The 144,179-nt window shown below is 45.1% G+C and overlaps 1 protein-coding gene across 1 annotated transcript; it reads right to left on the reverse strand.

Moving 5' to 3' along the window:
• Positions 1–4,511: 4,511 nt before the first annotated feature.
• Positions 4,512–88,033, reverse strand: LOC140201848 (uncharacterized). The gene is made up of 23 exons (XM_072266571.1): positions 87,953–88,033; positions 66,218–66,344; positions 65,216–65,347; positions 59,422–59,548; positions 51,348–52,624; positions 48,690–48,838; positions 46,616–48,378; positions 42,914–43,115; positions 41,968–42,185; positions 41,201–41,362; positions 34,499–34,594; positions 31,945–32,072; positions 28,507–28,684; positions 25,319–25,506; positions 23,483–23,764; positions 22,229–22,400; positions 20,993–21,083; positions 17,814–17,944; positions 14,299–14,418; positions 10,874–11,013; positions 5,691–5,858; positions 5,394–5,525; positions 4,512–4,652 (listed from the first exon to the last, which is right to left on the reverse strand). Exons 2-23 carry the CDS (start codon positions 66,236–66,238, stop codon positions 4,584–4,586), a joined length of 5,946 nt encoding a protein of 1,981 aa, XP_072122672.1. The 5' UTR covers positions 66,239–66,344; positions 87,953–88,033; the 3' UTR covers positions 4,512–4,583.
• Between the last annotated feature and the right edge of the window lie 56,146 nt (positions 88,034–144,179).

Below are 144,179 nucleotides of genomic sequence, written 5' to 3' on the forward strand. Positions count from 1 at the left end.
AAGGTGTTGTTCCTCCAACCTGAGTGTGGCTTCATCTTTACAGTAGAGGAGGCCGTGGATAGACATGTCAGAATGGGAATGGGATGTGGAATTAAAATGTGTGGCCACTGGGAGATCCTGCTTTCTCTGGCAGACAGAGCGTAGATGTTCAGCAAAGCGGTCTCCCAGTCTGCGTCGGGTCTCGCCAATATATATAAGGGCACATCGGGAGCACCGAACGCAGTATATCACCCCAGTCGACTCACAGGTGAAGAGTTGCCTCACCTGGAAGGACTGTTTGGGGCCCTGAATGGTGGTAAGGGAGGAAGTGTAAGGGCATGTGTAGCACTTGTTCCGCTTACATGGATAAGTGTTAGGAGGGAGATCAGTGAGGAGGGATGGGGGGGACGAATGGACAAGGGAGTTGCGTAGGGAGCGATCCCTGCGGAATGCAGAAAGAGGGGGGGAGGGAAAGATGTGCTTAGTGGTGAGATCCCGTTGGAGGTGGCGGAAGTTACAGAGAATAATATGTTGGACCTGGAGGCTGGTGGGGTGGTAGGTGAGGACCAGGGGAACCCTATTCCTAGTGGGGTGGCGGGAGGATGGAGTGAGAGCAGATGTATGTGAAATGAGGGAGATGTGTTTAAGAGCAGAGGAAGGGAAGCCCCTTTCTTTAAAAAAGGAAGACAGCTCCCTCGTCCTAGAATGAAAAGCCTCATCCTGAGAGCAGATGCGGCAGAGACGGAGGAATTGCGAGAAGGGGATGGCGTTTTTGCAAGAGACAGGGTGAGAAGAGGAATAGTCCAGATAGCTGTGAGAGTCAGTAGGCTTATAGTAGACATCAGTGGATAAGCTGTCTCCAGAGACAGAGACAGAAAGATCTAGAAAGGGGAGGGAGGTGTCGGAAATGGACCAGGTAAACTTGAGGGCAGGGTGAAAGTTGGAGGCAAAGTTAATAAAGTCAACGAGTTCTGCATGCGTGCAGGAAGCGGCGCCAATGCAGTCGTCGACGTAGCGAAGGAAAAGTGGGGGACAGATACCAGAATAGGCACGGAACATAGATTGTTCCACAAAGCCAACAAAAAGGCAGGCATAGCTAGGACCCATACGGGTGCCCATAGCTACACCTTTAGTTTGGAGGAAGTGGGAGGAGCCAAAGGAGAAATTATTGAGAGTAAGGACTAATTCCGCTAGACAGAGCAGAGTGGTGGTAGAGGGGAACTGATTAGGTCTGGAATCCAAAAAGAAGCGTAGAGCTTTGAGACCTTCCTGATGGGGGATGGAAGTATATAGGGACTGGACATCCATGGTGAAAATAAAGCGGTGGGGGCCAGGAAACTTAAAATCATCGAAAAGTTTAAGAGCGTGAGAAGTGTCACGAACATAGGTCGGAAGGAATTGAACAAGGGGGCATAAAACCGTGTCGAGGTATGCAGAAACGAGTTCGGTGGGGCAGGAGCAAGCTGAGACAATAGGTCGGCCAGGACAGGCAGGTTTGTGCAGGAGCAAGCTGAGACAATAGCTCGGCCAGGACAGGCAGGTTTGTGCAGGAGCAAGCCGAGACAATAGGTCAGCCAGGACGTTGAAAGGCCTAGATAGAGCTGATGTGGAGAGGATGCTTCCTATAGTGGGGGAGTCCAAGACAAAATTGCACAGCCTCAGAATAGAGAGACTCCCATTTCGTACAGAGATGGGAACGAATTCTTTTAGCCAGAGGGTGATGAATGCGTGGAATTCATTACCAGAGACAGTTGTGCAAGCCAGTTCATTGGGTATATTTAAGGTGAGGGTCGATACATTCTTGATTAATCAGGGCTTCAAATGTTATGTGGAGAAGGTGGAAGATGGAATGGTGGGGCAGACTAGATGGGCTGAACAGCCTACTTCAGCTTCAATGTATTATGGTACAAGAATGATAGATAATAATTTAACAATCCAAAATAATTATTTGAAATCTCTGCCATTTCTTCATTTCCTATTATGAATTCTTCAGTCTGATCCTCAGATGAATTCATGTTTACTTTTTATACTCTTTTTGTTTTACATGCTTATATTATTTGTTAAACAAAATGAGGACGACAGAGTATGAGATCAAACGGAGTTCTTTCAAAGGGGGAATTGGAATTTGTGCAGTTGTGGGGAATGAGATACCACAAGGGGGCAGCAGAGACTCCATGGTGGACTGATCAGTGCAAGGAGCAACATACCTTTTTTCCCCAAAAAGTTTCTGAACCAAAATGAAAACGCTGGAACAACTCACCGAGAGGAATGAAGCATGGTTACTGTGTCAAATTAATAAAAGACAGAAAATGCTGGAGAACCTTCTGAAAAGGGAAACAGTTAATGTTTCAAGTTGAGGACTTTTTGTGAGGAATATTAACACTCTCTCTCTCTCTCTCTCCATGAATGTTGCCTGATGTTCTGAAACACTTCACACATCATGTTTTTATTTGCGATTGGCAGCAGCTGAAGTTTCTTGATTTCAGCTAATGTTTCAGAGCGATCATTAGAAAGTGTTAGAGACATTGTCAGATTTAAACGGCAGTGTTTCATTAACTGGTGACAGAAAACATTAATTTGTATTGTATCTTTCCAGGGTGTTTGCACTGCTTTCTGCCCTTTGTTTGCAACAGCTTTGTTGATATGGCCTTGAGTTTAAGCTCATTCAGGATAATTGGATTGTTTAAATTAATGCAGATTTTCTCTCTGACCTAATCTGTTTTGTTGACTCCAGGGGGAGTGGAGATATGTCTCTACCAAAGGAGGTGTAAGCCGTTTCTTCCCTCCACTAGCCTGCAGGTCACCCTGGGACAAGGTCTAGCACCTGCTTAGCCCCCTGAACAGGGTCACGTGAACAGGTGGTGGATGGTCGTATGAGCAGCGGGTGTATATCACAAGTCCTGGTTATGCAACCACTGACGCCAGGCAGACAATCTCTGAAGAGTATTTACAATGGCCGAGGTCACCCGTCTTGTAAAGGCACTGCCCAGAAGGCGGCAATGGCAAACCACTTCTGTAGAACAATTTGCCAAGAACAATCATGGTCATGGAAAGCCCACATCGTACGAGGTGGCGCATAATTCTCAGTGAAACCTTTCAAATGTCTTCAGGCCTAGACAGAGCAGATGTGGAAAGGATGTTTCCCATGGTGGGAGAGTCTAGGACATGAGGGCACAGCTTCAGGATAGAAGGGGCGCCCTTTCAAAACACAGATGCAGAGATATTTCTTTAGCCAGAGGGTGGTAAATTTGTGGAATTTGTTGCCACATGCAGCTGTGGAGGCCAGGTCGTTGGATATATTTAAGGCAGAGATTGATAGGTTCCTGATTGGATATGGCATCAAAGATTACGAGGAGAAGGCCAGGGATTGGGGTTGAGGAGGAGAGAGAGAAGGATCAGCCATGATTGAATGGTGCAGCAGACTCGGGGGGCCAGATGGCCTAATTCTGCTCCTATGTCTTATAATGAGCAAACAGGGCGCAGAACCAGTCTTTAACTCTTACAAGTATTTCCATATTTACAAGCCCCGTTTACAATGGAACAACGGATCTTCTCAAATGCTGCGGCAGCTGGGTCACTGCTAAACGTGATGGAGAAGGCTTAGTCTGGTGGAAGATCTGACTCCTTCTTGGGAGGGGTGAGGCATGGGCTGGCAGCTGATAGGCAGACCAAGGAGGAGTGGAGGCTGATGGGTAATAGATGGAAGCAGACAGGGTTAAGGAAATAAGGCAGATGAAGCAAAGTGGGAGGAGGGTGAAGGTGGACAGAGTCTGGAAGCTGATCAGCAATGTCTCAAAGCCTTGCCGTGGGGTGGCATGGTAGCACAGTGGTTAGCACAATGCTTTACAGTGCAGGTGACCTGGGTTCAATTCCCACCACTGCCTGTAAGGATTTGTATGCTCTCTGGGACCATGTAGTGGGTTTCCACCCACAGTCCAAATACATACCAGTTGGTAGGTTAATTTATATTGTAAATTGTCCCATGATTAGGATGGGATTAAATCAAGGACGTCTGGGTAGTGTGGTTTGAAGGGCCAGAAGGGCCTATTCTACGCTGTATCACAATAAAGTGAAATAGCCTGCAAGTACTGGACTCTGATATGAGAGGAACCACTGGGAAAGTGGTGAAGGGAGAGGGGATCCAGTGGATGAAGTGTGTAAGGAGTAGGGGACCCACGGGTGACGGTGCGGAGTGGGGAGAATGCAAAATGCCCCAAGAACGGGAGGACTGGAAGTTGGGATGCGGAGTACCAGGAGTGATAGGCCTTGCTCTTCTGCGCCCTCTGCTGTGAGAAGGCAATATCACACCCCAGACGGTGCACTGCACTGGCTACAGGCCTCTGACCTGTCCGCAGAGAAACACAGCGTTCATCTCACGAGTCAGACTGGAGTTGAGAGCTGCTGCCTTAGTGAGGTGAAAAATTGTTTCCTATTCATCATACCCAATTAATACAAGTCACCCTGTGTGTCGTACCTTCTTGACATTTTATAATTAGCAGAGATTGGGATGAACTGATGATACCCGGGAGGTGTTATATTACAAAACTTCATTTATTTTATTATCGTCATGTTTAATTTTCAGTGCTCCCCACGGGCTGCTGAACTCAGCCCTGTGCTGTAGCTGCCAGCGTCTCCACGCAGTCTTTCACAGTGTCGTAGAGGATGCTTTTCATCTGGGGAGACAAAAGCAAATGACGTATTAACAGAACGCTAAATGGAACAGGTACCACGTTAAAGAGCTGAGTAATAGGGTCACTGTGATATTTTTCTGGTCACCATCACCCACGTCACTCCCTTTCAGGAACATATTAACTCCTCCACAGCCCAGCTTTTCCTTCTGTCTCTCCACTCCCCACTCCTCTTCATCTCCCATTCACCACTCTCCTCTACCTCTCCCCACCTCACCCTCCTCTTCCCCTGCTCACTCACCCTCTTCTGTTCCCTCCTCCTCCACCTCAGCTCTCTCTCCCTCCCCTCCTCTGTGCAAAGCCTATCTGCACTTATGTTGGAGGAACAACACCTTGTATTCCATTTGGGTAGCCTCCAACCTGATGGGACGAACATTGACTTCCCAAACTTCCGGTAATGACCCCCACCCCTCCTCCTTCACCATTTCCCACCCCCTTTTCCCTCTCTCAGCTTATCTCCCCCCTTCCCTTTTCTCCATGGCTGCCTGTCTCTTTCACCAATCAACTTCCCAGCTCTTTACTTCATCCTCCTTCCTCCAGGCTTCACCCATCACCTCATGTTTTTCTCTCCTCTCTCCCTGCTTTTTAAATCTTCCTACTCAGCTTTTTTTTCCTCCAGTCCTGCCAAAGGGTTTCAGCCTGAAACACCGACTGTCCACTCTTTTCCTAGATGCTGCCTAGCCTGCAGAATTCCTCCAGCCTTTTGTGCCCGTTGCTAAGGCCCACCTGTAGTTTGTGTCCATTTTGCATCAGAGACTTGTTCTCTCCCGTGAGAGCCCTTGTTGTGAATGAGTGTTTGATGTGCTCCGGCGAGACGAACTGTTTAGTGACAGAGATACAACTGCTCAAGTACTGCACCTGTACGGGAGACAGACAAGGATGTCAGATGCCGCGCACGTCACAGGCGGGAGCCCGCGGTCCGTTTCACGGCAGCAGAGTTCGCTGCCCATCAGCTTTGAGCTTTCTCCGCCAGCATTTGAATAGAAATGCATAAAACCTTGACTCAATCATCAGTGACGTTACCTGATAGGTGGTTGCGGTCGGAATGAGAATGGCATCACCCCTGAACTGCAACACTGCCCTGCCTTGGATCCCGCTTTCTTCAAGTAGTCTTGTCCTCAGGCTCTGATCCAGGTAACAGCTCTGAACGGAGACTTGATCCTGACCTTCGGCATCCCCTTCCCTCACAACCTGAGAACACAGATCATAAGGCATAGGAGTAGAATCAGTCCATTCAGGCCATCATGTCTGTTCTGCCATTTTATCACGGCTGATTTATTTTCCCTCTCAACCCCATTCTCCTGCCTTTTTTTTTCCCCCTATAACCATTGACACCCTTGCTAATTTAGGATCTATCAATCCCCACTTTAAATATACCCAATGACTTGGCCTCCACAGCGGCCTGTGGTGATGAATTCCACAGACTCACCACTCTCTGGCTGAAGAAATTCCTCCTTGTCCTTCCATTACGAGGCTATTCCCTCTGGCCCTAGACTTTCCCCACACTAGGAAGCATTCTCTACATGTTCTGTCTATTTAGGCCTTTCAGTATTCAGTTTCAAGGAGACCTCCCCCCCCTCCCATTGTTCCACACTCCAGCATGTACGGGCCAAGAGCCATCAAACGCTCCTCATACTTTAAATCGATCATTCTTGTAAGTCAACTCTGGGCCCTCTCCAGTCTCAAATGCCAGCACATCCTTTCTTAGATGGGGCCAAAAGCTACTCACACAGTACTCCAAACGTGGCCTTATAACGTCTCAGCTTTCCATCCTTGCTTTTCTATTCTGGTCCTCTTGAAATGAATGCTAGCATTGTATTTGCCTTCCTCACCACCGACTCAAGCTGCAAGCTAAACTTCAGAAAATCCTGCACTGGGACTCCCGAATCCCTTTGCACCTCCGATTTTTCAATTTGCTTCCCATTTAGAAAATGGTCTATGCCTTTATTCATTCTACCAAGTGCTTAACCATACACTTCCCTACACTTCCATTTGCCACTTCTTTGCCCTAATCTGTCCAAGTCCTTCTGCAGTCTCCCAGCTTCCTCAACTCCTACCGCTACCTGCCGCTCCTCCTAGCTTTGGATCGTCACAAACTGTGCCACAAACCCATCAAATAACATGAAAATTAGTGGACCCAAAACTGACCCCTGTGGAACACTGCTAGTCGCTGGCAACCAACCAGGAAAAAGCCTAGTTTATTTCTACTCTTTGCCTTCTGCCAGTCAATCTTCTGTCCATTCTAGTATCTTTCCTGTATATTATGGGCTTTTATCTTGATTTGTAGTTTCATGTACAAAGCATGTTAAAGGCCTTGCGAAAATCCACGTAAAATACATCTAGCTAGTCTCCTCTGTCTATCCCGCCTGTTACTTCCTTAGAATTCCCAGAGACTTGTCGGGGATGAGAGGAGACTATCTAGAGGTACATATATGATGAGACGCATAGAATGGACATCCATCTCCCACTTCCCGAGGAACGAATGGCTAACAGAGAGGGAATCATTTTCAGATGATTAGAAGTATGGGGGGGGGGGCGGGGGATGTCAGAGGCAGGTTTCATACTCAGAGTAATAATGGACTGCTGGGGGTGGTGGTAGAGGCAAATGCATTAGGGACATTTAAGACGCTGGAGGAACTCAGCGTCGGGTAGCATCCTTGGAAACGATCAATGTTTCATGCCGGAACCCTTCGTCGGGACTGAAGAGGGAAAGGGCAGAGGCCCTATAAAGAAGGTGGGGGGAGGGTGGGAAGGAGAAGGCTGGTAGGTTCCAGGTGAAAAACCAGTAAGGGGAAAGATAAAGGGGTGGAGGAAGGGAGGCAGGGAGGTGATAGGCAGGAAAGGTGAAGAAAGAATAGCGGAAAACACAATGGGTAGTAGAAAGAGACGGAACCATGAGGGAGGTGATAGGCAGCTGGGGGAGGGGGCAGAGTGACATAGGGATAGGGGAAGGGAGGAGGAGGGAATTACCGGAAGTTGGAGAATTCTATGTTCATACCAAGGGGCTGGAGACTACCTAGACGGTAAATGGAGTGTTGCTCCTCCAACCTGAGTTTAGCCTCATCATGGCTGTAGAGGAGGCCATGTATGGACATATCCGAATGGGAATGGGAAGCAGAGTTGAAGTGGGTGGCTACTGGGAGATCCTGTCTGTTGTGGCGGACGGAGTGGAGGTGCTCGACGAAGCGGTCCCCCAATCTGCGTCGGGTTTCACCGATGTAGAGGAGGCCGCACTGGGAGCACCAGATGCAATAGATGACCCCAACAGACTCACAAGTGAAGTGTTGCCTCACCTGGAAGGACTGTTTGGGGCCCTGATTGGTGGCAAGAGAGGAGGTGTAGGGACAGTTGTAGCACTTACGCTTACAGGGATAAGTGCCGGGTGGGAGATCCGTGGGGAGGGACGTGTGGATCAGGGAGTCGCGGAGGGACCAGCGTGTTGTGAGTGTTGCTTTGACTCCAGCATCTGCAGAGTATTTGGTATTTAGGGACATTTAAGAGACTTTTTAGGCAAATGAATGAAAGAAAAAATTAATTGCATGAGCAAATGGTTGGATTATAGTAGTTTACAAGGTCAGCACAACTTTGTGAGCCAAAGGACTTGTACTGTACAGTACAGTTTGACTTTGTGTCATTCTGGCCAATGCTACCTACATTAACTGGACCGGACAACAGTATACAGGATGAGAATTTATACCCACAATCCCAGAAGCTTCCCTGAAATGTAATCTCAAACAAAGCTGGTAATTGTACACACTGTGAGTGAGAAAGGGGAGAGAAACAGACATATGGCTCTGATCGCCCCAGTTCCATTTGTTTGAAGAAACTTTCAGAAATATTGTCAAACTAGTTCGTAAACTGGTTTACAAATGTCATTTTACTTACTTGTTGAGATAAAATGCAGAACAGGCCTTTTCAGCCCTTTGAGCTGTGTCACCCAGTAACCCACCTATTTAATCCTCACCTAATCACAGGACAATTTAGAATGACTAATTAAACTACTATCCAGTATATCTTTAAACTGTGGGAGGAAACGCACGTGGTTCACGGGGAGAACATACAACCTCCTTACAATTGGCACCAGAATTGAACTTCCTAACACCAGAATGCCTGAGCTGTAGTCGCAATGCACTAACCGCGACGTTACCATGGTACCCATATCACACGACAGTGACAGAGGTTTGAATGAACAACATACATAGTTGGTGTGAAGTTTAATAGCTTAACTTTCCTCTCATAAATGTACGTGACTGTAGATATGTAATTCTATTGAACTATCTGCACACCTTAAATATTATTGGTGTAGGCTACTATAACCACTAGAAATCTATTTGTTCATCTGGAATGTAATTCATACAGCTCAATATCCTAAGGGAGAAGAGAGATGAACTGTTGTTTGTTCAAGGTAGGAGAATTGAGGAGGGAGGAGTGTAATTTAACATTATGGAAAGCTGGAGTTTCTATTGTTTGTGGCAGTGGGATTTGCCCTCAGGAGTGAAGTCATGGTTACCGAGGTCGGGAATGGTAGTCCGTCAGTCACCAGAGGTGGGCTGCCCTCAGCCTGTCATTAGCTTGTGTTGGTTGTTAAGGCAAACACTTTGTCACTGTATGTTTCGATGTACGTGCGATAAATAAATGAATCTGAATCCGAGATGTGGATTAGCCCCGGGACTGTTGTGTGTATACACAGGCTTTAGCTCGCGGTGCTAGAGTAGGGAGGCCTGCAAGGCTGCTTCATGTCAGAGGCTGCATCAGATTATTGTCATGACCCTACTACCTCCAGTAAAGTGCAGACAAAGTCCAGTTTACGATGGTTAGTAAGTGATGATAACGTTGGCCAGGACTTCTGCAAAGCCATGGTAATTCAATCACTAAACGCAGGAGGCAGGCAAAGCAGCAATCCTCGGGCAGTCAAACCTAATCCCATCAGCAGCTCAGCTGACAGCTGCTTTGAGTCGTCAATCACACACCCTCAGTGTTCGCTCACCCCTCTTGAATGCCCCCTAAATGAGCAGGATTTGAGAAAAACACCAGGAAAAGAATTCGGACCCATTTTGGGGGGCTTTGAGGCTCATTTTGCATGTATTTCTGGATTCTAGTTACTCTTTTATTTTTCTCCCCTGCTGCTTTTGAGTGATTTGGTCGGGGCAATTGATACGGACTGGAGCGCTTTGGCGCACACCAGCTCCACAGCCTGCAGTGGGCTAATGGAGGCGGCCATGAAATGAACATTACTGGTCTCCTAGTTTGACGTTTGATACTCTGTATGTTGTTCGCTCGCTTTTTGCCATTTGCATCATTTGTTCCTTTTACATGCGCTGTTTTCTTTGAACGGGTTCCTTGGGGTTTCTTTGTGGCGGCAGGCGGACAAATCTCAGAGTTGTATTCTGTATACTGACTTTGATATTAAATGTACCTTGAACCTTTGGAATTTGGGCTATTTGACCCATCAAATCTACTGCGCCATTTAATCACGACCCATTTTTCTTTCCCGCAGTCCCATTCATCTGACTGCTCCTTGTAAACCTCAACCCTCTTACCAATCAAAAACCCAAAAACCTTTAACTTGAATACACACAACTTGGCCTCCACAGCCCTCCAGGAGTACGAATTCTATAGATTCACCACCCTCAAGAAATCCCTCCTCATTTATGTCCTAAATGGATGTCCCTTTATTCTGAGAACGTGGCCTTAGATCCTAGGCTCACCTACTAATGGATACATCCTTTTTATGTCCAGCTTATCCAGCCTTCTGGCATTTGGTAGGCTTCAGTGAGAACACCCCCACCCCCCCAATCGTCCTGAATTTTACTGAGTCAGTGAAAATTCTGCACATATTGAGCCTTGCATGTGCATATTATTCTTGTGAACCTCCTCTGGTCCTCTATGGAGCCAGCACTACCATTCCTTAGAAACAGGCCTAAAACTGCTCACAATACTCCAAATGTGGTCTGATCAATGCCTTACAAAGCCTCAGCAGTACATCCCAGTTTTTTTATATCATAGTCCTCTCAATATGAATGCCAACATTGCATTTGCCTCCTTACTTCCAGCTCAACATGGAAGTTAAGCTTACAGGAATCCTCAACTTGGTCTCCCAAGTCCTTTCGCACCTCCAATGTAAGTTCTCTTCCTATCGAGAATCATTCTCTAATGCCTGGTTACAAAGTGAGTCATTTTGTCTCTAACAGGTAATCAAAATTTACCTTCTGCAAAAACTCCTTTATCCTCTCTGTGTCCTGGCTGGTATAGACGTGCCAGAGAGCTCCAGGACTCTCATTTGGGTCCCTCAGTCGCCTTATTACTGCGTCGTCCACTGCATCTCCCTCCAGGCTGGTTAGAATTGCTGTTTAAAATAACACAACAATTACTGTTGACAGGACACACAAGGGTGACCTTTGAAATCATTCCCCGTCAGCACAGCCCGCTTCCCTCGGACAGACTTTGATTCTCAACTTGTGGCTTTGCAAACTGCAGACATAAATGAGAAACACCACTAACCAGTGGGCACCAGCTTGGTCACATTACATAGAGTATGAAGCTCTACTCTCAACACATCCTTTCGCGATGTGAGGAGTTGGCCTTCCATTTTATAGATGAAAAATGAGCATTATTTTGTCACATGTACATGGAAACATACAGTGAAATGCATTGTTTGCATCAAAGCAAACCAGCTGAAGGCAACTGGCAACTATCGCCACAATTCCGGAGCCAACGTAACTTAACGTACATCTTTGGAATGTGGGAGGAACCTCAAATTTAAGAAGCTCTTAGATAGGCACATGGATGATAGAAAGATGGAGGTTTATAAAACACAGAAGAGTACAGCATAGGAACAGGCCATTCGGCCTACAATGTTGTGCCGAACTAGATAAGAAGCAAATCAAAAACACCCAAACACCAATCCCTCCTACCTACACCATGTTCATATCTCTCCATCTTCCTTATATCCATGTAGGAGGGAAAGGTTAGGTTGATTTTAGCATAGCTTAGAAGTTTGGCACAATATCATGGACCAAAAGGCTTGTACAGTGTGATGTTGTACTACATGAAACCAGAGCACTTAGGGAAACCCACACGGTTACAGTGAGGATGTACTAACTTCTAACAGACAGTGGCAGGAACCGAGCCCCGACGCTGTAAAGTGATTGCGCTAACCAATATGCTACCACGTCGCTCCAGTATAGCTTGCCCTGCTGACAGTGTGCTTTGCCTCCATGGCCTCCTTTACTGCTACAATCAGGCCACACTCTGGTTGGAAGAGCACCACCTCATCTTCTGCCCGGGTAGCCTCCATCCTGATGACATGAACATCAATTTTTCCAACTCCTAGTAATTTCTCCCCCAATGCCCTTTCTCTCTTCTCCCATTCTGGCTCCCCTCTTGCCTCTTCTCTTCTCACCTCCCTCTGGTATGCCTCTTCCTTCCCTTTCTCCCATGGTCCACTCTCATTAGATTTCTTCATCTTCTTTACCTCTTTAAACAATCACCCCAGCTTCTCACTTCATTCCCCCACCCACACACCAACACCCAACCACCTGCCTTCTCCATTCTTCTGATTGCACCTATCATTGGCCAGTTTGTAATCCTTTCCCTCCACCACTGTCCTATTCTGGCTTCTTCCCCCTTGCTTTCCAGTCCTGATGAAGGGTCTTGGCCCAAAATGTCAGCAGTTTATTCCTCTGCATAGATGCTGCCTGGCCTGCTGAGTTCCTCTAGCTTTTAGTGCAAGTTGAACTTACTTTTTTTTCCTCCCAGTGCTGCCTCAGTGCACTGTTGTAATGAAATGGCAAATCAAAGTTTTCAGTGTTACAGTGATAAAATATAAGAAAAATCAATTTACAAACTGGGTGAAGGCCTTTAGCCTCACATTCAAAACCGATCAAATGGCGGCAACTCCATTTTGTACGGAAGGCAGTTGTACTGACCCCATTAGAGACCCCGATCAACCGGCTGACAAGCTGGATAATTTGTCTTTTGGTTCACTGTTCTGATGTAACAGGTCTGTGGCTCACCGAGGTTAGCCCATGATGTGAAGCTCTGTGTAAACTGATGCATGTTGAACAGGTTTTGGACAACGTGAGAGTAACTATGACGATACAATAGTCTTTCACAATAAGTGAATAATCTTTAAAAATCCTATTAAGTCCTTGTACAGCCTGAAGCCTCGCAATATGTCACAGAAATCCAAACACATTGCTTCGAGGACAATACGAATCTTGCTTTGCGGTAAAAATAGAAAATACGCAAAATGTTGAAGAGGTCAGTGGGGACAGAAAGAGTCAATCTTTCACAAGAGCTCATCAGAATTGAAAAGAGAAAATAAACTTATTTTAAATCGTAGAGAAGGGAGAAGTGGAGAGAACAAAGGGAATGTCTGCGATAGGCTGCAGAGAGATTTTTTTTTATGATGGAATAGAGATGTGGGTGGTGGGGTGGAGATACGCCTCTACCAAAGGATGTGTAAGGTGCTTCTTCCTACTGCTAGCCTGCAGGTCACCCTAGGACAAGGTGTAGCACCTGCTTAGCGCCACCCCCTCCCACCCTGATCAGGGTCACATGAAGCCATAGGGGCAGGTGATGGATGCTCGTATGAGCAGCTGGTGCATATCACAAGTCCTTGCTATGTGACCACTGATGCCAAGCAGACAATCTCTGAAGAGTATTGATAATGGCTGGGGTCACCTATCTTGTAAAGACACTGCCCAGAAGAAAGCAATGGCAAACCACATCTGTAGAAAAATTTGCCAAGAACAATCGTAGTAATGGAAAGACCATGGCCCACCCACATCGTACCACACAGCACATAATGATGATGGTGATGATAGATGTGTGAGCAATTTTGTTTTACAGACGCTGGAATGTACCACCAGGGGTGGTAGTGGAGGCAAATACGAGGCGGTTAAAAGGCTTGTAGATAGGTACATGAATGTCCAACGAATGGAAGGATGTGGTTATTGTGTATGCAAAAGAAGACCACAACCTTGTTGTTGGCTTTAGAGGGTTGTGTGCCTCAATGATCTGGAGAACTGTGTTGACTGGAGTCAAGGCTTTATGCTTTGGCTCTTGGGCAGGGTCACCCATGCCAAACAGGTCAAAGGGTAGAGTCCACCGGTCCTCCAGGTTCAGGAGTTCAACTCAGGGCTAGCAACCCTGCTGTTTCTGTAACAGTTTTGTTTTACCAGTCAATGAGGAATCCTTCTACATCTGAGTGTGACAGTATTTCTGAGTCTACACCTCGGGCTTCTATCTCTAACAACCTGTAGTTGTTACCTTGACAATGCCAGTCCTATCAGACATTCCCTTTGATCTTTTCACCCTTTCACCTCTTGCACAGTCCATTTTCAATGAAGGGTGCTTGAAATGAAACACTGACTCTGCTTCCCTCCCCATGGATGCTGCCTGAACTGCTGAGCATTTCCAACATCTCTAGTTTTTTAAAATTCTAATTTTACGTTCTAAGATACTCAGCCTGACCTCATTCACTGAAGCTGTTGATCAGCACAACATGGATCAGACAAGGAATGCATGGCTAAAACTACAAGGGAATGACCCAGGCAAAGGTCACATGCACACAAGGTGAGGAGGAGCAGAGAATGATGGACAGAGTGAGAGCGAGCTTTCAATGAACCTTTCTCCAGGGTGTCCCGGTCCTCCTTTGGTGGCTCCGCATGGACCAAGATGTGAAGTGTGTCTGTCAGTTCCAGGTGGAGATTGGTACTTCCTTTATTACCATCATCCAGGCTCAGGCCTGCAAAACAAACACAGTTTTCTCGTCAAAACAACTTCTAGAGAACAATTCAAAAAATAAGAATGTCATTCTATCCTCAGCATGAAGATTCAGATCCAGAGACTGATGAGATGTGTCCCCGGTTGCTGTCAGAGATTGCTAGGGCCCCATGGAGACTTAAATCCCTACTGGACGTATTTGAGGAGCCACATCACTGGAGGACAGCAAAATGTGGCACCTTTTCTCAAGGGGACAAGGGATAAGTGTGGTACGCAAGGGATAAGGAAGTTATAGGAAAAATATTGGAGGGACAGGATTAATCTTAAAGTTAACCTCCAGGTTGAGTCAATAGTGAAGAAGGCAAATGCAATGTTGGCATTCATTTCTAGAGGAATAGAGTATAGGAGCAGGGATGTGATGTTGAGGCTCTATAAGGCGCTAGTGAGACCTCACTTGGAGTACTGTGGGCAGTTTTGGTCTCCTTATTTAAGGAAGGATGTGCTGACGTTGGAGACGGTACAGAGAAGATTCACTAGAATGATTCCGGGAATGAGAGGGTTAATATGAGGAACGTTTGTCCGCTCTTGGACTGTATTCCTTGGAGTTTAGAAGAATGAGGGGAGACCTCATAGAAACATTTTGAATGTTGAAAGACATGGACAGAGTGGATGTGGTAAAGTTGTTTCCCATGATGGGGGAGTCTAGTACGAGAGGGCATGACTTAAGGATTGAAGGGCGCCCATTCAGAACAGAAATGCGAAGAAATTTTTTTAGAGGGTGGTGAATCTATGGAATTTATTGCCACAGGCAGCAGTGGAGGCCAAGTCATTGGCTGTATTTAAGGCAGAGATTGATGGGTATCTGAGTAGCCAGGGCATCAAAGGTTATGGTGAGAAGGTGGGGGAGTGGGACTAAATGGGAGAATGGATCAGCTCATGATAAAATGGCGGAGCAGACTCGATGGGCCGAATGGCCGACTTCTGCTCCTTTGTCTTATGGTCTTAATCCATAATTGGAAAAGGCAAGGATTAATCAACGTCTGTCAGAACTCCTTAGTTAAGGGCCGATCCTATCTGATGACCAATTTGAATTAATTTTTTTCTGAGGAGGTAACAAACAGAGTTGAGGGCAATGTGGTTGATGTAGTCTGCATGGAACTTGGTACAGCCTTTGACTAGATCCCAATGGGAGATGGACTTAAAGGAATCCAAGGCAAATTGGATCCAACATTAGCTTGGTAATAGGAGGGTTGTTCCTGTGATTGGAAGCTATGACTAGTGATTCTGGGATATGTATGGTTTGTTATATGCAGTATAAGCAAACTTGCAGATGACATGGGAATCGATGGTGACTGCTGATAGTCAGGATGGAAATCATGGGCTATAGCATGATACTCTTGACTTACTAAGATGAGCAAAACAATGGCAGATGAAATATAATCCTGATTGGAAAGGCTCTGGGTCCACAGAGCACTCAGTTAATGATCGGGGTCCATAGTAATAAAAAGGTTGGGAACCCTGCTCTAGAGAGTATTGAAGAATGGAGGGACCTTGGTGTGGAAATCCAAAGATCGCTAAAGTTGACAACATAGATAGATAAAGTGATGAAGGTGTATGGGGTACTTGCCTTTATTACTAGGGGTGTGGATTGGAGTTGTGGTAAAGCTATTTAAAGCATTGATCAGGCCATAGCTGGAATACCACATACAGTTCTGGTGGACGCACTGTAAGTGAGGTGTGATGTATTGGAGAGGATATAGAGGAGATTCACCAAGATGATCATTGAGATCAAAGGTTTGGACATGCCAGGTTTGAGGAGTTGAGGAAGCCGAAGGGGAATCTAGGAGATGAACAAAATTACAAGGGCATAGATAGAGGAAAAAATGGATATTTTCCCCCACAGGTGTTTGAAACCTGAATTTTATGGTAACGAGCAGGAAGTTTAAAGGGATCCGAGGAAGAATTTTGTTCACTCTGGGGGTGGCTGGAATCACGAACAAACTGCCTGAGAGAGTGGTGGAATCTGTGACTCTTGTAACATTCAAGAACATGTAGAACACTTGGATTGCCAAGTTATAGGAGGTAGGAGGCTGGAAAATGGGATGAGTATAGATGGGTACTTCATGGTCAGCACGGACACAATGGGCTGAAGGACCCCCAGTCAAAGTCGTGTCAGGGTTTCTGATCTTCACCAGAGTAAAGTGACACACAAAATGCTGGAGGAACTCTTGAGTTCTAATCTACATATCTATCTATTTATTTAGTGACACAGCATGGAGAAGGCTCAGGAACTCCCGACAGCCCCGATGAAACGTAACCTTAATCATGGGACAATTTACAATGACCAATTAACCTACCCAGTAGGCTTTGGGGCTGTGGGAGAAAACCAGCGCACCTGGGGAAAGCTCACGCGTTCCACGGGAAGGATGTACAGACAGTGTTAGACTTGAACCCCAAACTCCGACGCCCTGAGCTGTAACAGCGTCACGCCAAATGATGAAGGGTCTCGGCCTGAAACATCAACTGCTTATTCCCCTCTACTTTGCCTGACCAGCATTTTTGTGTGTGTGCCTCTCAAGATTTCCAGCATTTACAAAATCTCTAGTGCCTCCATGGGAACACTACTGTCAGCCAAGGGTAGTACTCGTCTCCGAGTCAGCAAACAGTTGGCTTATTTCCAATTCTTGAGGGATGATCAGTAAAATTAGGTTGACACTGTCATGCAGCACCGTGGGAGGTATGTACTTTATTGCAAAATTAGACGAATGTCCCCTGTTCTGTTGGTAACATGCTGGTTCAGCTTTCCTGCAAACTCACAGAACAGGATAAAGTTCTTAACTTTGTCATTACAAACAAAGGTCCCAAGGCCCCATTCTGAAGACAGTTAACTCTGGAGCCTGGCCAGGGTTATTTATTTCCCCCTCATCTCACCCTTTTACCACAGTACAAGGAGGCTTGCTGGCAATGATTGTTGCTCGACATTAGAGCAATCTTTCATTCAGTATGTGCCACGTCGTATGACATGAACGATCATGGTCTTTCGACGAGCATGATTGTTCTTGGCAATTCCACCCCCCACCCCCCAAACAGAAGTGGTTTGCCATCGCCTTCTTCTGGGCAGTGTCTTTACAAGACAGGTGACCCCAGCCATTCAGAATGTCTGCCTGGCATCAGAAGACTTGTGATATGCACCAGCTGCTCATATGACCAGCCACCACCTGCCACCTGCTCCCATGGCTTCACCTGACCCTGATCGGGGTGGGGGGTGTGACGAGGGACGACTAAGCAGGTGCTACACTTTGCCCATGGGTAACGGAGGGAAGCACTGCCTCACACTTCCTTTGGTAGAGATGTTATCTCCACCCGGGCACTCTGTCACAGTAATCAAGACCTTAAACATCACAGGGCACTGCTCACCGTATACACTGCACACCCTCAGCTCCAGTTGCGACTTGGCAGTGTCTTCCGGGAAGCGGGACACGAGGTTCAGCTTTCCATCATTCCTGGTGTACTCCGGTAATGGCAGGCTTCTGTGCAGCTCCTCGAACCTGCAGAAGAGGAACAGGGTCACACCGGCCTCGAGGCAGCAGCACGGTAGCCTAGTGTTTAGCGCGACGCTGTTACAGTGCCCGCGACCCGGGTTCAATTCCCTCACACTCTGCAAGGAGTCTGAACATTCTCCCCATGACCGGGTAGGTTTCCTCTGAGTGCTCCAAGTTTCCTGGCACGTTCCAAAGTCGTACTGATTAGTCGGTTAACTGGTCACAAGGGTGTAATTGGTCAGTGTGGGTTCAATGGGTTGGAAGGACCTGTTACTCTTCTGTATCTCTGAATAGAATATAATAAACAAAATAAAGTACATGCATTGGCCAAAAAGTGGGATGTAAAGGGCTGGGGGTTGCGGATGTCTCTGTCATTGGTTTTGCTCTCCTGGTGTAAAGGGAGAGGGTGGAGGAGTGGGACAAGTTGAATTGCTCCCATAGACTTGATGGGCCAAAGGTCCTGTAACCATTTGGCATTTCTGTCTATTTGGAGTTCCCAGTTGCTAGCCATTTCAATTCCTTATTCCAACACCCACATGCCTGGTGTTAGCCTCCTCCGCCGCCGGGAGGAGGCTGAACACAAACTAGAGGCACAGCACCTCATTCATCCTGAGTAACCTACACCCTGAAGGCATGAACACTGAATTTTCCAGATTCCTGAAACTGCATCCCCACGGTCTCGTTTCTCTCTTTTCCTGATCTACCACTGAAGACATTGACATGGACCACCACCACAAGAAAGCAGCATCTATCAAAGATCCCCACCATTTAGGCCATCCCCTCTTCTCCCTACTACCACTGGAGTTGGAAGTACAGAAGCCTTAGGCCCACATCACTTCAGGAATAGCTATTATCCTGCAACCACCAGGACCCTGAACTGGTATGGATAACTTCATTCACCACAACTCAGACTGATTCCATATCCTACAGACTCTCTTTCAAGAACTCTTTAAAACTTATGTTCTCAGTATTAATTTCTTATTGGTAAAATTCATTAACTACACATTGATGTTTGTCAGTCTTTGTTTATGTACTTTTTTTCATAAAATTTTATTGCACTTCATTTTTCTTCTGTAAATGCCTGCAAGAAATTGAATCTTAAGGTAGTATATGGTAACATATGTACTTTGAACCCAGATCTTCCTCTACACCCCACCCCCTTCATCACCCTGCTCCTTTCCCCTTCTCAACATTTCTCCATTAGTCCATCACCCACACACTCTTCCCAATGGGACTTTTCCCCCACTGTTTTCATCTGCCCTCCTCACCCCTTCACTTGATTCCATAAGACATAAGAGCAGAATTGGGCCATTTGGCCCATCGAGTCTGCTTTGCCATTCAATCACGGTTGATCCTTTTATCGCCCTCTTCAACTCCATAACCTTTGATGTCATGTCCAATTAAGAACCTATCAATCTGTGCCTTAAATACTCCTGACAACCTGGCCTTCACAGCTGCCTGGTGCAATAAATTCCACAAATCCATCACCCTCTGTCTAAAGAAGGTCATCAGCTTCAGCCTTTTGTTGCTGCTCCCGATCACCTCCCAGTCTCCGCCACTATTCCCACTCTCCCCTCCTCCATCTATCACCTTCCAGTTCTTGCTGCACCCCTTCCCTTCACCTCTTTATACTGACCATCCATTTCCCCTCCACAGATGCTGCCTGACCAGCTGAGGACCTCCAGCAATGTGTGTTGCTGTGTTTCCGTAATCCATCTGCATCAGCTAGGTTGCCATGGGGAGGAGATGCAAGGAAGTCCACAGGCCATCTCCAAGTGCAGTGGTAAAATTACCTTCCCAGAAGAAAGGCCTTGAGGGATTTAGAGCTAGCGAACAATTAAGAGAGGCCATTCTGATTTACCTTCGCAATATACTACACAGTACGAACTACATTCTTGTTTATACAATTTAAATGATTCAAAGTATATTTATTATTAAAGTATGTATGCAGTATACGAGGGGTGATTGATAAGTTCATGGCCTAAGGTAGGAGTCAATTTTTGAAAACCTAGCACGTTTATTTTTCAACAGTCCCCTCCTACATGTACACACTTAGTCCAGCGGTCATGGAGCATATAGATCCCTTCTTTGTAAAAGTGGTCCACAGCAGGGGTGATTGATAAGTTTGTGGCCTAAGGTAGAAGATGATGAGTTATACAGCTCTCGTTACATGTACGTGCAGTTCAACTCTTTGAGTGCAAATGCAGAAAGTTTGAAGTTTCTCCTCATCTCCTTCTACAGTACCTTAGGCCACAAACTTATCAATCACCCCTGCTGTGGACGACTTCTGGAGGTCCAAAACGCCAACTTCTACAAAGAAGAGATCCGTATGCTCCACGACCGCTGGACTAAGTGTGTAAATGTAGGAAAAATAAATGTGCTAGGTTTTCTAAAATTGACTCCTTCTACCTTGGGCCATGAACTTATCAATCACCCCTCGTCCAACCCTGAGGTCTGCCTTCCCCCTAGACAGCCATGAAACAAAGAAACACTGTGGAACCTATTGAAAGAAAATCAGACATCCTCTCTCCACACGCGAAAAACAAAGATTGCGCGTACGGCAACAAGAAAGAACAAGCAAAAACACGCAAACAAAAGGGTCCGTATTCACTTCAGCTCAGTCCTTTATCTGCAAGCCACCCCGATTCAAAAAATCGGCCAGAAATAGCAAGAGAAAAAGGAGCGACCAGAAAACGCATCATAATGTGAACTACAGTCCAATCCACAAATCGCATCAATTAAACCTTGCTCCTGCACCATTCTCTGACAGCACTGAGGGAGAGAAAGGTCGTTCAAACACAGGGACCTTATCAACTGTAATATATGATCTCTCCCTCCATGTCCTTATTTTGATTATTATTAATGCATCCCTCATTCTAACTTCCCACAATAGTGACATAGTCACTCAAACACCCAGAGTTCCAGGCAAAGAACCTAATTCGGTATTCTCCATTACCTTTACGCTGTGGTTTCCATCTCCCCGATAACACACTCTCAACATTTATAATTGTATACCTTCCATCATAAGTCAAAAAAAAACCACTTGCCACTTACTGAGCGGGCATCTGTTCGCAGAACTCCTTTTCCGAGGCACAGTAATCTAACCGCAAGATCTTTGAGCTTCTACCCTTGAGTCTATGGCAGTCTGCAGGAAGAACAGATAGCCTTTATAAATCACCTTGTCTGACAGTTGGAGAAGCTATGATCTATTTCACTGTAACATCCACAACTGCTTATTAAACCAGTTCATGAACTCTTCAGTGAATTTATAGAAACCAGGTACTCTCAAATAATAGAATCTAATCAAGAGGCTCAGAAAATGTGGAACAGTCTGCAGATCAGGGAGCATCAGTGGGCAAAGCTAATCTTAGAGGTGAGTGGCATTTTATCTAGCATTTACTGATTTCACTTCACAGTTTCAACATCTGTTGCATTAATCCTTTGTTTAAAAACTCAGGAGTGTTACTTAGCCAGGAGGGTGGCGGGATGAGAAACGTCTCCACCAAAGGAGGCGGAAGGTGCTGCTTCTCTCCGCGAGCCTGTAGGTCACCCTGGGGCCAAGGTGTTCCCACAGGCAGCTGTGGAGGGAAAGTCTTTATGTTCATTTAAGGTAGAGGCCGATAGATTCTTGATTGGTCAGGGCATGAAGGGATGTGGGGAGAAGGCAGGAGATTGGAGCTGAGGGGGAAAATGGATCAGTCATGATCAAATGGCAGGGCAGACTCCATGGGCCAAATGGCCTAATTCTGCTCCTATATCTATTGGCCTTACGGTAGCACCTGCTTAGCCCCCCCAACCCCACTGGGGTCACGTGAAGTCATGGGAGCAGCTGGCAGAAGGTTATATGAGCAACTGGTGCATATCACAAGCCCTGGTTGTGCGACCACTAAGCAGACAATCCCTGAAGAGTATCGATAATGGCTGGGGTCTCCCATCTTGGAAAGACACCTCCCGGAAGGCGGCAATGGTATACCACTTCTGTAGAAAAATTTGCCAAGAACAATCATGGCCATGGCTGGAGAAAAGAGTAAGAACAACAGTGTGAAGTGGGGTCTTCCCCACAGGCAATGAAGACGGAAGACTACGATCATCCATGTCATATGACATGGCACATAATGATGATGAATTTAATAGAGAGTTACAGCCTTGGAGAGTTTACATTGAAGAGAGCTCAGGAAGTGAGCTGGAGTTAGGGCATAGAATAATAGATCGACTGGGTCTATATTGACCAAGTATTTATGCTTGAGTTTACTTTGGAGTGAAACTCAATGACAACACTGAGGTACTCACTGGAGTTGGTCTTGAATCCTTCCCAAAACTCCTTACTCCTCGCTCTGGTCAGGACAGAGTGGTCCCTGCAGTTGACCAAGCTCACACTCTGCTCTCCCAGGTCCTGCCTCAAGCACTCAGGCCCCCAGGAGTTACTGTCTGTAGCTGTCAGGACCCCGGACACCAGCACAGGCTTCAGAATAAAATAGAAACAAATCGGTCAACATCCAAGACAAGAGTCTTTTCAACTACTACAGAACAGTACAGAGGAAGCTTTGGTCTGGATCTAACCCATAATGTGGCTGCACTGAGAATGTTTGATGGGACAGTCTACAGCAGGGGCTCCCAACCTGGTGTTCATGAACCCCTTGCTTAATAGCATTGGTCCATGGCATTAGAAAAAGATTAGGTATTTCTGCTCTGAAGGCAGCTTTACTCAATATCTAACCTGTGTTCTCACTACTTGGAGTATTTGATGGAACAATGTACGGTAGCTTTATGAATGTGCCAATAGACAATAGGTGCAGGAGAAGGCCATTCAGCCCTTCGAGCCAGCACCACCATTAACTGTGATCATGGCTGATCATCCACAATCAGTACCCTTTTCTTGCCTTCTCCCCATATCCCTTCACTCCACTATCTTTAAGAGCTCTATCTAACTCTTTCTTGAAAGAATCCAGAGAATTGGCCTCCACTGCCTTCTGAGGCAGAGCATTCCACAGAACCATAACCCTCTGCGTGAAAAAGTTTTTCCCTCAACTCCATTCTAAATTGTCTACCCCTTATTCTTAAACTGTGGCCTCTGGTTCTGGACTCCCCCAACATCGGGAACATGTTTCCTGCCTCTAGCATGTCCAATCTCTTAATAATCTTATATGTTTCAATCAGATCCCCTCTCATCCTTCTAAATTCCAGTGTATACAAGCCCAGTCGCTCCAATCTTTCAACATATGACAACCCCGCCATCCCAGGAATTAACCTCGTGAACCTACGCTGCACTCCCTCAATAGCTAGGATGTCCTTCCTCAAATTTGGAGACCAAAACTGTACACAATACTCCAGGTGTTGTCTCACCAGGGCCCAGTACAACTGCAGAAGGACCTCTTTGCTCCTATACTCAACTCCCCTTGTTATGAAGGCCAACATGCCATTAACCTTCTTCACAATGTGCCTATACTATAATGCGCTTGCACCGGAGTCATCAATAGGATAACACAGAGACATAAGTGTCTTTGTAGAATTTTTATAAATCTGTTAATTATAAACATTTCTCACCAGCCCTTTTATCCAGTATTCCTGGAAGAATTTCCAGTTATTCTTGTTCGTGGGATCCTGTATCCATGGAAAAGTTCCTTTGGCAAGCCACGAATAATGGATGGTGGAGCTCTGTTCTTGGCTTTGCGTGGGGATCTGGTCAGATTCTTTATCCTGAGTCGTCTTCCCCGTCTGATCTTCCGCGTTCTGCCTCGGAGCTTTGGTGATTGGAATCTTCTTCTCCACCACTGACGCAATGATGTCATCCAGGATGCTTGGCATGTTCTGTGATGACACGGTACACTGTCATGTCAGAACGAGAAACAGTACTTTAGAACCTCACGTGCTGAGCGGCAGCGTATTTGCATTAAGGGCGAGGTGTGGCAAACCGTACGGGAAGGGAGCACAGGTGGGTGGATAGTGCAGTTTGTTCAGCCATTGAGACTTACTGCTCAACTTCAGGATTGTTGCACAAAGAGGAGATTAGCATATTGTTATAGACCTGTGCCCCTTTTGTTTGTGGCAGTGGATCACAAAGTTCTAGGGAGCTTTGGAAGAGAAGGCATTCTTGAGCTTAATATGCAGCTAGTTTGCTTGAAGCAACCATCAAAGCAATGAAAAGTCACTTCATCTCTCCAGGTGGCATTGACTGGAAAGGAGCAACTCAAGGCATGCAGTTGGGAAAAAAAATGATAGATTGTCCTAAAGCACTGTACGAGTCTCAATGAGTCGTAGAACACTACAGCACAGCGACAGGCCCCTCAATCCATCCAGACTGTGCCCAAAATATTATCCTGCCCAATCCCATTGGCCTGCACCTCATAGCCCTCCATATCCCTCCCAACCATGTAATTACCCAAATTTCTCTTAAATGCTGAAATCGACCCTATATCCACCAATTGCGCTGTCAGCTCGTTCCACACTCTCACCACCCTCTGAGTCAAGAAGTTCCCCCTCATGCTCCTCTTAAATATTTCACTTTTCACCCTTAACCCATGGCCTCTGGTTGTCTCATCCAAACTCAGTGGGAAAAACCTGCTTACATTTACCATAACTGTATACCACTCATAATGCTATAGACCTCTATCAAATCTCCCCTCATCTTCCTTTGCACCAGGGAATAAGGTCCTAACCAATTCCACCTTTCCCTATAACTCAGGTGCTGAAGTCATTTATCCAGAAAGCAGAATATTGTCACAGAGCAATACAGCACAGAAAAAGCTTTCTTGGCCTAACTAGCCCAAGCTGGCTCAGATTCCCATATTAGCTCATCTTATTTGCTTGGCCCATATCCGTCTAATCCTCGCCAAGTACTTATCCAAGTCAAAGTTCAAAGTGGGTTTCTTATCAAAGTATGTATGCAGTACACAGTCCTGAGATTTGTCTTCCCCAGACAGCCATGAAAAAGAAAAAGTATCAGCCCCCACATTAAAAAAAAAACAAATCCTTAAAATGGCAACAAGAACATGAACTCCCTCCCCCCTCCCCCCATGTGCTTAAAACAAACTGTGCAAACAGCAACAAGAAAGAATGGGCAAAAACACAGAATATAAAAACACAAAAATCAAAAGAGCCTGTTGAATATTGGATTGGTTTGTCCCACTTGTTCCCCAGTGAGCCAGTTGGGATCTTTTGTGATTTACTATAGTGTTCTTGTGTCATGGGATTAGCCTGACCACACTGCAAGAGTCCCCTAGCTCACTCCCTCATAAATCCCCCAGCCTGAAGAAACCACTCTATTCTTTGCAACACACAGAAAGCGCTGGAGGAACTCAGCAGGTCAGGAAGCATCTATGGAAAAGAACAAACAGTCGATATTTTGGGCCAAGACCCCTCTTTGCCCAGACCCATGCTTACACTGTTTAATGTTGTGTAGACTGGAGCAAATGCGATACCAGCGTCTGTGGATCCCAAGCGCAGTTTCCCCGCTGTGCTGGTGAGCAGGTCGCACAGTGTTGAACAGTGCTCGGCCGACTTAGACTCCTGGTCTGCAGGGCTTTTCGAGGCTGTGTTTCTGCGTCTATTACCTGGTATCTCTTCTGCTTCTGTGGTTACGGTGAAGAGAATCAAATCAATGGTGTGTTCATCTTAGAACTTGCAATCTATAAAGTTTCAGTTTCACCCAAGAACTGAAAGCAGACAGGAATGACCTGAAACTACGAATAACCATCTGGTAGGTTACTTAGCTATGGTACATATACCCCTTGTGCCCTGACCTAATAGCAACAAAGGAAACTCTGAAAGAAGGGCTTTGGGGGAGCATTTGGATCTTCCTTCCACGACAAGCAATCTGCTGGATGTACTCAGTGGGTTGAGCAGCATCTGTGGGAGAAAAGGAATTGGCAATGTTTTGGCACAAGTCATCGAGAATTCCTTTTCTTCTTTGGATGCTGTTTGACCTGCTGAGTTCCTCCAGCAGATTACCTGTTGCTCCAGATTCCACCATGTGCAATCTCTTGCATCTCCTGGACCTTGCTTGTTTCTGAAACCCCACGTTGTTTTTGTTGTTTTTTTTTTAAAAAAAATGTTTGACCAGATTGAAAGAACCTGTTAGGTGACCCCATTTACCATCTAGGCCAGACATGGGCCCACACTGCCTGCTATTCCTCAATATTGCACTCGAGAGATTCAAAGGTTCAAAAGTTCTTTTTATTATCAAAGCGTGTATGCAGAATACAACCCTGAGATTTGTCTTCTCCAGATAGCCACAAGATACAGAAAACCACAGTAGTTGAAAGACAGACATAAATCCACCTCCACACAAAAAGAAAAAATAAGTAAACACTCACAAACCCAAACCCCTCCCTCGCACAAAAAAACTAACAGATCACAAACTCCCAGCCTGCCAATCAGCAACAAGAAAGAATGAGCGAGAGCACAAAAAGAAAACATAGAACGGAAAGAAGCCAATCTCAGAATTTTGATAACATCTCCGAGAGATGAAAAATGGCAGATGGAGTTTAATACAGACAAGTGTGAGGTATTGCACGTTGGAAGGACAAACCAAGGAAGAACATACAGGGTTAATGGTAAGGCACTGAGGAGTGCAGTAGAACAGAGGGATCTGGGAATACAGATATAGATCTGGGGATACAGATACAGATACAGTCACAGGTAGATAGGGTCGTAAAGAGAGCTTTTGGTACATTGGCCTTTATTAATCAAAGTATTGAGTATAAGAGCTGGAATGTTATGATGAAGTTGTATAAGGCATTGGTGAGGCTGAATCTGGAGTATTGTGTTCAGTTTTGGTCACCAAATTACAGGAAGGATATAAATAAGGTTGAAAGAGTGCAGAGAAGGTTTACAAGGATGTTGCCGGGACTTGAGAAACTCAGTTACAGAGAAAGGTTGAATAGGTTAGGACTTCATTCCCTGGAGCGTAGAAGAATGAGGGGTGATTTGATAGAGGTATATAAAATTATGATGGGTATAGATAGAGTGAAGGCAAGCAAGCTTTTTCCACTGAGGCAAGGGGAGAAAGAAACCAGAGGACATGGGTTAAGGGTGAGGGGGGAAAAGTTTAAAGGGAACATTAGGGGGGGCTTCTTCACACAGAGAGTGGTGGGAGTATGGAATGAGCTGCCAGACGAGGTGGTAAATGCAGGTTCTTTTTTAATATTTAATAATAAATTGGACAGATACATGGATGGGAGGTGTATGGAGAGATATGGTCCGTGGGCAGGTCAGTGGGACTAGGCAGAAAATGGTTCGGCACAGCCAAGAAGGGCCAAAAGGCCTGTTTCTGTGCTGTAGTTTCTATGGTTTCTAGCATCTCAGGGATTCCACTCTGCTCAAAAAGTTCCTGCACGATTCTGTCCGTCAATGAGCAACTAATTTTAAGTAAAAAGCTTCCGGAATACGCTGGTGGTAAAGTGTGCGAGGTAAAGACACTAGACAAATAAAATCTAGAAGCCCAAGTTCAAATTCTGCCACTGAAGCTGCCATCGGGCAGGAAGTACAGAGGCCTGAAGTCCTATACCATACTTCCCTTCCAACTATTGGAGCTGTGGAATTTAAACTGATTTTCTAATCCAAAAGTGAGGTTGATGAAGAGAAAACATATATGGAACTTAATGGTCTATTCTAATTTCCTTTAAGGAAGGAAATCTGCCATTCTTACTCAGTGAATATGTGACTTTAGACCTACCAATGCAGTTGCCTCTTAAATAGCTCAGCAGGGCCACTGAACTGCAGCACAGTCAGGGATTGGCAATGAATGCTTGCCTTGTCTCTAATACCCAGATCCAAAATTTAAAAAAAGAATAAACAGGAACAAAAAGTTGTACAAATCCGGTAGCTGCTGCTTGCAGTGGCAGTGGAAACAGTGTCAAGCACTCTGTTCCTTCACAAGGAAAATGAGTCGACTGAGGGTAAGGAATCAGCATCAGATTTAGTATCACTGGGATATGTAATGAAATTTGTTTTGCAGCAGTACAGTGCAATACAAAATATTATAAATTACTAAAAAAAAAATACATATATATACACACACACAAATTAAATTAAATTAGTGGAAAAAGAGAACAAAATGGTGAAGTAGTGTGTTTTGTTGGTTCATCGTCGATTCAGAAATCTGATAGCGGAGGGGAAGAAGCAGTTTTCTAAACTTTGAGTGTATGTCTTCAGGCTCCTGTGCCTCCTGTTTGAATAAGTTACAGAGCAGTTGAGACTAGCTACCTGACAAAGCCCAATGGGACAGGTTGGATGGCAAGCTGATACGTCGCTTGGTATTAGGGCAGCGAGCTCAGTGTAGCATGGAATGATTTGCTTCTCGTCACCACACACGTCTCTGTTCTTGTTCAAAAGTGACATAGGCTTGGCCTCAGCTCATCTTTTTTTTTTTGCTTTCAATCTCTCTCAAGGTAACTACAGCACAGACTAGGTTTAGGGTGAATCTCCAATGGTACTATCCTGACCCCACCAGATTCCAGTAAAACAGTCTGCAGGGTAAACACAAGACCTGCACCACTAGTAATTGTGACCCAATGAATGGCGGTGCTACACTAGATACAAAGTTACAGTTAGTGGTTACATTTCCTCACCACTTGCTTCCTCTTTTGCCTTGCGCGTAGCGAGCTCTGCCAGCCAGTGCAGTGGTGACTGGGAGCAGGAGTGGTTGCTGTTGGACCCCTGGCTGTGCTCATGCGTCGACCTGGTCTTAGCAGACTTCTCTCCAGACATCAGGGAGCATGTCTCTTCCACCTTTGCCTCTGTCTGCAGCTGCAAGTAAGGAGCACGGAACATTAGTGTACTGAACCAGTAAGATAAACATTCTTTGAATAACTGTCGTAGAACTACTGCTTTGTCTGAGTTCAAGTTTATTGTCACCCAACCATACACATGTATACAGCTAAACATCTTTGTCTGGGGCCAAGGTGCAAAACACAGCACGTATACACTCTCAGTGGCCTCTTTGCTAGGTATACCCAGCACCTAAAAAGTGGCCACTAAGTGTATATGTTGGCGGTCTTCTGCTGCTGTAGCCAATCCTTTTCAAGGTTTGACGTGTGTTCGGATGTTCTTCTGCACAACAGAATATAACTCTTCTTTAGTGGGGTTGTCCGAGTTACTTATTTACCTATTGACATAATTTTAATAGGCATCCGTTAGTCTCATGAGACGATGGATTTGCGCCTTGGAAGGTTTCCAGGGTGCAGGCCTGGGCAAGGTTGTATGGAAGACCGGCAGTTGCCCATGCTGCAAGTCTCCCCTCTCCACGACACCAATGTTGTCCAAGAGAAGGGTATTAGGACCCAAGCTGTGACAACAGCTTGGCACCGGTGGCGTCGCAGAGCAATGTGTGGTAAAGTGCCTTGCTCAAGGACACACACGCTGCCTCAGCCAAGGCTCAAACTAGCGACCTTCGAATCACTAGACCGACGCCTTAACCACTTGGCTACGGGCCAACACTTATTGACATACAGCACAGAATAGGCCCTTCCAGTCCTTTGAGCCGCACCACCCAGTAATCTCTTGTTTTAAGGCGAGCCTAATCACGGGACAATTTACAATGACCAATTAACCTACCAACTGCTATGTATTTGATTGTAGGAGGAAACCGGAGCACCCGGAGGAAACCCTCAAGGGGAGAACGTGCAAACTCCTTACAGGCAGCGGTGGGAATTGAACCCAGGTTGCCTGCACTGTAAAGTGTTGTGTTAACCACTGCGCTACTGTGCCGTCCTAAAGACCTGTTTCCTTCCTGTCAGCTTGAACCAGCCTGGCCATTGTCCTCTGACCTCCCTCATTAACTCGAGACTGCTGGGCATGAAAATCGCAAAAGGTTAGTAGTTTCTGAGGTATTCAAACCATCCTGTCTGATAACAGCAATCATTCCATGGTCAAAGTCACTTAGATCACATACCTTTCCCCATTCTGATGTTTGGTCCGCACAACAACTGAGCCTCTTGACTATGTCTGCATGCTTTTATGCAATGAGTTGCTGCCACATAATTGGCTGGTTAGATATTTGCATTATTGAGGTGTACAGGTGTACCTAATAAAATGGCCACTGAGTGTCGTTACGATCCAGCACATATAAAAAAAAATCACAAAATAATATTAGCACAAGCCCCTGAGTGGCAGGGCCTGAAGGTTGACATAAAGTGCGAGGTGCATGCTTATGTAAGACAGTATAAATGTTACTGAGACTATGAAAAGTGGATCAGTCATAATGAAATGGTGGAGCAGATTCGATGGGCCAAATGGCCTATTCTGTTCCTATATCTTACGGCCTCATAATAAAAACAAGCAGTAGTATAAATTATGTGAAACATGCAGCAATAAAAGATGAAAAGGTGATCAGTCGATCAGTAACCAGGGCATTCAGACAAGCCACACGTGAGTTGGGTGATTCTAGGGCATTAAGAAACCTAACAGCCCAGGGAAAGAAGCTGTTACCCAGCCTGACAAGTTCTGGTTATATCTATACTGAAAAAATGTTTGTGTAAATCCAGTTTTTCTTACTGTCATTGTTTTCAACAAGGAAGCAAATGCCAAAGTTATAGAAGTGGAGATGCTGAGATAACAAGTAGGTTAAAATGTGAATAAAGAGGTGGTGCTGGAAATAATTAAGGTAGGAAAGTCATGCAAGAGTGGATGGGACACTTTCTCCGTCAGTGAAGAAATAAGGGTTGAAATTATGGAGTTTGTTCCTTCCTCAATGTTGAGGCAGTGTCAGGGGGCTGGCATATGTCACACCATTGTTCAAGGAAGGATGTAGACATAAATCCAGCAATCGCAGGCCAGTCAGTTTAACTCTGTCAGTGAGGAAGCTGCTGGAAGCAATAATTAGGAACAACACAACTCGTTTGTACATCTTTGATTAACAGATGCACACTATGTCCCATTAACCATAGTTTTCTTTCAATCGTGGAACAGAGGACAATGCATCTGACGTTCGGTTAATGGAATTCCGGAAGTCATTTAGCAAAGTACCATGTAATAAACTTGACAGCAGATTTAGAGCCAATGGGACAAACAGGGAGGTGATGCAATGGATACAAGACTGACTTGGAAGCATGCAACAGTACGATCGATTGTTCTTCAGGCTGGAGGAAGTCATACAACAGTGTAGTGCAAAAAAAGTGTGGTGAAAGGGGGCACTGCACTTTCTCTTGAAAGAAATGAGTGGATTTGACTCGGTATGCCAAAAATCATTCAATAATTGGTAAATGTCACAAAGTTGGAAGTGAGATAACAGCAAACAGGATCTAAAGTGACTGATACAAACATGGGAGATTAAATTTAATTCATAGAAATGTGGATTAACATTTTTTTTTATGAAGACTTGTTAAAGGAAAAATGTAAAGCATATAATGCTGGAGAAGGTACAAGAACCATGGATTAGATGGGCCAAAGGGCCTGTTTCTGTTCTGAATTTTTCTGTGACTATTCTATACGAGAAATTGATGCTTTCCTTAGAATGTATAAAACTGAGAGGAGATATGATAGAGGTATACAAAATTATGAAGGGTATAGATAGGGTAAATGCTAGCAGGCTTTTTCCACTGTGGTTGGATTGCACTACAAATAGAGGTCATGGGTTAAGGGTGAAAGGTGAAAAGTTTCAGGTAAGGAGTTTGTATGTTCTCCTCGTAACTGTGTGGGTTTCCTCCCACAGTCAAAGACAGATCGTTTGATAGGTTAATTGGTTATTGTAAATTGTCCCATGATTAGGCTAGGGTTGTTAAATCAGGAAATTGCTTGGTGCCACGGCTCAAAAGGCCAGAAGGACATATTCTGTGCTGTATCTCAATAAATGATCACAGTTGGCCTCTCTGTTAAACTGCCCCAGCAGGAATCAGGGAATAGAACAGCAGAAGCGGCCAGTTGGCCCATTGCGCCTGTCTGTTCTTTTCGAAACATGATCCAAGCCACCATCCTCTGACCAGCAGGGAGAAGCTTGTGGTTACTGGCCCATGTTATGTTGTTTCCTTTCAGAGAATATCAGCCATCGTCAGCTTGAAATCAGTTGTTACCTTGGGACTCCTATTCACCGCAGCTGCTTTGCTAAACCGGTTCTTATCTCCATCGACACAAGTGCAACTTGATTTGATGCCCAGTCTGTTCTTACCTCTGTGCATCCTTTCACAGAGGCTGACCAATGCTGTGAAAGAACAAAAGGAAAAGGGGAGTCAGTTCAGGCATTTCCCACTTTCTCCCCTACCCTCTTGAGATCTGTTCCATTGCAATGGGTAAACCTCTCTCTCACTCATTTTTCCCCTTTTATTACCATGGGACTCTACAGGGAGTTAACCTGGCAAGGGAGGTATGGGTAAGGCAAGCAAAGGGTTTTCCCCTGTATCAACTGCACTGCTCGAGAACAAGGGCTCCAGAATCTCTCTAGAGGTGGCAAGTCCAGCCCTCGTGGAGAAGAGTTTTTAAGAAATTTTTAAAAAACTTCATTCACAAAAAAAATTTACAAGAATAAATCTTGCAGCGACTTACATTTATAGGCAATGCATTATATAGTGCTCTTTACATTTCTTAAAACCAATTGCACTGTTGTCACTCATGTGAGCCCCCCCCCCCACTTGCGTGGTCACTAATAAAAAGTTGAGGGACTTCTTTCCCCTGCCTGGCCTCTTCTTTTCCAGAAGGAAGGCCTCTATACTGCGATCCTTTGCCACTGAGCCCTTACGGTGGCTGCAAATAGCTTTGGTTCGTCCCACAGCACGTGCTCTTGTGGCCTGGATTGTGTTAGCTGTCAGCATTCTTCTACCAACATCTCGATGCACTGGCAGGCCAAAAGGATTCGGGGAAGAGCAAAGGGCATCTTTCACCACCGAGTTGGCGATCTTACTTCAGCATGTGACGTCTGTCTCTGTGTGCGTTACCCGTAGATCAGAGAGTATCTCTGCCACGCAGCTGATTGGGATGAGCCATGACACAGGCCCGTGGACCTTTCTTCACAAACTCACTCTCGTCTCCAGTACAGTCACCCTGTGGGATGTGAATGTTGGGAGGGGTGCTCTGGGGATGCAGGAAGGATCTGACTGGGAAGGCCCCTCTCACTGCCAGCCAGACCAAGTGCCTGATGGCGCGATCTGGCGATGAGGCGTTCTGCCAGATGCTCAGGGAACGACCGCACGGTATCCCTCGAGTCCTTCCCCTGCTGACCAGTCCCTGATGGACTTGTGGTCAAAACTGTTGGTCTGGAAGGACTATCAGAAGGGGTTGACACATGGGCAATATCACCTCTCCCTCATGACCCCAGCTACGTACCCTGTGCTCACTCCTTTAAGGGAGATGCGCCCCCTCGAATGGAATCCTTTATGTTAACCAGATTTAGTTCTCCATTCCCTGCTCAAAGTAGTGCAGTCCTGCCCAAATAAACACGTGGTTGAAGTGGAAAAGGGGAATGATTGAGGATATAATCTGCATTATACACCCTTTAAGGTAGTAGAATGTACCAGAATTCATTGCTGGATACATCAAATAAAATTGGAATACAAGCCTCATTTGGGGTTCCGAGTTCAAAGGTCAAAGTTCAAAAGTTAAAAGTAAAAGTAGATATCTATCACCATATACAACCTTGTGATTCAATTTCTTGCAAGCATTGTCAATAATTCAAATAACCATAATAGAATCAATGAAAGGCTACACGAACAGGGTGGACAATCAGTGTGCAAAAAACAATAAACTGTGCAAATACAAAAAGAAAGAAAAAAAATTATTATTATTGTCATCGTCTTACTGATTATCTGCCCTGTTGGTGTGTTTTTTCATTGATTCTATTATGGTTATTGGATTTATTAAGTGTGCCCAGATAGTCTATAAATATTATATTATTATTACAACAAGGGGCAGGAAGCAGTGAGACCATGATGGATTTAGGGACATGGGAGAAAGGTTATAATTTGAAGTTACTTTACCAGCAGAAACATGGGTCAGTGACAAAGGATGATGGATGACTGGGAGTCTGTGCTAATTTGGATACAGGCAGTAGAGTTTGAGACAGATCTACACACCGCTTTTGGAAGTACTGCACATTCAGTTGCTCGAGTTCTTCTGCTCTTAATGACACAAATTTCTCACCAAATAGAGCCAGGCTCCAAATGGAAATTTGGATGATCCTCGATGTACGATTGCTGAGAGTGATAAGATTTTTCATGGTTGCATTTAGTCCAGGCCCCCCACGTTCCACAATGAGAGTGGAGAGAATCCCTTGGGCTGTGAGAAGGCTCGGATTATGAAGGGGATAGAGTTTGACTGAAGGTGTAAATGGTGCAATAACCCTCCATCTCTCTCAACATCCACATGGTGATCATCTCCCTCTTCCCCTCTCAATTACTGTGCCTCATACCTTTGACCCAAATTAGTCTACTGATGCCATGGAGCTTGGGGATTATGGATCCCCCTTTTCCACCAGGCAATCCAAGACAATGGAAGAACAGGCTCTAGTCAGAATTGCCCAGTCTGGAAGGACTGACACAAAATGGCAGCTCTGACACAACAAATCAAGACGGCTTCAAGGGATGAGGATCAACTCCCAAAATTAACTGAACAAAGCAGCTGTGGAAAAGCTTTTACCGGAGTTAGGAACCAACTGCGTTGGCTGCAGGCTCTTCACATCATGATTGTGTCCCTTAGCACATTTCAGCCATGCTGTGAGGTCTTCACCCCTCTCTGAAAGGAAACATTAATTACATCAGAAGTCTGGCAAATGTTGTGGACATCCTGTCACAGCTCAAACAACAGAACAACATTTATCTACTGACATACGAAATCATCACTCCATTTCCTTGAAGACCCCACATTTTAAATTTATATTCAGCAAGACGGCAAGTTTAAGGTGCTCCTTCCACCTCAGAGGCATATTACCCCATACAGCCTTATCTTTTTGTCTGATGCCTCTACAGTGCCCAACTCTAATTAGATTTCAGTCCAAACAAAAACGTTCCTCTATACGATAAACTGTATGATCCCGATCACAATCTTGATATACGATTTTTATCATAATGGTACAGTAAAGGGTTCAGTTACAGTGAAGCAAGCATGTTTTTCCACTGCAGGCAATCCTTTCTCTAAAGCTGCTGGTGATAAACAGATTTTTCCTGTTTCCTTTTCAATCTTTGCAAGGCTAAGCTGCAACATTCAAACAGCTCCAACAAAAATGAAGGATTTTTTTTTTTTGACTTGGATCTATAAAGCTTAGAAACCGGCTTAGGGACTGAAAGGAAAGTAGTGAGGAGAATCCAAGGCACTGGCTATAATGTGCACCAGCACAGGACTAAACAGCTTGCTGATTGACTAGTAGATTTGGTTCTGATCTGCTGGTAAGAGGAGCCTATTCTGCTGTGCTCCCACATTCATCAGCTGGCTTCTGCCAGGGATTTCAAAGTATATTTATTATCAAAGCATGTATACATTATACAACCCTTGAAATTTGCCACCTTACAGGCAGCCACAAAACAAAGAAACCTGAAAGAACTCGTAACAAAAAACAAACACCCAATGTGCAGAGAGAGAAAAGAATCAAAAACAAATCATGGAAACAATTAAAGCAAATAAATAGCATTCTGAACAGGAGTCCACAAAGGGAATCTGTCCACAGCCCCCTAGTTCAGCACAGAGTGGAGCAGTGAGCTGAACGGTGCCCAACGCTCTGATCTTTTCAAGCTGGCCCAGAGCCTAGATTGTCACCCAAACATTGGGTTCAGTCACTTTGATACACTCTATGGCCTGGACACGGCCAACTTTTGATTTGGTTGGATGCAATCTTTCTCAATTTGGCCTTTGGATTTGGAGCAGATGTAAGAAATGTAGGAAAATGTGAGGTTGTGCACTCTAGTAGTGAGAAACTTGCAAATACTTGAATGCCGAGGAATGGGGCTTGCTGGTTCCCAAGTAGTAGTAAACATGAAGGTACAATGAGCATTTAGGAAGACAAACGTTTTTAATGTGGGACAGAAAATTAATGAAACTTTGCTGAGACCGTACAGGCCTTTGGCGAGACCACATTTCTGGTGTACTTTGTCCAAGGTGAAGAGTCTACATCCAGGATCAACCATTCAGGACCAAAATGAGGGTAGGCTTCTATATCTGGAAAGACAGAAGCTGGATTTCTTTGCCTCTGAAGGGTGTAGATGGGTTGTTGAGTTTATTGTGGAACACGGAGCGTAATGAATCAGCGACGAGATCCCGTCCTTAGGTCACAGTTGGGTTTCCATAACGACAACCAATCAAATGATTGTTAAGTATATAAAGGCCAAGCATTCGGAGGACACACCGCAAGTGAACAGCTCGCTAATGATGTCTCCTAGTACGGTGACGAAACGTTTGCAAATGGATTGCCAAGATCTGAGAGCAACTCAACACAGCCATCAACCACCCAAGCTACACATTTGCCGAGTTATTTCCAGGCAAGAAGCTAGACGTCAGGCGCACATTCACAAGGAGAAAAATCTGACTGTTGTTTGGCCTGCTCTTGCATCTAATGCTCATGTTCTTTCCTTCAGCATGGGGGGGGGGGGACAAAGCTAAATGTTACAGACTCAACAGTGACGGCGTTGGATACACAGAACATGAGGGGAGGAAATGAGAGAACATGAGAAAGGAGCTGGGAAGCGATAAACTGGTTTGATCTTTGAAAGAACTTGCACAAATGACCCCTATTCTACAGTTTACCATTATATGAGTCAAAGCCAACATCAGTTCTCATGGGGGTGAGAGACAAGAATTGTTGCAACGCTGCAGTATTCTACATGGTGTTTATGCAGCATTACATTGAAGGATATTACATTTTAACAATACAGTAAAAATATTTAGCCTCTTGAGAACCTGGTAGTGCTGGAGTAGCAGATTTTCCAGATATCATCCCAAACACATTAAATTTTTTTTAAAAAGTTATGTAACATTGTAATAGATTTTCCAGTGAACTGGGTGATCTTAAACTGAGCAAGGGAAAATAAAACTGGTTTAAAGAAGGTGTGGGAAACAGAGCTCTGGTGAATTAAAAGGGAACCTGGGAACCGGGGTCCTGGTGCATCAGAAGGAAGCACAGAAATTGAGGGTTGGCGAGTTGTGAGGGAGTACAGGAACCAGGAGAGCCGAGGAGTTGATACCCTAATGAGCTATAAGGAAGTTCAGCAAACGTTACCTTATGAGTCTGATGCTAAACTGCTGGGATTTCCCGATAGTCAGGTTATTGGAGTTTTACTGTCTCATGTACACTGCAAAATTCACTTTTACCTAACAGCAGAGCTCTTGCGTGTGGGAATGTGGACATACACACACCGTGGCCACGTTGTAAAAAGTACATCTGCTCGCTAATCCAAATATTATAATCAGCCAATCATGTGGCAGCATTCAATGCATAAAAGCATGCAGACATGGTCAAGGGGTTCAGTTGTTGTTCAGACCAAACGTTATAATGGGGAAGAAATATGATCTAAGTGACTCTGACCGTGCAATGCTTGTTGGTACCAGACGGGATGGTTTGGGTATCTCAGAAACTGCTGATCCCTGGGGATTTTCACACAAAACATTTTGTGGAGTTTACAGAGAATGGTAAAAAAAATCCAGCGAGCAGAAGCTCTGCGGGTGAAAATGCCCTGTTAATGAGAGAGGTTGGAGGAGAATGGCCAGACTGATTCATTGGACACATTGTTTAGATCATAGGATATAGGAGCAGTATTAGGCCACTTGGCCCATCAGATCTGCTCCACCGTTTCATCATACCCGACCTATTTCTCTCTCAGCCCCAATCTCCTGCCTTCTTGCCGTATTCCTTCATGCCCTGACCAGTCAACAACGTAGCAACCTCTGTCTTAAATGCACCCACTGACTTTGCCTCCACAGCTGCCTGGGACGACAAATTCCACAGACTGCCCACTCCCTGGCAAAAGGAATTCCTCCTCATCTCCGTTCTAAATGGATGATCCTTTATTCTGGTTGGAGACTCCCCCCACCATAAGAAATTTCCTGATTTCATCCAAAACAGCCTTACTCAGTGATTTAGCGAGAACCCTGGATAATTCTAGGGTTAAAAATATCAGCCGAATTCTCTTTCTGTCAGCACTGCTACTACTTATCAGACTTTATAACCTGATGTGCCAACTCCAAACAATTGGAGAACTGTGATTCATCTGTATGAGGTAGGATTTGAAAATTAGAAAACCTTTTCACTATCTGTTTATGAAATACACCAAACATTTATTGCCCATCTCTATTGGACCATTAAGTATCGATCACATTACGATGGGTCGCCTAGACCTAGTTCAGGTAAGTGCTGCAGACTTCCTTCCCTGAGAGACGTTAATAATTAACAATAGTACTTCATTCATCCTGTCCTCGGTGCTTTCAAATGGTGTCCGATGCTTCCACAACACTATAGATATGAATAGTTCATAAGCTACAGAATTTTCAAAGCAGGTATCCAAGCGTAACCCTGGTCAAGAAGAACCTCGGGAGCTGCATCAGGTGACAAATAGACCACATTGTTGAAGCAGTAGAAAGAGGGATAATGAGAACGGCTTAGGCGTTGTATATATATTTATTTATTGAGATACAATGCTGAATAGGCCCTCAGGCCCTTCGAGCCGTGATGCCCAGCAATCTCCCAACGTAATCCTTGCCTAATCACGAGACAATTTACAGTGCCTATTAACCTACCAACTGGTAGGTTTTTGGGGAGGAAACCAGAGCACCCTGAGGAAACCCACACAGTCATGGGGAGAACATACAAACTCCTTACAGGCAGTGGCGGGAATTGAACCTGGGTTGCTGGTACTGTGAAGCATTGTGCGAATGACTACCGTGCCACCAGCTGTGCATCTCAGGCAAAGTCCAGAATTCTTTGATACTGAACGCAAGGCAGAAAATATAAAGATGTGGTACCAATTCTGTTTATCAGCAGAATCCTATGTCTGGCCAAACTCTATCCTTTCCCAAGTTCCCTTGCGATTACCCTTTTACGCTTTCAGTCTAACGAATTGAATTGATTTGACTTTATTACTTACATCCTTCATATACATGAGTAAAAATCTTTGCGTTACATCTCTGTCTAAATGTGCAATTATAGTAATTTATAATAAATACTATGTACAACAGGACAGTCAATATAACATAGAAACACAGTTGTGTCAGCATGAGTTAAGCAGTCTGATGGCCTGGTGGAAGAAGCTGTCCCGGAGCCTGTTGGTCCTGGCTTTTATGCTGCGGTACAGTTACCCGGATGGTAGCAGCTGGAACAGTTTGTGGTTGGGGTGACTCGGGTCCCCAATGATTCTTTGGGCCCTTTTTATACACCTGTCTTTGTAAATGCCCTGAATAGTGGGAAGTTCACATCTGCAGATGCGCTGGGCTGTCTGCACCACACCCTGCAGAGTCCTGCGATTGAGGGAAGTACAGTTCCCATACCAGGCAGTGACGCAGCTAGTCAGGATGCTCTCAGTCGTGCCCCTGTAGAAAGTTCTTAGAATTTGGGGGCCCATACCATACTGTTGACATGGTATGGTACCACACATTTGAGCCACTCCCGTACCGCCCTAGTCCACATCATTTGCTCACACCCGGGTCTTACAAATAATACGATAAACAGTTGTTTGGTGTGTCACTAAACACAACTTTTAAAATTAATGCAACACACATCAAAGTTGCTGGTGAACGCAGCAGGTCAGGCAGCATCTCTAGGAAGAGGTACAGTCGACGTTTCAGGCCTGCGTCCTGACGAAGGGTCCCGGCCTGAAACGTCGACTGTACCTCTTCCTAGAGATGCTACCTGACCTGCTGCGTTCACCAGCAACTTTGATGTGTGTTGTTTGAATTTCCAGCATCTGCAAAAATTCCTCGTGTTTGCGTTTGAAAATTAATGCTTTCCAGAACACCCAACCGAAACACCTGCTTCTCCATAGCACCTTACACACCTTAGGGTGCCCCAAGCACTCTGTAGTCAATGAACTACGTTTGAATATCATTACTGTTATCATGTTTGGGACTTTCAACAACTAACAGCAACTTGGTAATAACACTGGACAACAAAGACTTTGCTTCCTGAATACTTTTTGGCGTATCTTATGGATTTTGAGCTGCTGAACAAGAACATCACTATGAAATTTCCCTATCTTGCAGTTTTTTTAAAAAATTGCCTATATTTATTATTTCAATTCGTAATTCAAGTCAGAATAATTGATGTCAAGATTAAGGAAGGCATTTTTGTTGGTCAACAGATCTAATAGATCACTTTGTAGAACTTCTAGCGGGACTGGAGAAAATTGCATGGAAGGCATTCAAGGTTGTTACTGAAAATTTTCTTGGTAAATTCAGAGCACCAAATTACATTCAGCTGGTATCAAAATGGCTCAAGCATACAAAACCGTGAAGTGCAACATGTCACTAAAAATTGATTTTCTGCATTCCCATTTAGACTTCTTCCCTGCATATCTTGGCATTGTCAGTGGTGAAAGGTTTCACCGGGACATTAGTCAAAGAGAAACTGCCTCAGGGCAACTGGAATCCGTCAAAGCTGGCTGATTATTGTTGGACACTTACATGAGACGCCTCAGACACTGAGTACAAACAAAAATCAACAAAATATTTTTAGCTGAGTCAAACTATTGCAAGAATCAGCACCGTTACGCAATTAAGCGCATTATATTCAATAAAGGTTAATTACTTGTCTCTCAAAATTCTTACGTGATACAAGTGGTCTGAAATTATATTTGTGTTCAGCTTCAAGTAGTGTATCATAAGCAAAATAACTTTCTGAGGAAGTAACACTTTTGAAAAAAATGATTGTCCAGTGTAATAAGACAATTCTTTGCTTAGTGATGCTTGTTGATATACAAGTATCATCCAGGGGACTACAGAATTCACAAGATCACAAGACAAAGGAGCAGAAGTAGGCCATTCGGCCCATCGAGTCTGCTCCGCAGCTCCCCCATGAGCCAAACTATTCACCCATCTAGTTCCAATTTCTGGCTTTTCCCCCATATCTCTTGATACCCTGACTAACTTATTACTAAGAATTACTTACTCTTGTTAAAAAAAAGTGACGAGGGACCATGTATGTTTACGGGATCAGTTGGGGCCTTGGGTTGATGCCTCTTCCGAAAGCTGGCAATTATAACCATACAGCCAGAGAGAAGGAAGTGTCAGAACTGAATCCCACCACCTCCTAACAAAGATGCCTGCATCTTCACAAGCCATAGCTGAACTGCCACTGAAGGTGTTCATGTGCACGTTTCTATTACTCACAATACCCCTGCTATACACACACACATGCAGAGTTACCTTTCTCATTCCTCGTGCATTTTTTCTGCTTCAGGTTGTAACACTCCATGCAGACGAAAAAGCCGCACCTCGGGCAGACCCAGTGAAGGTTAAACACCACAGAGTGGCAGCTGTCACACCTTTCTTCCTTCTCTCCATTTGGTGCCTTGCAAGCAATGGCCCCTATTGATTGAAAAGAAGATAGGAAATACTGACGTCACTGCTGGCAATGTTTCAGTTGGTAAATGCACCGATTGAGTCACATCGATCAGATGACTTCTAACATTATCTATGGCACTGCACGAGGTTTAGTTAATCACAATAACTTGGAGGGGAAATCATGCGTTCTGGCTGCAAAATCCAGACATGGATCGCTCTACAAAGGACCAGCTCTGATTCAAAGGACAGTCTACAACTGCTGATCAGTCAGTCCTGGGGAAAAGAAAAGAAGGGCAGCCACTGGTTAGGGTGTCTCTACCAACATGGTGGTTAGATAGCTAGGTAGCCGCTACTCTCAGAGTCTCCACACGTGCACACAGATTGTGTGATGCACAGGAGGCTATAATTGGGAGTCAAAGCCACGAGAAAAGAGAGACAGAATTCTAGGAGGAAGATGCGGCAGAGGAACAACGCAACCCACTGTCTCTTGTGCAAGTATGCCACACGTTGTTGGCACATTCCTTATGGAAACGTGGCTCCTGCAGAGAGGTGAGATTTGGCACGTAGCCACGTCTGCAGTTGGTTACAAGATCCAGATTTATGACTGTTGTTGACCATGGGATGCTTACCATCATAGCTTTTGCCAACCCTCTCGAGCAGTCCCCGCTCAGACAGCATGAGGCCACAAAAAAGGTCGCCCACGTGCCCCAAGATGTAGGCTGAAGTGTCAGAGTCCAGACTACTCTCTGCAGCACTGGTAAATGACTCCAGTGTGGTTTCCTCATTGATCTGGTCTTCTGTGGAAAAGCCTTCGACCTTCAGACCTCCATTTCGACCAACAGACAGCCTTAAAACAGAAAAAGAGAGTGAAAGTATACAAGATTAACTTCTTGGCTGTACAGAGGGAAGCTCATCTTGAGGTGATTGACTTTTCCAATGACACACCCCATCCGTTCTGTCCCCAGTGGTTACCTTGAAACTTGTACACCGGTCAGAGACAATTTAATCAGATAATGACACATCCAAAATCAACACAAATTCCTCTACTTACTAAGCAAAGCAAGAGTAAAAACCACAGGCTTAAATAAAATTATGATGGAGGCAGAAAGAGCAGTTGCTCACATCAGTGCATTCTTATAAAAATTATTTTCCTAATTTAAGCATTACTGAGAAAAAAAAGTGACATTATTCCAATAGGCCTTGGCATTATCCCATTTTCCATTGCTGATATTGGCCTTGGTCGCTGGTGGCATCTTCTGCCCAGATCCCACACCCAATGGTTTAGGAACTGCTTCTTTCCCTCTGCTATCAGATTTCTCAATGGTCCATGAACCCATGGGCATTACCTCACTATTCCTCTTTTACACTATGTATTTTTATTGTAGCACAGTTATTTGTTTTACTTACACTGCGCTGCTGGCACAAAACAACAAATTTCACAACTTACAGTATGCCAGTGACAATAAATCTGTTCTGATTCATAAACTGCTTTCAACGCATGCACAATTCTTCCAACGTTCTATCCCCAACCCAAGTCCTCCAGCGTCCCCGTGCCGTTCACCAAAAGTGAGATACCTGCGGAGATGCATGAACCTGCAAGAGTAGGACAACGGAGGTGATTCTTGTCCCTTTCTACTGCGACTTGGCCAGCAATCACGGCAGCGAGGGATGTTTGTGAAGAGCTCAGTGCACGGGACATCCTGGAGAAATGATTCTCCTGAACCCTTGAGAAGTGCTGGCTTCGGGGGCTCTTTGGGGCCTGATAAGTCCAATCGGTCTGCGGGAAACCCAAGAGGAGGCAATTATATAAACAGCAACAATTCTACATCTTCTGAAATTAATGACTTAAAACAAAATGGACGCCGTTTCCCCACACACATCATCGGTAGAAATGCCCCCAACTTCTGTCACACAGCACATTTTTGGGTTAAGGTTACGGCAAATAAACGAGCCATTTTCCCGCACTATGATCAACAGTGTTGTTTCGGAAATGGTTCAGCAGGGTGATCTATCACCAGATGTAACTCATTCATGAAGAAAAGGATCTCTTGGATAGGGTTAAATCATCAGCATAAAGTAGAAACAAAATGCTCTTGGCAACCTCAGATCAACACTATAGGATTACCCTGGGTACTCCACCACTTAATAATTCAAAGCACTCCTGCAAATGAAGCCTACTGAGGAAAAAGAAATCTCTGGAGTATTTTAGAACTACACAAAGAATGTAATAATGTTTACTTCTGAAATTCTGTGCAACAGACTTCAGCAGAAACAACTCCAGGAGGATGATGGCACCTAATGGCAATTTCTTTGCTTGCATCTTCGGAAACCGCTCAATTTCTATCTTCGATATCTCTTTTTTTCCCCTTTCAAGGCTCTTTTGAAGACCTTGGCCGGGAGATACAGGCTGACTTCGGTTATTTGCTGAAATGGGACCCACTTTCAGGGCCTCGCGACCGGCCGCTTTTTGATATGCCGAGGATGTGGCCTGGAAGACTAGCGCGCCGGATTTTCGTGGCTCTGGAGGCGGGCAGATTCGAGGCCGGTGCTGCCGCTTGATGCGTCGTGGGAGTACACGGAAGATCGGAAGCTGCTGGCTGCGTGCCCAGAGACCGGGGTTCTTTGAGCACAGAGCTCGGAAAAAGTGACGCAACAGACTTTTAACACCATAAATCGGCGAGTTGTTTTGTTATGTCTCCCCTCTCACTGTGAAATGGGGACACCTCTTTTTCCCTTTTTAGGGAGAGGGAGCCAGTGGTATGTCGAATTATAGGGTGAGTGAGTAGTCTTTGGGATACTGTGTCTTTACTGATGCTTTGTTGCATGCTTGAGTGCTAGGTGGGGGTGCCAATGCCTTTTGCTGGTGGGGGAGGGGCTGTTGCTTTACTGCTGCTTATGCATGGGAGGGGGAGGCTGCGGGGGTCTTTGGGGTTCTAATATTTAATTGTCATTCATTCTTTGGGGCACTCCTCGGTTTTTGTGGATGTTTGCAAAGAAAAAGAATTTCAAGATATACATTGTATACATTTCTCTGACAGTAAATGTATCTATTGAAAAACTTGGAGTTTGCTACACATTGCAGGACAAATTTGCTTCCCTCAGAGCTTCCATTTACTTGTTAGTTAAATTGGAGAGTGGGTCTATGAATGCTGGCTAGCCTCTGAGATAAAGTCCCTACCAGGTAACTGAACCCTGAACTAGGATGGGAATAAGCAAGCAGAGTTCATGTTTTATATCCTTGCTTGATCTTCTGCTGGGAAGTGACCATTCTAACGACAGCCACTGCCTGTTGGAAAAGAAATCAAGGCCTAATGTGGAAACCTTGCATCAAAATCATTACGACAGTGCGTTTCACAGCACTGATGTTACTGTGCTAGTCACCCTCAACTCAGTGCCTATGCTGCAGGGGTGCGTTGAGTGACACACAAAATTTCTTCCAAAAACACTTGCAAATTTCTACAGCTGCATCAAGAAGAACATTCTAACTGACTTCATCGCTTGGTATGGAGGGAGCTACAGCACAAGATCGAGGAAAGCTGCAGAGAGTTGTAAACTCAGTCAGCTCCATCATGATAATATTGTATCATTTCTTAATGCATGCATTACTAAATGACAATAAAAGAGGACTGCGTGTCTTCATAATCTAACCTCAGTAGTATCCAGGACACCTTCATGGAGCGGTGCCTCAAAAAGGTGGCGGCGTCCAGCATTAAGGACCCTCATCACCCAGGACATGCCCTCTTCTCATTGCTACCATCAGGAAAAGAGGTACAGGAGCCTGAAGGCTCACACTCAATGATTCAGGAAAAGCTCCTTTCCCCTCTACAATCTGATTTCCGAATGGACGTTGAACCCATGAACACTACCTAATTACTTATTTTTAAATTTCCTATTTCTTTGCACTACTTAATTAATTTAACTATTTAATCAATATACTTGCTGCAATTCCGTTTTCTTCTTCTCTCTATTTTTGTGTATTGCATTGTAATGCTGCCACAGAATTAACACATTTCACAAAGTACGCCGGTGATATTAAACCCAATTCCGATTCTGACACACAAAATGCTGGAGTAACTCAGCAAGTCAGGCAGCATCTAAGGAGCGGAATGAATAGTCAACGTTTCAGACTGAGACCCTTCATCAGGTCTCAGCCCGAAACACCGAGTATTTATTCCTCTTCGTAGGTGCAGCCTGACCTACTGAGCTCTTTCAGCATTGTGCGTGTGTGTTGCTCAGGCTTTTCTTTGTGTTGACAGTGAGTAATGCTTTACAGCAGCAGCTGTAAGATTGGGGTTCTTTTTCTGCCGCTGTCTGTAAGGAGTCTAGGCGTTCACCCCGTGACCGCATGGGTTTCCCCCATGTGCTCCAGTTTCCTCCCACAGTCCAAAGGTGTATGGTTAGGGTCAGTGAGCTGTGGGCATGCTCTGTTGGTGCCATAAGCATGGTGGCACTTGTGAACTGCCCAGCGCAACCCTTGCTGATTTGATTTGAAGCAAGTGGCACATTTGACTGTATGCTTTGATGTACGTGTGACAAATAAAGCTAATCGCTTTCTTTACAAGTTGGAAAACGCTGCTCACTGAGGTAATCACAAATGTGGGGAGACTGGGAAGTCGTTACATTGGAGGCCAGGTCTTTGGGTGTATTTAAAGTGGAGGGTGATGAGAGGTTCTTGATCAGAAATGACATCAAAGGTTATGGGGAGGAGGCAGGAGAATGGGGTTGAGGAGGGATAATAAATCAGCCATGATTGAAGGGCAGAACAGACTTGATGGGCTGAATGGCCTAATTCTCCTCCTTCATCTTACGGTCTAAATGTGGGAACGCTGGTAACTGAGGGTCATTATAAATTTGGGAACACCGGTCAACAATACCATTACTAATATGAGAATGCTTGTTACTGAAGTCATTACAAATTTAAGGACACTGGCCCCCTGGGTCATTACAAATGTGGGAACACTGGCCATGAGGTCATCCTCAAACTGTACCTCCACGGTTTCAAACTCTACAACCACTTAGAATCTAATTCTGTCAACCCCTCTCGCAATCTACCCCATCTGGCTCTTGAGGTCAAGTCATTGTGTATAATTAAAAGGGAGCTCGATAGGTTCCTGACTAGTCAGGAGGTCAAAGTTTGCAGGAGAATGGGGTTGAGAGGGATAATAATCAGCCATGATGGACAGCCTAATTCTGCTACTATGTTTTATGGTCTTATGGTCTAAGCTGAAAGTCATCTTTCTACGTCATTTTCTGTATTGAGAAGGGAAGCCAACTTACCATTCTGCCTGTTGCTACTTTCGTTTTCTGCTTTTCTGGTTCCTTTCTGGTCCTCCTCTTCCTTTGCCTTGTTGCTATTTTTCACCATGTTCTCCCCCAGTTTTTGGCCGGACTTGTGCTGGTTGTTGAGCTTGGCTTCTCGCCTTGCCCTGAGCCAATGTCTACTTTCCGCTGGGTCACTGCGCTCGTTCTCACTGCCTCCCTTGGCTGGCGTACCACTCTCACGTTCTTCCGGCTGTTTCAGGTCACTAAGCAGGGCTGCCGGCTCCGACCCTTGCCTTTTTGAAACAGTCTGCCCTGAATCCACCCCATTAGTATCGCCAGTGTGCTGGGCCCTTGTGGTGTCTTGCTCAGAATGTCGCGTGAGCCAAGCCTTCTTCAGCTTTGTGTGGCAATTGTGCAGGTTGGACTGCAGAGAGAGACTCGCGCTGAAAGCATCTTGCACAGATGCCGGCTTCACTGGCGAGACGTTGGTCGAGGGCACTTTAGGTGAATTTGCGTCCCTTTTCACATCAATAGTCTGAACAGAAGTCGGGCTTTCACTGGTGGGTTTCATGGGACAAGGGGTAGCTGCCCTGGCTGCCTTGTACTTTTTGGGTGTGTAGTAATCCGGGGCATTGGTTACCTCCAAAGTTCGTTTGCTATTTACTGCACCCTTTGAGGGAGACAAATTGTAACTATATTCAGCCAAACCCTGACTGCTTTGCAGGGGGGTTGGTGACTTGGAACAATGTTCTTGATTTGAAGGATTGCACTCAGCATTTGTCTCCAGGTGTCTATTGTCAGTATAAGCAATCGTGGGGTATGTGCCTTGGCTTATCTTCCCACCCAGGTCCATCTGTGGGACAAATGTAATTTGCTTTGTGGTAGCTGAAAGGCAGGGTGTAGAAGGCAGTTGATTATGAACACCAAAAATGTGATTTGCTTTCTCAGACTCCAGTCTTCCGTGTTTGGAATTCCCATTGGAATCTTTGTTTGCCATATCCTTTGGAATTTTAGTTACATCTGGTGACTTAGACATTGGCATTATCAAGGGGAATGGACCGGGTTGGTGTACCTCCATAGTTGTAGCAAGGGGCAGAGGTAAAGCTAAGACTTTAGGCACATCACTTTTCTGTGCAAAGTGTCCATGACTCAAGTCTCGAAAGTTATTTTTGTTGCCTGATGAACTGCCTGGAAACAAGGTAAGTGGTTCTTGATACTGTACGTACTGATCTTTCACCTTTGGCCCAGCTTCCCTTGGTGACCTATGAAAGGGAGGATGCTGCAGACTGGCACCATTAACAGCTGAGTACAAGGAGGTGGCTTCCAATGATAGGCTCCTTTGGCTCTCATCACTGATGAGCTGCTGATGTTGGGTGGTAGGTTCCATTTTCCTGGAAAAATCAGGAGAGCGATTCAACACTGTGAAGCCCGAAGATGGTGCAGACCATTCTTTACTGCTAGGAGCTGGCCCGAGATTGGAAGATACCAGAGGAGGTTCCCCAGATTTGGTCTTTTGCTCTCTCTTCAAGACCAGCGAGAGTGGTTTCCCGTCCGTTGCCTCTGCGATTATATTTGCATTGTCCTTTTTGCCATTGTGTGCTTCAGTGGGGCTGGCACATTCCAGGTCCTGTTTGAAGGCAGCCTCTTTGTACAGCTGTCCTTCTGGAATTAGTTGGATGCCAGCTTTGGAACATGGAGCAGTTTGGACCTCAACTTTCCCCAAACCATATGGAAATGGATGTAAAAAATCCCCATACATTCTGGTGCCATTGGCATCTCTATAAAGAAAGGAAAGAGGTTCATGGTGAATTCATTTGATCACATCTTCTTTATGGTGTACATCTTATGATAAAACTTATAAAATTCAGTTCAGTCCACTGTTAAAAAGCTGGTGAATGGCAAGGAGCATTAATTAGAGTGCTTGATTAGCTGTTCAGTTGTCTTGGCAAACCAATCAATGTCTGAAAAACTTAAGGGTTGGCCATTGCCAAGATTGTTGACTTCATACCCTAAACAGGGAAGTTTGTAGACAGTCTACAGGTTGGCTGAGTTAATGGAACGGTGGTTTCCTGAGCAAAATCATACATACCCTTTGTAAACATAAGTGGAATTCGCTTTCGGACCAGAAGATGCTGCAAGCTCCTTGGTGTTGGACAAGCTGGAATATTGGCCCAGTTCTGCTTGGTCATCAGCACCATTTCTCTGAGATTGATGTCGAGGCCACGGGTTGGGAAAGCCCTGTTCAAAAGAGCAGATTAATGTGCATTAGTTTTCCAAAAAAATCTTGCTTTGAGAAAAAAAAAATACGGGCAACATGATGGTCATCATTAACTGAATTGGGAAGGTATCCAGAGTTTCCTTCAAAGCTACGCTTCCCTGCTGGCATGACCCACCTTATTCCAAAAAAAAAAATCTGCATCAAATATACAGGCCATTCAGCCCTGTTTGCCTGTGCTGATGTGCCATTTATCCCTCCTCCCTATTATTAATTACTACTGTATTACACAGCGTCCACCATGTCCTCACCACCACCACCTCTACAAGAGGGAGGGGATACTGCATTCCCACTGCTCTGGGAAAGGCATATTTCCCTGAATTTCTAATGGATTGCTTGATTATCCTGGACTGGTAAACTCTTTACTTCACCCCTCCCTCTTCTCCCTGTTTCACCTATCACCTTGTTCTCCTTCCTCCCCTCCCCTACCCCCCCACCCCATTCTTGCTCTGAGTTCTCATCTTTTTCCCAGTCCTGATGAAGGGTCCCAGCCCGAAACGTCAACTGTTCTCCCTTTTCCATAGATGCTGCCTGGCCTGCTGAGTTCCTCCAGCATTTTGCACATGTTGCTTGGCAAACTGTGTTGTGACTCTTATCTGCCAGTATGAACACACTCCATCTCTAACTACTTTACCAAGATCTTTCAGCGTTTCAAAGTCCCCAAATGGACAACCACTCAGCTATTGAGGGGCCAGCAGAGGAAAGGGTGAGTGGCTTCAAGTTCCTGAACATCAACACCTCAGGCCCAACAAATTGATGCAATCACAAAAGAAGGTACACCAGTAGCTCTACTTCATTAGGAGATTGAGGAGATTCGGTATGACACCAAAGACTCTTAAAACTTTCTGTAGATTTACAGTGGACAAGATTCCTCCTAGATCCATTGTAAGGGGGCTTCAGTGCACATGATTGCAAGAGGCTGCAGAGGGTTGTAGACATAGCCAGTTCCAGCAAGGGCAAAGCCTTCCCCACCATCGAGGACATCTTCAAAGGATGGTGCAGCAAGAAGGAAGCGTCCTTCTAAGAGCCCTCACCACCCGGGAATGCTCTCTTCTGTTGCCACCATTGGGGAAGTGGTACAGAAGCCTTTAGACCCACGCTCAATGATTCCAAAACAGCTTTTCCCCCTCCACTGCCTGATTTATGAGTGGTCTATGAACTTACGAACACTACCTCATTATTCCTTCATTTTGCACTATTGACTTATTTCTGTAATTTGGAGCAATTCCATGTCTTTGTACACCACCACAAAACAACAGACTCCACGTCCTTCAAGTCAGTGGTAACTAATCTGATTCCCTTTTCAAAAGAGACCCAGGTCATTCACTCTTTCCTGCTGGGTACACGCTCACAGACCTGGTACGCGGCAAGCAGCAACACCGCCGTGGAGGGAGCGAGCGTGCGGGCTTTTCAACAATGCGGTATCGGCACCAAGCTCTCTCTCAGCCTTGCGCAACAACCACACATGCAAACACATCTGTGGATATTTTTAAATCAGGAATTAGACCCTTAACTTTCTAAAATTTGTAACGTATGTTAGAGACCCCAGACTTTGTTGAGATACAATATATAACTGGGTGGAGACTACAGATTGAACTTGGGACAATCCAACCTACATCTGACTGGTTGCAAAGGCTCTCACTGCCTTGCTTGAAGACCAGTATGGTGTGTTGTCCCGCGGATGAACAAGGCCACAGTTATTTGCCCCTACACTTTGTGGGAACTTCCTTTATACATATTGGCTGCCACATTTGCCTACAATACAAGAATAACAATTTATAAAGTGTATACTCTTTCTTTAATATTGAGGAGATAAGTGGGAATAACATTAGTCTATTTGTCTGCAAAGTACAATTACATTTCTCTTCCGAATTCTGACACCAAGAAACAATCAAGTCCCTTGACAATTCTCTATACGTGCTCTTTGATGGTATCCTCGCTCCTTATTTTGGATATAAAATTTATCTCAATCTGAAACTTTCCTCCATGAGGACCACAACCTTGTCATGGGGGTTGGAGGGGTTTGTATGCCTCAGTGACCTGGGAGCTATGCTGGCTGGAGTCAGGGTTTTTAGGCTTTGCCTTTTGATGGGGTGACCCATGCCAAACAGGTCAAAGGGTAGAGGCCAGAGTAAGAGTGGTCCACTGGACCTCCAGGTTCAGGGGTTGGGGGGGGGGGGGCGGTCAGCTCAGGGTTGACTGGTAAAACAAAATTGTTATGGAAAGAGCAATGAAGAATTCTTCTACAACTGAGTGTGATGGTATTCCTGAGTCTCCACCCGGGAACTAAGAGGCAGTTACTGACATGACGAATGAAGCCCTGAACACCAGCAGAGAGAGAGTTCCTTTATTATTGCCCTAAATCCCAGCACAGTGTAGTGGCAGTAAGTGAAACTTTATTTCACCTAATCCAAACAATTTATGGTTAAAAATTTTGCTTAATAGTCTTAGTGTGCGAGTATCGGTACCAACCATATTAAAGGAGGGCTCTCCGTTCGCATAGCCCTGATGTGCAGCCGATAACCTTGACCCTGAGTGGACGTCGATGTTCACATTTTGCCACATTGTGGGATAGAGGCCGAGATGCCCATAGGCTGCAGTTAGTTGGGCCTGGCTGGAGGCTTGGAGATGCTTTGGATGGTAACAACTGTAAGCGGAGGCAAGAGGTCCAATACTGCTGCCGTATGTTGAGTCCAGGTGAGGACTGAGAGCCAGCAGTGATGACAGAGATGACTGATGGCCGACAGGTAAGCTGCCACTGAGGAAGTGCGGGAAATGAGCATGTAACGGTGAGTAAGTGCTTGATCCTGCACCTGTGGTCACGTAAGAAACAAGTTGAGGTCCTGAAATTTCAGTGCACGCAGGTGCAGAGTAGAATGGATGCCAGGTGGCATCCAGAACCCCAGATCCATTGTACAAAGGAGATGGATCGCTCTTGTTCAAAACCAAGGTCTTCTTTGATCCATCCGCATTGCTGGCTTTGGGTGAAGGGTGCCGAAAGCCAAACTTATGACCGTTGTCACAAGTTGAAACTTTACAAAGTGCATCTGCAGCATTCCCCTCCTTATGTGCAGGCAAATCATGGCAATCTGAACGATTCACCATGCCCAACGATTCCTTTGATTTGAACTTTGAACTGTGAGATGCCTGATAGTCGAATGAAGATTGCAATGGGCCTTTTAGAATGTCCATTTTATGGCCATCTTTCCCAATAAATAGTTTATTAGTGTCTCTCCAGTTCCCGCTGCTTGGCTTACTGACGGAGTTGGCAGGGAATAGCAACGGTGCCCTTCCCAAATCCTCCAGATGATCGCGGCAAGTTGCATTTTTACGGAGGGCCACTTTGTCATTGTCCGTCAGAGAACCCTGAGCCAATACCTTTTCGTAAGTGGTGCAACTCGATTTCAGTTCTCCTTTTCCATTATGGTAATGCTTGATTGGATTGTCCTGGGCACCCAGATTTGCTCCATATTGTTGCTCCCGGTGAGAAGTTTTAGACTGACTACTGCTATCACGTACTACTCGTCCCAGCTCCTCTGTTCCTCTGAGATCTTTATGACCTGGTAATAGTGCGTCCTTTCTGCCCTGTTGTTCTGCGCCCTGCGGAAATCGCAAGTGACCATTTTCCAGCCTTGCACTGGAGTGATGGGTCATCCTCGGTAGCTTTGGTAAATTGATATCATTTTCCTCTCCGTGATACAGCTTTCTTTTGTGGTTTTTTGTCTCTGCTCCTTCAGAGTGCTGGTTCCCTGGTAAACAGAAGGAGAAATATTAATGCAAAGTAATATTTTTTAAATGGGATAAATTCATGCCTTGCATTCGTGATAGGCAGGTAGATCAATTGGAACACTCAGACTGAAAAGGTAGGATTCTCCCACCCTGTTCATTCTATTTTCTCCCCCTTCCCATTGGGCAGAAGCTAGAAAAACTTGAAAACACGTCCCACCAGGCTCCAGGGTGGCTTCTTTTCTGCTGTTATCAGACTGTTAAACAGACCTCTTACTGATAAAGAAGAACTCTTGATCTGTCAATCTGCTTCAGTGTGGTTCTTGCACTTGTCTGCCAACACTACACTTTTTGTGCAAGTGTAACACTTTCTTAAAACATTTATTTATATACAGCATGGAATAGGCCTACTGAGCCACGCTGCCTAGCAATCCCCCGATTTAATCCAAGCCTAGTCACAGGACAATTTACAATAACCAATTAGCCTACCAACCGGTTCATCTTTGGACTGTGGATAGGAAACTGAAGCACCCGGAGAAAATCCACGTGGTCACAGGGAGAACATACAACACTCCTTACAGACAGCGGTGGGAATTGAACCTGGGTCACAAGCATTGTAAAGCATTGTGCTAACCACTATGCTACCATGCTGCTCCAAATTGTGCTTTGTTTTTTCTCCTCCTCCTCTTTTCCACTACTATGGTGTATTTATATGTGGAATATTCTGTTTGGATAATTCCACACGCAAATATAAAACTAAAGCTTTTCATTGTATCTTGGTATGTGCGACAACAATAAGTCAGTTAACAACTATGCTTCTTAAGCTTAATTCTAACCACTTGTTGTGACTCCTTAACTTTCTTAACACTAACAGCTGTGCCTATCACGTATGGGCAGTTCTTTTGAGTGACCATGAAAAGCCCAGAGTGTCACGAGTACTTAGTGCAATCTGGCCCAAGTATCACTGATATTGCATTTCACTCTTGAAAAAGATTTGCTCTGACCTCAAGCTTTGAGTTCACGATGTCTAATTAGCACTGAGTGACACAGGGTCACGTCAGGAATGAACGCTCTGCTGGCTGGCCAGTGTACGATCATCCTCTATCCAGACTGGTCTGAACTTGCGATTGGCAGGCGGGCATTCTGAGAGCTCAGCCAAAACCCTGGGGTCTTTGCCCTGACCCACATGAAATCCTGCTCACTGAGTCACACCGAGTCCCAGCTCTGTGATTGCATTCCTGTCTTAGGGTGCAAAAATATTTCCACAGCCTGGCCTCCCACAAGCAAGCAATATCTCCACTTGTTTCTTCTCGGTCCTTATTTTCAACGCTCTCCTTCGGACAACTGCTTCACCAGCTGCTGAGGTTCTAATCTTTGATATTCACCTATCTCACATGTCTTTATTTCTGCAATTGTTGACCACATGCCTAGAAAGCACATTAAACATTTATCTATAGAAAGAAGAATTACATAAATAATGGCTAGTTTTAAGATTGCATTAATCACAAGGTCCTCTGCACTTCTATGATAGGAAGTCAGTTTTTGCGTGTATTTTTTCATTGATTCTATTGTATTTCTTTGTTCTACTGTGAATGTCAGCAAAAAAATGAATCTCAGGGTAGTCTATGGTGACGTATGTACTTTGATAATAAATTTAGATTAGATTAGATTATGAGGTCACGCAGTCCTCTTTTATTGTCATTTAGTAATGCATGCATTAAGAAATGATACAATATTCCTCCGGTGTGATATCACAGAAACACAAGACAGACTAAGACTGAAAAACTGACAAAAACCACATAATTATAACATATAGTTACAACAGTGCAAGCAATACCATAACTTGATGACGAACAGGCCATGGGCACGGTAAAAGAAATTCAAAGTCTCTCGAAAATCCAACATCTCATGCAGACGAGAGAAGGAAGAAAACTCTCCCTGCCATGTCCGACCAGGATAATAAATTTACTTCAAACTTTTGAATATAGGGATGACAGGAGGTCACCATTAGTGTATACTACTGTATAACACAAGAACAGGCCCTTTGTTGTATTGAATTAACTAAATTAGTAATTATAGACACAAGAGATTCTGCAGATTTAGTTATTTATTTAGAGCTGGGGTTCTCAACTTTTTTTTTTATGTCATGGACCCCTACAATTAACTGAGGGGTCCACAGACCCCAGGTTGGGGACCTCTGATTTACAGATACAGTCTGGAGTAGGCCATTCAAGCCACACACCTAGCAACCTCCAACAAACCTGATTTAATACTAACCTTATCACGGGACAATTTACAATGACCGATTAACCTACCTGATACGTCTTGGGACTGGGCGAGGAAACACACGCATTCCATGGGGAGGATGTATAGAGGACACTGGAATTGTACTCCAGTCTCCGGCACCTCAAACTGTAACAGTGTCACGCTAACCTTGGAATGTTAGAAACCCTGAGCAACACACTTAAAATGCAGGAAGTCTTGGCCCAAATAAATCATTGACTGTTTATTCCCATTTACCTGCCTGACCTGCTGAGTTCCTTCAGCATCTTGTATGTGTTGTTCAAGATTGCCGGCATCTGCAGAATCTCTTGGTATGTTATATGATATACTGGAGGAACTCAACAGGTAGGCAGGTTCTAATTAATTCCCAGTGCCTATACAATATCCATGTTCTTCCATACATGTTCTTACCCAAGACCTTGAACACTTTTATTGTATTTATTACCACCCAAGGCAAAGCACTACAGGCACCCAACAGCCTGTGTAAAATGCTTGCCATGTACCTGTCCTTTGAACTTATCCCCCTCAACTAAAATGCATGCCCTCTGGTATTACACATTTCAACCCTCAGAAAACATACCAGCTATCTACTCTCTCTATGCCTCTCATAATCCTCGATGACATCTCCCTTCTGCAGAGAAAATAACCCATTTTTCTTACCCTTTGTAATCCAGACAACATCCTAGCAGAATTTTAAAAAAAATACAGCACAGAACAGGCCCTTCCAACCAGCCAAGTCACACCCCCAGCAATCCCCTGATTTAATCCTACCTAACCACAGGACAACTTACACTGAACAATTAACCTAACAATCGATATGACTTTGGACCGTGGGAGGAAACCAGAGCACCCGGAGAAAACCCATGAGGTCATGGGGAGAATGCACAAACAGGCAACTGGGGGAACTAAACCCAGGTTGCCTGTAGTGTAAAGTGTTGTGCTAACCACTGTGCTACCTTCTGCACCCTTTTCAAATCCTAGACATCCTTCCGAAAAAGGGATGATCAAAACTGAGTACAATATTCCAGATGCGGCCTAATTGGAGCTTTATAAAGCTGCCACATGTTCGAACTCTTGAACTCAGATCCTCAATAAACAAAGGCCATATGCCTTCTTTACCACCCTATCTATCAACCTACATAGCTATGAACTCGAACTCTAAGATCCCGCTGCACATCAACACTGTAAAGAACCTTGCTATTAACAGTGTACTATTCCTTTACGTTTGATCTCCCAAAATGCAACATTTCACATTTGGCCAGGTTAAACCCCATCTGCCATTTTTCTGCCTATTCCTGCAATTCATCTATATTCAAAGTTCAAAGTAAATTTATCATCTATGTATATGTCACCATATACAACCCTGAGATTCATCTTCTTGTGGGCATTCACAGAAGTAATGTACACAGAAACACCTTAGAATAAATTGAAAAACCGTTCACAAGGTGGACAAACAACCCATATGCAAAAGTCAACAAACTGCACAAATACAAAAAAAACAATAACTATTGAGAACAAGAGATGAAGGGTCCATGAAAATGAATCCAAAGGTTGTGTGAAACTGAGCTCAAAGACTGTGGGAATATATCAGTATTAGGGTGAGTGAAGTTATCTTCTTTGGTTCAAAGCCTGATGGCTGAGGAGTAATAACTGTTCCTGAACCTGGAGGTGAGAGTCTCAAATCTCCATATAACCATATAACAATTACAGCACGGAAACAGGCCATCGCGGCCCTCCTAGTCCATGCCGAACTCTTACTCTCACCTAGTCCCACCGACGTACACTCAGCCCATAACCCTCCATTCCTTTCCTGTCCATATCGCTGTCCAATTTAACTTTAAACGACAACATCGAACCTGCCTCAACCACTTCTGGAAGCTTGTTCCACACAGCTACCACTCTCTGAGTAAAGAAGTTCCCCCTCGTGTTACCCCCTAAACTTTTGCCCTTTATCTTATTTCTGACGGCTACAGCGAGAAGGGAGTATGTCCTGGGTGGTGGGGGTTTCTGATGAGGGATTCTACTTTCCTGCCACACTGCTCCAGTTGTGCTCAATGGTGGGGATGAATTGAACCGTATCCACCACTTTTAGTAGGCTTTTCCCATCAAGGGCATTGGTGTTTCCATACCAGGCTCTGATGTAACCAGTCAGTATGCTCTCCACCGCACATCTATAGAAGCTTGACAAAGTTATACCGAATCTTCACAGACTTCCAAGTCCAACCATAAACAAGAGAAGATCTGCAGATGCTGTGTTGCAAACCTCTAAGTGCTTTCGTTGTAATAGCACTTATGTGCTGGACCCAGGACAGGTCCTCTGAAATGATAACGCCAAGGATTTAAAGTTGTTGACCCTCTCCACCTCTGATGCCCTAATCAGGACTGGCTCATGGACCTTTGGTTTCCTCAACCTGATGTCCATAATCCACTTCTTGGTCTTACTGAGAGTGAATGAGAGGCTGTTGTTATGGCACCATTCAGCCAGGTTTTCAATCTCCCTCCTATATGCTGATCTGTTAAACTTTCGTATGAGCCTCCCATGAGGGACCTTGTCAAACACCTCACTAATATCCATGTGGACAACACCACTACTTCCACTGGCTTCATCACTCACCTCCTCAAAAAGCCTAATCAAATTAAAGTAAGATACAACTAGCCCCATCCAAAGCCACACCAACTTGTGCTATGGTAGAAAATCTGGAATTCTAATCGGCTCAGGGCAAAGAATACTTTTGGGGTACTTTCCATCAAGCAATTAAACAAACTGTGATTTCTATCATCAACGTGGCAGTAGGTCAGTGGTTCCCAACCATTTTTATGCCTTGGACCAAAACCATGAAGCAAGGGGACAATGGACCCCAGGTTGGGAAATCCTGAGGTAGCTGCATAGGAGCTCCACTACCTGCAGGTTCTCCTCCAATTCACACCCCACCTGCAAATATGCAGCATTGCTTTTGAATGTTATAGGATCTAAATTCTAGAACTTCCAATCTAACTATGGGAATATCTTCACTCCAGATTGCAGCTGTTCTCAAGGGCAACATTTGCTGGTCTTGTTAGTGGCACCCACATTGAAAAATGGAATAACAAAAAGGTAATATCTGAAAAGCCAAGGCTTCATGTGGAATCTTTTCATACAGGTTTCCCCCCCCCCCAATTGAGGTTGGGTGGGACTACAACTAGAGTTCATGGGTTAAGGGTGAAAGGTGACAAGTTCAAGGGGAACACGAGGAGAAACTTCTTCAGTCAGAGGGTCGTGAGAGTGTGGAACAAGCTGCCTGCACAAGGAGAGCTCGATCTCAACACTTAAGAAAAGTTTGGATAGGTACATGGATGGTAGGGGTACAGAGGGCTACGGTTCCGGTTCAGGTCGATGGGAGTAGGCAGTTTAAATGGTTCTGCACGGATGAGATGGGCCAAAGGGCCTGGTTCAGTGCTGTAGTTTTCTATGACTCTAAAGCAGATGGGACACAATAAAGAGAATTCCTGGCCTGTCAAGCCTAATAATCCTACACATACATAATGGAATACACATATCCAATGCATGATCAGGTAATCCATCATATATTATCCCAACAGCGATTCAACGCAATTCTTAATCTATTTTCCAATCCATTCATGACATGCTGGAATCTTTGCTAGCCATTTACCATCTAAATCTGAATTCAGTGCTTTAGGAGGCAATTAAGAATCTGCAATCTTGACTACTGGTCTATAGTGCGTTGGTGACCAGATTTGGATGAAGGCAGCTGATTTTGTTCCCTGAAAGACACTGGAGAACTAGGTGGGTTTTCACAATCATTTGGTTTTGTAGCCTCCATTACATCTACTGGCTCTTCTTGTTCTCCCTGTTAATGGGCCGGTTTTAGTTAATCATAAACACAAGAGATTCTGGAGATGCCGGAAACACAGAGACACACGCACACGCACAGTGCTAGGGGAGCTCAGTCAGGCAGCATCTATGGGGTCGGGGGGAGATAAACATTTGACGTTTCCGGCTGAGGCCCTTCGTCAGGACTGGAGACAATGATGAAAGAAGACAGAATATTTTAATTTTGTAATTTTAAATATTAATTTAAATATTAATTAAATAAGTAACTCATTTTTAATTTTCCTAGTTATTATGGTTAAATTTGAACCTTTCACTGGACTAATAGTAATATCACCACCTTACTTTGACCCTAGAGAGTTTTGGCATCCTCCGATGTTGCAGCTTAATTTTCAACCTAACACGTTGCAACAATTAACTAGTCCCAGCATATACAGAGCAAAGTTCCCTCAGCTTTGCTTCTGTTGTATTCCCATGTACATATAACGTGCAGGGATTCTCAACCTCTGGCCTTGCAAGGAGAGTGCTAGATCAATGCCCAATTAGTCTGGTTTGGCACTATGTTCCTTGCCCACCAACAGCCAGATTCATATCACCTCTGTATCAATGTTCCAGGCTCAAATTGCATTCTTACTCATCAGGACTACGTCATTCAGCCCCCTTGATTCACCAAAGGTTTTCCTTCAAACGTAATTTCTATGGCCATACCCTCTCTGCTGTGGCTTGCCGATGACTCGGAGGGACTCCCCCTCCCATTATTGTTGCTGTGGTGCTGCTCTGCTGTTTGCCTTGGAAATGAGGAGTGGCAGTTCATGGGCGGACTTGAGAACTGTCTCTGAAAGTACAGAATACAGAGTCATGTCAGATACAGCACAAAATGCCTTTCAAGCTGCTAAGCCCCAACCATATTTTGTGGCGTACATAGCTGGCCAATTACCTCCAGCAAATTGCGTTGCTTCCAAAATTTATGCAATGACCTTTTCAATACTATCTAATCTGCTTCCACAATTCACTTGGATAATATTTTCGCTCAGATCATAATTGACTATGTTAACTCTAGTTCTTTTCAGAATTGATGGCTGCTAACCTATCTACCACGGGAACCAATTTCAACTAATGAGTTTCAATACTGAACTGCCTCTTGACCTCTGCTCCTGGGATCTAACAATAGAAATGTTTAGAAGATATTTTAAAAAAAACACTATTGAATAAAACAAAAATCCTCATTACGGTATTCCTAACCATTTGTGATTTGCCTTATTTCAAGGAAAAACAAGAGGGCAAGATAACTCCAGGATTTGCAACTATACCCAATAAGGAGTCGCTATGGAAACAACTGACAAGGTTGGTTGTGTACTCCATGAAGGCAGCCCCAGTGCTTCAGCTTTGGTTTCTACAGCAATGGGAATAAAAGAGGAAGACCAACAAAATGAGAAGAATTGGGGCAGAAGTGAGAGGAGAAAAGGAATACAAGGTACGGGAGTGAGAAACAAAGAAACTGTATTGCGAACACTGTACAGAGCGGAGAGAGTGGGAAGCACCAGAGACTCATTCTGTAGTGATCAATAAACCAATTATTTGGAATCAAATAACCTTGCCTATTGTCTCAGGACTGGGTGTGTCTGCACCTACACCACCCCCTCTTCACCCCAGCACTCTTTCTCTGCCACCTGTCCCACTCCCCCCACCCCCACAGCACTCCAACCTCACCATCCCATCATCCTTTACTCCCGCCAGATTACAAACTCGCTCTCTGATCCACATTGACAAATACAGCATTAGGCACCCTAGCTATATACATGTGTCTAAGACTTTTGCACAGATTTAATGCTGATGTGTGTTATGGCACATGGAGGTGGGGTAGAGGACGGGAATGGATTTGGAGGAGATGAAGTTGACAGCCCCAGGATGTGAAGGGAAGGCCATCAACAACAAAAATCAGATATGACCTGGAGGTCAAGTCTGGAGGCATCCAATCAGGATGCCACTAAGCTGTGGCTCTGTCGAGATCATGGCTCAGGCTTAGTTCTTTTTAGGTTCATAGGGACATTTTTTGGGGGGGATTCAGAGAGGGGACATTGGTCAGGTTAGGGTTTAGGGGCAGGAATGTAGGGGAGTTAGAGGTAAAGCTGGAGTCTAGGCCTTCATGTTCTAGATGTTTAATGTAATGTTCCAAGATCAAAGGCCAGCCATGTGGACGTGCAACTAAGGACATCTGTGAATGGATGCCAAGCCCACAAGAACTGTGGGCGATGACTAGCAAGTACGTGGGCTGGTGGCCACCCACTCGGTCAGCGAGTTCCCCCAGGTTGACCACACCCCTTCCTCGCCCCCAGCCCCATGTCCCAGGATCAGAGATTCTTGCAAGCGGCAGACATGAGGGCCGGTGACCCCCCAGGTCAGCAAGTCAACAAGGCAGGAGTTCAAGGCCCAGAGTGCAGGGTCCTGTCATTGGCGAGTCTGGAGTTGGAGGCCTAGAGTTCAGGCTTCCATCATTCATGGGTCCTGAGGTAGATAGCGAAGATCAAAGCTTGGAGGTTGAAGACCAAAGTCAGTGAGCCTGGAAGTCAAGGCCCAGTGGCTAAAGCCTAGGGTCTGCAAGTCCACTGGAGGCTGGAAGCCCAGAGATGACCTCTCCTCGGGTTGGAGGACTGTCTGTGTATATGAGTGGGAGGGAAGGAGCAAAGGGGCTTGTTTTTTTGTTGTTGCACTAGTTCTGGTGGGTGTCTTGTGTGGTTCTGCTGAACACTGTGGAAAAGTTATGCTGAAACCAGAATGTGTGCCCCAGCACATCCTTTAGTTATGTTGGTTGTTAATGCAAACGATGCATTTCACTGTATGTTTCAATGTACGGTACTCTAGTAATTTTATGTATTGAACTGTATTGCTGCCCCTCCCCCCCCAAAAAAAATTTCATGACATATGAGAGTCATGATAAAATAAACCTGATTCTGACATGTCTCTGTTGTGGACTGAGAGTGGGGAGGGGGCAGAGAGAGGGGAATTATGGTTTGGAAAAGGGGAAGGGAGAGGGGAGAGAGGAAGCAGCATGAGAGAGACATTCTGTAATGATCAATAAATCAATCTCAGGGTTGAGTGTATCTGCACCCCGCCTGGTGCTCCTTCTCTGCTACTTTCCTCACACTTCTCCCATGGCACTCTACCCTTGCCATTCCCAACACGCCTTGCTCTCACCAGATTTACAAACTCACCCTTCACTTCACATCGACAGACACAGTAGTGTGCAACAGTCTTATGCACCCTAGCTACAGATGTGTGCCAAAGACTTTTGCACAGTACTGTATGCGTGAAAAATAAATGCAATTGAACCCTGAAGTCAGGTCACACTTTTGTCACGTGCACAAGTGAGCTGCAGGAATGATAAGGACCTTGCCTGCAGCAGCATCTCGAGTACATGGATTCAGACAGCACACAGAGCATATAGTAAGCATTGGAGTTGGACATCAGAGATTTTGGGTGGTTGGAGAAGCAGAAGAAAATGCAAGATAAGGAGAGGTGGCTGACTTCATCCTCGGTACTTATGCCCTCACATAAAATAGATGTCTTTGGAAGGAGATTGCCATGGACTTTGGGCCGGTTACGCTAAACAATTGCAGTGATATTAACAGAGGGAGTGTGCAAGTGTTGAATGAGAAATTATTTATTGGCTTTAGGCAAAATTGAGCAGCTACACCAAACATCTGACAAGGGGCTCAATGTGTCAAATCTGAATCACACAGAGCTACTTCTTTAGAACAGGAGTACCCAACCTGGGGTCCAGGGACCCCTTGCTTAAAAGTATTGGTCCATAGTATTAAAAAAAAAGATTGGGAACCCCTGTCTTAGAAGATTGCATTTGACTATTGAGACATTTTCTTAATTATCTCCCAAATAAGAACAAAGTAATAAGATAGGAGGCCATATCTAAGAAAAGGTGTGCTGGCATTGGAGAGGGTCCAGAGGACATTTACAAGAATGATTCTGAGAATGGAAGGGTTAATGTACGAGGAGCATTTGATGGCTGCAAGGCCTGTACTCACTGGAGTTTAGAAGAATGGGGGGGGGGGGGATCTCATTAAAACTGTTCGAGTATTGAAAGACCTGGATAGAGTGGACTTTCAGAAGATGTTGCCAATAGATGAAGAGTCCAGAACCAGAGGCCACAGCCTCAGGATGTCCCTTTAGAACAGAGATGAAGAAGAATCTCTTCAGCCAGAATGAATCTGTGGATTTCATTCTCTCCTAGATGGTAGTGGAGGCCAAGTCTTTGGGTCTATCTGAAGTGGAGTTTGATAGGTTCTTGATTAGCAAGGGCATAAAAGATTACGTACAGGGAGAAGGCAGGAGAATAGGGTTGAGAGGGAATATATATCAGCCATGATTGAATGGTGGAACAGACCCGATGGGCCGAATGGCATGATTCTGCTCCTATACCTTACGATCTCATGGCCATTTGGCACTTCGAGCCTGTTCTAGCACTCATCAGCATCAGGGCTGATCTTCTACCTCAGCTCCATTTTCCTACGTTGTCTCCATATTCCTCGATTCCCTCAGTATCCAAGATCTACCGATGTGATGTTTGCATAGACAGTGTCTGAAACACCACAGACCTTTGGAGTAAAGAATTCCCAAGATCTGCCCTGCAGTGGGCGAAAAAAAAACTCTCATCCCCATCCCAGATAGTCCACCTTTTTTTTTTGTGTGTGAGATAATAATTCCAAGTCTACACTCCTCTTTCAGGAAAAACATCCTGCTTGTTAAGCACTGTAACATTGAATGAGATCACCTCTCATTCTTCTGAACTCTAGAGAATTATGGACTTGGTCCAATTAGGCTCCCATCATGCAATCTTATATCTTGGAATCAGTTTTGCAAGCCTTTGCCACACTCCAAGGCAAATGTATCCTTTCTTGATTAAGCAAACCGAGACTGTACTCAGTACACCGGGTGAAGTGCCACCCAGGTCATTTCTAATTGAGGCAATTAAATGTTTGAACAAACAAAACAAAAAAATCACTATTCCTTATTAATATTTATTCAACCTGTATGAATAATTCCCAATAGGCAAAGAAAAATCAATAACATGTAATCAATTTTTTTGTGCAGGATAGATACGTTAACGCCGGAAGCAAGGCAACACTTGCGGGCAGCCCCCAGCATATATTCGGGCCATTGATGCAAACGACGATTTCACTACAAGTGACAAATAAAGCTAATCTTTAAAATATGCCAGAGCTAAATACTGCCCTGCACCTAATAAACTCAGAATCACACATTTTGTCACTCATTCACAGCCCTTCACTAGGAAGTCTGAGTCACGCATTCTCTGATGAGATGTACCAGTTCTTTCACACAGGCGTATTGTATCTGGCCCTTTTGATTTAGACACTTAGCACATTTACTGCACCTTTCCTAGTAGACGCACAGTGTTATTTCATAGAGAAACAGTCCTTTCGGCTTAACCCATTTTTATAGTGACTAAAATATCTGACAAAGCTAGTTCCATTTACCTGTGCTGGGCTGATAGCCCTCTAAACCTTTTCTATCCATTTACCTGTCTAAATGTCTTTTAATGTTGTAATTGCTACCATTAGGAAGGTTGTACAGGAGCCTGAAGATACATACTCAATAACTCAGGAACAACTTCTTCCCCTCTGCCACTTGATTTCTGAATGGACATTGAACCCATGATCATTACCTCACTACTTTTATTGAAAAAAATATATACACAGACACACACACTCAGTGTAATTCGCACTTTTATTATGTATTACATTGTACTGCCGTTGCAAAACAACAAGTTTCATGGCATATGCCTCTGATATTAAACCCAATTCTGATTCATGTCATTTATACATAGCACAAACATCAGAGATCCCTGTGGAACACCACTAGTTACAGACCACCAGTCGGAATAAGCTCCATTGGTGATTATCCCCTGTCTTCTATCAAGAAGGCAATTCTGAATCTGAACGGCTAATTCACCATGGATCCCAGGCAGGTTAAACTTGTTTGAACCTCCCACAAGGGACCTTGACAAACACCGCACTAAAAACCATGTGGACAACATCCACAGATCTACCTTCAACAATCGCCTCTTCAAAAACTCAATCAAATGAGTAAGAACAAAACCTGCCCCATCCAAAGCCACACTGACTGGTGCCAAGTAGATGGTCTGGAATTCTAATCGATGTAGGACAAAGAATGCTTATGTATACTTATTGCAATATATACACTGTAATTCACAGTTTTTATAATTATGTATTACAATACGCTGCTGCCACAAAGACAACAAATTTCACGACACACGCCAGTGATAATAAGCTGGATTCTAATTGTACTCATCTCAACCACTTCCTCCAGCACTGCGTTTCACATACCCCACCACCCTGCATGTGAAAAATTTGCCCGAGGTCCCCTTTAAATCTTTTCCCTCTGGAGAGAAAGGCCCAATGTTTAAGGAGGCGATACTACGAAAGGACAAATGGTCAGAGACACTCACATGGCTATCGCCTTGACTTCTTCGATGCAAAGTTGTCCCGTAGGTGCTGCACCCGTCACACGGTGACGGGTCTTCGTCTCCAAGCACACTCCCCTGAATCAGCGCAGGTTCCACACTCCGAGCATCGGGGATCTAAATATAAGGAGACCGGCTCCAGTGTGTATTTTCCTTTTTTTTTGCAATTGCAGATAAATCCCATAGGTCTGCGCTGGTGTCTATGTTCCCCCGGAGCTTCCTCACATCTCACTGACTCATTCCTTTCTGCCTCATGCACCAGAACACACGTGTTAGTGCTGATCACAGGCGATCGCTCATTCAGGGGATTGTCAGAGCTTCAAGTCTACACAGTCCCTTTGTAAAATGTGTTTTTTCTCCTCCCCCTCCCCCCCCCACTCGATAAGATAAAAGAAGTGTACCTCAAAAGCTTCTATCATGAGCTCAGGATGTCTAAACTAACGTAGTACTTTCTTTTCCTGTCATGGGGTCACCCAAGTGCAATCATTTATGTAAAAATCATTTGGTTGGTGAATCTACACGATTCTAATCGCCACCTCATTATAGCACCACTATGACCACTTTGCACTACAATGGGTTTTTTTTGTTCTAACTGGTTTTATCTTATGCAAGTTATGTTTTTTCATGGGAACGCTGTGTACCTAATACTGTGTGCCACAATGCTGCAACAAGTTTAAGGTTTTCAGTGCTTGTGCACACATGCACTTTTGCATCTGACAATAAACTTGACTTTAAGACATGGCAGCCAGTTTGTGCACAGCAAGCCTCCTTCAACTGCTAAGTTGTATGCTTCAGTGGCCTTAGACACTGGGGAGAAATCTATTTTTCATTAAGGGCTGGTGGAATCTTTTAAATGTTCATAAGGTTATAGAGCAGGTGGAATTAATGTCTGCAAGACAACACGTTGGCCTTGAAGCCACTAAACTTAACGCAGAGGTGGGTCAGGGCTTCCCCAGTGAATGACAGCTAATGCCATGAAGTCCCCACCTTATCATTCACAACGATCATCGTACTGCAGAGACTCGGCACAGGGTCCGCGCATTCGAAGCAACCACTGGCTGGCACCGCCCGTCGGATTCCGTGAGGTCCTGCTTCCAGCTGCAGCAGCGTCAACCTGCGGAGAGACCAGGCACAACGTTGGCGACGGCCTTGGAAGACTGGCCTTCCCTCCGATGGATTGAAATGAGCCGAGTGCCTTCAGCCAAAAACAGAGCAGTGACACTGGCTCTCCGACGCGCCCACAGTATGGTCTACCTGTCATGCACTTCAAGGTCAAGTAATTGGCTGGCATTCCAGGCCACAATCCCACCCTCTGTCTAGGCAAAAAAATAAAAAAGCAGCAGATGAGAGGAAGGTAATACAAACAGAGCAACCTCCAGTTACTGTGGGGCATGGCAACAAGTCATTTTATTCCTGAACATAGACACAAGAGACTGCAGATGCCAGAAATCTGAAGCAACGCACAAAGGTGTTGGAGGAACTCCGCAGATCTGGCAGTATATACTTCAAAAAAAAAGGCGGCATCTATCGTTAAGGACCCCCACCACCCAGGAAATGCCCCCTTCTCATTGCTCCAATCAGGAAGGAGGTACAGAAGCCTAAAGGCACACACTCAATAATTCAGAAACAGCTTCTTCCTCTCTGCCATCCAATTTCTGAATGGACAATCAACACTACCTCAACACTTCAAAAAAGAATTCTGTTTTTGCACTACTTATTTTAACTATTTAATATGCATATATATGCCGACTGTAATTCAGTTTTTTCTCAATTATTATGTATTGCATTGTACTGCTGATGCAAAGTTAACAAGTTTCATGACTTATGCCAGTGATATTAAACCTGATTTTGATCCTGATTGACTTTTCACTGTCTACTCCAAGTGTTGAGATAAGGCCTTCCCGAAAGGTCTTTGGCCCAGAATGATAGCTGCTCATCTCTTCATGGACACTGCCCTATTTGCAGAATAATCCCAACATTTCTCTGTTTTTAGTTCAAGGGCAATCAGGAATTGGCAACAACACTGCCTTTGGCAATGACACCCAAAGCCAATAGAATAATCCTGCATCCAATGTATGCCCTATTCTATTTCCGTCCCCGATCTTTCCACTGGGTGTTGCTGAGAGAGCTTAACACTCACACAGAGCTGCTTCCCCACAGGAATGGAAAGTTCCCTGGAGAAAAACAAACATTTCAAGATGCTGCAGTGCCAAATATATTTTTAGAACGGGGATTTTGTTTTAAGGTTGTATTGAGAACCGCAGCCTATGCAAGTCTTTGCTAAGTTAGACAGTAATCATCAAAGCTGGTGTTCAGAAGTTCAATGAAATATCCCTCCATCTCCCTGACAGGTTTAGTGAGACTTTCAATGTCCCACCTAGGGTAGCTGATCATCTGCTTGTGTCACTAACTCCCAATATTGCTCTTGACAGGGGTTAAGAGAATGCAGTGGAGGTAGAAGAATACTATTATCTCCAGTGGTTATCAAAGGCCCCGTTTAATCATTGCTAGCCACCACAGTCAATTCTTGTTCATTAGTGGGAGATAGTAAAAGAAAACTTGTCAAATCCCAGTAGGAAAATAGAAAGGACAAGGTGGGGAAGGGGCAGTACTGGGAAGAGAGAGAGAGAGAGACAAACAAAAAAAAGGAAGAAGTTTGTACATCAGGAACGTATGTGACAAGAATACAGCAACATTTCATTTGCTCGTGGTTCACAGCCCCAAATCCCACGTGGAGAAACCACACAGAGCAGCAGCTCCAGCGGAAGGCTGGCGGCTGGATCTCACGCCGCGAAGGCTCAGTTCTAATGCTTGCACTCAGGTCTTTTGAACTCTGATACAAGAGTCCACAGGGGCCTGTAAACATCCACTCAAAGTGTGCTTTCATGGGAGCTTCTGGAAGTCAATGAAATGTCCTTCATTAACAGCAAAAGAAACAGGCCTCAGTACAGAATACAAGGCCAATGACAGAGAGAGAGAGAGAGACAGACAGACAGAGAGACAGAGACAGAGAGACAGACAGAGACAGAGACACAGAGAGAGAGAGAGCACACATGAGCGTGTGCGCTCGCGCCTAGGTTCCAAATCATAATTCTGACTATACTTGTGAAAGTGTATTTAAAAAAAAAGAAATCCTCTATAAGTGCTGGACTTTTTAACATTCCTACCTCGGCATTGCGTTGTTCTCACTCAAACAAAGAAAAACCTTCTCAAACCGTCTCCACTCTCTCTGCAGCTTGCAGCATTTGTCTAGAAAGGTTTTGATTCCAAGGGGCAAGAGAGGGCAGTCATTCTGAGCCTGTAGCCAACGCTCAGGAAATTGTAGGCCCAAAGCCCAATTGCCTTGGCAACCTTTCAGATTCTGGCGCAAGCAACAGTCCATCCCATCTCTTTCAGGCGCAGGGTTTCAGTGGACAGGAGGTTGTTCTTTTACCCAACTCATGAGACTTTTAAGGTCATTTTGGGCATTCCCAACACTGTGACTGCAAGAACTGGCCGTTTACCAGCATTTGCAGTCAGTATAGAAGGGGTAATTTGGATACTATTTTTTTTCAAATGTGGGATTGTTCTTGGCAAAAGGTTAGTTGCAATTCCCCCTCACATTTCCTCCGCGGTTACTCAGCAGGCAAGGAAACTAACCGATGTCACAGGTTTGATCCCAGACTGTTGCTGATCTCAGCATGAGAGGCAATGGTGTCTTACAAGGGCCCTAGAGTAGAGAGGTAATTAGAGAGCTCAGAGGCCTTTGCTAGGGGTTAGCTGGAAGCCTGTAGTTGCAAATCTCAGTCAGAATGAACTAAATGAGAAAATATTTCTATCTCTGATCCTCCATCCCCTCAACTCCAACTCAGTGTTTCATTGCAGGTGTGGATTTTAGAATATAGAACAGCGAACAGTGTCCTACAATGTTGTGCCAACCTATTAACCTACTTCGAGATCTATTTAACTCTTCCCTCCTACATAGCCCTCCATTTTATTAGCATCCATGTGCCTATCTAAGAGTCTCTTAAATATCCTTAATGTATCTGTCTCTACCATTGCCCCTGGAAGACCATTCGACACACCCACCTCTCTCTGTTAAAGGAAACAACTCTGACATCTGCCTATATTTTCCTCTAATCATATTAATATTATGCCCCTTTGTATTAGCCATTTCTACCCTGAAGAAAAATGCCTGCGGCTGCCCATCCAATCCACGCCTCTGATGCCCTCCCCCAAACACATCACCTGTCACCACCATACATACAACCAGTCTACGCATGTAACAGTCACGTCTACATTTTGTTTTATAGGACTGCTTTTAATGATTATATTTACTGTGGATTTATTCTATTGTGTTTTTTACGCTTATTGTGTATTCTTTTAATGCTGCATCAGATCCAGAGTAACAATCATTCCATTCTACTTTACACTCGTGTACTGAATGACTATAAACAACCCTGGATCATTTTGTACCCCTCTGTTTTCTATGTTACATCGGTGACCAAAACCACACACGGCAAAGCTTGGGGATTCTCCGTGAGCCACTGTAACGAATACACCTTTGGGGCAAAGATCTACAACTACATTTCTTCATCGATCTCCCCCGGTGGGGGTGTTAACACAGGAGAAATAACTTCAAGGCAGGGGTTCCCAATCCTTTTTTATGCCATGGTCCAATACCATTAAGCAAGGGGTCCACAGACCCCAAGTTGGGAACCCTTCCCTGCCTTTAGGTGTGGAGCAGAAGATTCAGAGGAGCAAGCATGATTGGAGTCAAGAATGTGTTGCCTGAGGAGGTGGTGGATGCACATAGTTACACCACATTTTAGAAGTACCCAATTGCCAATGCAAGGTAGAAAACAGACCTAATATTGGTAAATGGGATTCGTGTCAACAGGTACAATGGACAACCTCTATGTGGCGGGCTGAACGTTATGTTCCTATGCTCCAAAACTCAGTGAAATATACAGCTTCTTAATTAATGACAGTCTTTGCCTTGCTCCTTAGTAACTACTGTATCTGCATCCACCACTACTCCTGGCACTGCTCCCGTACCTCTCCCTCGGGCATCGTATGGGTCTACACTCTAGGAGACATGCATCATTTCTCTATCTGCATTATATTCCATATTGCGAGTTTATTATGGCAGCTAGTCACATGAGTGGGGGGGGCGTGGTAAAAGCAAAGGGAGTAAGTTACGTCTCCATGTTTCGCTCATGGCAGTTCGCAGCTAGGATCTGAAGGGTGTTGCATCTTTTGTTGACTGCTCAATTACATTCCACTCACACTTGGGTGCGGTCAAGTTTCATTGCTTCAAAATTGTATGTCTGCTAATTCTTAATAAAGCATTGAATATACATCTTTGACTTTTGGAACAATTATTGGGGCTGAGGGCACATCATACAAGGATAACAAATCTGTGGGGATTGCCAGCAGCGGCAATTTGGTTTGGTTAGAATTGACTGCTACGTCTGTCTACACAAGCTTCGACAGTTATTCCAAATGAACACCAGCATTCAGCCGCTACAGACACATTCTTAGTCATTCACTGTGAATGATTATTTCTCATGCATAGGCAGTTTGAATAGCAGAGGCTTGTACCTTTCACAGAGGACAATGTCCCACCTTTCTGCCTCGGGGAGGAGGCGATAACCAAGGAATGAACATGAGGGAGAAAATGGAAGGCAGGATAAGTTCCAGAGAGCCCTTTGTAGAATGGTAGTTGGAGCAGAGATTCGTGAAATTATTTCCAAGATTGCCGATGGCGATGCCACTGGGGAGGGGTGAGGAGGCGAGGGTCAGGGGTTTAGAGCACAGAGAAAAAGGGTAATGAGGAAAAACTTGGATACAACAGGGTTTTCCCCAAGAGCCTCTTAAATAGGTACATGGAGTTTAGAAAAATACAGGGATATGTGGTAGGGAAATTCTAGGCATTCTCTAGACTCGGGTTACATGGTCAGCACAATATTGTGGTCCAAAGGGCCTGTAATATGCTGTAAATTTCTATGTTCTAACTTTGGGGTGAGTAAAAATGTGGGGGACTAGGGACATGAAATTCAGGGCAAGCTGAAGGAATTCAGGAAGCCATGTCAGTTCCAAAATAAATGAGCTGTAGGATTGGAATGGATTGAAATGGAAGAGCAATTTGTTCCTGGCTCTTACAGTGGGAGTAACTAAACCACAGCCATACTTAGCAAATATTAATTCAACTGCTACAAAAAAAATAAGGAAGGCTCCAACTTGGATGGCATCCCTGAAGGGCCTTTGTTGCTGTTCCTTGAGGTAATGCTGCTTAGAGCATGGATCATGAAACAATACTCTGCCCTCAAGACAAATCTGAGGTGGTGGAACAGAGATCCAGTCCCTGTTATTAAGAGTATTGGATTAGTCAACTGTCTTAAACTTGATTTACAGTTGCTCTATGACAGCAATTACAAAAGAAGGTGGGAAAGAAAATGCTTAGAAGATAGAACCTGTTATTCACATTTGTCAGGAGGTACTCTGAAGTAATAGTGTTAGACGGCTACTTCTACCCAGTATCTTGTTAGCAAATGTATATTTGCTAGAGAACAAGACTGAGGGCCCAAGGATAAAATTGCTATTTCAGGGGGAAATGAGAAATTGCTACATTCTATGTTTCACAGAGACATAGCTCACTGCAGATCATGTACTATATATCAGTAAGACCTGAAGGCTTCTTGATACATCAGATGGACTGGATTGCTGACTCAGAGAAGGCAAAAGGTGGGAGTCTGTGTTTCACGATAAACTCTTTTTGGTGCTGGGACGTAACGATCTTATCACACTCTTGTTCCCCTAACCTGGAATATTTAACTATCAAGTGGCAACTGTTACTTATCAAGAGGGCTTTTCTCCTTGATCCTGACCGCAGCTTACATACCGGCAAAAGCCAACATTACACACAAGAGAAAACCTGCAGGTGCTGGAAATTGGAGCAACAAACACAAAATGCTGGAGGAACTCAGCAGGACAGGCAGCATCTACAGAAAAAAGTACAGTCAACATTACAGACTGAAACCCTCCAGCAGGACTGGAGAAAAAAAAAGCTGAGGAGTAAATTTGAAAGGTGGGGGGCGGGGGGGGGGAAGAGAGAAACGCCAGGTGATAGGTAAAATTTGGAGGGGGAGGGATGAAGCAAGGAGCTAGGAAGTTGAATGGTGAAAGAGACTGAAGGCCATGGAAGAAAGAAGAGTGTGGGGGGGGGGGGTAGCGTGGAGGAGCACCAGAGGGAGGCGATGGGCAAGGAGATAACATGAGAGAGGGACAAGGGGATGGGAAATGGTGAAGGGGTGGGGGAGGCATTACTGGAAGTTTGAGAAATTGAGCCATCACGTTGGAGGCTACCCAAACGGAATACAAGGTGCTGTTCCTCCAACCTAAGTGTGGTCTTATCCTGACAGTGGAGGTGGAATTAAAATGGGTGGACACTAGGAGATCCTGCTTGTTCTGGCGGACGGAGCATAGATGCCTGGCAAAGCGGTTTCCCACTCTACGTTGCATTTCACCGATACACAAGAGGCCACACTGGGAGCACTGAACACAGTACATGACCCCAACAGACTTACAGGTGGAGTGTTATATTCCATTTGGGTAGCCGCCAACCTGATGGCATGAACATTGATTTCTCAGACTTCCAGTAAAGCTTCCACCCTATCCACCTTCACCATTTCCCAACCCCCTGGACCTTTCTCATGTTATCTCCCTGCCTACCCATCACCTCCCTCTGATGCTCCCACCCCCTTCCCACTTCCCTTTCTTTCATGGCCTTCTGTCTCTTTCACAGATCAACTTCCTAGTTCTATGATTCATCCCTCCCCCTCAAAGTTTCACCAAAAGCCAGCATTAATCAGGCACTCGAGATATTGAATGCTACCATCACCAAGAAACAGCCCACCCAACGCATTCCAAATCATAGTCGGTGACTTCAATCAGGCTTGTTTGAAGAAATTGCTGCCTAATTATCATCAATATATCACCTACAGCACCAGGGGTCCCAAAGCATACTACCACTGCTATATGACAATTAGGAATGCCTACTGTTCCATGCTTAGAATGCATGTTGGGAAATCTGATCACTTGGCTGTCCTCCTCCTATCTGCATGTAGGCAGAGGATAAAGAGCAAACCTCCAGAGATAAGAACAAGAGGCAGTTGTGAGCGGCTGAAGAGCAGCTGTGAGATTGCTTCCAGTTGGTAGACTGGGCTGTGTTCAAGGACTCAGAAGATCTGAACGAATACACCACAATTGTCACGGACTTTCCATGAAAACAGTTGTCAATGAGTGTGTCCCCACAAACTCATTCAGAGCCTTCCCCAACCAGAATACCTGGATGAATCATGAGATCCACAATCTGCTAAGGGTCAGATCAGCGACATTAACATCTGGCAACCGAGGAAGACACGAGAGGTTCAGGCACGATGTCTGGAAAGCCATCTCACGTGTGAAGTGGCAATTCCAGACCGAACTTGGATCGCTGACGGATGCTCGACAGCTGTGGTAGGGCTTGAACACTATTACCTCGTACAAAGTGAAACCAAGTAACACAGGCGACAGTAACGCTCCGCACCCAGGTGAGCTCAATACCTTCTATGCTCGCTTTGACTGTCAAAACATGGAGAAACCTTCACAAACTCCCACAGCCCCCGCTGACCCTGTGTTTTTAAGTCTTTGAGGCCACCGTGAGAGAACCTTCAGGAGGGTGTGCCCATGGAAAGCACCCGACCCAGATGGGGTAACTGGTTGAGCACTAAAGACCTGTGCTGATCAACTGGCTGGACTGTTCACTGATTATCTTTAACTTCTCGCAGTCTGAAGTACCCACCTACTTCAAACAGGCTTCAGTTATACCGGTGCCTAGGAAGAACATGGTAACCTGCCTCAGTGACTGTCATCCAGTAGCATTTACATCCACTGTGATTAAATACATTGAGAGGTTGGTGATGAAGCACATTAACTGCTGCCTGAGAAGTGACTTGGATCCATTCCAATTTGCCTATCAGAGGAACAGGTCCACAGCAGATGCCATTTGATGGACTCTTCTTTCAGCCCTGGAACATCTGGATAGTGAAGACGCATATGTCAGGATGCCCTTTATCAACTACAGCTCGGCATTATATACCATCGTCCCCTCAAAACTAATCAATAAGCTTCAAGAAACTGGCCTCGATACCTCTTTGTGCAACTAGATCCTCAACTTCCTCACATTCAGACCCCAGTCAGTTCAGATTGGCAAAAACATCTCCTCCACTATCACCATCAGCACAAACATAGCACAAGGCTGTGTGCTCAGCCTCCAGTTCTAGTTGGTTTATACTGATGACTGTGAGGCTAAGCACAGCTCCAATGCCATGCTTAAGTTTGATGACGACAAGACTGCTGCTGGCGGAGTCAGAGGAGGTGATGAATCAGCATACAGTACAGGAGGGAGACTGAAAATCTAGCTGAGTAGTACCAAAACAACAATTCAATGTCAGCAAGACCTGGGAGCTGATTATTGATCTCAGGGTGAGGAAACCAGAGGTCCAGGAGCAGTTCTCATTGGAGGATCAGAGTTGGAGAGGGTCAGCAACTTTAAATTCCTAACTGTGTTATTATTTCAGAGGGACTGTCCGGGGCCCTGCACGCAAGTGCAGTTATGAAGAACGCCCTTGAATGGAAAATACTACTGTAAGGGGGTTTCGTCTTTTATGTTATTGTCTAGGCTAATTAAAATGGCTTCTTTGTTATGTTATACTTGGGAATGCTTCTTTGTTATGTTAAACGCTGAGAAAGTCCTTCCCGCTAGCAGTTTGTTTTGGATTATCTATTGATATGAGGACGAATGAACCAATTGCAATAGTTGTTATGCTTTTGGTGTGTCTGAAGATATTGTATGCACGGGGTTTTGGGGCAGAAGGCGGGAGAGGGAGACGGAGGATGGACCAGGTGCTGTGAGTCCGCTAATGGGGGTCGGACCCCGAGCGGGGTGTTCGGCGAGGAGAGGAGACGGAGACGGACTCGTGTGGAGCGTCTGGTCGACCACCGTTGTTGGTCGAGGTGGTCCAAGGGGTCGCAGGGTGAAGAAGAAGGGTCCTGAGCTCCAACTGTTTGTGCACGAAGAGATTGAACTTTGATAAGTGTGGCACCTTTTATATTTTATTCTCTATTAATTATATAGTTCCAGTAATATCTATAAACTGTAAATCATTTAATTGTATCTGGTGTATTGTCTGTTATTTGGGCGGGGTGGGGTACATCACACAGCATCCACACAAACTAATAACCCAGTGTGCTGGGGCCGAGGGCCATTTCCCTAGATGACAGTGAGCCGAGCGACCCTGAGGGTGGCCACACTACAAAATGTACTGGATATGGCTCAGTCCATAATGGGTAAAGCCCCCCCACTATTGAGTACATCTGCACAGGGTGTAGTTGCAGGAAAGCAGCATCCATCATCAGGGACCCCCAGCCACCCAGGCCATGCTGTCTTCTTACTGCTGCCATCAAGGTGGTGGTACAGGAGCCTCAGGGATCACACCACCATGTTCAGGAACAGTTATTACCCCTGAACTACCAAGCTCTTAAATCAGACGCGATAACTTCACCCAACCTGAATCCTCCCTTCGCTGAACTGTTTCCACAACCTATGGACTCATTTTCAAGGACTCTTCCTCTCATGTTCTCGATTTTTATTGTTCAGCTATTTACTACTGTTAGTTTTCTTTTCTTTTGTAATTGCACAGTTTGTCTTTTGCACGCTGGTTGTTGTGTGTCCTGCTGGGTGTGGCCTTTCATTGATTCTATTGCATTTCTCAGATTTACTGTGTATGCTTGCAAGAAAAACCAGTCTCAGGATTTCCTATGATGATATATATCAAAAACATACACATACTTTGATAACAAAACTTACTTTGAACTAAATATATTTTTAACCTTGTAATTTTACCTGCCTCTACAGTGATCCGACAGATCTATCATACCCACTTTCCTTGTCTAAACCTCGTAATTTTATACAATTCTAAAAGGTCACCCCCTCAGTCTCCTGTGCTCCAAGGGAAAACATCCCAGCCTATCCAGTCACTCCATGTAACTAAAGCCCTCCAGTCCTGATAACATACACATGAATCTTTTCTGTAGCATTTCCAGGTCAGTGACATCTTTCCTACATCTGGCTGACCAGAACTGCACAAACTCCCCACAGTTGTAACTCAGTGCCCCGACCAACGAAAGCAAACATGACAACTGTCTTTACTCTGACGACAAATGCAATTAGCATGCACAGTGAAAGAAGAAGAGATATTGTGAAAGGCAGGAATTCTCTGCAACCAAGTGTTGTTTCAGGAAATCCAGGGAAACTTGGTTGTGCGGATTCACAATTGGCTTCCCCACTGAAGGCAGATGGTGGTAGTAGGTGGAGCATATTCTGCCTGGCAGTCTGTGAGTAGTGTTGTTACGCAGGGATCTGTTCTGGGACCTCTGCTCTTGGTGATTTTTATAAATGACTTAGATGAGGAAGTGGAATGGTGGGTTAGAAAGTTTGCGGATGACACAAAGGCAGTGGATAATGTAGAAGGTTACAAGAGGATACTGATAGAATGCAGAACTGGTCTGAGAAATGGCAGATACAGTTCAATCCAGAAAAGTGCAAAGTGATACGCTTTGGAAGGTCAAACTTGAAGGCAGAATACAAGCTTAATGGCAGGATTCTCAGCAGTGTAAAGGCAGAGAGAGACCTTGACATCCATGTCCACAGGTCCCTCAAAGTTTCTATGCACGTTGATAGGATGAATGGTGTATTGGCCCTCATTAGTTAGGGAATGAGTTCAAGAGCCACAAGATAATATTGCAGCTTGATAAAACTCTGGCTAGATCGTGCTTGGAGTATTGTGTTCAGTTCTGGTCACCTCATTATGGCAAGAGCATGGAAGTTTCAGAGAGTGCAGAGGAGATTTATCGGGCTACTGCCTGGATTACAGAGCATGTCTTATGTGGAGAAGTTGAACAAGCTAGGGCTCTTCTCTTTGGAGTGGAGGAGGAGGGGTGATAGAACATGGAATATAGAATAGTACCACACAGTACAGGCCCTTCGGCCCACAATGTTATGGCGACCCTTAAACCCTACCTCCCATATAACTCCCCCCACCTTAAATTCCTCCATATACCTGTCTAGCAATCTCTTAAATTTTACTAGTGTATCTGCCTCCACCACTGACTCAGGCAGTGCATTCCACGCACCAACTACTCTGAGTAAAAAACCTTCCTCTAATATCTCCCTTGAACTTCCCACCCCTTACCTTAAAGCCATGTCCTCTTGTACTGAGCAGTGGTGCCCTGGGGAAGAGGTGCTAGCTGTCCACTATCTATTCCTCTTAATATCTTGTATACCTCTATCATGTCTCCTTTCATCCTCCTTCTCTCCAAAGAGTAAAGCCCTAGCTCCCTTAATCTCTGATCATAATGCATACACTCTAAACCAGGCAGCATCTGGGTAAATCTCCTCTGTACCCTTTCCAATGCTTCCACATCCTTCCTATAGTGAGGCGACCAGAAATGGACACAGTACTCCAAGTGTGGCCTAACCAGAGTTTTATAGAGCTGCATCATTACATCGCGACTCTTAAACTCTATCCCTCGACTTATGAAAGCAACACCCTACAAGCTTTCTTAACTACCCTATCTACCTGTGAGGTAACTTTCAGGAATCTGTGGACATGTATCTCCAGATCCTTCTGCTGCTCCACACTACCAAGTATCCTGCCATTTACTTTGTACTCTGTCTTGGAGTTTGTCCTTCCAAAGTGTACCACCTCACACTTCTCCGGGTTGAACTCCATCTGCCACTTCTCAGCCCACCTCTGCATCCTATCAATCTCTCTCTGCAAACTTCGACAATCCTCTACACTATCCACAACACCACTAACCTTTGTCATCTGCAAACTTGCCAACCCACCCTTCTACCCCCACATCCAGGTCGTTAATAAAAATCATGAAAAGTAGAGGTCCCAGAACCGATCCTTGTGGAACACTACTAGTCACAACCCTCCAAACCGATGATAGAGACATAAATAGAGTGGACAGACAGGGTAGCAATAACTAATGAGTAGGCACAATTTTAAGATGATTGGAGGAAAGTACGGAAGGAGGAGAATATCAGAAGTAGGGTTTTTATTTATTTTTAACATAGTGGTAAGTACATTGAATGCACTGTCAGGGGTGGTGGTAAACACAGATAACTTAGGGGCATTTAAAAGACTTTGATAGGTACATGGATGAAAGGAAATTAAGGACAATGTGGGAGGGAAGGGTTAGGTTGACCTTGGAGTAGGTTAAAAGGTTAACAAAACATTATAGGCTGAAAGGCCTATACTGTTCTATGTTCAGCCCTCACTGGAAAAATGCAGTTCTGGTTAGTCACAATCCAGAAAGGACTGTGCTGAGGCATGATGCAGAAGAAAGCAAGAGAGAACAATTTGTACAGGGTCTCCTTCTGCTGACTGTAGTGGGTGGTGTTGCCCAGAAAAGAAAGGCTACATTTTTCCTTCTGTTCTGCTGCAGAGAGACATGATTCATCATCAGCAACTCCTCACAGAGCAGAGAGAAGAAATCTAACCCGAGAGAGATACCATTATCAGCAAAGATTCAGCAAGTGACCCTGATAATTTCCACTGAGTAGTGGAACAATTATGGAGTTAAGTCACAGAGGGGCCATAATGCCCAGTGAGATCCAAGGAGGCAAACAGCTGCTTTAGCAATGCTTCATGTTATGGGTATTGATGTGAACTTTAAGGATGGTCCTTTTTTTGAAAAATGAAACGGGAGGATAACAGCTGGGCCAGTTTTTATTGGGAAAATCGTGCTGAGTTGCAGTTCTGAGCTGCTGTAGTCTGTGCAGTGAAGATACTCTGCAGTACAGGAACCTTGCACTGATATATCTTCCTCTGTAAGCAGTCCCTCAGGATCAAGGATGACCTGCTTTCAGTCACGTTTTCTAGGTTCTGAGGTAACTGATGAGATCAGTGTGGGACCAGCAAACCTTTCCTCAGATGGGACAGGAGGCGGCGAGCAGGCGGGTAGCTTTGCGCACCTTCCACTGCGCCTGCGGGGTTTCTGTACGCTCAAGCTTCTCAAATCCCCCCAAGAATTGGACTTGCTGGACACAGAAACTCCAAGGACAGAAGCAACAACATACTGAATGAAGAGGCAAACTGAGCACGAGGATGACAAAAGGTCTTGGCCCAAAACGTCGACTGTACCGCTTCCTAGAGATGCTGCCTGGCCTGCTGCGTTCACCAGCAACTTTGGTGTGAGTTGTATGAGAATGACAGCCTGGTCAGAGTGGATTTCTGGATGGAAATTGACAATAGAAGTTCATAGGTACATACAAATTAGATGGAGTATACTACTCAGCTCCTCAAACACGTTCTGACGTTCAATAAGGTACAATTGCATTTTCAACTCAACATATCCCTTGCACGCTACAAAAGAGCACACCGATGCCCCCACTTCCTCAGGTGGTCACAGAAATTTGGCATGCCCCTGATGACTCTTACTGGAATCTTCAGAGGCGCAGCATCGAAGGCATCCTATTCAGAAGCATCACGACTTGGTGTGGCTGCTGGCCAAGTTCCAAAACATTGCAGAGAACTGCGCGCACAGCCCAGGCCATTCCACAAGCCAGCCTCCCTTCCCCTCGACTCCATCTACACCTCCTGCTGCCTTGGGAAGGCAGCCAACATAATCAGGGATCCCTGCTGCTGTGGGCATTCTCCCTTCTCCCCCTTCCTGTTGGGCAGAAGATACAAAAGCCTGCGAGCATGCACCTCCAGGCTTAAGGGCAGCTTCTATCCCATGCTTATCAGATGAGCAAGATCTTGATCTCCCAATCCAACTTATTTTGCCCTTGTACATTATTTTAAAAAAAAACACTATATGTACTGTACTTCCTTTGTAACTGTGACACTGTATTCTGCATTCTTTTTACTGCCCTGATGTAATAATGTAAGATCTGTCTGGGTGGCAAGTTAAACAAAAGTTTTTCACTGCGCCTCAGTACATGTGCCAATAATAAACTAATACCCTTTTGCCTCTTTACGTATCAAGAATTTATTTACTTTCAATCTAAAAATATTCAAAGACCGTTGTCTGGGGAAGAGAGTTCCAAAGACTTTTAAGTCACTGTGAATAAACAAAATTGCCTAAACTCTTTTTTTTTAAAAAAAAGAGATGACCCTTCATTTACAAGCCTTCTGGAAATCTGAGAACACATAAAGCTCATGTTGTTCGCAGCTGGCCAGCCGACCAATTCTGCCCGCACCGCGTCTTCCTCTCCGAAGTCAGGAAGGCAATGCCAAGCCAAGTTTCTGCCCCTTCCAATTACCAGAGAACACTTCAAAAGACCATGTTATTCTTGAAGGTGCACCTGAGAAAGGGTCTTTTTAATTGGTGGGGGGGGGGAGGGGAGGTGTTGGGTGATGAGGCATCAAGATCAAGTCAAAGGGGGAAAAGGGGATGGGCTGGTGATGGGAGGGCAGAGAGGGCATTGACGGTGCAAATAGAGGATTTGCAGGAAGTTAGAAGAAATTTGAGAGTTTGAGAGTCTATGGCCAAAGACAGAGTTCAAGGCCTTTCTGTGTGTGACAGGGGGGTGGGTGGGAAAGGGGCTCGTTGTGGTGCTATTTTGTTCCATTGTTGTTGCTCTGCTGAACATTGGGGGCATGCTACATTGACACCAGAATGTGTGGCAACACTTGCAGGCTGCCGCCAACACGTTCCACTGTAGATTTTGACGTACATGTGGTAAATAAATCTGAAACCTAGCAAACATTGAAAGGCCTAGATAGAATGGAGGTGGAGAGGATGTTTCCTGTAGTGGCTGCCTCTTGTACCAGAGGGTACAACATCGGAAATAAAAGGATGTCACTTCAGAACAGAAGTGAGGAGGAATTTCTTTAGCCAGAGGATGGTGAATCTGTGGAATTCATTTGCACAAATTGTTGTAGAGGCCATCTTTGGGTACATTTAGGGAGGAGATTCATAAATTTCTTAATTAGTAATGGTGACAAAGGCTAAAGGGACAAGGCAGAAAAATGGGGTTGAGAGTCAGCCATGATCAGATAGCAGAGCAGACTTGATGGGCCAAATGGCTTAATACTGCTCCTATATCTTATGGGTGGTAGGGTGGAGACATATCTCTACCAAAGGAGGCACAAGGCAATCTTTCCATCCACGAGTCTGCAGATCACCTTTCAGCAAGGTGTAGCACCTGCTTAGCCCCACCATCAAGGTCATGTGAAGCCATGGGAGCAGGTGGTGGATGGTCGTATGAGCAGCCGATGCACATCACAAGTCCTGGTTATGCGACCACTGACGCCAGGCAGACAATCTCTGAACAGTATTGATAATGGCTGGGGTCACCTATCTTGTAAAGTCACTGCCAAGAAGGCAGCAATGGCAAGTCAATTCTGTAGAAAAATTTGCCAAGAACAATCATGGTCATGAAAAGACCATGATCACCCACGTTATACGACACGGCACAAGGCACAAGGAATGAACAATGTCTTGTGGTGTTAGAGGATGAGGACTAGGGATAGACAGCAGGAGGCAATCAAGAACAGATGGGAAAAAGTAGAATCCCATGGAGACCACTCTTGCCATTTGGACATAACGCATGGAAACAGGCCCTTTGGCCCATCAAACCTATGCCAACCATCAGCTACCCATTTGCCAGAAACCCATTTTATTCTCTCCACATTCCCATTACTGTCCTCCCCCCCCCACCCCCGATGCTATCACTTAACTACTCAAGGAACAGTTTATAATGGCCAGTTAACCTACCAACCTGCAACATCCTCCCATGTTGCTAAGAAACCAAAATACTCAGGGGGAACCCCCTTGGTCAAAAGGAGAACATGCAGACTCCACATTGGACCCAAGTCTCTCTAGCACTGTATGAGCTGTGCTACATGGTCTGCTGTGCCAACTGTGTTGTTAGGAGTGAATGTGGAGGCAGAGTGATGAGGGGGAGAGTAGGGCACAGGTTTAAGGTTGCAACTGGCTTTGTAGTTAAAGAACAAGGATAATCCCCTGTGAATTTGGAGCAGGAAAGGTAGGCGTGGCCCAGTCAGATGTGGTCAGGGTTGAGCCTGCTAACTGATGAACAGAGACAATCAGTGCCAAGTTCTTGTTTTCATAAACTGTGGCAGGTCAGAAATCTCCGAGAGTTCACAGTCACACAAAGGAAAAGCAAACACAGCCTGCAGGCTCACTGTGCCCCAGCCCAAGACTTGTCAGTGCACCAGCATGCGAGGCAAGGTGAGGGGGATGTGGGCAAGAGTAACAGGCAGCCGAACAACAGGAATGCATCAAGTCTGGCCTAGGTGTTAGCATTCCCGGGAGGTGGCAGGGGAGGGAAGGAGACGGGATGGAGCAGAAGCAGGAGGGGGAATAAAGAGAGGGGAGAGAGGAAATAGTAAGTTTATTGAAGGGTGGGACAGGAGGGAAAGCAGTTCAGGTGGTGAATGTACAGGGGGAAATGGAGAGGCTAATGGAGGAGAAAGCACACCCATACCAAGGAATGAGTGGAGAGGAAGGGAAACAGGAATGGATAAGGGAGGGATCAAGATGGACAGGGTAAGTAGAAAGGAAATAGTGAGGGTGTAGGAAAGAGGCTGTGGGTAAAGGTGTGTTGTGGAGAAGGAAGGGAGAGTGGAGAAGGAGACTGGCCAGAGGAGAAGGCAGAGGGGAGAAAGGTGAGAAGGAGTGGAAAAGGAGACAGTGAAATGAAAAATGTTATATTGTGGAGTCGGAAGGAAGAATAGGCAAGCATTAGCCAATAAAACTAATAATAGGCAACCATTAGTCTCGTCAGACCATGGATTTGCACCTTGGAAGGATTCCAGGGTGTAGGCCTGGGCAAGGTTGTATGGAAGACCGGCAGTTGCCCATGCTGCAAGTCTCCCCTCTCCACGCCACCGATGTTGTCCAAGGGAAGGGCACTAGGGCCAATACAGCTTGGCACCACGGTCATCACAGAGCAATGTGTGGTTAAGTGCCTTGCTCAAGGATACAACATGCTGCCTCAGCTGAGGCTCAAAGTAGCGACCTTCAGATCACTAGACCGACGCCTTAACTACTTGGCCACGTGCCAACACCCAATAGAACTAATACTGAATGGTTAAGCATTTGTTTCAAGCTAAAACATTCTTAACAGATTAGGATTGTTACAGGAGCTCTGAACTGATATCCGATTTGTGTCTCCATCGTCAATGAAAGCCTTAAGCATTTTCCAGTTATATAACTGCCCAATGCATATTGGTTAATGGAGATAACAATGGTGCATATACTATAGACACAAGAGATTTAGCAGATGCTGGAAATCCAGAGCAACACACACAATGACCTGGAGGAACTCAGGTCAGGCAGCAGCTACTTGGTCCAGTCCCAATGAAGGGTTTTGGCCTGAAATATCGGCTTTTCATTTCTCCATAGATTCTCCCTAACCTGCTGAATTCCTCCAGTTTTCTGTGCATGGTGCATACAGCATACTTAATTTTTAAACTCAATAAAATGTTCATTTGATCCCAACCTACCATTGAATATGAATATCACACTCCCACCCACTTCCCCCCCCCGCCCAATAATACTTGAGAAATTTTGCATCAGAAATTGTATCAATCCCCCTAAATACAGCACTGTGCAAAAGTCTTAGCACGTACTGGATATATAGCTAGGGTGTCCAAGACATTTGCAAAGTCAGTTGTCAAAGTGGAGCAGAGAGCAAGTTTGTAAATCTGGTGAGGCTAGAGCACTTCGGGAGGGGTATGGGACAAGTAGCAGAGAAGGAATACCAAGGCGGGGAGGGGTGGGATGAGCGCAGGTACAGACACACCCAGCACTGAGATGCCAGGCAAGATCATTTGATTCCAAACCTTTGGTTTACTTGCCATTACAGAATGCATCTCTGGTGCTCCCGCTCCCTTCCCTCCCACCAAAACTATGATTCCCCTCTCCCTGCCCCCTTACCGCTCTCAGTCCACAAGAGACCTATATCTGAATCAAGTTTGTCACTCACACATCGTGAAATTAAGTTTTTTTTGCAGCAACAGCAGTACAGTGCAATACATGAAATTACTATAGTACGGTGCAAAAGTCTTAGGCATCCTGGCTATATCGACATTATATGACTTTTGCACAGTACTGCATATTCGGCGTCTTTGCAGTCCTATTTCATCGTAAATTCCAGAGGCTTACCACCCTCAGTGAAGAGATTTCTCCTCTGCTCAATCTTAAATGTCTTGTCCTGTATTTGAGACAGTGAACTGCATTCGTTCTGGCCTTTCCGTCCTTGCATCCAATCTGTCCACCCTTCTCGGCATTAAATATTTCAATTGAAACCCTACTCACTCTTACAAACTCTGAACAAATACGGATCTAACTGATCTAATCCTTTCTGCAGTGGCGGCCTTGCAATCCCAGGAATGAGTCTGACCCGGTTGGTCCTGCTATTCCGCTCTTTGCCCACATCCCGACGGGTTTCTCCCACCCAGATGATTCCAGATTGCACGGGTCACAATGTCTGCCACTGGGGATCCAACAACCCAACCTTGTCCTTTCACAGCAGGGGCGTCCAACCTGGGGTCCAAGGACACTCCCCCCGCCCCCCGCAGTCAATGGTAGGGGTGATGGCATAAAAAAGTTGTGACCCCCTGCTTCATGGCATAGCTAGAGGGAAATTGTCTGCACAATTCAAATCCAGGGACATACCGTTTATATTGTGACTCTTTCAGACGCTAGAGAAATGACCGGGACATCATTGCACTTAAAAGTGTGATGTCTGGAATGTGAATCACCAGGGTCTGACGTTAATTTTTCCAGTTGTAATAAATATTCTGCACTGAGAGACATTTATCTGACTAGCTGTGACCCCCTCCGTTCACATCAGCTAATATCGTGCGTAATATCCCAACAACTCATGAATTCAAACTCCGCCGGACTGCTCTGCTGCTACTGCAAAAAAAAAGCTAATTTTCACAGTATTTATAACCCGTGTATATGTGCTTGTGACAACGATAAACTTGAACTAGGACATGCATGCTCTACAATACTAAATTCTGATTTAATAAATACCATTATAATCTCTCTGAACCAACACCATCAGTGGGATATATGTGACCATGCATTAAACAGTGATAGTCAGTACAACGCCCCCAGTCTATACAACACAGGCGATATAATGCTGCGCTACATCCATTTGTCCTCTGAGTTTGAAGATGATCATGACATGATAGGTTGCTGCGCTTAACGCGCGTGGCTGATCTGACTAATTTGTCCTTTCGGTGATATACCGAGCAAGGGGACACTGTTTGGGTTGCCTGATTAACAGTGGGATCGCTGCTGCCTGCACTGCTGTCGTCAGCTGTTCATTGTCCTCCCACCCCCCACCCCCCTACAGACCGAGACTCCAGTCCGGAGAAGGCTTTGATGAAGGAATGACTGTGGCTGAGCTCATCTCACGTCTCAGGAACAGAGCTGAAACACTTCAAGGATAACACAAGGAAGTCCTTGAAACATTTTGTGTGCCTTCCTTGAGAGCGCCCTTCCTCCATTACTATATATAGCGTTCAAAACATGTCATGTGATTTATTATAATGCAGCTCGGCATATTGGGCTGGAACCGGAGGAACGAGAGGGCTAATTGACTCACTGTGTTTTCACCACCAGACCGAGAGATGGTGAAAGTTCGGTGACCTAATAGGCTGGAAAATCCAGAACTAGAGGGCACAGGTTTGAGGTGAGAGGGGAGAGGTTAATAGGAAGCTCAGGGACAACTTTTACAAACACGGAGACTGGTCAATATATGGAATGAGCTGCCAGAGGAAGTGGTTGAGGCAGATAGATTAACATTTTAAAGGAACTTGGACAGGTACGCAGATAGGAAAGGTTTAGCACAGGGAACCCCAATCTTTATTATGCCATGACCCTTACCATTAACCAAAGAGTCTGTGCACCCTAGTTTGGGAACCCCTGGTTTAGGGGAATATGGGCCCAACAAAGGCAAATGAGAATCTTGACCCAATTGGCCTTTTCCATGTTGTATGACTATTGCCTGCCTTTATGCCATAAGTCTTAAGATAATAAATATTATCAGTATTAAATTAATGGCCGTCAGAACTCTGCCTCATAGTTCCAGATGAAAAGATGTGACCCTGATCTCCAGTCTGTGTGGAGTTTGCATGATCTCCCTGTGTGACCCCGATCTCCAGTCTGTGTGGAGTTTGCATGATCTCCCTGTGTGACCCCGATCTCCAGTCTGTGTGGAGTTTGCATGATCTCCCTGTGTGACCACAATCTCCAGTCTGTGTGGAGTTCGCATGATCTCCCTGTGTGACCACAATCTCCAGTCTGTGTGGAGTTTGCATGATCTCCCTGCAACCACATGGATTTCTATTGGGTTCTGATGTCAGGTTTCCTTCGTGTCCCAAAGGTGTGCTAAAGATTTAAACTTGATGCAGCAAATTGCACCTTAGCAGAGGCAAGTGTGTGTGTGTGTGTGTGTGTGTGTGTGTGTGTGTGTGTGTGAGAGAGAGAGAGAGAGTGTGAGAGACACACACACACAGATACACAGCCAGAGAAACGCCACAGACAGAGAGAGAGAGAGAGAGACACACACACACAGAGCACAAGACACACAGACTGAAAGAGAGAGAGACAGAAAGAGAGGTAAATGAAACATTGGATTGCTAGCATGGACTGAATGGGCCAGATAGTCCCATTCTGTACTCCAATCATCATTTAACATTTGTCACGCTTTCTGTAAAGAGAATTCCAAATCTCCATTTAGCAAACTTAACTGTGGGGGATACTCCCACTGAATGCACAATGCATGATTCCAAGGAGGGGAGTTGCCAATGGGATATGGGAATTAAACCGCCCCCGAAAGGGTTAAACAGGCAGTTGAAGTGCTTGCAGCAGAAGTTAATTAAGTATTGGCTCCTGCCTGTGGTTCTGTGCAAGCACTGTCTCAGGATATAGCAACAGTTTTCCCATGGTTTCCAGATATCAAACTGTTTCCACAACAGAGACATAAATATGCTGCATTTTAATTACGTTGCCACTCCCCCTCCTCCTCCCTCACAGGTACAGACACATCAGCCAGAACATCCTCCACCCATCTCACACCCTCCCACACGTATCTGAACCCCTACAACTTCAATCCCCCTCCTCCACGCCACTCCGCCCTACATTCAGCACAGCATCCAAACAGACCAGTCCACACTTTCACACAACACCGCACTTCTCACACAGTCCCCACATCCGCCCGCGTCTGTCCTCAGCTGCACGCCCACCCACTGTCACGCTCTCCACGAGAGCGCAATAGTCTCGGCTCACCCCACTGCCCCTGGACACCTTCCCCACTTCCCCCTTCCCTGCCAGCAGACACACCCACACACTCCCTGGGTCTCTGCACCCCAGGCCGACCTCATGTATACACCCTGACTCAGAATGAACTGCTTGGAGAGCTCCAGGCGGAGGCGGTGGGCGGGTTCTCGCTACAGCACTGCTGCGAATCCACGTCATGATAAGGCATGAGGAACTGTCTGGGTTAGCAGAACTCCCTCCCCGAGCGTTTCCCAGAGTGCCGGCTTTTTATAACCTGACCCAGTTTAGCATGGAGCACAGCTAGTCCTTGCTGCCGGGGTCTCTAACACCGCAGAAACATTGCCAAAGTTGATTCACACTCACTCCGTGCTGAAGGGCCGCTGGTGCCACTTCAGTCTCAGATCAACCAGTGCGCGGCCACCTTGGCAAAGTCTAACCTCTGCTGGTGAAAGATGAAATCAGACTGTACTGAAACAAGAGAAAACTTGTGGGCAGAAATTTCAAACGCGGCTCGATGTCCTTGCGGGAGTTCGACCGAGGAGAGAAACCTCTTCAAAATCAGACTCGACCCCTTGTTTCCACAGCCCCGTCAAGTTTAGCCTGTCAAAACAAACAGTGTCTCCAGATGACAATGAAAGCGGAGATATACTGTCTCGTCTGGTTGGGCTGGGGGGGGGGTGGCAAGCTCGGGTCGAGGGTCAGGAGGTTACAGGTTCAAATCTATTCTAATGCCCAAGCAAGCAGTGCCGGGGGAACACTATACCCTGAGCTAGAGGCTACACCCCCGCATGCCTACTCCTGAGATCTGCTCTTAGAACATTTTGTACACTCAGAAAGGATGAGGTTACAGGCCCAGCCCCTCCATCATCAAAAACAGATCGGATTAATTTTTTTTAAACAAGTTAACGCCGGCACTCACCTTGACACTGTGGAGAATCTGCTCCGCAAGCAAGGATCAGAGTGTAAATCTGGGCACTCTCCACTGTAGCGGCTCCTCACTGTCCTGTTCAGTATGTTTCGGGCTTGTGTTGAAGGCAACCGGGCACTCAGTTCTTTTAGTGACAACGAGCAGTGATTTCCAGCCTTCCGATCTCAGCACTTGGGGAGACAGGCAGGAACGGCAGGGAAGTTTAATTGCCTGCGGCACGGCACTCGTTACAGAGAGAGAGAGAGAGAGAGAGAAAAAAAAACAAGCCGGAATCCTTCCCCCACCCCCTCCCCACCAGGAACTCGTTGCAAGAACAGGCGTGCTGTCGCACGATCTCCTCTGAACGGCCTCTCTCCCAGGCAAAGAGGCATGTGTAACCGGCCCCACATGCACAATTGATCTCTGAGTCACTCACAAGTAATTACATCAGCCGTTAGGAGGCAGGCTGCCATCTGCTGCTGCTGCTCACTGCTGCTGGCTGGAGACCCAGCCCCTAGGAAAGCTGTCATCGCCGGGGGAAAGAGTAGGAACACGGGCCACTCCGCTCTGGCTGCCGGCTATGCAGGGAATGTACTGAGAATGGGCGAGGCAGCAGACACATTTGCCGCCAGTACACAGATGTGAAAAGGGTTGGGGAAGGTCCATTAACTTTGTTTTAAGGTAACCATTCTCCCGAAGAATAGGGTCCCCACTTTTTTTTTTAAAAAAAAAGGAGCACCACTTAGTTCCCCCCACCCCTCATTACCCGGAGCATCCTGGGCTGCTATTGACTCACGAGGCTGGGCAGCTCTCCAACACCGCTTCCCGACAGGTTAGTCAGCGACAAGAGGCACCGCGTTAAGAGGGCGACCCACCCATCTACGAGCTTCTTCTACCACGGTTGCTGTGGTGGCGAGGGTTCGGGCTAAAGACTTGGCCCTTCCCGTCTCTAGCTCGGGCCCACAGTTTTGACTTAACCACTGCAGATTGGCAAAGACCAAGGAGGGGACAGAGGACAAATGGGTGAGGCAAGAACCTGGCACCTAGCACCTGACAAGTCAGCCTGGCTCCGTGCCACCTGAAGGTTGGATGATAAGACTTCCAGTCTGAGACATAAACAGCCGAAGTGTATTCTAGTGTGAGTCCCATTGAAAGTTGTTTAAAGGATTCCACCTTTAACCTGAGTCATCCTCAATTAATTAGCAGATGGATTGAGGTAGAGATACATCATGGAGGGGGGAAGAGGAGGGAGTTGTTGCAGGATGGGGTGGGTAGATACACAAAATATTGATGGATTGGAGGCGAGAGTGAATCAGTGGGGAGGGATTAATAAACTGCGTGGGCGAGGACTTGAAACACCAAATGATGGGGGGGGGCAGGTAAACACTGTCGCGTTTCTCTTGTTGTCTGTGTCTGATCAGATTGTTGACCAGAAGTTCCTATGCCCGGAAGCTGCGGAATGAGCATTTATCACCCCCCCCCCCCCCAGAAACATAACACTGGATCACAATCAGTACTCATTAATAAATAATAGCTCCGACAAAAGGTCAGAAACTCTTCCCTCTCCACAGATGCACCTCGGTCTGTTTAGTTTTTCCATCACTTACTGCTTTTACTTTGCAAGTTTTTTTTTAGAAATAGACAATGTGTCAGGCAGGTTGGAAAGGAATAAAGTAAAACATTTTGTACTGCCTGTCTCTGGTCTGCTCGTGAACGTGCATCTCCAAGTGTTTCTTTGAACTTGGTCTCAGACATGTCAGAGAAACTTGCAGGTTTAGCAGCTACACTGATGTTGTACCTCACATTATTAGCATTGCTAGATCTAGCCTGCCTGCACTGCCCAGACAAGCATCTGTGTGCTGTTACCTTTGGGTTAGGTGATGCCCATCTTGCTGGGGGCAATAGCAAGGCATAATGAGCTTTAAGCAGGATATTACTGAGTAGTGATGTTTAAATTGCTGGTTTATTTCACGGGACCTGGAAGGCAGGGAGAACTGACGTTTTATTTTCTCTCAAAGTTTTTTAATCTCCCAACTATCCTTCAACGGCTTAGCTAGTCTGACTCTTGTGCTAGTCGTTTGGTTCGATAAAGATCTAATGACCTGGGAAAGAGTAAACGGGTGATAGTTCGGGTCGAGAACCTTCATCAGTCCCGAAACATCGATGATTGCTATTGATGCTGCCTGACCTGCTGAGTTCCTCCCGCATTTTGTGTGTTGCAGAGACTTAACAGGTTTAGACACACAAAATGCTGAAGGAACTCAGTTGGTTTAGACCAGAGGATGTTTCACGCAGGTGTTAGGAACATGAAGATTGGTATTTGATTGGCATGATAAACACGAGAAAAATCTGCAGATGTTGGAAATCCACAGCATTCAGACCTGAAACATCGACTCTGTGCCCTTTCCCATAGATGCAGCCTGGCCTGCTGAGTTCCTCCAGCGTTTAGCGCGCGTTGCTTTGGATTTCAAGAATCTGCAGATTGTCTCACGTTTGAGATCGAATTACCTGCTTTCTTGTGAGGTTAGGCGGCTTCTGTAATGGGGGGTGCGGGGGTGGCAAGAGGAGCAGAGGTCGCTGGTCAACTAAATTCTGGTCTTACCTGACCTTTCTGTCAGAGTGTTGAGGATCCTATTAGGGTGGGTGTCGGGGGGAGCGGGTAAGTGGAGGGGTTCCGGCTTCACGGTGGACCCGGGCCTCGGGAGACCACGCGGGACAGGTGCCCGCATGAGAGCCGTCTCGCGGGGATGCTCACTGTGCCGTTCCGTGACGCTCCAAAGCGTTTCTTGTGCACAGCTGTCACTGCCCTGCCTCCGTCTGCCGACCGGACTCGCCTTGGCGGTCTGTGTTATAACCTGGCAGCAGAGGTCCACAGTGGAAGTTTCGTTAAGCAGGGGCGCTTCCCCGGTACAATGGGGACCTGGGCTGGAAGTTGTTGCACCGGGCAGTTCCGTTCAACAGGTTTTGAGCAGGTTCACGGACACCTGTCCATTCTGTGAGCGGAGGACTCAGTGCATTATGCTTACACGGAGTGAGACGTTGCAGCCCCTGTTTGGGTTTCAGAAAGGGCTGCTGATTAGGTTCTGGCTGCATTTTGGTCCCACAGTCCTCACCTCTTTACGGGCACCAAGTATGGAAGGTGCGGGTGGTGAGGAGGCTCTCCTGGGCCTGGCCAAGTTGGCCGTTCATGGGTCTAGGCGGCGGAAAGTGGCGGGCGCCGCCTGGGTCGAATGCCTGTCCCTTTTTCCAAGAATACGTTCGTGTCTGGCTGTCTTTGGCGAGGCAGCATGCGATCGCAATAGGTACATCGGGGGACTTCTGGGAGCCGTGGACCCCCCTAGGGCATTGATCGTCTAATAGACCAGTAGTAACCATATTTTAATCTGAATGTACTCACTGCCTTTAAATTATGTCTGTACCTTGTGTATTTGGAATGTAAATAAACTTTCATAGTTTTGTAAAAATAAGTAGTAGTGATGGTCATTCGAGAGCAGGCTGGGGCACTTCATGTACAGAACCCTATGGAGGTAAATTAGGGCCACACTGAGTACTTTCAAGATTGAGGCCAAACTGCGAATGCATACCTTCAGCAAGCATTGCCATTTGATAACCCTAGTAACAGGGCATTGCATTCTGTCTTGACAGTTGAAAATAGACCTATGGGGTGGTGAACGTCTGGATCGATTTGCTTGCATTTTGCGAACAAGGTGTATCTGGCCAATCTTCCACTGTGTTGGATCGATGCTAGTACCAGAGCAGCTTGGCTGGAGGCAAGGCTAGTTTTGAATTAAGTCCTTAGTACTATGGCTGAGATATTATTCGGTCCCTTAGCATTTTCTGTAGCCAGAGGTTTTAACCATTTCTCATTATTATGAGAAGCAAATTGACCAGACAACCTTGCACAATAGTGTGAGTAGAGATAAAACATTACAGCACCCTACAGTGGCACACAGATGGCACCTGTTCAGCATTTCTGGCTGAAGGTTTCTGATACCTTTTTTTATAAAAAGACTTGACCTACAAACACCTGGCTCCTGAACCAGGCTGGATAACTGCACTCACCACAATCTATAGGCTCACCTGCAAGAACTTTACAACTCATGTTCTCAGTATTATTTATTTGTGTGTGTGTGTGTGTGTGTGTGTGTGTGTGTGTGTGTGTGTGTGTGTGTGTATTTACACAGTCTGTCTTTCACACATTGGTTGCTTGTCTTAGTGCGTAGTTTTTCATTGATTCGTTGTATTTGTATGCCTGCAAGAAAGTGAATTTGAGGGTATTTGGTGACATATACAGTGCATACTTTGACACAAATGTGGGCCTGAATGGGGAGATTTTGAATGCTTCTTCTCCTGTTGGCAGTTTAATTTGTCCATTAACACTATGCAGATCAAAAGAGCTTTAATCTGATCTGTCAGCTATGGGTTTGCTTAACCCTATCGGTTGCACACTGCTTGACTAGATTATTATTCTGAGTTGCAAGTGGCCATGTTGACTGTTCCATTTTGGACATGCCTGCTGCTGTTTGAAGAGCATGTAATGATCTGAATGAACAACACGCAAAAGCAGCTTTTCACCATCTCAGTACACGTGACTAAAAACAAACCAATTCCAATTACTCCGCACTCTTATTGACCCAGGTTCACCGGCTTGATGGTAAAGATGGAGTTGATCACAACCTTACAAATTTTGAAAAGCAATCCTACTGCTGCAGATGCCTTATGGATCCTCTGAAGGTTTCTCTCCAATTAGTATCACTGTCGCAGGAAAGCAGCATCTATCAAAGATCCTCTCCACCCACCCAGGTCACGCTCTTTTCTTGCTGCTACCGCCATCAGACAGAAGGTACAAGAGCCTCAAGACTCTCACCACCAGGTTCAAGAACAGTTACAACCCCTCAACCATCAGGATCTTGACCAAAAGAGGATAACTACACTCATCTATTGAGATGCTCCCACAACCAATGATCTCACTTCAGGGACTTTTTAAAATCTTATTTCATGCTCTCATTATTTATTGCCAGTTATTTATCATTGCATTTCAACAGTTTGTCATCTTCTATGATCCTGTTTACAGTTACCATTCTACAGATTTGCTGAGTATGCCAGCAGGAAATAGAATCTCAGGGTTGTATGTGGTGACATACATGTACGCTGATAATAAATTTTACTTTGAACTTTGATTGGACTTTGTTTCCAGAAGGGCGGCAACGTAGTCATCTCTCACAAGGAACTGACGTGTCTATGCCAAGAGTGACAAGTAGTTTTACCTCTTGCCAGTGGTGTGGGAGCCAAGGCAAGTATAGTTGAGGATGGAACCATTTTAGTCAGTCATGATTCAACTGAACCCTTCAATCCAATGGGTACTAAGATCTCTCGTCAGGACCATTTCAGAGATGCAGCATGATATTAGGCTACCCCAATGAGCCCACGTCACCCATTTACATCCATATGACCAATTAACCTATTAACCCATACATTTTTAGAATGTGGGAGGAAACTGGAGTACCCAGAGGAGACCCTTGTCTTCAGAGGGAGAATGTATGAACTTCCTCACAGACAGTGATGGGGAATCTTGTTTCTCTCAGTTCTTTTAAATGATGCAAATCAGCTGGTGAAGTTTAGCTGGCAAACAGCGGGAAGTTTCCACTGTCATGACATAACATGGGTCTACAAGAGGAAGATTGTGCAACACACTCCCATCTGGTTGGTCTATCTTTCCAGTGCTCCATAATGCAAGAGATGTTCAAAGTTCAAAAGTACGTGTACTTTATACAACCTTCAGATTTGTCTCCTTACAGACAGCCACGAAACAAAAGAACCCCAACAGAATTTATTGGAAACAAAAGACGACTGAATACCTAATGTGCAGAGAGAGAGAAAAAAGTGTGCAAACAATAAAGCAAGCATTCAGAACTGAAGTTCAGAGGTCCAGAGAAGCCGATTAAGGCCCGAGTCCAGCACAGAGCAGAGTAAATCCCATGGAGCAGCAAGCCAGACTGGCCCACCTCTCACCTCCAACCCAGACACCCTGACCACTTCCATCCAGCCCAGTGCTTAAGTCATCCAAACCACAGATTGTTCCTCACCCTCAGTCACTGCGATAAGGCTAGTATCCAGCTGGGTAGGATTTTGTGAAGCTATTGTAGTACTCGACTGCAGCGGAACTTTCGACTTCGGTACAAGTCTCTAAATATCAATAAAGGGGGTGTTTACACAGTTGAGTATACTGTGTGAACTTTGTTGAATCCTAATCTGATATCCATCTTGATGGGTAACTCATCTGGTCTTACTGTTTTCTCTGGTGAGTTTCATTGATTATTGGACTTACTGAGCTATTTCTGCAAGTCAATGAGAGTCAACATAGTTATTACTGCAATCAGTTGGCCATCTGGGTGAAGGACTCCAGATGACAATGCAAGTTTCAATCACCATTACCAATATGTGCTTAATATTTTAATTTATTCTTCAATTCACTGCATTTAAACTTCCCAGCTACTTTTGTAGAATCAGATTTCATAGTTTTACATGACATGAAAATTGTTTTGCAGCTGCAGTGCAAAGGCATAAAATTGCTATAATTTACAAAATAAATAAATCCAAAAAAAAAAGGAATATTGGTTTGTGGGCCATTCAGAAAGCTGGTGGCGAAGGGGAAGAAGCCACTCCTGAATCACTGCACGTGGGTCTTCAGGCTCCAGTACTTCAGGGTCAAATTCTCGCCACTCTCTGTAAGAAATGTGTACATTCTCCCCGTTTCCTCAGGATGTTCTGGTTTCCTCCCACATGCTACAAGGAAGGCAAGACCGTGGCTCTTCTTAAGAGTTTGAGAAGATGTGCTGTGTCACCTAAGACACTCAAATTTCTACAGATGCACCGTGGAGAGCATTCTGACTAGCTGCATCACTGTCTGGTATGGGGGGGGGGGTGGAAATCTACTGCACAGGATCAAAGCAAGCTGCAGAGAGTTGATAAATTAGTCAACTCCCTCATGGGCACTAGCCTCCGTTGTATCCCAGACATCTTCAAGAAGCGGTGCCTCAAAAAAAAAGGCAGCCCACCAACTAGGATGTGCCCTCTTCTCATTGCTACCATCAGGAAGGAGGTACAGAAGCCTAAAAGACACACAAGAACAGCTTTTTCCCCCTCTGCCATCCAATTTCTGAATGGACATCAAAGCCGTGAACACTATCTCACTACTTTTTTTAATATTTGTTTTTGCACTACTTATTTAACCATTTTCTACATATACTTACAGTAACACTTTCTACATTTTCTTGTACTGCTGCTGCAAAGTTAAAGGTTCAAAGGTTTATTTATTAACAAAGTAACCAACTGAATGTCTTCTCCAGATAGCCACAAAACCAAGAAAAGGGAATCATCATCATCAACTCCCAAATCCCCCCCTCCCTGCACAAAACAAAAAAGGAACAGGCACATTGATCCCTAAATCCCCCTTCCCCCCCACACACAAAATATAAAAACAAACTACAAGACTAAAAAAAAGTTTTTTTTATATTCATTGGGTTTCACCAATCGTTCATGTAATGAACTTCATGACATATCCCGGTGATATTAAACCCGATTCTGATTCCGGTTAGGGTTCGTGAGTTACCAGCATTCCATTTTGATGCCGTTGCAAATATGGCAACACTCGCAGGCTGACCCCCCCCCCCCCCAGCACTTCCTCAGACTGCATTGATTGTTAATGCAAACCACGCATGTCACAGTACGTTTCGATGTACATGCAACAAATAAAGCTAATCTTTATACAAGATCTTATCTTTCCTCACTGCTGGCAGTAACGGGAAGAGGGCATGTGCTTCTCTAGTTTAGCAATCCAGTCACCAAGCCATCTCAGCTGGAGCATTTGCACAAATTACTTAAAAGCTTGGCCAGAATGGCAATCTTTTTACCTTCATGGATGAGAGGTTAAAAGCTGCATAGCTATGGAAAAAAAATTCTAGTACTTAGGATCCAGAAAAGGTGGCTGCCACTGGACGAATTGTGAAAACAGGCCAGAACTGGAAGGTGACAGGGCATTTTATATTTTCTTTTGATTTGCAGTTCAGCACTGGAGTGCAATATTTTTATACCACATTTACCATTGCATTCTACAAATCAAGGTGAATTGCTACAACATCTTGACAGGAGGCCAGCCTGTACTACGAGGAGGTGAATGAACCAGAGGGGATTGATGTTACAGTCAAACACACAGCCTTATCTATCTTAGATAAACACGGCCCCAAATCAATGACCAATGGAACATTTTCCCAAAGCTGCTTGCTGAGCAGACTGCTCCTGGTTGGTAAACAGGCCCTAGTCACCTTCACTCAGCAGAGAACACACTAATCTCCTGATAAGAAGCTGCAATTGGACCCTGCTTAGGCCAGGGGCCCTTAGAGATGTAGCAAGTCAAGCAAAACCCAAACTGTCTGGTGAAATATTACTTCATTTTATTTATTTAGAGATGCAGTGCAGAGCAGGCCCACGCGGCCCCACAAGCTGCACCACCCACCACTGGCCTAATCACAGGACAACTCACAACGGCCAACTACTTCAGCTGGCTGACAGTGTAGTGGTGTTAGCGCCAGACTTCAAGGCAAGCAGTCCCGGATTCAAATCCGGCTGGCTCATTCCTTGCACGCTTTCCATCCCAGCAGCAGACATCCCACCCTGAAAAAACTCATTTCAGGGAGGTAGCACCATCAATTTACGGGAGACTTCCGGGAGAGGTGGGCTGTCTGCAATAGAGTAGCTCCTTAGCAGCCAGCTAGTTTAAATAACGTTAGCTATGCTAATGAACGAATGACACCTGTTAAACTTACCTCAACATGACTTTTACAGTCTTAACCCACCATGGGCAATAGAAAAGTCACTGTTGCAAACAGTGCAGCGAGCAACACTGTCATTATTTTGACCCCTATTAGGCAGGGGTACACTTTAGTGTAGTCTGGGGTGACATACGTTTTATATATTTTTGGAACACTCTGCCATGGCACGCTCTCGCTCGCTTTCTCTCTGGCGCTCTCTCTCTCTCTCTCGGTCTCGCTTACTTTCTCTCTGGCGCTCTCTTGCTTTCTCTCGCTCGCAAAAAAATTGATTTCCGTGATATTGTATATAATTTGCGGGCATCAGGGAGCCACTATTCATATGTGGGAGACTCCCAGAACTTCTGGGAGAGGTGGGATGTCTGCGGCAGGGTTGAGTGTCGAACCAACAGCTCGGCGTTGTACGCAACAGACAAAGTGGCAAGGTACACACATCAAAGTTGCTGGTGAACGCAGCAGGCCAGGCAGCATCTCTAGGAAGAGGTACAGTCGACGTTTCAGGCCGAGACCCTTCGTCAGGACTAACTTGGTTAAGGTTGTCACCCAGTGCTCCACAATGTAGGAGGAAACTGAGGCAGCCGGAAGACAGCCACACGGTTCACAGGGGGAAGACATACAAGCTCCTACAGACAATGCCAGAATAGCATTACACTGACTGCTATGCTGCCATGGGCTGTTTTTGATGATATAGAACCTTAGCTGTATTTATGATTTTCTGTAAAATATAATTTGCCAACGATTGAACACCGGGTGGGTGAAAAATCCTCTCGGAAGAACCTCCACAGATTGAATGCTAGCTGTTAACAAAAAGATACAAGAATAAATGTGGCCAAATGGCCTGTGTATTCTAAGTGGTCATCTTTAGTAAGCGACTGTAGTTCCTTTGGTGGCTGGAACATTCACTGTGTGTCAACTCCTCTAGTCCTTGGCACTCCTTTGTTCAGTTCTGGACGCCTCACTATAGGAACGACCTGAAAGCTTTTGAGAGGGTGCAGAGGAAATTTACCAAAACGCCACCTCGACTCGGGAGCATGTTATTATCAGAAGAGTTTGAGCAAGCTAGGACTTCTCCTTGGAGCAAAGGAGGAAGACAGGGAACTTGAGAGATGACAAGGGGCTTAGATCGAATGGACAGCCAGCACCTCCCTTCCCCCCCCCCACCCCACCCACCTCACAGTGCAGTAACAATTAATATGAAAAGACATACTTTTAAAGGTGATTGGAGGAAAGTATTTAATTTATTTATTGAGATACAGAATGGACAGGCCCATAAAGCCACAGGTAGCAGCAGGAATTGAACCTGGGTCGTCTGCACTGTGAAGCGTCGTGCTAACCACTGCACTATGACCAATTAACCTACCAACAGGTAGGTCTTAGTGTTGTGCTAACCACTATGCTACGGTGCCACCTGCAAGGGGGAAATAGTAGGCGCAATTGTCTTTTTAAAAAAGACAGAGTGGTAGGTGCATGGAACGCACTGCTGGAGATGGTGGTCGGGGCAGATACATTAGAGACATTTAAGACACTCTTAGACAGGCACATAGATAATAGAAAAATATTTAGAGGGCTATGTAGGAAGGAAAGGTTAGATTGATCTTGGAAGAGGTTAAAATGCTAACAGGACGTTATAGGCTGATAGGCCTGTACTGTTCTCTGTTCCTCTATTTCTGGCTCCCTTGATCACTCTCCAATACAACTCCTCTCATACTGGCAGCTATGCCTTCTACTGCCAAGAATCTGACCTCTAGCATTCCCTCTCCAGCCCTCCCTCACTCTCCTTCAAGGTGCACCTTAAAACCAACAAATTTAACCAATATTTTAGCCATCTGCCTCAACACCACAAGGTTTGGAGTGAAAATAGTTCTTGGTAAATTTTCTTAACTGAACTGCTCTGGCAGTTTACCGGACGGATTAAACCAAATACACGAGGGATTCAGCAGATGCTGAAATCTTGGGCAACACAGACAAAATGCTGGAGGAACTCAGCCAGTCAGGGAGCATCTGTGGAAGGGAATAAACTGTTGAGATTTCAGGCCACGACCCCCCCCCCCCCCCAGCTTCTCACTCCTTCCCTCATCACCTGCCAGCTCCTACTATTTCCCCTCCCCCCCCCACCATCTTATTCTGGCTTCTTCCCCCCTTCCTTTCTAGTCCTGAAGGGTTCTTGGCCCAAACTGACAACTGTTTACTCCTTTCCACAGATGCTGCCTAAACTGTAAGTTCCTCCAGCATTTTGTTCACGTCACTCCGGATTTCCAGCATTGGCAGAATCTCTTGTGGTTATGTACTGGCATCCATTTTGCCTTCACCTCTGTAAAACTACATTTGATGGCACTTTTCCTACACCAAGGAACCCATTAGTCCCCAGGCTGCAAGGTGGAGGACAAATTGGAACGAGAGCTGGGTGGGAGTGGAGGGCAGTGTAGAACAGTAATAATAGCAAAGGAAGTCATGAGACTCAGGGAAATAGGGAACATCTGGTTGCCATGGTGAAGTTATAGCAAGAGGGAGATGAGATTATAGACACATGGATGATTTAGGGTAGCTAGAACTCTGCAGACAGGCTGCAGGACAAGAGATTGGACATGGGGCTGGGGGTGGGGCGGGGGGAAAACAGGCAGGCAATGTATTAAATGGAGAGGTGCACAAGAGTAGAGTTGAAAAGGTGACTTTTGGTGCCAAATTGCAATTAGAGGAGGACAGGTGGAAGAGAGCAGGACTCAGCAGCAGCATTTGATGGGTCCTTTTTAAGACTTTGCTGCTTAACACAGTGACTTCCCACTCACATCCTGCACACCATTTGATATATACTGCAGAGAGGAGTGACAGAATGGGCCAAGAGACAGCTGCACATCCACAGAAGGGCGAGAGAGATAACGGTGGGAGTAGCAGGGAGGGGGCCATAAAAAAAAAAAAATAGGACAGTGGCCAAGAGATGCACGTCTCCTCCGCAACTGTGAGCAGCAGCAGGCAAGGAGAATCTGTACTTATCAATGTCATGTTCACCTCCTGGGGAGCTTTCTCTGTTGAACAATACTGGAACAGTTCATTGTCCTGTTTCACTGTGCACAAAACTATGATAGAAATTCTACATTTTAATCATAATGTTTAATAGAAAGAGAGATAAATATTTTAATATATATATGTTCTTTAAGGTTGTTACAGCCAGGAGTGGTAATGGGAATAAGCTCCCACAATCTACTTAATGTTCCCAATCAACACACACAAAATGCTGGTGAACGCAGCAGGCCAGGCAGCATCTATAGGAAGAAGTACAGTCGACATTTAGGGCTGAGACCCTTCGTCAGGACTAACTGGAAGAAGAAATTATCTCTCCTATTTCACGCACATCTGCTCTCACCTCATCCTCCCGCCACCCCACGAGAGATAGGGTTCCCCTGGTCCTCACCTACTACCCCACCAGCCTCCAGGTCCAACATATAATTCTCCGTAACTTCCGTCACCTCCAACGGGATCCCACCACCAAGCACATCTTTCCCTCCCCCACTCTGCCTTCCGCAGGGATCACTCCCTACACGACACCCTTGTCCATTCATCCTCCCCCATCCCTTCCCGCCGATCTCCCTCCCGGCACTTATCATTGTAAGCGGAACAAGTGCTACACATGCCCTTACACTTCCTCCCTCACCATCATTCAGGGCCCCAGGCAGTCCTTCCAGGTGAGGTGACACTTCACCTGTGAGTCGGCTGGGGTGATATACTGCGTCCGGTGCGGCCTTCTATATATTGGTGAGATCCGACACAGACTGGGAGACCGTTTTGCTGAACACCTACGCTCTGTCCGCCCGAGAAAGCAGGATCTCCCAGTGGCCACACATTTTAATTCCACGTCCCATTCCCATTCTGATATGCCTATCCATTGCCTCCTCTACTGTAAAGATGAAGCTACACTCAGGTTGGAGGAACAACACCTTATATTCTGTCTGGGTAGCCTCCAACCTGATGGAATGAACATTGATTTCTCCAACTTCTGTTAATGCCCCACCTCCCCCTCATACCCCATCTGTTATTTATTATGTTTTCCTTTTTTCCCCACCCCCCCCTTTTCTCTCTGTCCCTCTCACAATAACTCCTTGCCTGCTCTCCATCTTCCTCTGGTGCTCCCCTCCCCCTTTCTTTCTCCCTAGGCCTCCCGTCCCATGATCCACCCCCTTCTCCAGCTCTGTATCCCTTTTGCCAATCAACTTTCCAGCTCTTAGCTTCATCCTTCCCCCTCCTGTCTTCTCCTATCATTTCAGACCTCCCCCCCCCCACCCCTCTCAAATCTCTTACTAGCTCTTCTTTCAGTTAGTCCTGACGAAGGGTCTCAGCCCAAAATGTCGACTGTACTTCTTCCTATAGATGCTGCCTGACCTGCTGCATTCCACCAGCATTTTGTGTGTGTTGCTTGAATTTCCAGCATCTGCAGATTTCCTTGTGTTAATGTTCCCAATGGTGTGCGCTTCAAATAGCCTCTGACAACCAAGTCTAGCTCCTGGCCTTCACATGTGGCTTAGCTACTAAGCCTAGCAGAACTGTTTCTATTGACAGAAGGGGCAAAAGGGGTTAATGGCACCTTAAAACCAGTTGCTTTGGGCAGATGGGGTTCGTCAGCCATGGTTGGCAGCTCATCTAGAGGGAAATCTCCAATCTCAAACCTCTACTGCCTTGTGGCTATACCCACTCATGGGGAAGGCTTCAGGAGTAACCCCCCCCCCCCAGAAAAATCCAGACCAGCATCCCCAAGGCAGTCCCACATTGAGTTCAATGCTGAATGGCAACTCCTATAACACTGCTGGTACCAAACTGTATTGGTCTCTGCTGTTCCTTGGGATTCATCAGCTGCATGGAGAAGGGGAGCCTGATGCCTGGGCAACAGCTTGCTCTCCACATCGTACTGGCCTGGCTTGTGCATCACGCAAACAAGAAAGACTCAATATCCATGCCTGAACGACTGGCGTCCTGCTGCACGCACCTCAATAATAAGCAAATGCTTTGAGAGGCTGGTCAAGGATTACATCTGCAGCTTGCTACCACCCAAACTGGACCCCCTACAATTCGCCTACCGACACAACAGATCGACAGACGACGCAATAGCCACTGCTCTACATACCATCCTTACACATCTGGAGAAGTCAGATACTTGTGTGAGAATGCTGTTCTTGGCTTACATTTCAGCATTCAACACCATAGTTTCATCCAGGCTCGACAAGAAGCTCAGAGGCCTCGGCCTTGACCCTGCCTTGTGCGGCTGGGTCCCGGACTTCCTGTTAGATTGCTGGCAGGTGGGAAGAGTGGGCTCCCTCATCTCCACCCCCCTGACTCTTAATACAGGAGCCCCTCAGCGCTGTGTACTAAGCCCCCCCCCCTTTACTCCCTGTATGGCCATGACTGTGTCGCCACCCACAGCTCTAATCTGCTCATTAAATTTGCCAATGACACGACATTGAATGGCCTAATTTCAAACAATAACGAGGTGGCTTACAGGAAAGAAGTCATCTTTGACATAGTGGTGTCAGAAAACAACCTCTCCCTCAATGTCGCAAAGAACAGAGAAGCTGGATGTGGATTACAGGAGGAATGGAGAAGGGCTAACCCCTATTGACATCAGTGGATCTGGGACTGAGAGTAAACAGCTTCAAGTTCCTCGGCATCCACATCACCGAGGACCTCACGTGGTCTGTACACATCAGCTGCAGTGAAAAGGGCACAACAGCACCTCTTTCACCTCAGACGGTTGAGGAAGTTTGGTCAGGGCCCCCAGATCCCAAGAACTTTCTACAGGGGCACAACTGAGAGCATCCCGACTGGCTGCATCACTACCTAGTATGGGAACTGTACCACTCTTAATTGCAGGAGTCTGCAGAGAGTGGTGTGGACAGCCCAGTCCATTTGTAGTTGTGAACTCCATGATTCAGGACATTTACAAAGACAGGTGTGTAAAAAGGGCCCATAGAATCATTGGGGACCCAAGTCACCCCAGCCACAATCTATTCCAGCTGCTACAATCCGGGTAACTGTACCGCAGCATAAAAGCCAGGACCAACAGGCTCCGGGACAGCTTCTTCCACCAGGCCAACAGACTGATGAACTCACGCTGATTTGAGTGCATTTCTATGTTACATTGACTGTTCTAATTACTATGATTGCACATTTAGACAGAGATTTTTACTCCTCGGGTATATGAAGGATGTAAGAAATAAAATAAAGTCAATTCAATTATAGCATCTGTCCACATCCAGTAAGCTAGCATTTCCCCTGAACTACACTGTGCTGATGAAAATTCCTTCCCTCTCCTCCAATTATACAATGAGGGTTACCAGCCACTGCCAATTTCAGAGGGCCCAGCTGCCTCTTCAATCTGCACAGTTATGTGATAAGTTTAGGGAAGTGCCAAGGAATTCTGAGCAAACAGGAATGGTGCTGTCAGTCTAGCAGTGTCAAGGGGCAAGTTTCTCTCAGATTCCAGAATGAAAATAGCTTTTCCAGCACACAGTGACCATTAGCCAGCAAGACTCAATGGTGATAAAGGTGAATCTAGTTACTCTTTGTGTCTCACCTGACAGGGCAGATTTTAATGGTGATGGCCACATGCCAAAACCTTAAAACACAAAAATAAGGTGCTGTGAACCCGGGATAGAAAGAGAATACTGAAGACCAGCTCGCACTAATGGTGAAGAAATGAATGCACTATTTCGGAGTGAAGAATGGCAATTTTCATTTGGCCTTTGCTGGAGCTGTTAAATGTTTCCAACTCTTATCTCAATAACCTTCTCTGATCTGTAAACCCCAAGTTATCACTCAACACACCACTGACATTTTCTGACAATAATGCCGATGTCTTGCACAAACATGACTCAGCAGAACAGCCTCTCGGGTGTCAATTCAATCCCCGAAGTACCAGAGCACAGAATCTAGGTGGGTTATGTGGCAATACTGGGGCAGTGCTGCACAGTTACATGGGTCTTTCCCATGGACTGCGTTTCCTTTGCAAGAGACACCCCCCCCCCCCACATCTGCTATTTGAAGAACATGTGAGCTCTCCCCCCAGTGTTACGGACACATCAATCCTCCAAATAATTTCTCAAAAACAGAATACTTGCATCTTTTAACATTGCTGTTTGTGGGTGCTGGTCAGGCAAAGTCTGGCTGTACTATTTTCTACACCAAGTCCATTTCAAAAATCTAATTTCTAGGCAATATTGAGACAACCTGGGGGTTTCAAATGACACCGAACAAAAAAAAAACCAGGATACCAGTCAGAACAGTATAAACAACAGAAACAAATCCCACCCCCTTCACCTGGATTCACCCATTACCTTCCAGTTCTTGCTCCACTGCTCACCCCAGCTTTTGACATTGGCCACCTCCCCTCTAGCTTTCAGTCCACATAAAGGGTCCAGACTGTCCATTCCCTCTCCGTTAACACTGCCTGACTTGGTGACTTTCTCCAGCACATTGCGTTCATTGTCATCGTTACGTGCCACATCATATGACGTGAGCGATTTAACCTATGATCAGTCTTGGCAAGATTTTCTGCAGAAGCGGTTTGCCATTGCTTTCTTCTGGGCAGTGGCTTTTCCTTTGCCATTTACAAAGGAAAAAGTGCTAGGTAAACTCAAAGGTCTTAAGGTGGATAAGTCACCTGGGCCAGATGGACTACATCCCAGAGTCCTGAGAAAGGTTGCTGAAGAGATAATGGATGCGTTGGTCATGATCTTTCAAGAATCACTTGATTCTGGCATGGTCCCGGAGGAGTGGAAAACTGCAAACGTCACTCCACTCCTTGAGAAGGGAGAAAGGCAAAAGAAAGGAAATTATGGGCCAGTTAGCCTAACCTCAGTGGTTGGGAAAGTGTTGGTGACTATTATTAAGGATGAGGTTTCAAGGTACTTGAAGACTAATGATAAATTAAGGCAAAGTCTTTATGGTGTCTATAAAGGGAAAACTTGCCTGACAAATCTGTAGGAGTTCTTTGAGGAATTAACAAGCAGGGTGGACAAAGGAGAGGCAGTGGATATCATTTACTTGGATTTCAAAAGTTTGATAAGGTGCCACACATGAGGCTGCTTAACAAGATAAAATCCTATGGCATTACAGGAAATATACTGGCATGGGTAGAGGAGTGGCTGACAGGCAGGAGGCAGTGAGTGGGAATAAAGGGGGCCTTTTCTGGTTGGCTACCAGTGATGAATGGTGTTCCTCAGGGGTCAGTATTGGGACAGCTGCTTTTCCACATTGTTTGTCAACGATTTGGATAATGGAATTGATGACTTTGTTGCAAAGTTTACAGATGATACAAAGATAGGTGGAGGGGTAGATAGTGCTGAGGAAGCAATGCGATTGCAGCAGGACTTGGACAAATTGGAAGAATGGGCAAAAAAATGGCAGATGCAATAGTGTTGGGAAATGTATGATAATGCATTTTGGTAAAAAGAACAATAGTGCGGACTGTTATATAAACGATGATAAGGTTCAAACATCAGAGGTGCAGAAGGACTTAGGAGTCCTCGTGCAAGACTCCCAAAAGGTTAATTTACAGGCTGAGACTGTGGTAAAGAAGCTGAATGCAATGTTGGCATTTATTTCAAGGGGAATGGAATATAAAAGCAAGGAGATAAAGCTGAGCCTTTACAAGGTACTACTCAGGCCACGCTTAGAGTAATGTCAACAGTTTTGGGCACCATATCTCTGAAAGGATGTGTTGTCATTGGAGAGAGTCCACAGGAGGTTCATGAGGATGATTCAGGGAATGAAGCGGTTAACATATGAGTAACATTTGCCGTATCTAGGCCTGTATTCACTGGAATTTAGAAGAATACGGGGGGGAATCTCATTGAAACCTACCAGATATTGAAAGGACTAGGTAGGGTGGATGTGGAGGATGTTTCCTATGGTGGGGAGGGGGGGTATTCATAATCAGAGGGCACAGCCTCAAAACTGAGAGGCGACAGAGGCAAGGAGGAATTATTTTTTTTTTTTTTTTTTTTTTTAGCCAGAGACTAGTAAAGCTGTGGAATACTCTGCCACAGACTGTGGTGGAGGTCAATTCTGTGCACATGTTTAAGGCAGAAGTTGATAGTTTCCTGATCAGTCAGGTCATCAACGATATGGTGAGAAGGCGGGTGTATGGGGTTGAGTGAGATCTGGAATCAGCCGTGATGGAATGGTGGAGCAGACTCAATGAGCCTGAACGGCCCAATTCTGCTCCCATGTCTTAAGGTCCAAGATGAGTGACCCCAGCCATTATCCATACTAAGTTCCTAAGTGACTAAGTTCCTCGGCCCTGATCATCTCATTTATACTAGTGCAAAGACTCTTCAGAGATTGTCTGCCTAGCATCATTGGTCACATAACCTGGTCTTGCAGTGTTTACCAGCTGCTCAAACGACCATCCGCCACGTGCTTCCATGGCTTCAGGTGACCCTGATCTGGGGGGGGGGGGGGGTGGTGGTGAGGGGGCTAAGCTGGCACTATCCGGGGGGGGGGGGTAAGGGGGCTAAGCTGGCACTACACCTTGCCCAAGGGTGTCCTGCAGGCTAGCAGAGGGAGGGATTTTTTTCTGGTAAACAAACTACTTGCTTCACGTAAAATTGTTCTTGCCTTGAAATGGAAAATAAAACAAAGGTGGGCTCTCTCCTGATGTGTGGGCAAAGGTCAGGGAGCACACAGTACTAGGATCTTGGAAGTGCCTGTCCTCAGTCCCTTGAAAACAGGAGGACAGGCAGATAAGATGATTAAGGCGGCACACAAGATACTTGCCTTTATCAGCTGAGGTACAGGCTAAGAGCAGGGAGGTCATGACAAAACGGCACTCACCATCAGTTGGGCAATAACCAGTCCTCAACACCACCACAATGGGAGGATGTGAGAGCACTATAGAGTGACAAGGAGATTTATGGTTTGACTGCAAGGCTTGGAAAAGCTTAGTCATGAGGAGAGGCTGCCCAATCTTGGGTTGTGTTCTTTCGAACAAAGCATACTTAATCAAAGTGTAGGGAAAAAAAATGAGACACCTAGACAGTGAAAACAGAAAGAGCCATTTTCCTCGGCAGAGAGAGTAATAAGGAACATAGGGTTAAGAAGCAGTAGGTGGATTGGGGGGCGGGGGGGGGGGGGGGAGGTTGACATGGTGGAGTATGGAACTGTAGTCAGAAAGGTCTGTCAAAGATAGACCCAATCATATCCAGAATGTATCTGGATAAGCATGTGACAAGCCATTACCTATAAAGCTATACCTACAAATGTTGAGACTTTATAAAGCACTGGTAAAACCTCACTTGGAGTATTGAGAGCAGTTTTAGTCCCCTTATCTTAGAAAGGATGTGTTGAAACTGCAGAGGGTTCAAAGGAGGTTCACAAAAATTATTCCAGGATTGAATGCCTTGTCATATAAAGAACAGTTTATGACTCTGGGCCTGTGTTCACTGGAATTCAGAAGAATGAGGAGTGACCTAATTGAAACCTAGTGAAAGGCCTTGATCAAGTGGATGTGGAGAGGATGTTTCCTACAGTAGAACTGTCTAAAACCAGAGGACACAGCTCAGAATAGAGGGGCATCCTCTTAGAACAGAGATAAGGAAGAATTTCTTTAGCCCAGTTGGTGAATCTGTGGAATTCTTTGCCACAGACAGCTGTAGAGGCCAAGTCTTTATGTATATTTAAGGCACAGGTTGATAAATTCTTGATTGGTTAGGGTATGAAGGGATACAGGGGAAGGCAGGAGATTGGGGCCGAGTGGAAAAATGGATCAGCCATGATGAAATGGCAGAGCAGGCTTGATGGGCCACCTAGCCAAATCCTGCTCTGGTACCTCATGGTCTTATAAAGCTATGATCGGGATGCTGGAATAGATCCAAACAGCTCCCCCTTTGCCTAGCAACAAATGCAATTGAACTTTTGAACTGTAAATTTCTAAGGTTGTTCCACTTAAAATAACCCAGGGTTGAATGAGGAATTTCAGAGTTCACATTACTATTCTGCAGAGATGGGAACCAGGTTACACAAGTGGGAAGAATCACTGAGGTCCCTCCAAATGGACCACAACCTTGTGAAGATTTGTAGGCTTGCGTACCTCAATGACCCAGATAGCTGGAGTCAGGGCCTTATGTTTTGACTCTTGGTAGGGTCACCCATGCCAAAACAGTCAGAGGGTAGAGGCCAGACTAAGAGTGGTCCACCGGTCCTCCAGGATCAGGGGTTCAGCTCAGGGCCAACAACCCTGACTGGTAAAACAAAATTGTTATGGAAACAGCAATGAAAAGTCCTTCTACACCCGAGTGCAATGGTACTTCTGAGTCTTCACCCAGGACTTGCATGACTGACAGTAATGAAAAATAGAGAGGAAGCTACTGACATGAAAGAAGCCTTGAACATGGCCAGAGATGGAGCACCTTCATTGCTGCCTTAAATGCCAGTGGCATAACAGGCCATTAAAAAAAATCACCAAGGTCAAGTAAGCACCATCTGACAATGGGGGGGGGGGGGGGGTTTGGCTACCATACACCTCAGCTGGTTATTTGTGCTAAACCCGCATCAATCCTCGATGAAAATGAACCCACCAGTGCTTGGGTCCATGTGTTTATTTGCTTGAATTCTCCATTTTCTTCCCCATCATCCCAGCAAAAGCACACAATCTAAGCACTATGAGCAGGAAAACAAGACAAAGATTGTTAAGAGAGCAAAATCACATTTTCCACGCATCTCTCCTGTTCCTACCTACAACCACATTGAGTCGGTGTTTAAATCCATTTAACACCATCTACATCAATGACCTTTATGTAATCACAACTTTCAACACTTCATGATAAAATATAATTCTTTCCCTGTTGTTATTCTTAATTTTTTAAAAAACTCAAGCTCCCTGATAATTTATATCCGGGGAGAGGTCAACTTGAATCATGTACGACTCCTGAACTGTCAATGATCAAGCAGCAAGTATATTACGCCTTATAGAGCTGAGCGAGTCACAGGAGGATTCAGTGACCACAGAGGAGATGGTTTTGCAAAGGTTACTGAAGCTGCAGGGCTGTCTTCACGGGATTATGTTCCCAGATCAACTACAAGTGTTTGCTTCTCACTCATCCTTTCTTTACCCTCTCATCTCTCTCCCCTCGTCCACAAAGGCCCCACCCCTCGCCACTTCATCCCACACTCGCCACCCGTTTCCCTCCCCTACACGCTCCATCCCTGGATTCCCCTCAGACAAATGCACTCCACCGCTCAGCATTCCCCGTGTACCCCTCAGCCGCACGCGCTCCACCCGTGTTCCCTTCACCCCCACATGCTCCACCCCGCCACATTCCCCTTAATCCCACAAGCTCCACCCGTGTTCTCCTCAACCCTACACGCTCCACACCCGCGTTCTCCTCCCACACGTCTGCAATACCACACTCACCCTTCCCACAGCTAACACCACACTCCCCCCCCCGCCCCTACTCCCACTTCCTTTGCTGTCCTCTCATTTCCTCTGCCCTTCTGCTCTTTCACCATGTGACTCTCTACGATGCGCCTCTCCTCCTCCCCCCCCCCCCAAATGATCTCTACCATTGATTTATGACCTTCCTTCGGGCTGCTAAATCGTGTTTAAGAAGAAAGCCTCGATTTGCCCAGTTTGGAATCAACAGGATGTCAAACGCATGTCACATTTTGAACTTAGGTTCACTAAACTCTCCCAGTAGCGTTATGAACATGTTATTCATCCGGGGAAGCCCAAATCGTGCCATTTCTGGACTGTACAATTACCTTATCTCAGCTGGCTTAAGCAATAATGATACTCCCCCCCCCCAATATTATAGTGGCTTTCACATCCACTTAACAGCAAAGAAATACGCTTGAGTGTTCAAACTGTTGAAATATTCCAAGAGCACATTAGCGCACAAGTTAACACACGCACCAATATGATATGATTTTGGCGTGTTGACTGAGAGATAACTATTGAGCAGGACACCAAGAGTAACACCCTGTTCTTATTCAAAAATACACAATGGGCTCTTTTGCTACTACTTATCTGAGAGATGGCACCTCCGACAATACAGCACTCCCTCAGCAGTTCCCGAGGAGGATATGCTGAGAAATTTGATGCTCAAAAGCCCAAAGAGGGGGGTTTGAACCCACGGGGTCTGATTAGATCCGACAGCCCCCGAGGTATGATTGGGCAAAAAATTGCCACAAAGTGCTCGCCCCGGATCTAACTGCTACGCCCACCCCCTCCCCCGCCCACTCAACCGCCCCCCCAATCACCCACCCGTGTAAAATACCCAGGTAATGTAATAAAGGCTCACGTTAATGCCAGTCAGTTGAGTGACATTCCAAACAAAAAGGAGTAAAATCAACCCCTCACGCCATGTGTTTGGGACACACTGCTGTTGCTGTGGACGGAGATCACAGCAGTTGAAAGCGAGTGACAGCTGATCTAGTGTTCAGCCGCCAGATAAAAAAAATCAAACCAGAAAAATAAACTTGGAGCCCTCAAAAAAAAATCTTCTACATCCCCCTCCCCCACCGACCTCCACCCCCTCGGAGACGCTGGTTTGTAAATCCTCACACCAAGGAACAGGTTTTTTAGAGAAACATGCTCAAGGGCCGTATCCTTACCTTCTTTCATTCAAAGGGAGACGAAACCCGGGCTTAAACATTAACCGCGCTGAACTCCACTAGCCTGTGATGTGTAAGCCTACGTCCCAGAGTCTCCAGATAACACCTTCAGAAATGTGGGTCACCGAGGTTTAGAGTCAGCCACGGGATAGAATGCTCGTGTTTCACGGGCTTTGAAACCCAAAACCTCGTTAGCAACAAGTGGAGCGAGCAGACGGAAGGGAAGTGAGTTGCTGGCACAGGCTTGCGAGTGCCTGTTTCCACTGCTGTCTTGCGCTTGGCAACCAGTGGAAATGTCTCCATGTGTGAACAGGCTGATAAACCGGATTTCTGATTCATGTCTGGCAGGTTGTTGCGCAACCAGTCAGGGGCTCTTGTTCTGCTCAGCCAAGGTTACGCAGCAATAAAGGGATCTTTGAATTGCAATGAAGGAGAGATGACCTTTTGCAGAGTTTAAAGTTGTACAGATACTCTGTGCTGTTTGCTGGCACGTTACCAACAAACAGCAGGAACAACTGCAGGGCCATTTGACAAGCTGCCAAGCAGCCACACACGGAGGTTTAACCCCTCACTGACTCGCACCTGATACCTGTGAACAAGTTAACCTCTTCCTGCGTCTGACTTCTTCCATTCCCGCTTACACGAGGCACAAAACAAATATGCAAATATTAAATTAGCAGAGAGGAAAGGAAAGAATTACTATTGTTCTATGATACCCAAACTTGGAGTAAAATTTATCAAAGAATAGAAATTTGCTCAGTCCTGAAGAGGGACCTCAGCCTGAAGCCTTGACTGTTTATTGATTTCCATCGGTGCTGCCTGACCTGCTGAGTTCCTCCAGCATTTTGTGTGTGTTGTATTATATTTATGTAGTATAGTTCAGGGCTGCACAATCTACCCCATCTTCCACGTCTCTCTGCCTCACTCAAGTATTTCAAAGTTCAAAGTACATTTGGTATCAAAGTAGGTACTATAAGACTACCTTGGAAGTTCATTTCCTTGCAGGCATTCACAGTAGAACAAATAAATACAATGGAGTCAATGAGAAACTACACATAAACCTGTTGTAGGCAATGAATCCCTTTAAGTATTACTGCCGACAGAATTCATGCAATGTCGGCAGCCAACTTGCGCACAATAAGCTCCCACAGACAGAAACATGATGAGGTCATCTGGTGCGGTTCGGAGGTAAACATTGGCCAGGTCGCCGACGAGATAGAGACCACGTTCCTCTTCAGAATAATGCAGGGGGAGCGTAGAAGCAGGGTACACGCAGCCTTGGCTTCACTTATCACCGAAAGGATGCCAGATCTGATTTTGCAACACTCTCTTAATATTGAAAGTCTCTGAAATCTGGCTGGAATCCATAACCTTCTGACTTGGATGTGATAGAAGGGCTATGGGTAGGAGGAGGGGTGGACTGTATCTATTTTTTCCGTGACCTCAGGAAAGAGGCCAACATAATCAAAGAAATCAAAGACCCCTTCCCAACCCGGTCAACCCCCCCCCCCCCGTCAATCTCTCTCCCCCCTCCGCTGGGCAGAAGAACCAAAAGCAAAGACAGGCTCAAAACCAGCTTCTATCCTGCTGTTATAAAATTCCTTAATGGACCTTTTGTATGATAAAGATGATCTCTTGACATCGCAGTCAATTTTGCTGTGACCCTTGCTCCTTATTTGAGTATCTGCATTGCTCTTTCTCTGCAACAGTATCTGTAACAGCCTATTCTGCACTCTGTTATTAAGTTTCCCTTTGTTGATGTACTGTGCCTGTGCCGTGAAATGAGCTGTCCGGATGGCAGGAGAAACAAAGCTCAGAGTATCTCAGTGCACGCAACGATAATAAAACAATTACCAAATCACCAGGGCCATATTCAACCTGAGACTATGCTCCATGGAATGCTGCTTAAGAAGATGAGTGTAGGGTATGTTGGTTCCTTAAGGTTGTTGTAGCTGGGGATGGTAATGGGGATAAGCTCCCACTATCTATTAAATGCTCCCAATGGTGTGTGTCTCAAATAGCCTCTGACAACCAAGTCCATCTCCTGGCCTTCACATGTGGCTTAGCTACTAAGCCCAGCGGAACAGTTCCTAATGACAGGAGGAGGGGCAAAGACGGGTTACTGGTGCCTTAAAACCAGCCACCTTGGGCAAATGGGGCTTGTCAGTTGTAAGCTGGCAGCTCATCTAGAGGGAAAATTTTGATCTGAAACCTCCAACACCTTGAGGCTATACCCACTCATGGGGAAGGCTTCGGGAATAAACCCTGAGGGAAAATTCCGGAGCTGGAGTCCCTAAGGCAGTCCCACATTGAGCTCAAAGCTGACTGGCAGTTCCTGCGACAGTCTGGTACCAAACTGTATCGGTCTCTGCCGTTCTTTTGGGTTCATCAGCTGCGTGGAGAGGGGGAGTTTGCTACATGAGCACCAGCTTGCTCTCCATATCGTACTGCCCTAGACAGCTAGGGCACAATATCCGTGGCCAGCTCTGACCAATGAGGGCTGCAGATACAATTATGTTATTAAAACCCTTGACTGGTTAGCCTTACTCCCAAAAACTCTGTTACACCTGCCTTTGCTCACACCAAGTGCAGTTCACTCATATGCCTGCAACCTAGGCTGGCCAACAACTCAATTTTACGAAGATTAAAGATTTAAAGATTTGCTTTATTTGACACATGCACATTGAAACACAGTGAAATGTGCCAAATCAAATCAGCAAGGTGTGTTGGGAGAAGCCCACAAGTCACTTACTCTAACAGTACAGCAATGTAGTGGGTAGTGTGATGCTATTATTACAACTGACGGTGTTCCTGTGTATGGAGTTCAATTCGGGTGCCATCTGTCAAAAGTTTATACGTTCTCTCCATGAATGCAGGAGCTTCCTCCGGGTGCTCCAGTTTCCCCCAACAGTCCAAAGACTTACCAGTTGGTAGATTCATTGGTCTTTGTAAATTGTCCCGTGATTAGGCTAGGGGCTAACTAGGGGATTTCTGGGCGGTGTAGCTGAACGGGTGGGAAGGGCCTATTCATATTTCAATGAATAAAATAAATAAATAATTGATAATTGTAAATTGTCCTCTGATCAGGCTGGGTGTTAAATCAGTGGGTTGCTGTGCTTGTTGGGCCAGAAGGGCTTGTTTGTGCTGTAACAAAATAAAATAACCCATATGTCTTTGAAACGTGGGAGAAAACAGGAGCACCCAAAGGAATCCCATATGGTCAGAGGGAGAACATACGAATTCATTACAGAGAGCAGCAAAAGTTGAACTTTGATCTGGCCCTTTGAAGTGTTACCCTACCTGCTGTGCTAAAGTGCCATCCACAACGCACACTGCAAGTCTCTTGATGGTCCTGCTTTGTCCTTAGCTGTAACTTCTCACGGCCATCTTGAGATCTCAGCCAGCTTCCAACTGCAGACCTCCTGCACGTTCCCAAACCAGGCTGTGAAAGCCATACCTTTGCTGACCACACCCAGGATTGTGGAATTGCTCACCTAAACTTGTCCCCCGCACCCACCTCTCTTCTTTAATCTGTCTCTTACAGCCCATCTTTTCAAATAATGGTTTTGATCAATGCGTCAGCATCTCTTTATGGAACAAACCGACTTTGACATTTGATCCTGTGCTGCTCCCTGGCATGTTGTACAATGTTAAAGGCACCGGGCAACTCAGTGTAGTGACGGTACCAGTGGACGTCCCCATATAGAGAGAGCGATAGCTGCCCAGTATGTGCAGGGACTCAAGGGCAGGATTGTTGTTTTATAATAGAACAGATTTATTTGTATCCAATTGATTTCCCTTCTCCTTCCCAGAGCTTACATAAGGAGGGGCTGCAGAACTGCAAGGCCACAATAATCAGTGTAATCTGCAGAAAGCAGGGAGTAACGAGAACTACATTTTAAGACCAGAATTTTAAGAGCAGAATTAGGCCATTCCATTGAGCCTGCTTTGCTGTTCCATCTCGGCTGATTTATTATCCCTCTCAACCCCATTCTCCGTGTAACCTTTGACACCCTTACTAATCAAGAACCTATCAACCTCCACTCTAAGTACATGAGTTGTACTGTGTAGCTGTCTGTGGAAATGAATTACAGAAATTCACCACCCTCTGGCTAAAGAAATTCTTCCTCACGCTCCTGTTAAAAGGAAGCCCAGGATGGACCAGGCATAACATCAACTGTCACAAAAGGACTCTGTGAGTAGGCTGGTACAGTGTCTATCCATAGATGAGAATGCTTTGTACTTCATGCCCACACATTGTTTGATGGCCAATTTTAAGAAATCTCTGCAAATGGGCATTGCCCACAATCTTATTATGATGAGCACACTCTTGTTACCCGGCAACCAGTCATGCTCTGCTTCTTCCATGCACAATTTTACACCTATATTCAGAGGATGAAGTCATTAATCCTTTACCACCATCTTCCGAAAGCAGCATACTTTACTTAACCCTCTCATTCCTTCCCAGCCTCCTTAGCTTGATTTTGATTCTCCAAATATCCATCCAGCCGTCACAGGGCACTCCAGGTCCTTAGATAATCCGTTACTCCATAATCTACAAGGCAATTACAGCATTACCCAAGCATTGCTCTCTGATCTGCCTCAGCCTGACAACCCTGCTGCTGTCTATTAGTAGGAGTTCCATCCAGACTTTACCAGCAGTGAATTCAGTTTGGATGTGAAGCTGGCCTTAAATCTTGGCGTAAATGTAGATAGGTTTGACCGTACGACTGGATAGAGGATGGCAGAGGGAGAAGGGGGGAGAAGGAGGAGAGGGGAGAGTAGGCAGTGAGAGCAGGTGGAGAGGGAGGGAGCAGGCAGTGAGAGAGGGTGGAGAGGGAGAGGGAAGGGGGTAGATGGGGGAAGGAGAGGTGGGAGAAGGGGGGGGAGAGGAAGGGGGAAGGGGAGAGGGGAGAAGAGCCAGTGGGGAGATGGGGGATGGGGGGAGAGAGGGTGTGAGGGGGGAGAGGGGGAGAGAGAATGGGGAGAGTGAGGTGGGAGAGAGAGGGTGGAGAGAGAGGGTGGAGGGACAGGGAGAGGGAGATTGGGAGGGACGAGGAGGGAGGGGGAGAGGGGAGAGGGAGAGGGTGGAGAGAGAGGGGAGAAGAGTGGGGAGGGAGAGGGGAGGGAGAGGGGAGGGAGAGAGGGGAGGGAGAGTGGAGGGAGGGGGAGGGAGAGTGGAGGGAGAGGGGAAGAGAGGAGGAGGGGAGAGAGGGAGGGGGAGAAGGAGAGAGGGAGAGGGAGAGGAAAGAGGGAGTTGGAGAGGGTGTGGGTGAGATTCCCCAACCCCTTGAGAGCAGGAAAGCATGGGTAGGATGGGCAGACAGAAAGATAGACAAACAGACAGAGGCAGACAGAGAAAGAGAGAAAGGCAGAGTGTGACTTGGAGAGATGTGGAGAGAAAGAAAGATGTGGGGAGAGAGAGATGTGGGGAGAGAGGGATGTGGAGGGAGAGAGGGGGAGGTGTGGAGAGAGAGAGAATGAGAGAAGTGTGAAGAGAGGAAGAGAGAGTGAGACGTGGACAGAGAGAGGGATGTGGGGGGAGAGAGGGATATGGAGGAAGAGGGAGTTGGAGAGATAGATAGATGGAAAGAGACAGAGGGGGGTAAGCGGGAGATGGAGAGTGAGAAAGTTTCTGAGAGACGGACAGACTGACAGACGGTAGTTAATGAAATGGTTGTTGGACTGACAGATCAGTCAGCTGACACTACATCCAAGTTACAGAACACACTCAATGCTGATGTAAGCTAAACCCATTTATAGTGACAAGCCATGCAGTATAACTGACCCATAAATAACCAAGAGTTTTATGGCACTAACAATAACACTATAAGCTGACATTAATCACAGTCTATTGTGGTAATTCTCCATCCACAAGCATTAACAGCCAGGAGAACTTGTACTGGTTCTTTCCTGTGTTAACCTCATTCTGCTTACAGTCCCCAGACACTTGTAATTGATGAAATAACTTTTAGCCATAAATAATAGCACTCTCTCTTCCCCGTACCTCTCTATTCCTGGCTGCTTTTCTCTTGCCTGGTAACAATTGCACTGACAAATGCCAAACTTGGTCACATCACTCAAATCTTTATCCTTCATTTGCAGATTAAACAGCGAGTGTCTGCTGGCTCTTTGGCTGTGAGAGTACCACAACTAAACCAGTGCAGGTCAGAGGCAAAGGTGGCAATTCTCAAATCTGTGAGCAGCTCTTGTGTTGAACAGGCTGTTTTGCGTCAGTGGATACAATTAATGGAGAAAACAGCTGGATCAGAGCAAGGGGAATAAACTGGAGGCACTAAATTTGAATTAGCAAGGGACAACAGATTTCAGCAGTGTCGTGCTCTTTGAAACTGGCCCATAAGTATTCCAGAGTTGATCCTCAGACTGCTAAAACTCAGGCTCATGATACCATCAGCTGTGACTCATTCTTTTCCTGTGACATCTTCAGTTCACCATTCATCCCTCTGCCGGGAACTGAAAAATGCACTGTTGGAGGTTACAGAAACATTATCACTCATTAGTTACAGTCATATCTTCCATTGTAGGTCTTGGTACAGGCGTACGAGTATATGGAACTCAAGTTCAGAAAAGACTAAGTTCCACTCAGTGGACAGAAGGTTTTAGTCAATCTGAGAACATTAAAGGGTGGTGGAGATGCATGGGAACACAACCATCACCAACGCCAACACCATTAACGTGGTATGTGGTAAGACCATAAGATATAGGAGCAGAGTTAGGCCATTTGGCCCATCAAGTCTGCTTGCCATTTCATCATGGTTAATCCAATTTTCCTCTCAGCCCCAATCTCCTGCTTTCTCCCCGTATTCTTTCATGCCCTGACCAAGCAAGAATCTATCAACCTCTGCCTTAAGTACACATAAAGATTTGGCATCCACTGCTGCCCGTGGCAACGAATTCCACAGATTCACCACTCTCTAGCTAAAAATATTCCTCCTCATCTCTGTTCTAAAAGGACACCCCTCCGTTCTGAGGCTGTGTCCTCTGGTCTAAGACTCTCCCACCATAGGAAATATCTTCTCTACATTCGAAGATTCAAAGTGCATTTTTTACCAAGGAATGTAGAAATTATGCAACCTTGAGATTTGTTTGCTTACAGGCAGTTGCAAGGCAGGGAACATGAAAGAACCCAATTTTAAAAAATTAAAAAAATAAGACCAACCCTCAGTGCCCACAGAGAAAGAAAAAAAATTCAACCAGTAGAAGTGAGCAACTACAGCATTCCAAACCAAATTGAGTCCTTAGGTCCAAATTCACATCCACTCTATCAAGGCATTTCAACATTCAATAGGTTTCAATTAGGTCACCCCTGATTCTTCTGAATTCCATTGAATGCAAGTCCAGAGCCAGTAAAAGCTCTTCATATGACAAGCTGTTTCATCCTGAAATCATGTTCATGAACCCTCTGCAGTTTCAGCATATCCTTTCTATGATAAGGGGCCCAAAACGGCTCACAATACTCCAAGTGAGGCCTCACCAGTTCTTTATATAAAGTTTCAGCATTATATCCTTGCTTTTACATTCTAGTCCTCTTGAAATGAAAGCTAACATTACATTTGCCTTTCTCACTCCAGGTAAATAACACACACATTCTTTAAATTTACTTTGAACTTTGGGTTCCCTGATACCGTCTAGAACAGTACAGCACAGGAACAGGCCTTTGGCCCATGTTTGCGTCAACCGTACTGCCAAAATAAACTAAATCTCTTCTGCCTGCACATGATCTAATTCCTCCATTCTCTGTATATTCATGTGTCTATCTAAAAAGCATCTTAAAAAATGCTACCGCATCTACTTCTACCATTACCACTACCTCTTTCTCAGGTATCACACTATACCTTGCCACCTGTGCCAAGCACCTACCAGTCTGTGTAAAAAAAAAACTTTCCCTACAAATCTCCTTTACACTTTGCTCCTCTCACTTTAAAAACATGTCCTTTAGATTCCGACACTTCTCCTCTGGGCCAATACAAGAAATACACTGGCTGCTCCCTCAATATTCCAAAGCTCCCAAAGGAACAGCTTTCTCAGAGCACTTGCTATGCAAATGGCAGTAATTAACGATGGTTACTCAATGCCATCTTCTCAAGTGTAATTCGAAATGGGATGACAATTCTGAAATCACAAAGAACAAGCAGCACATCCAAGACTAATTGATCGATTATAAATAGTTTTGGGATGTCCAGAGTTTATGAAATATTCTTTTCTCTCTGTTATTTTTCTTGTTTACCAATTGCTCTACCCCTGAAGTTGAAAGATGACGGCCAGCAGCAACATCTCTCCTTTAACTATTGTTGCGGTGAGGAAGGAACTGGAGTACGCAGTGGAAATTCATGTAATTGTGGTAAGAGCAAACCAACTCCACATGAACAGCACAGCACCCGAATCAAACCTGTGCCTTCATTTTATACCACTCTGCAATCTGCTGTACCACACTGTCATAGGAAAGCAGCATCTATCACCTGGAACCCCACCACCCAGGTCATGCTCTCTTCTCACTGCTGCCATCAGGTTGAAGGGCACAAGAACCTAAGGATGAGCACCACCAGGTTCAGGAACAGTTACTATCCCTCATCCATCAATTCTGGAACAAAAGGGGATAACTACACTCAACCTCACTTGCCCTGTCACAGAAATGTTCTCACAATCAATACCATCACTTTCAAGGACTCTTTATCTCACATTCTTGCTATTTATTGCTATTCCTTGATATTTTCATTTGCATAGTTTGTTGTCTTCTGCACTGTGGTTGATCCGTCATTGATCCTGTTATAGTTACTATTCCATAGATTTGTGGAGAAACATCTTTACTTAATTTCTTGCCCTCGTGAAAATGAATCTCATGGTTGTGTATGGTGACATGTATGTATGTTCATAATAAACTTTACTTTTGAACTGTGAAATGGTATAATTGTAAGCTTGACAATCTGTAGGAGGCAAAACATTTTAGGTTCCGAGGACAACAGCCAGGGAGAGGGAGCGTTCTGAAATTCAGCATAACCTATAGACTGAATGGACTCTTTTTGTGCAATGATTTAATTCACAGAACTGCAGAGCAGAGGCATTTCTCAAGTCACTCATGATCCCATTGGCTAGCTAAGCAGACCAAATGACTCACTCCTGATCTTCCATTGCAAGGAAGGTGGTTCAGATATTGACCTATCTTCAAGCAACGGGGAGATCAATGTGCATTTGCAAGCTCCCATTCCCTGGAACAGGGACCCAGTCGTGGTGATGCTCCCTATCCACTGTGCTGCCAACATTAGAAAACTTAGAAATGTGTGTCAGAACGACGGATCAACTGCTGTCTGATTAAACTGCTGCTTGTAGGCATACACCAATGAAATACAACAGGAACCAAACTGTTCCTGAACCAGCCCCATCTTTCAAGTTCAATGTGCTCTGACAGCTACAGATTGTGTTGTTTTAGATGTGCAACATTAATATTTAATAGTTAAGCCTACTCATCTTCAAAGGTTCAAAGGTCCAATTTAATGTCAGAGAAATGTGTACAATATACATCCTGAAATGCCTTTTCTTCGCAAACATCCAAGAAAACAGAGAAGTGCCCCAAAGAATGAATGACAGTTAAATGTAAGAATCCCAAAGTACACCCCCCCATGTGTAAGCCGCTGTGGGCAACAATCCCCCTCCCCCCACCGGCAAAAAAAAAGCAAGCAAGCATCAGCACTGTCTCCGATCACTCAAGCATGAGCAAAGCAACAGCAAAAACACAGACTTGCAGTTGCCCCAAAGACTTCGCGTTTCACCTGGCATTCAACATACCGCAGGTTCTCTCTCTCCCTAACAAGGGAGAAAGAGGTGTCTCCGTTTTTCCCAGCGAGTGGGGAGACGTAACAAACAACTCGCTTGTTCACGATGTTGAAAGTCCGTTACATCACTTTTCTCGAGCTCTGTGTCTGAAGATCGCAAAGGTCCTGGGTCTTCGAGCTCACAGCAGCAGTAGACGTTCTGCCTCCACTGACGACACATGGGTCTCCAAAACCAGCTTATTAGTTAGAGAAGCAGGCCCTTTGACCAAGATCAAGAATCCCGTCTAATTCAAAACATAGAAACATAGAAAATAGGTGTAGGAGTAGGCCATTCGGCCCTTCGAGCCTGCACCGCCATTCAGTATGATCATGGCTGATCATCCAAATCAGAACCCTGTACCAGCCTTCCCCCCATACCCCCTGATCCCTTTAGCCACAAGAGCCATATCTAACTCCCTCTTAAATATAGCCAATGAACTGGCCTCAACTGTTTCCTGTGGCAGAGAATTCCACAGATTCACCACTCTCTGTGTGAAGAAGTTTTTCCTCATCTCGGTCCTAAAAGGCTTCCCCTTTATCCTCAAACTGTGACCCCTCGTTCTGGACTTCCCCAACATCGGGAACAATCTTCCTGCATCTAGCCTGTCCAATCCCTTTAGGATTTTGTATGTTTCAATAAGATCCCCCCTCAATCTTCTAAATTCCAACAAATATAAGCCTAGTCAATCCAGTCTTTCATCATATGAAAGTCCTGCCGTCCCAGGAATCAATCTGGTGAACCTTCTTTGAACTCCCTCTATGGCAAGGATGTCTTTCCTCAGATTAGGGAACCAAAACTGCACACAATACTCCAGATGTGGTCTCACCAAGGCCTTGTACAACTGCAGTAGTATCTCCCTGCTCCTGTACTCGAATCCTCTCGCTATAAATACCAGCATACCATTCGCCTTTTTCACCGCCTGCTGTACCTGCATGCCCACTTTCAATGACTGGTGTATAATGACACCCAGGTCTCGTTGCACCTCCCCTTTTCCTAATCGGCCACAATTCAGATAATAATTTGTTTTCCTGTTTTTGCCACCAAAGTGGATAACCTCACATTTATCCACATTAAATTGCATCTGCCATGAATTTGCCCACTCACCTAACTATCCAAGTCACCCTGCATCCTCTTAGCATCCTCCTCACAGCTAACACTGCCGCCCAGCTTTGTGTCATCTGCAAACTTGGAGATGCCGCATTTAATTCCCTCATCTAAGTCATTAATATATATTGTAAACAACTGGGGTCCCAGCACTGAGCCTTGCAGTACCCCACTAGTCACTGCCTGCCATTCTGACTTATGTTTGGCTCATGTCTCTCTAATTCAGGGGTTCCCAACCACTTTTATGACATGGACCCGTACCATTTACTGAGGGGTTTGTGGACCCCAGGTTGGGATCTCCTGCTCAGTTCCTATCCGTGTACCTGAAGAAATACCTTTTAAATAATGTTATTGTAGCTGACTACTTTCTAAGCGGGGAGAAAATCCAAAAATCTGAGATGCAAAGGGACTTGGGAGTCCTTGTGCAGATCACCCTAAAGGTTAACTTGCAGGTCGATTCAGCGGTGAGGAAGACAAATGCCATATTAGCATTAATTTCAAGAGGTCTAGAATACAAAAGCAGGGATGTTGTGCTGAGGCTTTATAAGGCACTAATGGGGCCTCACCTTGAATATTGTGAACAGTTTTGGGCCCCTCATTTTAGAAAACATGTGCCTCATTGGAGAGAGTCCAGAGGAGGTTTACAAGGATGATTCCAGGAATGAAATGGTTATCATAGGAGGAACGTTTGATGGCTCTGGGTCTGTACTCGCTGGAATTCAGAAGGATGAGGGGGGATCTCATTGAAACCTTTTAAATGTTGAAAGGCCTAGAGAGAGCAGATGTGGAAAGGATGTGTCCCATGGTGGGAGAGTCTAAGACAAGAGGGCACAGCCTCAGGATGGAGGGGCGTCCATTCAAAACAGAGATGCAGAGGAAATTCTTTAGCCAAAGGGTGGTGAATTTGTGGAATTTGTTGCCATGTGCAGCTGTGGAGGCCAGGTCGTTGGGTGTATTTAAGGCAGAGATTGATAGGTTCTTGATTGGACATGGAATCAAAGGTCATGGGAAGAAGGCCAGGAACTGGGGTTGAGGAGGAGGGAAAAAAAAGGATCAGCCATGATTGAACCAGTGAATGTGGTATATTTGGATTTTCAAAAGGCTTTTGACAAGGTCCCACACAGGAGATTAGTGTGCAAACTTAAAGCACACAGTATTGGGGGTAAGGTATTGATGTGGATAGAGAATTGGTTGGCAGACAGGAAGCAAGGAGTGGGAATAAAAGGGACTTTTTCAGAATGGCAGGCAGTGACTAGTGGGGTACCGCAAGGCTCAGTGCTGGGACCCCAGATGTTTACAATATATATTAATGACTTGGATGAGGGAATTAAATGCAGCATCTCCAAGTTTGCGGATGGCACGAAGCTGGGCAGCAGTGTTAGCTGTGAGGAGGATGCTAAGAGGATGCAGGGTGACTTGGATAGGTTAGGTGAGTGGGCAAATTCATGGCAGATGCAATTTAATGTGGATAAATGTGAGGTTATCCACTTTGGTGGCAAGAACAGGAAAACAGATTATTATCTGAATGGTGGCCGATTAGGAAAAGGGGAGGTGCAACGAGACCTGGGTGTCATTATACACCAGTCATTGAAAGTGGGCATGCAGGTACAGCAGGCGGTGAAAAAGGAGAATGGTATGCTGGCATTTATAGTGAGAGGATTCGAGTACAGGAGCAGGGAGGTACTACTGCAGTTGTACAAGGCCTTGGTGAGACCACACCTGGAGTATTGTGTGCAGTTTTGATCCCCTAATCTGAGGAAAGACATCCTTGCCATAGAGGGAGTAGAAAGAAGGTTCACTAGATTGATTCCTGGGATGGCAGGACTTTCAAATGATGAAAGACTGGATCGACTAGGCTTATACTCGTTGGAATGTAGAAGATTGAGGGGGGATCTTATTGAAACATATAAAATCCTAAAGGGATTGGACAGGCTAGATGCAGGAAGATTGTTCCCGATGTTGGGGAAGTCCAGAACGAGGGGTCACAGTTTGAGGATAAAGGGGAAGCCTTTTAGGACGGAGATGAGGAAAAACTTCTTCACACGGAGAGTGGTGAATCTGTGGAATTCTCTGCCACAGGAAACAGTTGAGGCCAGTTCATTGGCGATATTTAAGAGGGAGTTAGATATGGCCCTTGTGGCTAAAGGGATCAGGGGGTATGGGGGGAAGGCTGGTACATGGTTCTGATTTGGATGATCAGCCATGATCATACTGAATGGTGGTGCAGGCTCGAAGGGCCAAATGGCCTACTCTTGCACCTATTTTCTATGTTTCTATGTTTCTATGAATGGCTGAGCAGACTCTATGGGCCAGATGGCCTAATTCTGCTCCTGTTTCTTATGGTCTTAACTACTTTTGGCAGCTCATTCAATTTACACAACACCCTCTCTGTGAAATGAGCCCTCAGGTCCCCTTCAAATCTTTCCCTTCTCACCTTAAGTGGTCGCCCCACTATAGGAAGGACGTTGAGGCTTTAGAGAGGGTGCAGAAGAGGTTTACCAGGATGCTGCCTGGTTCAGCGGGCATGTGCTATCACGAGAGGCTAGATAAACTTGGGGTGTTTTCTCTGGAGCAGCGGAGGCTGAGGAGAGATCTGATAGAGGTTTATAAGATTATGAGAGGCATAGATAGAGTCGACAGGGAGTATCTGTTTCCACCAGGCCATCAGACTGCTTAATTCATACTGACGCAACTGTATTTCTATGTTATATTGACTATCCTATTGTACATTATATTTATTATAAATTACTATAAATTCCACATTGCATATTAAGACGGAGACATAATGTAAAGATTTTTACTCCTCATGTATATGAAGGATGTAAGTAATAAAGTCAATTCAATTCAAATGTCTAATACCAGAAGGCATACACTGAAGGTGAGAGGGCATAGATTCAAGGGGGATGTGAAGGGTAAATACTTTACTCTGAGTGATGGATGCCCGGAAAGGTGGTAGATGCTTTTAAGAGATGTTTGGATAGGTACATGGATGTAAGAAAAATGGAGGGATATGGACATTGTGTAGGTAGGAGGGATTAGTATTTTGGTGCTTTTGATTTGCTTTTTAGCTGGTTCAGCACAACATTGTGGGCCACTGGGCCTGTTCCTGTGTTGTACTATTCTATGTTCTGTGTTTTTAAACCTATTGCCCTCTATTTTTTGATTCCTGGCAAACTTACTGTGTGTATTCACCCAATCTACAGCCCTCGTGATTTTATAACTCCTCTGTTGTGGTCACCCCTCATTCTCATACCCCCTCCTTGCAACTTAGGCCCTCAAATCCTGGCAACATCCTTGTTAACCTTTCAAGCTTAGTGACAACTTCCCTATCATAATGTAACCAAAACTGTACACGACACTTTAAATGGAACCTCACCAACGCCTTGGACTACTGCAACATTTCTCCCCCCCACCACCTCAACTCCTACAGTATATTCAGGTGCACACAAGAGATTCTGCAGATGCTGGAAATCTTGAGCAACACACATAAAATGCTGAAGGATCTTAGCAAGTCAAGCAGCATCTATGGAGGGGAATAAATGGTCGGTGATTTGGGCCAAGAACCTTCATTAGGACCTATATTCAGTTTCCCGACTGATAGAGTTTGATCATTCTTGGAGTAGTTAGGTATATTTTTGTAAGAATACCTAATTGCATGCACACTGTGGGTATGAATATCCCCAGTAAATGTATGGCCTTTAGTTTGATTTCGCTGTCTGCCGTTAACCCCTCAAGCTCAACGTTAGGGCAAATTGAGTTATCTTCAAAGTTCAAAGTAAATTTATTATCAAAGTACATATATGTCACCATATACAACTTTGAGATTTGTTTTCTTCCGGGCATACTCTGTAAAATCAATAACCATAATAGAAGCAATGAAAGGCCACACCAACAGGGCAGACAACCAGTGTGTAAATCACAACAAATTGTGCAAATACAAAAGAAAAACAATAATATTAATAAATCAATAAGCAATCAATGTCAAGAACATGAGATGAAGAGTCATTGAAAGTGAGTCCGGATCAGTAATGGGGCAAGTGAAGTTATCCTCTCCGGTCCAGGAGCCTGAGGGGTAACGACTGTTCCTGAACCTAGCGACGCAAGTCCTGAGGCCCCTGTACCTACATTCTGATGACTGGAGTGAGAAGAGAACATGGCACGGATGGTAGGGTCCCTGATGATGGATGCCGCTTTCCTGCAACAACGCTCCGTGTAGATGTGCTCAACGGTGGGGAGGTCTTTACCCATGATGGCTTCCAGTTGCGCTTTACTCATGATGCTTCAAGCTTTCAGATTTTTAAGTCAGATATGCCCTGGAGATACACACAAGAAACCAACTTGCATTGACCAGGTCCCATTTAGTGCAGCATTATGCTTCACTGAAGTCTTCTATCTCCACTTGATCTTTCATTGATCCTGTTTACAGTTACTATTCTATAGGTTTGCTGAGTATGCCCACAGGAAAAAGAATCTCACCGTCGTGTGTGGTAACATATATGTACTCTGATAATAAAATTTACTTTAAACTTTGAAGAATCAACATTCAGTACCAAGCCATGAAGAAGATAAAACAGATGTTGCTGCTCCTGAACCAGCCTGGATAACTTCTCTCACCTCAGTACTGAACAGATTCCAACTATGGACTCTACAATCACTTTCTCAGTATTACTTGTTATTTGTTTTTGTATTTGTACTGTTTGTCTTCTTGTGAGTAGTGTTTCACTGAATCTATTGTATTTCTTTGTTCTGCTGTGAACGCCTGCAAAAAAATGAATCCCATGTTAATAAATGGTGACATTTACAGTGTGTACTTTGATAAAAAAAAATTACTTTGAACTTTGCTGTTGATCAAAGCTCTCAGTCAACAATGTAGTTTTTAAAGAGTGGTTCAGAGTGTAAATTACAGAGCTTAAGATTCAAACTGTGCAACGTGCTTTGGGGACTGGAAAGAATCATTCCAGTAGGGTTGGTTGTTGTGGGGGGGAGAGGAGGAGAGAACCACTCTAACATTTCTCCAGCTGCTGTCAGAGACGACCTGGAACAAGCCTTTCTGGCACACAGGCAAACAAAATCAGCTACAGAGGGAAGCGTGTTCCAAGTTGACAAAGTACAACTCCACAGTGTGCTGCTCGATGAATGACGAAGAGCAGCCAAAATTTTGCTTCCTACCCCACCTCCCCCAGCCTTATTTGTTAACTATCAGCTCCAAGGCAGCTGATAATTAAATTGATATCAGCCAGAGTTAGGCTCTTGGTGGCTGTCAAGTGACCCCACGCCAGAAAGCTCCTGTATGTAGATACTGGGTAATCAGAGGTGGGTGGATAAGAGTTTCAGATGTCGCTGAAGCTCTTCAAGCACTAAAGGGCTCACAGAGCCTGAAATGAAGGGTGAATTACATAGGTCCTGCCAACTTGAACCAAAAGAGCATGACCCTCCAGATTAGGGAGACAGGGGGAGGAATCTGTGACTTAAGATGCAAAGCATTTCATTTCTCGAGGTCTGCCAGATGCAGTCTGTCAAATTTTGCTTGAGCAGTTTTCAGATGGTGTAAGTGAAGTCTGAATTGGGGAGACAGCTGCCGAAGGTTGCCTGCCAAATTGCAAGTCCTGCTGGTCTGGGACAGTCAAATGAAGCTCCATATTTTATCATGCATGCAGCTCACCGTCTTGCTTTGTGAGAGTGCTTTAAAGGCATCCAATCCCAGGTATTGCAAGTGCGACACAGCTAGACAGGGTGCGTCACACCTTCCACACAGCTCGGCAAACCACAAGACAAAATCAGGGTTATACCAGGTCATCATGTCTGTGGGCTCTATTTAGTGCCTGCAAATTGTATTCCTGTGTTTCCTCTCTCACTCTGAGAGCTTTCCTGTTCTTCCTTTTAGCTTATAATAATTTATAGTATATTCATGTATTGCACTGTATTGCTTCTGAAAAAACAAGAAACTTCACAACATATGTCAATGATAATAAACCTGATTCTGATTCTGACAGTAACAGTATTTAAAATTGATCATATCAAGTCTATGGCAGGAAAAGCAAGGTAAGCGTGTGGGTGCTGATGGAAGACATTGGAATCCATGGCAACCACATCTGCATTATCAGTTGTTTGATGAATTTTCACTCAGGGTGGATAAACCAGAGAGCAAGGTTCAGATCAGGGATCAGGGAAATTAATGTTGCAGTGTTGTAGAGAAATGGGAGTTGTAAATAAGGCTTTAAAGTAAATAGTGAAGGGCTGCCTGATAGCATAGTGGTCAGCACAAAGTTCACAGTACAGGCGACCCTGGTTCAATTCCTGCCACTGCATGTAAGGAGCTTGTACGTTCTCCCCATGACCGCGCGGGTTTCCTACCATGGTCCAAGGACCTACTGGCTGGTAGGTTATTTAGTCATTGTAAATAGTCCCACGATAAGGCCAGGGTTCAATCGGGGGTTGCTGGGCAGCACGGCTCGAATGGCTGGAGGGGCCCATTCCGTGAAGTATCTCAATAAATAAATAAAATAAATAGTCGTCCAACAACTCTGCTGATACCCTGGCACCTCTGGCCCATGATTCCTCAAGGTGCTAGGGTCAAGTTCTTCTCTAGCCTTAGCACTAAAGAAGAACTTGGAGCAGGAGGTGAAATAGCTGGTCTAGACTGGAAACCACTACATTCCTAGAACAAAGAATATGAGCAGCTAGAATCCAATTTACATAGCAGAATCACAGAGGTAACAACCTCTGGATGCAGCCTGAGCCTCAAGCAAATGGGCAACGTGTGTACTTACTGCCCATTATGCCGCTGACTTTTAGGACAGCAATGAAGGTCCTCCATCTGGGATGGTGGTTCAGGGTTTCCTTCATCGTGTCAGTAGCTTCCTCTCGGTCTTCACTACTGTCAGCCATGCAAGTCCTGGATGGAGAACTCAGATGCAGAAGGATTCTTCATTGCTGTGTCTGTAAAAATTTTGTTTCGTCAGTCAGGGTCGTTAGCCCTGAGCTGAACCCCAGAACCTGGAAGACCGGGGGACCACTCTTAGGCTGGCCTCTACCCTTTGACCTGATTGGCATGGGTGACCCTACCAAGAGTCAAAGCTTAAAGCCCTGACTCCAGCCGACATAGCTCTCCAGGTCACTGAGGCACACAGGCCTCCAGACCACAAAAAGGCTGTGGTCCTGTTGGAGGATTGAGTCTGTAAGAGAATTCTTATTGGCACATGAGGAGTGGGATTTAATACATGGAACATTGGCACCAGTACAGTGAAAAGAAGGAGCTGTGCGGCTGGGAAGGATTCATTTGAACCAGATTAGAGCCAGTATTAGCAACACACATCAAAGTTGCTGGTGAACGCAACAGACCAGGCAGCATCTCTAGGAAGAGTTACAGTCGACGTTTCAGGCTGAGACCCTTCGTCAGTTGTAGATAATGCTTTAAGACAAATAGTATTTCTTGAACAATTCCACTGAATCTTGGATATCTCTGGCATACGTTCAATGTGTAAAAGGAGCATTGAGAACTCCAGGATTATGCAGCAGGAGCACAAATAATTTCAGCAGAAGGAGCACACCATCGTACAAACTATGCCATCCACTGTGTCCGTCACCTCCTGCAAGCCTGTGGCTTCCACAATGGCCGGAACCTCAGACCCAGCAAACCAGAATGGATCCAAGTTATCCTCAATCTAGAGGGATTGCCCAAGAAGGAAGAACAAAAGGTGTGTGTGTGGGGGAGGTGCGGGTTCAAAGTTCAAAGTAAAGTTATTATCGAAGTATGTCACCAGATTTATTTTCTTGTGGGCATACTTAGCAAATCTATAGGATAGTAACAATAACAGAATCAATGAAAGAACAACCAATGTGCAGAAGACAACAAACCGTGCAAATACAGATATAAATAACTAGCAATAAATAACGAAAACATAAGATAATGAGATAAAGAGTCCTTGAAAGTGAGATCATTGGTTGTGGGAACGTTTCAATGATGGAACAAGTTAAGCTGAGTGTAGCTATTCCCTTTTGTTCAGATGGGGTAGTAACTCTTCTTGAACCTGGTGGTGCGAGTTCCAGGGATCTTATACCTTCTACCCGATGGCAGTAACGAGGAGAGCGCATAACCTGGGTGGTGGTGACCTCTGATGATGGATGCTGCTTTCCTATGGTAGCACTTCATGTAGATGTGCTCAATGGTTGGGAGGGCCCTACCTGTGATGGACTGAGCCAAATCCACCACTTGTTGTAGGATTTTCCATTCAAAGGCATTGGTGTTTCCATGCCAGGCTGTGATGTAGCCAGTCTCCACTACACGTCTATAGAAGTTTGTCAAAGTTTTAGATGTCATGCCGAACCTCTGCAGACCCCTAAGGAAAAACAGATGCTGCCATGGTACATTTATCAATTTAAAGGATAAAGATAAAGGCAAATCCTACTGAAAAGTAGAAAAATGCACAATAATAACTAGAATCTGTCAGGAAAGTGTACATGTTTAAGAGCATAATTGAAGACAAAAGGAAAAAGTGGAGTAGACAAAACTGAGGACTCTATCTGAAGGGTGGCATGGTAACGGAGTGGTTAGTGCAGTAAATTACAGCACCAGCGATTAGTGTTCAATTCCCACTGCTGTCCTTAAAGAGTTTGTACGTTCTCCCCATGATCGCGAGGGTTCCTCCCGCATTCCAAAGGCGTACAGGTTAAGATTAGTAAACTGTGAGCATGTTTTGTGGGCTCCAGGAGCATGGCAACACCTGCAGGCTTCGTCTAGTACATCCCCTGGATTGTATTGGTCATTGATACAAATGGCGCATTTCACTATATGTTTCTATGTACGTGGCAAATAAAGCTCATTTTAAAATATTTCCTTTGAATAGGCACTGCTCAAAACGTATTACCAGCACAACTGGACAGCAATGGGCAAGATCTATGGCTATTATGGAGACGTGGCTGCAAAGTACCCAAGGTTAGGGATTGCATACGTCACTCTCAGAAGAGATAGACAAAATAAAAAGGGTTAAGGTAGCCCTGATATCAAATGAATGAAAAAAAGATTTTAACTCAGAGAGTCATGTGGAGGAATCGGTTTTGGTGGAATGAAAAAGCAAAAGGAGGCAGGAAACATCTTTGGGAGTTGCATACCAGCTTTCAAGCAGTGGTGCTATGGTGTATTAGAGGCACATGATTCAATGGGTTCAAAGTACACTTATCATCAAAGTAGGCATGCAGTATACAGCCCTGAGATTCGTCTTCTCCACAGACTGCCATGAAACACAGAAAACCATGGAACCCTTTCAAAGATAAACATCAACCACACACCCCCCCATGTGCAAATGGCCAACAAGAACATCAAACACCGCCCCCCCCGCACAAAAAAAACCCAAATTGCGCAAACGGCAACAAGAACATCAACCCCCACGCACAAAAAAACAAAACCTGCATTAACCATGGGGGACAGGCAGCATTAACACACCAAATTAACAATAGTATTGTGAGAGACAAACTCACAGTGTATAAAAATAGCTTTCAAGATCATTATGTTAAGGAACCAACAAGCAAACAGCCTATTTTAAAGCTAGTATTTTGCAGTCAGAAATGGTTAATTGGTGATCTTGTAGTTCAAGAACCTTTAGGCAACAGCGATCATAATATTATTAACACTATCAGTGAAAACAGTTTATTTAAATATGTAAAAGTAAACTACAAAGGCACAGTACATACGATGGCCGTGGCAGTCTGGAAAACTACATTAAAAAGACAATATAAACAGGTAATTGCTACCATTTAAAAGAAACAGTATATTACAAATAAACTCTTCCCAGGAAGCCCAAGAAGAGCTTATTCGTCATTTACACCAGGAAAGCACTAGATCCTTAGTCAATATATTGTTTACAGTATAAAATACTGCTTTAAAGCTCAAAACCCCAAAAGGAAATGGTCTAGCTGTCACCATCAAGAGATGTTAAAGATAGCATTAAATCAAAGGAAAAGCCTTGTGTTGTCATAATTAATAGCTTGAGGACTGGGAAAATATCACAATTCAGCGGAGGACAAAACATAAAAATAGAAAAAAAATGCTTCCATAGACATGTAAGAAAGAAACGATTAGCCCAAGCTAGTGAAGGTTCCATATCAACAAAGCAGGAAACATCACACTGGTGACAAGAAAATGGTAGTAGACAAGTATTTTGTGCTTATCTTCACAGGGGATCCAGAAAATCTCCTGGAAATAGTGGAGACCAACAGGTCCAGAGTGAACGAGGGCTTAAGGAAACTACTAATGGAGGAATTAATGGGACTGAACTGTGATTATACTTCTCTTGGTTAATTGAGATCAAAACTTCTGCATTTCTTTCTACACTGTCTTTGCACCACTCTGTTTTGTTTTGTTGCCGTTCAATGCCATTTGTACTGTTTACTTTGTGAACAAGGGATTTCATGGAACCCTGGTGTTTATGACAGTAAAAAGGTTAGATAAAGGCTGACTTTATTTGTCACATGTTCATTGAAACAGCCAGTGAAATGCGTTGTTTGTGCCAATGACAAACACAGTCTGAAGATTGTGTTGGGGCTGTCTGCAATGTTGCCATGTTACCAGTGGCAACACAGCATGTCCACCATACACTTAACCTAACTGTACAGCTTTGGACTGTGGGAGGTAACCCACACAGTCACAGGGAGAAGGTACAAAGTCCTCACAGACAGTGGCAGGAATTGAAACTTGATCGGTGATCTCTGATGCTGTGAAGTAAGAGCTCCCAATCCTTTTTTTTAATGCCACGGACCAATGCCATTAAGCAAGGGGGCCATGGACCCCAGATTGGGTACCCCTGCTGTAAAGCCTTCTGCTAATTACCATGTTACCATGTAAAGAAATCTAAATCTGAACCCCTGGGATCTGATGATCTGCATCTTTTGGTTGTAGAAATGGAGGTAATAGACGCACAAGTCACTTCTTCCAGAACCCCACTGATTCTAGAGTAGTTCGTTTAGTTGGTGGGTGCCAGATATAAGCCCACCATCTATGAAAAGAAGAGAAGAATAAATGGAAAGCTGTAGGCCAGATAGCCCAACATGAATAATTGGACAAAGGTTAGACTCTATTACCAAGGGAGTGGTAACAGGGTTTATAGAAAAGGATAGATCAAAGTCAATATTTATGAATGGGAAAGCGTATCTGAGAGTGAGGTTGTACCTAGCAGAATAGAAAGGGGAAGACCAGCTGATATGGGTGTACATGGACTTTCAGAAAGCCTTCAATAAGTTGCTACACAAAGGATGATGGAACAAAATTAGAGCAATGGGGGTTATATGCTGGTTTAGTTAGTACACAAGAGAGCGGGAATAAGCTATTTCGGAGAAAATGCTTAATGGGACATCACAAGGATTGGTGCTGGGACCCCAGTTGTCAATGATCTGGATGACGACACCAACTTCACGATTTTTATTGTATTTTATTTTGAGATGCAGAGCGGAATAGGCCCTTGTGGCCGCTCGAACCACACCGCCCAGCTACCCTCAAAAGCCTCTGATTTAACCCTAACCTAATCACGCGACGATTTACAATGACCTATTAACCTGCCTGGTACAGCTTTGGACTGTGGGAGAAAACAAAAACCACACATTCCACGGGGAGGACGTACAGAGATCCCTTACAGAGGATGCTGGGATTGAACTCTGATGCTCCGAGCTGTAATAGCGTCGAGCTAACTGTTACGCTACTGTAGTGCACGTAATATCTCTATAGTATCTGACTGGTTGCAACACCATCTAGTATGGGGGCAACAATGCACAGGATTGGTAAAAGCTACAGAGAGTTGCAAATTCAACCAGCTCTATCATGGGCACTAGCCTTTTCACCATCGAGAATATCTTCAAAAGGCAATGCCTCAAGAAGGTGGGATCCATCATTGAGGACTCACACCAACCAGGACGTGGACTCTTCTCATTCCTACCATCAGAGAGGAGGTGCAGGAGACTGAAGACTCAACATTTTAAGAGCAGTTTCTTCCCTTCTGCCACCGGATTTCTGAACGGTCCATGAACCCATGGACATAACTCCATTATCTTGCTCTCTTTTTGCACTACTTAGCTATTTTAATATTTTTATTGTAACTTATAGTAATATTTTTATATATTTTGCAATGTGCTGCTGCTGCAAAACAACAAATCTCACAACATATGTCAGCAATAATAAACCTGATTCTGATTCTGATCCAAGATGGGAAACAGCTGGCCGAGGAAGCAGAAGATCTTTAAGACCATTTAATGAGACCAAGTGGACAAGGGCACAGCAGATGGTATCGAATTTGGAAAATATGAAGCCAACTACAGAGTTTCAGGTTGGACATTTTTAAAATGAGAGAGATTCAAGGTGTTGGTACACAGAGGGACCAGGCTGTCTTGTGCTCAAATCATTGAATAGCAACATCCAGATAGAAAAAGGAATTAGAATTTACTGCGTGATGTGTTGTATGCAAAGGTAAAGAAGTATTACTGCAACAATACGTGGTGCTTGAGATATCAAATCTGGAATATTATGTACATTTTCAATTTCCTCACCTATAGGAGATATTTGCAAGAGAGGGAGGGCCAAGGTTAGCCAGATTGATTCCAAGAATGGCAGCTTGGTCCTTTAGGAAAACTTACTTATTTACTTATTGAGATACACCGTGGATCAGACCCTTTCGGCCCTTTGAGTCGCATTGCCCAGCAACCCCTGATTTCACTCTTAGCCTAATCACAGGCTAAGGGTTAAATCGTGTTAGGTAATACAGAAAGTAAAAGAAGGAGAGGATGGGAGAGGATGACAGAGGCTACACTGGATAGATAATATTACTCAGGCAATACGTATGACCTTGGGGGATCTTAGAGAGGCAGTTTCCAACAAGAAGGCTTGATGTGCAGGCCACAAATTCACGAAGAGTCCGACTCGACTTAACAAGGGAACAACAACAACTAATCACAGGACAATTACAATGACCAATTAACCTACTGGTACGTCTTTAGACCATGGAAGGAAACTGGAGCACCTAGAGGAAACCCATGTGGCCACGGGGAGAACGTACAAACTCCTTACAGAGAGTGGCGGGAATTGAACCCCGGTCGCTGGTACTGTAAAGCATTGTGCTAACCACTCTGTTACCATGTCACCCCAAATGAGGAAATGAGAGATGATCTAGTTGAAACGGGAAATTCTAACAGGGTTTGACAGTGTAGATATGGGAATCATGTCTCCTCTAACCAGGATATCTTGAACCAGCAGTTATAGTTCCAACATAAGTGATCAGCCATTCTAAATTGAGATGAGAAGAACTTTTATCATTCAGAAGGTAGTGAGCCTTTGTAGCTTTTTGCCAAAAAAGGTTGATTGAGTTTATCCAAGTCATCCATCTCTAGATTACTGGATATTAAGGTAGGGAATCCCAACATGGGGTCCACGGACCCCTTGCTTAATTGTATTGGTCTGTGGCATAAAAAAGGTTCTTTATCTACTGCCCAGTACGCTAGGGGCATTTAGAGCAGTAATGAAGGTCCTCCATCTCTGATGGTGTTCAGGGCTTCCTTCATCATATCAATAGCTTCCTCATGGTTTTCACTACTATCAGCCATGCAAGTCCTGGGTGAAGACTCAGGAATACATTGCAGTCAGATGTAGAAGGATTCTTCCTTGCTGTTTCCATAGAAATTTTGTATTACCAGTCTGGGTTGTTAGTCCTGAGCTGAATCTCTGAACCTGGAGGATCAGTGGACTGCTCTTAGCCTGGCCTCTACCCTTTGACCTGTTTGGCATTAGTGACCCTACCAGGAGCGAAAGCATAGCTCTTTGGGTCACCGAGGTGCACAAGCCTCCAAACCATGACAAGGTTGTGGTCCTCCTGGCGGGTAAAAAAGGTTGGAAACCCTGTATTAAGGGAATCATGGCATGAGGTGAGAGCAGGAAAGTGGTGCTCAAGTAAAAGATCAGCCATGACCTGACTGGGTGTTGGAGCAGGCACGTGTGGTCGAATGGCCTACTCTTGCTTCTGCATTTTATGCGTCTATTAATATTGCCTGTTGAACGTCAGGATTTATGCAACCCTGGTGTCCATTAGACCAACCATCAAGCCCAAGGGTGATCATCACCAACTTGGTCAGGATCACTCATGGAATATCGAGCAACATCTGGTTCCACATTTTAGTTTAGTTAACTAAGCAAGGTATCATCTAAATTAGGGGTTCCCAACCTGAGGTCCACAGACCTCTTGCTTAATGATATTGGTCCACGGAATAAAAAAAGTTGGGAATGGGAACCTCTGATCTAAATGGACACAACAGTAGTCAATGGACAGCTGAGGCTTTCATTGAGTTCCATGTTAATAAAATGTTTTTCTGAGCTAGTTAAAATACCAGCATTTACACATTGTTCAGACACTTTGGGTCAGTGATGATGGTGCTGTGGAGGGAGTGGTGTTTGGAAGCAACCTCTGAGATATCCTGTCTCTCATAAGGTACAATGCACTCTCCAGTCTGCATCGCTTCTTTGTCATTAGCCTATATTAGAGGCTTTGAACAAGGTGGATTACATGAATCTTGGTGATAAAGTCAGCCAGAACAAAAGTAATGCAACCAGCTTTGAAAATACGAATGACCCAATTTACTTAATCTTTGCTCCCAGATGATTCACATTAAATGGCATTGTGTACAGTGAGACCTGGGCTTTCTCCAGAATCCCAATAAGGATTACATAGGGTAAAAGATACAACCATATGGTAAACATTTTGGGGAAGATTTTATAAAGTTACAGACATATTTACAAATACTGGTTATTGCTGGTTGTTACCTCCAGATTTAAGACAGTATGGACCACAGAGCATTCTGCTCAGCAAAGCTTTTAACATCTATGTTGTGTAGCACTTAATCTTTTGGTATAAACAGTATCAAACTCCTTTGCAGGATTCTAAGCAATAATTTAAAGAAGAGCTATAACAGTGATCTCCAAGATCATTATAAAGTGAGATTATGTGATTTACGAGGTCATGCCTTTATTTTGAGATAGTTTTATATGACACATATAAAGGTATGTACACTTTATGGGTAATTAAGGTTTATTACGATGTTGGGTGGAGTTCTATCTTAGTTTATTATGGTTTAGCACTTTCTAAATTCCAACTACCAACTTCTCGTCCTTCGTGACATACTCCAACATCTGGGCCGCTCTGACTCATCCACAACCAGTTCTGCATTCTCTATTACAATGACATTTTAAAGGGTACCACCTATTGTACTATCAAGCCAAACTATTTTAGTAAGAAAGCATGACCTCTTCCTATGGAGAAACTTTAACTCCATTAGCATTTGATTCACTGTAATTAATTGCAGAATTAGAATCAGGTTTAATATCACCGGCGCACGTCGTGAAATTTGTTAAATTTGCGGCAGCAGTACAATGCAATACATGATAACAGAAAGAAAAAAACCTGTGAATTGCAGTAATATATATATTAGATAAATTACATAAGTCGTGCAAAAATAAAAATAAACAAGTAGTGAGATAGTGCTCATTGGTTCAATATCCATTCAGAAATCGAATGGCAGAGGGGAAGAAGCTGTTCTAGAATCACTGAGTGTGTGCCTTCAGGCTCCTGTACCTCCTCCCTGATGGCAGCAATGAGAAGAGGGCATGTCCTGGATTGGTGGAGGTCCTTAATGATGGCCGCCACCTTTTTGGGGCATCGCTCCTTGAGGATGTCCTGGATACTATGGAGGCCAGTGCCCATGATAGAGCTGACTGACTTTACAACTCTCTGCAGCTTATTTTGATCCTGTGCAGCAGCCCCCACCCCTCCCCTCCCCATACCAGACGGTGATGCAGCCAGTTAGAATGCTCTCCATGGTACATCAGTAGAAATTTGAGTGTTTTTGGTGAGAATAAAGAGAGGAGGGTGACGGAATTTTTTTTATACCGAAAGGAGAAATCAATATTCATGCCATCAGGTCGGAGGCTACCTAGATGGAATACAAGGTGTTTCTCCTCCACCCTAAGTGTGGACTCCTCTTGGCACAAGAGGAGGCCATAGACTGATATGTCAGAACAGGGATGGAAAATGGAATTACAATGTTTGGCCACTGGAAAGTTCCACTTTTGGCGGATGGGTTAAATTCATTTTTCCAGATCTGGATGTCACTTTCAAGCCCAGCATTTATTGTCCAATCCCAAAGGGCCTTGAATGGCTTGCAAGACATTTCAGAGAGTACAGGAGAGAACCACCTCAATAGGTCTGGAGTTGAATATAGGCCAGACTATCTAAGACAAAGACAGTCGATTTTCTCCCCACAGGACATTATTGAACCACATGTTTCATTTTTAATAACAACCTATTACTACTTAATAGTCTTCATTTTAATTCAATTATTAACAGATACCATAGTGGGATTTGAACTCGTCTTTTGATTGTTATCACAGGCACTGGGATTACTAGTCTGCAAATTTAATATGACACCATTTTTGATCGCTTCAGAACAGCACAAGAAAATGGGGATCAAAGGGAGAGGAGGCCAGTGGAAAATCATATTAACATGCAAAAATTCACCACTGCTGAATTCACACCCAACACCACAGTAGTGTTGTGGTTAGCATAGCACTGTGTGTGTGTGTTGATGATATCCTCCTCTAGTTCTATATTCTCCCCATCAGGCAGCCATTCACAGATAACAGCCATTTCCTCCATACATGTACTGAGCATATTGAAATTACTATCCTTTCCTCCTGTTGCAAACTCATTTTTGTAGCTAACAAGTCCTTTCTCTTGCATAGCCAAGCTCTCATGCTTCCATCTTCATTTCGCCCATTTCGGTCCTGGATTCAGCTTCAATCTTTCACTACTGCAATCTGAGATTTCCACCTGCTTCAAAAGGGCATCAATCATAACGGTGCCCAGGAAGAGCAGGGTGAGCGGCCCAAAAGCATTCACATCTAATGTGATGAAGTTCTTTGAGAGGTTGACCATGGCTAGAACTAACTCCTGCCTGAGCAAGGACCTAGACTCACTTAAATTTGCCTACCACCATAACAGGCTTACAGTGGACACAATCTCACTGGCTCTTCACTTGGCTTTTGTCTACCTGGACAACAGCAATATCTGCCAGGCTACTGTTTATTGACAACAGCCTGGCGTTCAACACCATCATCCCATCAATACCAATCAATATCCGTCAAAACTTGGGTCTCGAAAGAGGTTGCAGAGGATTGTAGACTCAGCAAGCTTCACAGGAACAAGCCTCCCACCATCAAGGACTTCTTGAAAAGGCAGTGCCTCATGCAGGCAGCATCCATCATTGAGGACCCTCACCACTTGGGACACGCCCTACTCTGATGACTACTATCATAAACGAGAACAACAAATAATCGTAAGTATGCCCAGAGTGTGGAACGTGTAAACAAAAAGAACATTTCCAAACATAAGTGATGGAGCAATTATAGTCAGGTTATTTAAAGCAAGTATGAGAATCTGAACATAGAGAATCCATACCGTCAGATACTGCATAGGTCACCCACCTGATGTGGGTAGTTAACTAGTGCACGTACAACCATGCAGACAGTGACAGTAAAACCATTTCAGAATCACAATCAGAATCAGGTTTAATATCACCAGCATATGTTGTGAAATCTGTTGACTTTGCGGCAGCAGTACAATGCAATACATGATAAATAAACAAAAAAACTGAATTACACTAAGTATATATATGTATATATAAATTTCGATAAGTAGTGCAAAAAACAGAAATTTAAAAGAAAGTAGTGAGGTAGTGTTCATGGGTTCAATGCCCGTTTAGGAATCGGATGGCAGAGGGGAAGAAGCTGCTCCTGAATCGTTGAGTGTGTGCTTTTAGGCTTCTGTACCTCCTTCTTGATGGTAATAATGAGAAGAGGACATGTCCTGGGTGGTGGTGGGGGGGGGGGGGTCCTTGATGACGGAAGCCACTTTTCTGATGCACCACCCCTTGAAGATGTCTTGGATGCTACAGAGGCTAGTATCCATAATGGAGTATGATGGGTTTTCCACTGCACATTAAAAACCAGTAGCTTTGAATGCCTCAGAACTCGATGGCAGCGGGCACCACCTGCAATTTCCCCTTCAAGTCATACACCATCCCAATCTGAAAATTTATCAGCATTGCCTGATTACAATACTGGAACTCCCCACCCAACAGCGCTGTGAGTCCCTTCACCACACTGCCCACGGCGACTCAAGAAGGTGGCTTACCACTACCTACAAGGGTGATCAATAAAGGCTGGCCTCGCCACATCACGTAATTGAGAAAAAGCTCAGCAGAGAGCTCCCAAGAGCACTGATTATTCAGCACTGCAAAATGTAAAGAGTCTCAAGTGACTCAGTGAGATAGCTGGAGAGCACTGAACTTGACCAAAGCAGGAGTGCTATCTTACCATCGACGGCTCCTCCGTCGAGATCGTTAAGAGCACCAAATTTCTTGGTGTGCACCTGGTGGAGAATCTCACTTGATCCCTCAACACCAGCTCCATAGCTAAGAAAGCCCAGCAGCATCTCTACTTTTTGCGAAGGCTGAGAAAAGTCCATCTCCCACCCCCCCCCCCATCCTCACCACCTTCTACAGTATCCTGAGCGGCTGCATCACCGCCTGGTTTGGAAATTGCACCGTCTCGGATCGCAAGACCCTGCAGCGGATAGTGAGGTCAGCTGAAGGGATCATCGGGGTCTCTCTTCCCGCCATTACAGACACTTACACCACACGCTGCATCTGCAAAATCTGCAAAGCTAACAGCTTTGTGAAGGACCCCACGTGCCCCTCATACAAACTCTTCTCCCTCCTGCCATTTGGCACAAGGTACTGAAGCATTCGGGCTCTCATGACCAGACTGTGTAACAGTTTCTTCCCCCAAGCCATTAAATTCCTCAATTCCCAAAATCTAGTCTGACACCAACCTACACACACACACACACACACACACACACGCTCAACTGAACACCACTCCACTCCCTTTGCAATTTTTGCTCATTTCTTTCTCAATTCCTGCTAAAACATTGTTCACATTTACATTTACATTTACATAATTTATTATTATATTGTAATTTGTCCTTTACTGTGCCTATTGTCTTGTTTATTAATTATTGTACTGTCTGGAACTGTTTTGTGCACTTTATGTAGTCCCGTGTAGGCCTGAAATCTAATGTAGTTTTGTGTTGTTTCACGTAGTCTAGTGCAGTTTTGTGTTGTTTCAGATAGTCCAGTGCAGTTTTGTGTTGTTTCACGTAGTCTAGTGTAGTTTTGTGTTGTTTCAGGTAGTCTAGTGTAGTTTTGTGTTGTTTCACGTAGTCTAGTGCAGTTTTGTGTTGTTTCAGGTAGTCCAGTGCAGTTTTGTGTTGTTTCACGTAGTCTAGTGTAGTTTTGTGTTGTTTCAGGTAGTCCAGTGCAGTTTTGTGTTGTTTCACGTAGTCTAGTGTAGTTTTGTGTTGTTTCAGGTAGTCTAGTGTAGTTTTGTGTTGTTTCAGGTAGTCTAGTGTAGTTTTGTGTTGTTTCAGGTAGTCCAGTGCAGTTTTGTGTTGTTTCAGGTAGTCCAGTGCAGTTTTGTGTTGTTTCACGTAGTCTAGTGTAGTTTTGTGTTGTTTCAGGTAGTCCAGTGCAGTTTTGTGTTGTTTCACGTAGTCTAGTGTAGTTTTGTGTTGTTTCAGGTAGTCTAGTGTAGTTTTGTGTTGTTTCAGGTAGTCCAGTGCAGTTTTGTGTTGTTTCAGGTAGCACCATGGTCCTGGAGGATGGTTGTTTTGTTTTTACTGTGCACTGCACCAGCAGTTATAGTTGAAATGACAATAAAAGCAACTTGAACTTGAACCACAGGCTACCTTCAATACTTTACGGACATTCAATTAAGCAATTTTACAGTTTTTGCGCTCATTATCCGTGGCCAAGTCTCATGTATTCTTGGGAAGAGGTGAGAGGTTTAACTGATTAGCAAGGAATCCTCACTACCCAGAAAAAGACTGAGCAGACTAGATCAAAGTTCTTTAGTACCAAGGAGAGCAAAGAAGCCTTCCTCAAGGAAATGGGGCTTGATAGCATTATTGTGTAGAAATGAAACTTGAACAAGTGGGTGCAGATACAATAGTCACTAATAAATAAGACAATCTTTCTCACTCTTAAAATGCCCTTTGGCCAGAGATGTGGAGGAATTTCTCTGGCCAGAGGGTGGTTAATCTGTGGAATTCATTGCCACGTACGGCTGTGGAGGCGAAGTCACTGGGTATATTTAAAGTAGGGGGTTGATAGGTTGTTGTTAAGTAAGGGTATCAAAGATAATGGGGAGAAGGCAGAGAATGGGTTTAAGAGGGATAATAAATCAGCTATGATGGAATGGCAGAGCAGATTCGATGGGCCGAATGGCCCAGCTCCTGTTCCCATGCCGTACATGTCTCACTGGCATGGAGGAACAGTACTAATGGATTTTGGGATGACTCAGGCCAGGCAGCATCTACGAAAAAGAGTAAACAGTCGACGCATCGGTCCGAGACCCTTCATGGGTCTCAGGCCAAAACGTCGACTGTTTACTCTTTTCCACCGGCATTTTGTGTGTATTGCTTGGATTTTCAGCATCTACAGAATTTCTCTCATTTGAGATCTTGAGTTGAGCTGTTTTCCAGTCTTGGAAATTTACTTGCAAACGTTTCGTCACCATATAAGGCGGCAGCGTCGGTGTGCTGCTGATCGTGGTGTGTACTCTGAATGCCTGGCCTTTATGTACTTTTCAATCAGTTGATGACAGGTGTATTTCGGAAAGTCAGTTGTGATGTAGGGAAGATATCTCATCGCTGATTGGATGTGTGGCAAACTTTGTGCGCTGTGCTCAGGAATTTTGCCCGCATCAGCTCTTAAATAGGATTGAGATCGACGTGTTTGTTTAGAGAATTGTTCACCGAAAACCATGCTTCTAGGAATTCTCTTACAAGCCGCATGTTTGCTTGAACACAAACTTGCTTAAGCGCAAAGGGGTGAGAGTGGTTATGCTGACAGAGTTGAATGAAAGAGGCACATAAGGTATAAATTGCTATTGGGCTGTATAGTAAACACAGTACTCCATCAACCAGGAACAATGTGAACCCCTCCTGTATTACCTCAGCAGCGATCATGTGAGTGAGGGAGGATAGAGTCAATGATCTATTCTTAGACTCAGCTGCTGCTTCGCAGAAATATATCCGTGATAGACGATAAGAATACTTTTTTAGAGGAGGATGTTTCCCCACATCTGGAATCGGTACCTATTGCCTGGTGCACCCCAAGATGGAGTCAACACATCTGTCTCAATGAGCTCAGGACTAATTTTATTTGTGGAAGTTGTATTTTTAAAATCATGTATTGCATGACTGTGCATGCTCAGATAACATCCAGTTTAATTTTCAATCGTGGGTTTCTTCATAAAAATAAATCTTTTAATGAGACGTGCATCCCTGTGATACCAGTGAGGTTGCTATTCATGGGGCAGACAATACTGTTTGCAGTACAGATGCTTGTGGATAAAAGAGTTTCATTGTTTTCTTGCTGCATGCTATCACTTTATTTTGAGCTCTGTCATGAGAGGAGATAGAGGAAAATAAAGAATGTGCTAAAAGCTTCCTTGAAGTGCAACATCACCACAATCCCTGGGAACCTTTGGCTTACGACTGTGAAGGAGCACTTAGGATGATGTTGAGAATCACGGGGCCATGTATTACAAGCACACTAAAAATGCCTAAGTGGTAGAAAAGCATAGCCATGTACACACAAACTACACACCCATCTGACCTGTTAACCACCCTCATGACTGTGTGGCTCCATTTGTGGTAGGGTTCGTGGTTTGCACAGACATGCCACCACAGAACTAACAAAATCCAAAACCAGCTTCTCCTCCATGGACTCTACCTACACTTCTCGCTACCTTGGGAAAGTAGCCAAGAGAATCAAAGATCCCTCCCATCCTAGACATTCTGCCTTCCTTCCCTTCAACTGGGGCAGAAGATACAAAAGCTTGAAATTCCCACCACCAGGCTTAAGGACAGATTCCATCCTGTCATAAGGCTCTTGAACATTTAAAATGAACTCTCAACCTCATAATCTACCTCATCATAGCTCCTACACCTTATTGTCCACCTGCACAACACGTACTCTGAAACTCCAACATACACTCAGTGGCCACTTTATTAGGTACACCTGCTCATTAATGCAAATATCTAATCAGCCAATCATGTGGCAGCAACTCAATGCATAAAAGCACGCAGACGTGGTCAAGAGGTTCAGATGTTGTTCAGACCAAACATCAGAGTACAGAAGCAATGTGATCTAAGTGATTTTGATGGTGGAATAATTG

This window comes from Mobula birostris, chromosome 8, assembly GCF_030028105.1.
Source record: "Mobula birostris isolate sMobBir1 chromosome 8, sMobBir1.hap1, whole genome shotgun sequence".
In the NCBI taxonomy this organism is placed as follows: domain Eukaryota; kingdom Metazoa; phylum Chordata; class Chondrichthyes; order Myliobatiformes; family Myliobatidae; genus Mobula; species Mobula birostris.

Excerpts from the sequence above, each read along its gene's own strand:
- LOC140201848 (XM_072266571.1), bottom strand. The coding sequence starts at position 66,238 with ATGATCGTTGTGAATGATAAG. Across the intron at positions 48,379-48,689 it reads TCCACTTATGTTTACAAAGG|AGATGCCAATGGCACCAGAA; the intron begins GTATGTATGATT and ends CTTTCTTTATAG. Across the intron at positions 5,859-10,873 it reads TAAAGGAGTTTTTGCAGAAG|GTTGTGAGGGAAGGGGATGC; the intron begins GTAAATTTTGAT and ends CTGTGTTCTCAG.